General features: G+C 37.7%; 15 protein-coding genes, 2 long non-coding RNA genes, 1 other non-coding gene and 1 pseudogene across 19 annotated transcripts; 8 read left to right on the plus strand and 11 right to left on the minus strand.

The window, feature by feature from the left end:
- The first annotated feature begins 17,007 nt into the window (after positions 1-17,007).
- Positions 17,008-18,099, plus strand: LOC103948543. The gene is made up of 2 exons (XR_001953301.2): positions 17,008-17,397; positions 17,568-18,099. It is a non-coding gene; the product is annotated as an uncharacterized LOC103948543 (long non-coding RNA).
- A 2,649-nt stretch (positions 18,100-20,748) lies between these two features.
- On the plus strand, positions 20,749-23,515 carry LOC103948572. The gene is made up of 2 exons (XM_009359617.3): positions 20,749-21,377; positions 22,934-23,515. Exons 1-2 carry the CDS (start codon positions 21,237-21,239, stop codon positions 23,243-23,245), a joined length of 453 nt encoding a protein of 150 aa, XP_009357892.2. The 5' UTR covers positions 20,749-21,236; the 3' UTR covers positions 23,246-23,515.
- A 942-nt stretch (positions 23,516-24,457) lies between these two features.
- On the minus strand, positions 24,458-25,749 carry LOC103948576. Its single transcript, XM_009359623.3, is given in 2 exon segments — positions 24,458-24,983; positions 24,986-25,749. Coding segments are annotated over 2 exon segments (1,107 nt in total). The 5' UTR covers positions 25,698-25,749; the 3' UTR covers positions 24,458-24,588.
- Positions 25,750-27,302: 1,553 nt separating this feature from the next.
- Positions 27,303-28,884, plus strand: LOC103948583 (dnaJ homolog subfamily B member 8-like). The gene is made up of 4 exons (XM_009359629.3): positions 27,303-27,763; positions 28,030-28,117; positions 28,254-28,324; positions 28,436-28,884. The coding sequence occupies exons 1-4, from the start codon at positions 27,650-27,652 to the stop codon at positions 28,724-28,726; spliced, it is 564 nt and encodes a 187-aa protein (XP_009357904.2). The 5' UTR covers positions 27,303-27,649; the 3' UTR covers positions 28,727-28,884.
- Positions 28,885-31,660: 2,776 nt separating this feature from the next.
- On the plus strand, positions 31,661-32,095 carry LOC103949570 (vegetative cell wall protein gp1-like). Its single transcript, XM_009360693.1, has one exon. It carries the CDS (start codon positions 31,661-31,663, stop codon positions 32,093-32,095), a length of 435 nt encoding a protein of 144 aa, XP_009358968.1.
- A 5,893-nt stretch (positions 32,096-37,988) lies between these two features.
- Positions 37,989-38,593, plus strand: LOC103948625 (classical arabinogalactan protein 7-like). Its single transcript, XM_009359667.3, has one exon. It carries the CDS (start codon positions 38,004-38,006, stop codon positions 38,484-38,486), a length of 483 nt encoding a protein of 160 aa, XP_009357942.1. The 5' UTR covers positions 37,989-38,003; the 3' UTR covers positions 38,487-38,593.
- A 1,556-nt stretch (positions 38,594-40,149) lies between these two features.
- On the minus strand, positions 40,150-45,389 carry LOC103948614 (protein WVD2-like 7). 2 transcript variants are annotated; one of them, XM_048585345.1, is made up of 10 exons: positions 44,917-45,389; positions 44,758-44,807; positions 44,556-44,636; positions 43,414-44,079; positions 43,115-43,333; positions 42,979-43,022; positions 42,825-42,896; positions 42,619-42,727; positions 42,144-42,254; positions 40,150-40,819 (listed from the first exon to the last, which is right to left on the minus strand). In XM_048585345.1, exons 3-10 carry the CDS (start codon positions 44,595-44,597, stop codon positions 40,346-40,348), a joined length of 1,737 nt encoding a protein of 578 aa, XP_048441302.1. In that variant the 5' UTR covers positions 44,598-44,636; positions 44,758-44,807; positions 44,917-45,389; the 3' UTR covers positions 40,150-40,345. The 2 variants fall into 2 exon arrangements, with proteins under 2 accessions (XP_048441302.1, XP_009357938.2); XM_009359663.3 differs by having other exon boundaries at positions 44,758-45,388.
- Positions 45,390-47,789: 2,400 nt separating this feature from the next.
- On the minus strand, positions 47,790-56,475 carry LOC103949580 (annotated as a pseudogene).
- LOC125477856 lies at positions 48,995-49,908 on the minus strand. Its single transcript, XR_007258740.1, has 2 exons — positions 49,312-49,908; positions 48,995-49,231 (listed from the first exon to the last, which is right to left on the minus strand). It is a non-coding gene; the product is annotated as an uncharacterized LOC125477856 (long non-coding RNA).
- On the minus strand, positions 56,230-60,538 carry LOC103948670 (auxin efflux carrier component 3). Its single transcript, XM_009359718.3, has 6 exons — positions 58,957-60,538; positions 58,556-58,847; positions 58,365-58,450; positions 57,167-57,324; positions 56,988-57,064; positions 56,230-56,706 (listed from the first exon to the last, which is right to left on the minus strand). The coding sequence occupies exons 1-6, from the start codon at positions 60,191-60,193 to the stop codon at positions 56,640-56,642; spliced, it is 1,917 nt and encodes a 638-aa protein (XP_009357993.1). The 5' UTR covers positions 60,194-60,538; the 3' UTR covers positions 56,230-56,639.
- A 14,559-nt stretch (positions 60,539-75,097) lies between these two features.
- On the minus strand, positions 75,098-78,475 carry LOC103948634 (homeobox-leucine zipper protein HOX3). Its single transcript, XM_009359674.3, has 4 exons — positions 78,210-78,475; positions 77,537-77,724; positions 77,349-77,428; positions 75,098-75,547 (listed from the first exon to the last, which is right to left on the minus strand). Exons 1-4 carry the CDS (start codon positions 78,466-78,468, stop codon positions 75,253-75,255), a joined length of 822 nt encoding a protein of 273 aa, XP_009357949.3. The 5' UTR covers positions 78,469-78,475; the 3' UTR covers positions 75,098-75,252.
- A 3,826-nt stretch (positions 78,476-82,301) lies between these two features.
- On the minus strand, positions 82,302-103,906 carry LOC103949592 (ATP-dependent DNA helicase homolog RECG, chloroplastic). The gene is given in 24 exon segments (XM_048585282.1): positions 82,302-82,669; positions 82,778-82,839; positions 82,947-83,044; positions 83,263-83,835; positions 84,149-84,232; positions 84,553-84,711; positions 85,046-85,189; positions 85,294-85,446; positions 85,613-85,632; positions 85,635-85,683; positions 85,988-86,158; positions 86,161-86,223; positions 86,297-86,386; positions 86,535-86,616; positions 86,887-87,050; positions 87,241-87,472; positions 87,960-88,072; positions 88,173-88,361; positions 88,472-88,726; positions 88,882-89,017; positions 89,099-89,147; positions 89,150-89,192; positions 103,455-103,547; positions 103,720-103,906. Coding segments are annotated over 21 exon segments (2,892 nt in total). The 5' UTR covers positions 103,485-103,547; positions 103,720-103,906; the 3' UTR covers positions 82,302-82,669; positions 82,778-82,839; positions 82,947-82,951.
- A 1,367-nt stretch (positions 103,907-105,273) lies between these two features.
- On the minus strand, positions 105,274-107,133 carry LOC103931862 (serine carboxypeptidase-like 50). The gene has a single exon (XM_048585283.1). The coding sequence runs from the start codon at positions 107,092-107,094 to the stop codon at positions 105,748-105,750; it is 1,347 nt and encodes a 448-aa protein (XP_048441240.1). The 5' UTR covers positions 107,095-107,133; the 3' UTR covers positions 105,274-105,747.
- Positions 107,134-109,927: 2,794 nt separating this feature from the next.
- Positions 109,928-111,746, plus strand: LOC125477808. Its single transcript, XM_048585285.1, has 4 exons — positions 109,928-110,232; positions 110,352-110,433; positions 110,583-110,699; positions 111,379-111,746. The coding sequence occupies exons 1-4, from the start codon at positions 110,114-110,116 to the stop codon at positions 111,427-111,429; spliced, it is 369 nt and encodes a 122-aa protein (XP_048441242.1). The 5' UTR covers positions 109,928-110,113; the 3' UTR covers positions 111,430-111,746.
- Positions 111,747-111,961: 215 nt separating this feature from the next.
- Positions 111,962-114,583, minus strand: LOC125477807 (nudix hydrolase 25-like). Its single transcript, XM_048585284.1, has 6 exons — positions 114,421-114,583; positions 113,984-114,034; positions 113,390-113,482; positions 113,061-113,155; positions 112,345-112,456; positions 111,962-112,255 (listed from the first exon to the last, which is right to left on the minus strand). Exons 1-6 carry the CDS (start codon positions 114,484-114,486, stop codon positions 112,151-112,153), a joined length of 522 nt encoding a protein of 173 aa, XP_048441241.1. The 5' UTR covers positions 114,487-114,583; the 3' UTR covers positions 111,962-112,150.
- Positions 114,584-118,371: 3,788 nt separating this feature from the next.
- Positions 118,372-125,947, plus strand: LOC103943251. The gene is given in 27 exon segments (XM_048584996.1): positions 118,372-118,638; positions 119,058-119,170; positions 119,261-119,387; positions 119,464-119,562; positions 119,635-119,703; positions 119,803-119,937; positions 120,008-120,076; positions 120,511-120,566; positions 120,706-120,865; positions 121,169-121,333; positions 121,476-121,560; positions 121,773-122,006; positions 122,089-122,183; positions 122,316-122,358; positions 122,576-122,733; positions 123,210-123,320; positions 123,438-123,506; positions 123,635-123,778; positions 123,897-123,971; positions 124,057-124,233; positions 124,354-124,439; positions 124,505-124,559; positions 124,693-124,818; positions 124,960-125,010; positions 125,012-125,074; positions 125,295-125,411; positions 125,535-125,947. Coding segments are annotated over 27 exon segments (2,859 nt in total). The 5' UTR covers positions 118,372-118,527; the 3' UTR covers positions 125,601-125,947.
- A 574-nt stretch (positions 125,948-126,521) lies between these two features.
- LOC103943012 (SEC12-like protein 2) lies at positions 126,522-129,610 on the plus strand. The gene is given in 12 exon segments (XM_009353196.3): positions 126,522-126,982; positions 127,083-127,177; positions 127,285-127,432; positions 127,587-127,678; positions 127,771-127,870; positions 128,167-128,233; positions 128,329-128,432; positions 128,434-128,453; positions 128,628-128,695; positions 128,698-128,743; positions 128,814-128,881; positions 129,314-129,610. Coding segments are annotated over 12 exon segments (1,212 nt in total). The 5' UTR covers positions 126,522-126,685; the 3' UTR covers positions 129,421-129,610.
- Positions 129,611-129,996: 386 nt separating this feature from the next.
- LOC103943013 (probable sulfate transporter 3.3) lies at positions 129,997-135,664 on the minus strand. The gene is given in 13 exon segments (XM_009353199.3): positions 129,997-130,264; positions 130,358-130,434; positions 130,695-130,965; positions 131,191-131,477; positions 131,900-132,026; positions 132,149-132,265; positions 132,366-132,479; positions 133,106-133,171; positions 133,465-133,636; positions 133,803-134,010; positions 134,131-134,179; positions 134,546-134,590; positions 134,592-135,664. Coding segments are annotated over 13 exon segments (2,040 nt in total). The 5' UTR covers positions 134,925-135,664; the 3' UTR covers positions 129,997-130,090.
- Positions 135,665-139,184: 3,520 nt separating this feature from the next.
- On the minus strand, positions 139,185-139,266 carry TRNAS-AGA. The gene has a single exon. It is a non-coding gene; the product is annotated as a tRNA-Ser (tRNA).
- Between the last annotated feature and the right edge of the window lie 3,098 nt (positions 139,267-142,364).

Raw genomic sequence — 142,364 nt, forward strand, 5'->3', positions numbered from 1 at the left:
CCAAAGGCTTTAAGTTTTGTAAAATAAGCTGAAATTGTCATGGAACCTTGAGAGAGGGATGCGATGGATTTCTAGATTTGATAAATTGTTGGTGCATTCTTTTGTGAGAACTGATCTTTAAAATCTTCCCATACCTATTGAGCGTTTTTGGCATAAACAACTCATTTGGATAAATCAGGCTCTACGAATTGAGTGACCATGTTAAAATCATACTATTGCATTGATTCTAGTGAACGTGTTCTTTTGGTTGATCCTTTGCTGATGGAGGCTGAATGGAGCCATCAACAAAATCAATTTTGTTTTTGGCTGTAAGAGCATGAATCATGGATTTGCTCCAAGATGGATAGTTGGATCCATTCAATTTTTCCGGAACAAGCATATAACCAGGACTATCTGAATTATGAACATAATATGGATTTGATGAATCCATACCGACCTTGCTAAGGGTTTGACTGCTTTGTCGTTGTGGTTGAAGGTCTATGTCTGACATGATGTTTGTAAAACAACAAGGGTTGAAAACACATGCAATCAAGTACCAGGACCTGATGCTCAGTATACCATCTTAAAGAGGATGAATATGAAAATGGCTAAATGGCAGAGCAATTGAAAAGGAGCAGACTAAATTGGTTTCGAATAATATTCTATTGATGAACTTTATAGTACAATATGTACATCAGTAGGTCAACCAATTAACCCTACATCAATGTCCTAGAAAATGGTATCCCTCTTTTGGTGGGATTTGACATAAACCATATTAGGGAAATATATTACATGATATTTCTTAATTCAAAGGTCTAAGCACTGATAAAATTTTCTGTTCACAGATACAAAGGGATCACGAATTAAGAAGATGGATTAAATTTGGCTTTGTAGTAGGATGAGTCATTTTTGGTTTTCTGTGCAGATGTCCATTGTGCTTCAGGTTATTAAGGTCCATTTGAACTGTATTCTCGAAAAGTGATTAAGTTGTAACAAGCCGGATTTAATTGTTCGGTCTTTCAGTTTGATTCTTAATTGTCATAACTAAGCTATCTGATGACCCATTTCTGTTCCCGAGCTTGCTACATAATATAATCTGGACTGGAATATACGTAGGACCTCCATCAGCTTGGAGCCTGGCAAGATCTCTGTTAGACAAATAAGGAATATACTAGCCGTCCTACAGCCGTCAAACCGTCCTACAGCCGTCAAACCGTCCTACAGCCGTCCTACCTTGTCCTACCTACACACTAGCCGTCCTACAACCGTCAAGTCGTCCTACAGCCGTCCTACCTTGTCCTACCTGTTGGAAATGTGCCCTAAAACCAATCATATGATGATACTTTACGGACATTTCAAACTAATGTAGTTTAAAGGGCAAAGATTATTGTTTGAGCCGTCTAATATAAATGTTATATGCTTAAACGATAAGTCCAAGGAATATGTGATTGGAAGAATGCGATCTAAAGAAGTTAGATTCATGAGACCATTCTTTCGTTGACACATCCTAAACGTTCCTGATCATAGGATTGTCAATTGGGCATTGACAGTCCGTTAAGATCAGTACGTGCTATGTCTTCTCTCAGGGAGAGTGACTAGTCTCGAGTCATTGGTGTGTGTGACATCAAGACAAGTACGTAGGTGCTCAATAGAGAATGAGTTCACTGAACACGATCAACGAAGAGTTCTCATATTCATGTCACATGAGAACTCATGGTTGGGATAATGCAAATTAGTCTTTTGACCTGAGGCATCACAGTTGTCTTGTGGTTAGGTCCTTAATCTTTGATTATGTCAACGTCACTCTATCAGGGTGTCCACGGCATTGTTGGGGTTAAGCCACTTAGCCATGGAGGCAAGTGAATGCGCAACAAGGGATCTCTAACCTTCAAACGTTTGAGGGAGAATACTCTATGATATGATTTAGAATCTCTGGCCAGAGTATGAATGAGATGTTGGAATGCGTTCCAGATCACATTCAAGGTAATCATATAAGTACAAGATTCACATTGGATAGTAGACATGAATAAACTATCAAACCAAACAATGTGGTCAAGAGTATTGTATTAGAGAAAGACCGTATTGCATTTGTAATCCTAAACTGAATAGGTTCTCCACCTCTTCTGATTAGCTTGGGTAACCATGATATGCTGCTAGGTGTCACTCATGGTTTGTGGAAGCCCTAAAAGTGTATTATCACTAACGGGAGAATTGAAAGTAAGTTTCAATTCACAATCGATTTGAAAGAGTTTGAATCGCCCACTGCCTCGCTAAAAGGAACCTAATGGATCGTACACCGTGTAAGGTAGAGTTTGAAGATTCAACGGAGATGAGTAAGAATAATTAAATGGTTTAATTATTTATGGCAATGATTAATTAATATGTTAATTAATCAAACGAATAAGTTCGTTAAAGACCTCGGGTTAGTTTTGGGCCGCAAGGCCCAATGGGATTTGAATGTCAAGCCCATTAACTCAAGTTGTATGACAACTTGAATAAAACAAAGGGCTTGAAAGCCCAATAAACCTATAGGCTAGCCATGTGTAAAAGAATAGGGCTTTTGGTCCATTAGGTCACTTATTTGAAGGGACTATATAAAGGACTTTATAGCCTAAAATTTACTAAGGGTTATTTTTGGGGAAAGGATGAGAACACAAGCTCTCCTTTCTCTCAAAAATTTTGGCCAATCTAGAGGGGAATAGCTAGCAATCTTACTTCCTCTAGGTCACTCATTTCTTCTACAATATACCTTGGTGTGGAGACTTAGAGGTTCTCAATTTTGGGAACTTGGAGAAACCTTTTCATCCATCCAAATCCATGGATCCAAGATGCAAGGAATGAAGGCCCTCTCTTTGGGTGATTAGCCTTTGCTTATGCAAAGAGGAATCTACAAAGGTATTGATTTCTCAACTCACTTTGTTTTGAGTTGAGTCTTGGTTCACCTATCTACTAGGCTTTGAATTTCATGGGTAAATGTTTTGTTTTAAGTGCATACAAGCATGATTCCGCCTTTAATTGTTAATTGCATGCTATTGATGTTGCTTAAATGAACATGTTTTTCACAAATTTTCCTTCAAGTGGTATCAAGAGCCTAAGTCTAGTAGTTGGTGAATCCTTTTGGGTTTTGTAGTTCATAGTTTGTGATTTGAATGTTGTAATTGTTACAAGCTTTATTCTTGCTTCTTTGAATGTAAATTTTGTTAGAAAATTTGCCATCTCAAATGTTGTAGATGTAGTTCATATGAGCATGAATTTTGGAGCTAAAATTTGGTGCCATGTTTTTGGGGAAATTCGGCCAAATCCAAAGGGTGGAATTTTGGGTTCTTGTTTGACTTGTTAAAAGTGTTTTAAAGTGACTTTTGGAACCCCTATGTACCCTAGTATGGTTGTATGTTATTTCCCTTAAGTTTGAGTGGTTTTGGTATGTTTTTGGGTGAAGAATGTTCTTGGAGCTCTTATGGGTTTTCATGAATGTTCTTCATTGTTCTTGATATGTTCTTGCCAAGAACAAAAGGTTTGGTGTTTTGATTCAAAGTTTTGATTTATTTCATAAAGTTTTTGTTTTGAAATATTTCTTATGTTTAAATATATTAGATATTTATTTTGAAAAATTAAAGAAATTTTAGTGGGTTGGTGTGTAATGATTTATTCCATTACACACACCCCACTTACAAAAACTTTGAAATTTTTTTTATTACTTTGCTTCAAAATCAGCCACCCTACTCAATTAGGGTCCTTGTGGGGCTTTCATGCAATTATATAAAGTTTTGATACTTTTGTGTATTTGCATTTTGACCCAAAAGTTTACGTTTTTACGTAAAGGTCCAAAATCACTAAAAGGACAAATTGTTTTGCTCCTTTAATGAAGTTTTATTTTTTGTGGAAAATTTTGGGTTCTAGTTGTAATTACATGAAGTAGTGGACTTTTGTGTTTTTACAAAGTGACCCCAAAAGTTTAAGTTTTTGCAAAATAGCCCAAAAGTTGAGGTTAATTGCACTATGGCCCAAACAAGTTGAGGTCATAGCATTTTGGCCCAAATTAGGTAGAGAACAAAATTGTTTTGTTTCTTTAAATGAGAATTGGATTTTCATTTCATTTAGCTCCATTTAAATCAATTCTATGGATACAAAAACCAAATGAAAATGTTGCATTCAAGTTTAATTAGTTAAAGCGTTAATTAATTAAAGAAAGGGTGATTATGAACCTTAGCCTACGATAATTGAGCTATGTGAAAGGCCGTTTCAAATTTGTTTGAACCATGGGAATGTGTAGATTAAATTTTGGTTGTAATTTGATATGATCAATTGTTGTAAAAGAGCATAAGCTCTTCTTTACTTTAAAGTAATTTGATTTGATCAATTGTTGTAAAAGAGCATAAGCTCTTATTTACTTTGAAGTACTCCTTTCTTGTTTTATTCGATATGCATGAAATTGGAGTAGTTGGGTCCAACGCCCAATAAGACAACACGCCTAAATGTGATTAAACGCGTAACTAAAATCAATCTCCATCCCTAGACCGAGATTCAACACTAGGCTCGTGTTTGAATCGAATCAAAGGTTCATAGTCATCCTAAGGCCCTAAGGCAACTATATAGTCCATCAATGAATGCAAACCTTATGTTAGTAGTATCATATACTCTTGCTTTAAAAACCGTTTTAAAAGCTTAGTGGGAGTATTATATACAACTAAATCAATCAAATGGACCGATAGTTGTAATAGGACCAAAATATTTTAATTGGATTAAAATGTATGTTTATATGTGATGAGACCTAAAAACCCTCAACCAAATCAATATTAAGTTGATAAGCGAGAGATGCTTTGAATATCTCTTCGTGGCCTTCCACCGTGGTAGGCTCCAATCGTTTGTGACTTGTACACCGGCTTCACCCTATAATGGGGGAGTACAAAGTGCATGCTTACATTCAGGAGGAGTCTATACGCATATGATGAGGTGAGTGTAGACAACGAGTATGGCCAACATGATATAATTCTGAGGTTGTGCTTGAACCTCTACATAAACTAAGCATGGTGGGAATAACTTAACTAAGTGCAATGGTGCCAACATGATATAATTCTGAGGCATTCATTCTCTAGAGGCCAAACTAGATGGGTAATTACAAACGTTGTAAATGAGTAAAGCGTTATTCTCTCATCATTATTTTTGCTAACCAACATCGTATAATCGTGAGGTGGGCTTGGTAATGGTGAGCCTCCCATACCCTACTAAGAGTTTCCTCCAAAACTCTCGAATTCCGATGAGGGATATGGAATTTGCCAAAAATAGTGGGTGGTGCTATTTGATTTAAAGACCCAAATCAAATGGCTTAAAATCAATCAATTTATATTCGTTATGTATTTGTTTACCAATATATTTGCAAACGCTATCCAAAACTTGACAAAGAAAAACCAAACGCTTTAATTTCCGGACTTAGTTCTACAATCCCATAGATTGTCTTTAATGGCTTGTAGATGTAACTAAGTAGTCTCATCCTCACAATCTTCCTATTGATAATGTATCATTGGAAGAATATGTTAGATAAGTCTAACATGAGAAGGACAACACTTTTAATGTCATAATTCTTCAAATACAAATTGTTGTATGAAGAAATAAGAGTTGCTTTGAACAACCCTTAATCAACACAAACTTTAGTGCTTGTCTCTTTGTTACACGAACAAGGAACTTGAGAAGTAAGCACAAGGGCATGGACACTTTATGTGCCATGATTCTTCACTTACAAATTGTTGTATGAAGAAATGAGAGTTGCCTTGAACAACTCTTGAAAGTTTGTTATTATGTTTAGAACATAATGGTTGGTTGACAAAAATAGTCCATTTATATGGACTTATGATGATTTTGAATCATTGAGTGTTGAAGTGTTAAACCACTTAACGAGACGGAAACTAGGCAAGGACTTCACCTTTGTGTCCCTATCCTAATGGTTCACTAAGTTTATTGTAAACTATATAGTGAACAATAACCGCACGCTCTCCAAATCGTTTGATGTGTATAACACATTTGAAATAAGTTTCAAGAGAGATAGTGGGAGTTTAGGGACCATGACTATTGTAATCAAAAGGGAAGTCAAATGAAGAAGGCAAAATAACTCCAAGGGAACAAACTTTCTTTATGAAAGGATGGACATTGGAAGGGGTATTTGCAAGAAATGTCTTGCAAGTGTCAAGAACACACCTTTTGAAGGTGTTGTAAAACGTTCTTGAAAAGTTCATAACAGTTGGTTCTTCTACTTGAATGCATGATTCTGTATTAGTAACTATGTTTTACAATTGTTGTAAAAGTGTGCTAATAAGAAGTAGAAGATTTATGAGAGAAGAGAAAGTATTTCACATTCCAAACGTGAATCGAACATAGATCTCTGCGAAAGCGGATTGTACTTACTTCCTCATATGAACTACCAAAGAAATTGGAAAATACTAAAGATTGTCTTTACATTCCAATTTTAAGGAACTTAAATCCGTCACTATAGTAGAGATGGATAAATGTTTTGTTTGACAAAAACATTGTTCTTTATTAATCAATAAATTAGATTATTGTAATTTAATTGGTTGTCTCTATAGTAGAGATGATGTGGTAGTTTAACTGTTTAGAATACGATGATGCTTAAAACCCAAAAGGTTGCAAGGTAGTGACTAATCCCAACTGAGTTGTGATACCTCTAAAACATAAGTTATGAGTTGGTCATAGATGGATGCTTTGGATCGTTAGATCCGGATCCAATACCTTCTTGTTAAAATTGTATAGAGGCGAAATGTTCGAATCTTTATTCTTTTGGAAAGAAGAAAGAATCACAAAGTTGTTGAGGTTAATTCACTTAGATGTTAGTGGCACTTGTCCACAACATAATACTACTCATGTTGTATGACATTCACCGAAGATCACTCTCGGTTGGACTATAGTTTATTTTGAATAAACACAAGTCCGAATACTTTGCAAAAGGTTTCAAAGAATTCAAGAAATGTAAGTAGATGAGTAAGACGTCTAAAGTATTTACCTCCTTAGATTTGATCCAAGGAAAAAGTAACACTTTAGATTAATTTCCTTGAAAAATATCAAGGAAAGTAGCATCGTAAGATAATGAATTTCTCCATTAGGAGAAGAATGAACATGAATAAGATTTAGTTCGTTGGACATTATCAATTACCCATATATATATGATATATACTTCTAAGACATGTTAGTTGTAAGAAGATCCATCCATCATGGATCTTAGCAAGCTAGTGGGAGCTATAAGCGTCTTATGAGAAAAGATCAATTGTTTGATTTCTCATAAAGATGTAAATGAATCTTTTGTTTACTAGGTTTACAAAAGATTAGTGGGAGTTGATCATATTCCTAAATTTGAATATATATATATATACATGATATATATTAATTTTGAAAATGAAAGGAATTCTTCATCGTTAAAGTTATGACTTTAAACATTCTATAATGATAGAATGTATATGGGAGACATAGTCTATATACATGGGATGGAAATCTATAATGATAGATTTCAAGATATAATTGGATTATATCAATCCCTAAAATAGACAAGAGATGCTAGGAAGTTTCTCATATGATGATAAACTTCAATTAGAATGACAATTCTAGTGAGACTAGGAAGTTGTTCTTCTCAAAGGGAATGTACCCTTTGACTCCCAAAGAAATAATGCGTAAATAGAATCCTTTATGCATACGCAGAAAGGTGATTTATGTATTTCATATTGTATGAAAACATTGATATAAGTCGTACCTAGAACGGTACAAGATGATATCAATGCAAGCCCAGGATCAGAACCATGGCAACTGTCAAGTGAATCCTTAGGTATTTAAGAAATACTAAGGATGGATTCCTCAAGAATGAGGAAGAATTAGAGTAACGTAATGGAAGCGTAAATGTATTAGATTATGAATCTAATCCATCATAGAATATCTCTTCATTATGAATGAAGTGATAAAGAGATATCTCTTTATTATGACTAAAGAGATATTTGGGTGGAAACGTTAAAAGTAAATGACTTTAATGTGTTCCATCATGTATGCAAAATATATTGCCATATAGAAGCTTACAACATTGTTGTTTGGATGGGAAAGTTCATTTATGAACTCTCCATTCGGTTCCAACCAGAAAGTGTATGACACTAATGGGGCGATAGCTCAAGCCAGGGAATCAAGGTCTCATCAAGGTCCGAACTCAAATGAGAGACTGAACCACATGATTGAGAATCATGTATAATGGTGACGTCGTTATTCTCAAGGTTGCTTCTATGGATAACATATAGATATCCATTGTTTAGGCCTACTACTCAGCCATTTATGAAATGAATTACAGAAGAGGTATCATCAATGATGACTAAGCTGATTGGCTCTAGTGCAAGTGGGAGATTGTTGGAAATGTGCCCTAAAACCAATCATATGATGATACTTTACGGACATTTCAAACTAATGTAGTTTAAAGGGCAAAGATTATTGTTTGAGCCGTCTAATATAAATGTTATATGCTTAAACGATAAGTCCAAGGAATATGTGATTGGAAGAATGCGATCTAAAGAAGTTAGATTCATGAGACCATTCTTTCGTTGACACATCCTAAACGTTCCTGATCATAGGATTGTCAATTGGGCATTGACAGTCCGTTAAGATCAGTACGTGCTATGTCTTCTCTCAGGGAGAGTGACTAGTCTCGAGTCATTGGTGTGTGTGACATCAAGACAAGTACGTAGGTGCTCAATAGAGAATGAGTTCACTGAACACGATCAACGAAGAGTTCTCATATTCATGTCACATGAGAACTCATGGTTGGGATAATGCAAATTAGTCTTTTGACCTGAGGCATCACAGTTGTCTTGTGGTTAGGTCCTTAATCTTTGATTATGTCAACGTCACTCTATCAGGGTGTCCACGGCATTGTTGGGGTTAAGCCACTTAGCCATGGAGGCAAGTGAATGCGCAACAAGGGATCTCTAACCTTCAAACGTTTGAGGGAGAATACTCTATGATATGATTTAGAATCTCTGGCCAGAGTATGAATGAGATGTTGGAATGCGTTCCAGATCACATTCAAGGTAATCATATAAGTACAAGATTCACATTGGATAGTAGACATGAATAAACTATCAAACCAAACAATGTGGTCAAGAGTATTGTATTAGAGAAAGACCGTATTGCATTTGTAATCCTAAACTGAATAGGTTCTCCACCTCTTCTGATTAGCTTGGGTAACCATGATATGCTGCTAGGTGTCACTCATGGTTTGTGGAAGCCCTAAAAGTGTATTATCACTAACGGGAGAATTGAAAGTAAGTTTCAATTCACAATCGATTTGAAAGAGTTTGAATCGCCCACTGCCTCGCTAAAAGGAACCTAATGGATCGTACACCGTGTAAGGTAGAGTTTGAAGATTCAACGGAGATGAGTAAGAATAATTAAATGGTTTAATTATTTATGGCAATGATTAATTAATATGTTAATTAATCAAACGAATAAGTTCGTTAAAGACCTCGGGTTAGTTTTGGGCCGCAAGGCCCAATGGGATTTGAATGTCAAGCCCATTAACTCAAGTTGTATGACAACTTGAATAAAACAAAGGGCTTGAAAGCCCAATAAACCTATAGGCTAGCCATGTGTAAAAGAATAGGGCTTTTGGTCCATTAGGTCACTTATTTGAAGGGACTATATAAAGGACTTTATAGCCTAAAATTTACTAAGGGTTATTTTTGGGGAAAGGATGAGAACACAAGCTCTCCTTTCTCTCAAAAATTTTGGCCAATCTAGAGGGGAATAGCTAGCAATCTTACTTCCTCTAGGTCACTCATTTCTTCTACAATATACCTTGGTGTGGAGACTTAGAGGTTCTCAATTTTGGGAACTTGGAGAAACCTTTTCATCCATCCAAATCCATGGATCCAAGATGCAAGGAATGAAGGCCCTCTCTTTGGGTGATTAGCCTTTGCTTATGCAAAGAGGAATCTACAAAGGTATTGATTTCTCAACTCACTTTGTTTTGAGTTGAGTCTTGGTTCACCTATCTACTAGGCTTTGAATTTCATGGGTAAATGTTTTGTTTTAAGTGCATACAAGCATGATTCCGCCTTTAATTGTTAATTGCATGCTATTGATGTTGCTTAAATGAACATGTTTTTCACAAATTTTCCTTCACTACCTACACACTAGGACGGCTACCTTGTCCTATCTACACACTTGTATCATGTATATATATCCTTGTAATCTTGTAGAGAAAGATAATGAGAAAAAAAGCATTCTCTTCCATTTTTTCCACATTCACGTATCAATATATTTTTAGCCTACATACCTTTTTCTACATGGTATACAGAGCAGGTTTATAACCCTAGCCCTAATTTTTTTTCTCGGCAGCTTTCTCTGCCGTTCCCATGGCTGTTCGTGGCCCGTCCTGTCCCTCCTCTGCTCGTCCTCCCCTCCACTGCACCTACTGCAATTTTGATTATCATACCCGAGACACCTGCCATAAACTTCATGGCTATCCCGTTGGCCATCCCCTCCATGGCCAACCGTGGCGACCACCGCGTCGTGCCACTGCTTCCAGTTCGTCCCGCAGCCATGCACCTTCCAGTCCTCCCTGGCAGCCACGGTTTTCTGCTTCCCGGCCCCATAATTTCACCCAGGCCCATCACGTGCAAGGCACCCAGGCCCCCGCCTCCTCTTCTACTCCAGCGACCCACCAAGTGCACGGGGCCCAGCCCACTTTGCATGACTTGCAGCTTGCCATGCCTGACCTCTCTGCCGAGCAGTACTCTCGTGTTCTAGCTGCTCTACGTGACACCACCACCCCTCCTCAGGCCAATGTCGTGCTCACTACTGATTTTGCCTAAGGTTTGTTACCTGTCACCTCTCGTCATGGTTAATGGATTCTTGACAGTGGTGCTACGGATCATATTACTTCTTCCGCCTCATGTTTGGTTAATCGTTCTCCTTCACATTTGCCGCCTGTTTCTTTGCCTAGTGGTGCTTCCGCTCCCATTACTTTTACCGGCACTCTTCCTTTAAATTCATCAGTTACTTTGAAGGATGTTTTATGTGTCCCTAATTTCCGAGTGGACCTTTTATCGGTTGGTAAACTTACAGATGGATTATCGTGTTCCATAACCTTCTTTCCTTCTTGGTGTGTTTTGCAGGACTTGGTTTCGAAGGCGATGATTGGTGTGGGTAAGCGACGTGGCGATCTGTATTACCTTGTGGCCCTTACCTCTTCTCTCCCCACCCGTCAACCTCTCTGCAACTTCATTACCATCCCCTCCTCCCTTTGGCATAGGCGTCTTGGTCACCCCTCCTCCACTCGTTTGCAAGCTTTAGCATCTAGCTCTCTTAATTGTCCTTTTGATTCTAGTCATATTTGTGATGTTTGTCCGTTGGCAAAACAAACTCGTCAACCTTTTCTTTTGAGTTCAATTTCATCAACTTTCCCTTTTGCTTTAATTCATTGTGATATTTGGGGCCCGAATCGTCAATCTTCTCTTTCTGGTGCTCATTATTTCTTAACCATTGTGGATGATTTTTCTCGCTTTACGTGGGTCTTCCTCATGAAACATAAATCCGACACTCAACAATTAATTAAGGATTTTTTTGCTTATGTCACTACCCAATTCCGCACTACCATCCAATGCATTCGTACTGACAATGGTGGTGAATTTTTATCTCTTCGTAGTTTTTTCTCTGATCATGGGGTGCTTTTACAAACTTCTTGTGTTTATACCCCCCAACAAAATGGCGTTGTTGAAAGAAAACATCGTCATCTTCTTGAAACCGCTCGCGCCCTTCGTTTTCAATCCCATCTTCCTATCAAGTTTTAGGGGGAATGTGTTCTTACCGCTACTTATCTCATCAATCGTCTCCCTACCCGTCTTCTCCATCATAAATCCCCATTTGAGGTTCTCTTTTCAAAAACCCCATCTTATGACCACTTCCGCGTCTTTGGTTGTCTGGCATATGCCACCTCTGTCACTCCCACCACCAAATTTTCCCCTCGGGCTCATCGTTGCATTTTTCTCGTTTATCCTCATGGACAAAAGGCCTATACCCTTTACGATCTCGACAATCACCGCATTTTCATTAGTCGAGACGTCATCTTTCACGAAACTACTTTCCCTTATGCCGTTTCTCACCCTCCTATCCCATCCTTTTCGCCTACCCTACCCATCCCACCCCCTCTGGACTTTACATATAACCCACCCCTTCCTGCCCCGACGCCTCACCCTCCTCCACCTTCCTCCCCTTCCACGCCTCCCACATATTCCCTTGCTGCCCCATTACCCGTTCCTTCCCATGCCCCTTTACCTATGGACATCCCTACCCCCCCACTACCTACCACTCCTCCCCTTCCCCGCACCTCTTCCCGTGCCCATAAACCTCCATCTTATTTAAAAGACTACGTTTGCTCGCAGGTGATTCTGCCATCCCACCCATCTTCGACTTCGCAACCCGGTTCTACACAAGGTACGTGATATCCACTTTGTAATTTTCTCTCTTATCACCGTTACTCTCCCAGGCATTTTTCTTACATTAACTCTGTCAGTCGGACTGTGGAGCCTTCCTCCTTTGCCGAGGCTGCTACTGACCCCAATTGGCAACGTGCTATGACTGAGGAGCTTCAAGCTTTACATGCTAATGGTACTTGGACTTTAACTTCCTTGCCCCCTGGTAAAATTCCCATTGGTTGTAAGTGGGTGTACAAACTCAAGCACAATTCCGACGGCTCTATTGACCGCTACAAAGCTCGTTTGGTTGCTAAAGGCTTCACTCAGGCTGAAGGTATTGATTATCATGACACTTTTTCTCCTACTGCTAAGATGATTACGGTGCGTTGTCTTCTTGCTCTTGCTGCTAGTCAGTCTTGGTCTCTTCATCAGCTTGATGTTAATAATGCTTTCTTACATGGTGACTTACATGAAGAAATCTATATGTCTCCTCCTCCTGGTCTTCGGCGACAGGGGGAGAATCTTGTGTGTCGCCTTCACAAGTCACTTTATGGTCTTAAGCAGGCTTTTCGCCAATGGTTTGCCAAATTCACTAGTGCCATCATTTCTGCCGGTTTTCAACAATCCAAAGCTGACTATTCATTGTTCACTAAAAAGTCTGGTATTTCTTTCACAGCTTTGCTCATTTATGTGGATGATATTGTGATTACAGGCAATGATACTAGTGCCATTAATTCTCTAAAGTCTTTTCTCCGTGATAATTTTCGGATAAAAGACCTTGGTGATTTAAAATATTTTTTGGGTATTGAGGTTTCTCGTTCCAAACAAGGGATTTATATTTCTCAACGCAAGTATGCATTAGAGATTCTCAAGGACTATGGTTTTTTGGGAGCACGACCCATTGCTTTTCCTATGGATGACACAAAATTATCTGATAAAGGAGAACTTCTCAAGGATCCTGAAAAGTATCGACGATTAGTAGGTCGGTTAATATATCTCACTATCACTCGGCCGGATATCACCTATTTTGTGCATGTTCTAAGCCGTTTTATGCACGAGCCAAGGATATCTCATATGGATGCTGCGCTTCGTATTGTTCGTTATTTGAAGGCTACTCCAGGTCAAGGTTTATTATTTCGTTCTGACAACCAGACCAAGTTAACTGCGTTTTGTGATTCTGATTGGGCAGGTTGCCCTATCACTCGCCGTTCGACTACTGGGTATTGTGTATTCTTGGGCGGTTCTTTGATTTCTTGGCGGACGAAACGACAGAAAACCGTTTCGCTCTCTTCAGCAGAGGCGGAATATAGGGCCATGGCAGGTGCTTGTTGCGAGATAGTTTGGCTTCGTTTTTTGTTGAAGGATTTGAACATTCCTTTGGATGGTCCTTCCATTTTATTTTGTGATAATCAAGCAGCGTTACATATAGCTGCCAATCCTGTTTTTCATGAACGAACTCGTCACATTGAGATGGATTGTCACTTTATACGAGATAAGATTGTAGATGGCATAATAGAGACCAAGCATGTGGGTACGGCACAACAGTTGGCAGACTTGTTTACCAAACCTCTTGGGAAAGAAAAGTTTTCGGGTATGTTACGCAAGTTGGGAGTTCTTGACATCCACTCTCCAACTTGAGGGGGAGTGTTAGACAAATAAGGAATATACTAGCCGTCCTACAGCCGTCAAGCCGTCCTACAGCCGTCCTACCTTGTCCTACCTACACACTAGCCGTCCTACAACCGTCAAGTCGTCCTACAACCGTCCTACCTTGTCCTACCTACACACTAGGACGGCTACCTTGTCCTATCTACACACTTGTATCATGTATATATATCCTTGTAATCTTGTAGAGAAAGATAATGAGAAAAAAAGCATTCTCTTCCATTTTTTCCACATTCACGTATCAATATATTTTTAGCCTACATACCTTTTTCTACAATCTCTGATGAACAGATTATATATATTGCTTATCCAGTTAATTAACTCTAAAAGAAACTTATTAAACAGCTCATGATCAAACTAACACAAGTAAAACCATCTCCAGTTTTCTATCGCTGAACGAGATGTTTAAGGAGAATGCATATACAGTTTCTGTTATAAAAATGTTGGTTTGATTTCTAGCAACATATATATAGTAGGAATTATGATCTTCCAAGCCCTACGTATATAGGCTGAAGTTTTTATTTGTTACGCTATTTCTCATTTTGATTATTTGCCGAGAGAGATCTCAAATTAAGCCCATGTATAATGCAGGATTGAAGAAGTTGAGGTTTCACCATAAAACTAAGTGGCAATATAGGGAGAAGTCCAGCTATTTATAAGCGCATGCAAAATCCCTTATTTCATTAATGCGGGATTCATTGTCATTAAGTATATCCCACGTATATAATATGACATCATATGCATGGAGAGTGGAGAGCGCAGGTTCATCATAAATAAGTATATGAATTAACAATAAACCACGTTGCTCAGCCTTTTGTAATAATACCCTAGTTCCCTTCCACACCAGCAGATATTTTTATATTGATGAATCCAGATGAATTAACCTTTTTCAATCATGCATGCATCCTACAATATTTAAACAAAAATGTATTTCCAATAATATTAGGTTTATATTATATATGCAGCGGCCTCCATCTTAGACAAATTAGTTTGAGTGGTGTTTTCCGCACGAGTTCGAACTCCTTTTTCATAATTTAAACGAGTTTACATCACTTGTATATATATATAAAAAAAAATAAAAAAAAATAAGGTTCACATTCCTGTTTTTTGCTACTCCATTAATTAAAACCTTATTCCTTTTTAATTTTTGATCAATGTCCTTAGGTTTTAATAAATGTCATTAATTATTTTAATAATAAAATATTTGCTGTATGCCTATTTAATTGAACGATCTTTAGGGTTTAGAGAGAGGGGAGGCCGGCGACAATTAGAGCCGGCAGCAATTAGAGAGAGGAGAGAGTGATTTAATTGTGAGGTATGTTTGTATCATCCCATTGTACCTTTATTTATGGTAGTAGGATAGGCAAAAACCTTACTCTTTTAGGATTACAACATTTAATAGGTAATCAACTCCTAATAGGAATAGAAGATACATTCTCATAGCTGTTATTTACACAATCACATTCATATTCTAAATATGACTACAACAATATTTTTTATTTCTAAATATGTTCATTTATTGTTAGAAATGCTACATATGGTATATTTATATTTATGGCTAAATTTTTTGTCATATACTTCATTTTCAATTTGTACCAATTTTCCTTTCAGTTTTAATTTGTACCCATATATTAATTTCTTTTTGTGCCCATATTTTTTAAACTTTTGTTTTTATTTGTACCCATATTTTTTAATTTATTCATACCCATTTTTTAATTTTGCTAAATGTATACATGCTAATTATATGTATTTATTTTATGTTTTAAAATATATCAGTAGTTATTTTTTTAAAATATATTAATAATTATGTGGGTACATTATTTTTTTGCTATAATTTTGTGAATAACAATATTACTCTATTATTGATTTTTAAGTACTTTAAAAATATTATTTGAATTTGTTTAAATTTCATAATTTGTGGGACATTAATTAAATGCATAAATACATAGTTAAATCTCTTAAATGATGCTAATGACATCAATCAAAATATTTAAACAAACAAGGTTTCAATCTAACAATTAGATTGATTAGGGACTGGAATCAAAATGACCCATAAAAAAATCTAGTGTATTTATTGTTCAAATATCTTGAAATTTCAGCCAACCATCAAGGGTTACTTTTAAGAAATCTGTTAAATGAGAACAAATTAAGGTGGATATATAATCATCCGAAGCAAAAAAGTAACATGAAACAAATGAGTGGAAAGTGAGCTAGCTAATGAATTAAAGGTAATTTTAGAAAGACTGATTATTTAAATCAAATTTTGTAAACTATATAAAGTTATTGTTGACGATTGAATTATTATTTGAGTGTGATTAACGTGTTTATTTACTATCCCTAACACAACATCTAATTTACCAATTGAGAAATACTTAGGAAATTCTTTCAAAGTGGGACTCTCCGTGAACTTTCTATCACCTCACAGTTTAGTGTTAATTATCGTGCCAATATTATCAAACATTGTGCAAAAAACATGAGGTGAAAGACAGTCTATGAAAACTCCCACTTTCGAAAATCTCCTTAGCATTTCTCTTAAAATTTAGGCTGAAAAATTAATCTGCTTAGCATTACTTGTAAATTAATCATAAGCTATAAAGTCAGTGGTAGCTAAAAGTTTGACATGAATGTCGGACTACGTATGTTGTCCTATAAATCCCTAATGTGGCAGGTGCTACAATTTACACCGTCCGTTGATCCTATACCAATGAATCTTACCTATCATTAACTTTTTAAACTATTTCTCATGAACGGGAAACACAACAATTAAATATCGATTAGTCAATGATGTCACGTGTAAGGATTTGGCTGATATGAAGATCCGTGTAGAATTCGCAAGCTCCACCAACGATTTGTAATTGAAAATGATAGTCATAGAAAGGTTCATTCTTATCTCTATAAAATGAAGCTCAAACCCAGCAGCTGTAGTACACCTCCCAGTTTGGTCTCTTGCTCAAAAGACCACGTTCTTCTCCCTCTCTTCTTCCGCTTTGACGTACGTATACGTTCTTCCGTTGTTGTGCTAATTATTTAGTTTGATTTGCTGAGAGTTGTCCCACATTGGTGAGGGACAAGGTTTGCTATGTGCTTGTATGATCTTGGGCTACTCCACATACTGCCAAATGGTTTTATGGTGGAACCTCAAATTTCATCATGGTATCAGAGCAAGATTGTCCACGTGTGAAGCCCAACGGCCACACGCGCTCCACGTCATCCAGTTGTTGTCCACGTGTAGGCTTGAAAATCCACCACATGTGCGGGGGCATGTTGAGAGTTGTCACATATTGGTGAGAGACAATGTTTGGTATGTGCTTATATATGATCTTGGGCTACTCCTCATACTGTCAATTAATTATATAGTGGAACCTTTTCATTATGATTTACGTACTTAGTCCATATCAAATATGTTTGTTGTGGTTTTTTTTTTTTTTTTCTTTTTCAGATGGGATGATAACTTGTGTGAGATTTTTGCAGAAAATAAAGAAATATAGAAAGTCAACAAATATGATCGAGGATCGCGGATGTGTTGATATGTTTTGATACGGGTGAGTGGATTCCATGCTATGCTTGTCAAGTGAGCAGTCCCTTTGCAAATAATCTTAGTTTCGTTGTCTGTTCGTCCTGAAACCTAAGGTAAAGGTTAGGCATATATAGTACCCTTGAAAACCCTAATTAGAAAGTAATCATGGTTTTTTCTTTCTAAATTAATCAACTTGATTGATCATCTAAGAAGTTAAACAAGGCAGCTTATTAGTAGGTAACTAGCTATTTTTTTCTGTGGCATCTTGGAGTATGACCTATTAGTTGATCGAGATCGACTGCAGTAACCTATAAATTTATTGAGTTATCCATAAAACAGTCATTAACCTAGAAGGAAAAAAAAAAAAAAAAAAAAGCAAAAACTCCCAAGCTAATCCAGTTTATATATATGCAGTTATCCGATTCATTTGGGAAGTGGTTTAGGTATCTTTTGGCTTTCCTTCTTTTCCTTTTGAAATATGAAGAAGAAAGAAATTGAAAGAAATAGTAATAGGCTGGCTATAAGTTGCTAAGTACCACTTTTGTGGTAATTTAACATCATAATTTTGATAATCGTTGGAATTTTGCGGCCACCAACTTTCTATTTTCAGGTGTATGTCGGTTATACTAATTAAATTGGAATTGAAACTAATGTAGTTACCAAATTAGATTAAGCTACTTACACTAAAGTAGTACATATTTCCTTGGTTTGAACTGTAGAATGTAAATAGCATGAGCCGTATAAGCAAGTCCTTAATTAATTAGAAAATAATGTGGTTTAGGGTTTACCTAGTGGTGACTAGCTAGCCTGCTACCATAGAATGTTGATAGGTCGAACAAACAGCGAGTCTGAGGTATAAGCAAGATACTGTTCATTTGACAAGGGTTTGCATGGAATTCAACATCTTGATTCTTGACCTTATGTTTGCATATGAAGTTTATTAGGAAGCGGATCAACTTTCATCAGAAAGGTAGATTATGCCCAGGTAATTCACTTCGTCTCTCTTAGCCTAATCTAATCAACCTTTCTTTCTTTCTTCAAATTAATAAATTTGATATTTCTTGACAAATTTCAACATGTGATTTGTGATGATGCATGGAGGCTCAACTCCCAGTGAAGGGACGATGGAGGATCATGATCAGTTGCTACGTAGAGGCTCGATTTGATACAAATGCCAAAATTTGGAGTGAACATCAAAGGATCAACAATTCACTACTATATAATTACATTGACATTATTTCCCAGCTTGCATTATATATTACTTGCATAACATGATAAATATTGTGGAGTTTGTATCATTAAATGTCTCAGTGTAATTAGATGTGAAACAACTAAACATAAGTCATTCAATTTTGTTAATATTCTAATGTGAACTTCCTGTATTTTTATTTTGTTACCAGTATATAATGTGAAATTCATAAACCTTTTTTATGCTAACCAAATTTATATGGTTTTGAAAATTAATCATAGTATTCATCAAAATTTATCATTATATGCACATATTATAATTCATTTCCCTATATATCCGATACAAAGTAAGATTTTGAACTCTGAATTTCCACTTTAATATTCTAGTGGATAAGGTATTGAGTTTTTATCCATGCGTTCCGAGTTCCAAACTTCCTCGCTCTCCTAAATTAATATAATAATTTCGAACTCTCTTCCTTCTCTTACTAATCGTAAATTTATTTTCGAAAAAAAAAAAAAAAAAACTCTAGGTCTCCAGTCTAATTTCATCCATCTCCCTACCCACACAGATCACCACTGTACTCGCCGCAGTTTTAGATTCCTTTGTTTCTCAAATGATCTGATTCACTTTTATAACAAATTAGTAGTATTTGTTATCTGGTTTACCAATTAAATTATCTGATTTGAACTTTCTTTCTTTTTTGGAGGGTGAACAAAGTGAAGTGTGTTTAAACTCGGTTTCCAATCAATCAAGATATGTGGTTGCCCCTCCATCCCCAAATATATAAAAACACAGTACTCTACTACTTCCAGCTGGTTGTTTTTAAATTAAAGAGTCATGCTCTCTTAAGGTCCTCAAATGAGGACTTGCGAAGATCAAATGCAAATTAGCCATAAGAGTATATTAGTTTATAGACTTAAAATATTTGATAACTTAATAAAACAAAACAATGAAATGAGTTTTTTAAAGGTTCATGGATTTAAGTTGATTTTTCTTTTTTAAGTTGTCAAATACTTTAGATCTTAACCTAATTCAATCTTGTGGCTAATATGCATTTCGTTCTCACATATCCTCAAAATTTAAAGTCATACTTACTACAGGGAGCTGCCATTTCCATTTTCAAATGTGGTTGTGTAATTGATATGATTTTGGAATGTGGTTGTGTAATTGATATGATTTTGGAGGAAAATCTTGTGCTTCAACAATATTTTATTAATGAGTCTTTTTTTCATCACCATAAATTATGATGTATACTTACTATACACCTAATCATCTGACACGTATCTTTTTACCTAACTCTAGTTAACTTTCACATTAAATGTTACATTTTCAATTTAAAAAAAAGTTAAATCAAAATTAAGTGAAATAACACGTGATAAATTTTTAGATGTATGCTAAGCATACACCATAATTTACTGTGTTGAGGAAAAATGCTCCTAATGATTAAATGATTCATCTTTCCACGAATTTTGCAAGGATACTACTTTAAATAGTATTAGTAGCGTGGGTGGGGATCGAACCACGACTTGTAAAAACGTTTTGAAAGCTAGGTTTCCAAAAAAATATACAAGTCGTAGTCCCATCCAATTTATCATATACCATTTAGTCAAAAGGTGAGTGTGAAAATAGTATGAGCAGCGTTTGAAATTTTTTCAATACATTCAATAATTCTTAAAATTATATAAAAATTAGAAAAAGATATGAAAAGAGGAAGAAGTTTAGTTCTCGTTTATATGTACTTTTAAAATAACTAAAAGCACATTTGGTGAAAATACTTTTAAAACCAATTTTTCGTAAAAATGTAAGTAAATCCTAGAAAAACACTTAAAGTGCTTCCTGGAAGAAACACATAACTGGTGCTTCTTGCAGACATATAAGTGCTTTTGGAACCTAAAAACATTTTCTCCAAAAGCGCTTTCAGTCATTTTAAAAGCATATTCAAACGAGCCCGACTTCACCTTATATTGGAGAAACTTTTAAATTAACAGTTTTGGTCTCTATTTCTGACATTTCAATCAAATATCAAAGAAACTCTTAAATTTTGTTTAAACTATATTCTCTAAAGTTTCTTTTTGAATTTCCACGTTTTGACCAAATTTCTATCAATATTTTCACAAATTTGTATATCTATATTTCTCTGATACTAATATTTTAAACACTGAGTATAACATCACTCATAAATAAGAAGTTTAACTCGACAAAAAAAAAAAAAAAAAACCATCACTCATAAATACAACCAGGCCGGATCAATAAAAGATTGTTACCCAAGGCCCAATAACTTCAGAACCAAAAATTAAGTTGAGCCGTCAAAGACCAGCCCATCTCGACCTTTTGTCCCTCCAACTCCACGGAGTCCGGTCTTCTTCCCCTTCAAACTCTGCAATAAATAACTAGTTCGAGCCTTGAGACCGTTGATCTTTGCCGGGAGAGACAGATGGCATTCTCTAGTTGCAGCAATGTGGTGGGCGGTTCGCGTCTTCTGGCGGCGGTCGGGGAAACCCAGTTGCCCACGAAGCGCTCGATGTCGGTGTCAACCACCACCACCACCACAAAGAAGAGAGCTTTTCCTCTTCAGGTTGCTACTTGCACTGTTTCAACTCACTTAGTTTGCTTAAAGTTCTTTTCTTTTGATCTGTATTGTGTTTAATAATAAAATTTGTTCTCTGAATCGATTGACCCTGTTTATTCCAGCTCACCTCAGTCACAAAAATTCAAATTTTTTTTTTGTTATTTTTATAATTTATTTGTGAAGTTTTCAACTGGAAATGCATCTGGATTTTCCTTTATTGGGTAATGTTACTAATTTAGTTCACGTATTTACAGATCAAAGACATGAGTAATTTCAGAACAATGAATGACTAGTTTAGTTTAGTATATTATGTTCCTTACAACAACAAAGCCTTCCTCACTAAGTGGGGTCGGCTTTACGAATTCTAGAATGCCATTACGCTTTGTTTTGGGCCAAGTATAGCAATTATGTTCCTTATTTCCGGAAATTTAGCGAGAAACTTAAACTGTAAGATGTAAGGTTTGCGTGCACTTTTTTGATGTTCTAATGTTTGTTATGAGGGAGGGTTAGCTCTTTTTTACTCGAGAACTTGGCTGATATGGCCTATGTTATGTGAGGCTACAGAGCTATTTGCAGTTAGTTCAGTTAGTTGGTTCAAAGGAAATAACTAATTTGCGTCATCGAGTGCAGACTGCAATGCAGTTGTTATGGGAAGCTATCGTCTCGTGCCATGTGAAACTAAGTGTATCTTTTCATAATGGTACCCCTTACCGTCGTTGGTTGTATAAGTTACAGTTATTTCCAAGCAGCTGATCTACTTACTTTTGTCCATATCGAAGCAAGTTAAGAGCATGATGTTAAACCATGGGCCGTGGCATCCTTAAATTTCATAGTTGGCATTTTATTTCATTGTAACTCCGTATCCGCCTATCCGGAGTTTCACTCAAGCAGAGAAGAGACAATCACACTTATTGTCCATAGAATCTAGCAATCGTATGTTTTTGGTGGAGATAAGTTAGGAAGATTTTGACACTAGGTCTCGGTTAGGCGGGCCACATTTGTTGTAATCTTTGCCTTGTGGTTCACATTGCTAGAGTTAATTTCTGTCCACAATGTATGCTTAATAATTTATGTAATCAAGCTTGTCTTGATGAATTCATGGTGATCTCAGTAAGAAGGACCGAACATATGATCTGTTTTGTCATCTCCAGCTTCAGTGTTTTCATCCCAAAGGTCTAAGCACTGATAAATTTTTCTGTTCACAGATAAAGTGGATCACGAATTAAGAAGATGGATTAAATTTGGCTTTGTAGTAGGATGAGTCTTTTTGGTTTTATGGGCAGTTGTCCATTGTACTTCAGGTTATTAAGGTCCCTTTGAACTGTATTGTCGAAAAGTGATTAAGTTGCAACAAGCCGGATTTAATTGTTCGGTCTTTCAGTTTGATTCTTAATTGTCATAAGGCCCGGAGATGTAAGGTAAGTAGGCTGCAACTTGATTTTTCATTGTTTAGTACTTTCGAGCATCATCTTTTACAGAAACTGAAACCGCGATGGATTGTAGAACAATTACTTGTCTTTTACTTTTCAATTCATCTCTGAGATGTGATGTTATCTTTGCAGTTGAGAAGTGAGGGAAAAGAAAAAGTGGAGGCTCCGAAAGCCTTCGGAGTTTCACGAAGAAATGTGATGTTATCTGTGCCTGTTGGGACACTGGCAGCAGTCATCCTTCTTCCAGTAGAACCTGCGGAAGCACGTGTTGTCAATCCCGAGATCAGGAAGAAGATTTTTGAAAAGTTAGAGAAGATAAGGGAGCAGTTTGGTTTGTCAAAGCCAAAAACCAATGACGGGAAGGAGGCTTACCCATCACCGCCATCGCCGAAGGAGAAAAGGCCTCAGACATTGCTACCACCTGTTGAAGTAATTCTCCCTTGAGATGGGTAATTGTCGATTCAGATAAATGGTCATCCCACTGTTGGGGTTGATCAAACTTTTTGTTTGGTGCGGACTTTTGCCCTGTTAGTTGAGAACTTTATGAACCTATGAGTAGAACTGACATTTTGGACCCGACCCGTTAATATTAATATTTGGATGGATGCTTAACGGGTCGGATCGCTAACGGATGAACCCGTTAGTTAAGGATGTTTGAGTTTCTTTTTCTTGTGATACCTGCTGCTTTACTTGATCATATCTTCCGCATCCCAACTCTTTCGAGTTTCTTTTTCTTGGTTCCAAAATGTTGTAGGCTATTTCTTTTTTAATCATCAAAAATCCATTGAATCAAATGAGTCAGCAAATCCGGAAGGTTTTGAAGGGATGCTTTATTGAGTTTGAGAGAAGGACGTATCGTCAAACATCCTAGAAGTACCTTCATTGGCTTGCCATCTTTGCAACGCTTGCGGAAGGCTCATGTGTAGGTTGATGCCAGACTTTGGGTCAACGCTTGCGGAAGGCTAATGTGCAACAAAAACTGAACTAGATATTCAAGTCAGCACCCTTTTATACATCCTTGTAGTTAATACGTGTAATTGTATTGGAATGCAAAAAAAAAAAAAAAAAAAAAAAAAGAGGAGTTAACGGGTTGGGTTCGCATGACCTGTTAGCTTAACAAGTTGGGTTGAATCGATCCAAACCCAATAAACTCAATCCGTTTACAGGCCTACCTATGAGTGCATGAATATTTTTGCTCCTTAGTTAACGACTTTGGACACTTTAAATCAAGTCAAACTAATTTAGAATTTTCTTTTTAGACAAAGAGGAAAAGCACTTTAAACCGAATATTTTATAATTTTGAAACGCATGAGCAGCAAATGAGGTTAAAAAATCCTGTTGATCGTGCCTAAACGCTAGTGGTGGATTGCCTTGATGATTATAATCTTCTTCAACTCATTTCGACTCTAATTCAAACCCTCTCTCTCCTCTTAGAGTAGTTTAGAGTAGAAATATCACTTGTGTTTAGCTGATTCATTTTCTTCAACAAAATATTGTAATAATTGTTCCAATGTTGGTACATGGCATTGTATTTTGGAAGATCAAGTGCACGATAACAATAACAATGTCATATCTTACTAAATAGGATCAGCTGTACGAAGTTCTAGAATGTCATTGCACTTAATTTTGCATAATAGATATTTCGTTAGCTTAAAGTACGATAAAAACTAATTTATTCTATTTCATCAAACGAGCAAACAACTTACAAGTGTTAAAATAGCAATCTACAAAATGAAAACAAAAAACATGAAAAACCAAAAAACAAAACAAAAAAAGCCTCCAAAAGGCTAATTGGTTTTTTTGTTCAGGTTGCCAACGAGGTGCCTCATCTGAAACCTCCAAAACAAGAAATAAGCCAATCCCAACCCGATCAAAACGAAGATCCAAACACCGTCTTCCTTGCTCTCCCTCTCCGACCTCACCTCCCCAATACTAAACTCCTCCCGCTCCACATTTCCCCTCGCACCCTCCAACACGTGCCCCCGCAACACGTACACCCTGTCCTCCCCCCCGACCGCCACCGAAGTCGGAAACCCCTCCGGATCAAGGGCAATTTTGTCATAAATTCCGCCCTCCCCCCAACTGTCCTGGCTCTTCAGGAACCACAGTGTCTTGTGGGACACCACCAGAACGACGCCGTCGCTTCGGATCGCGACCCCGTCGGCGAAATTTAAGTCCTCGGCAACAGCACCAGCCTCGCCGTGCCGTCGTCGGCGTCCACCTTGAACATCTTACCGGTGTTCGATTGCACCACCAAGAGATATCCCTTGCTGTTGTAAACGACGCCGTTCAGGCCGCAGTAACTGTACGGCAAGTCGGGGTCCACGCGCTGCGAAGTGAAGGCGCGTGACTTGGAGAAGATGGAAGCCTCCCCTTGGGCGTTGACCTTCCAGATGTAGTTGCCGGCCGAGTTGGTGACGTAGGCGTTGCCCTTGAAGTCCACCGCGACGTCGTTCGCTACCGGACGCGGCCCGTCGTCGTCGGAGGGGAGGGGAGCGAGGAAGAGGCGCTGGCGCGTGCGGAGGTCGTAGGCAGCGAGCGCGTGGAATTGGGGGAGCGGGTCCATCGCAGTGATGCAGGCGAGGAGGCGGTTGTTGAGTTTGTCGACGGCGAGGCCGAGGACGGTGACGTTGTCGGGGAGGGTGGGGTCGGAGATGAGAGTATCGACGACGCCGGCGTCGGAGACAGAGTGGATGGTGCGGTGGCGGATGGAGCCGACAATGAAGTGCTGGGCGGATGGGTCGTAGGCGAGGCCTTCGGGGAAGAGGTTGGGGGATCGGAAATTGATGAGGTGGGGCTTTCCGGCGTGGGTCAGCGATGGGATTGGGGCCACCAAGATGATGAGAACGGCGGCGACGAGGGAGATTAAGGATGGTTTGGATGCGATTAGAGGCATGGTTGTCTTGTTTAGTGGAATTTGAGTGATGGAAACATCCGACACCGCGGTGTATTTATAGTAAAAGGCAAAGCAAACCAAACTCAATCAGGAGTTGTTTTCTTGTCGAACAATCCAGTTGTATTGTTTGAGCTATGATTTGATTTCTTGTCAAAACAACAAGAACTAACTAATCTAATCTAATGCTGATGAATCTGTATGAGAAATCGTACAGCCATACCTCACCTTCAATGGAAAGATTGTTGGGCCTTTTGATAAAAGTTAGGGATCCAAACAGCAAGCCCAAGTCGATTAAAATTTAGATGATTGTCATTAAATTAGTAGGTGATGTGACAACGTCTAAGATAAATTAACATATATATCACTATTAAAAATTTTGTGAAAAGAATCCTCTTGAAAAAGGAGCACTATACGAGTCACATAGGATGGTCGCATAATACATTAAATACACTTTTTCATTATATTTATTTAGCTTGTATTTCATTGTTGAGATCTTCATTTAAATTTATGTTCTCTTATAAAATTGATCTAAGATAGCGAAAACGTTCACCATTTGTTACTTTCATATCTCTAATCCTTACCTATCTCTCATTTGGACCTCTATTTTGACTAAACTTGCATTGAATATATTCTGGCTTTGACCTATTTAGACAAATACCCTTATATTATAACACTTATCGCTAAAGGTTAAACTTCATATTTACTCCCTCATGCGTTTCATTTATCAACATTATATTATTTGCGAAAAACATACACCAAGAAATACCATCTTAAATATCTCGTTAACTATTTGATTACCAATGCAAAAAATAAGAAATAAAATTGAGCCGAACGGTAACAATGAGTGGTATAACATATGCCCTTTAACTAAGAGGGATGTATTCAATTCGGATTTTGAGGAATTTTAATTATTTTAATGAACCTAAGGGTATTCAATCAGAATTTTAAGTGATTCTATAAAATCAAATGTGTATTCAATCATGATTTTAAGATAGTTTATTAATATTCTTAGAAATATGGGTGTATTCAATTAAGATTTTAAAGAAGTTTATAATATTCCAAATGTACTCAATTAGAATTTGATGTTAAAGAATTTCAAAAAGTTGAGCAATTAGAGAGATTTTGTAGTGTATAACATCCACAAATCTCTCATTTTCCCATGAGATTTTGAGAGAATTGAATTAAAATTTTATATGGAATCTCTACAAATCAATTTATCAATAAAAAGCCATAGATTTTTTAAATCTATTTAAATATCTCAAATTCCCAATTGAATACATCCTCCTAAATGAATAAGCTTGAGGATTGTTCTTTATAAAATGGTACGTGTGTAGATTCCGTTCGGGAAATGGGGATTCAGGGATTTTGTAATCGTGTTCATTCATTGTACATCATGCGCTCAGTTTTTGTTAGGTACTATTTATATTTAATTGAAAATTAAAAATTTAAAATAAATTTTAACCGCACAATGTACGATAAACGATTACGATTATGAAATCTTCCGGATCCCAGGAAAATAATCCTGTGAGGATCTTTTCCTTCCGTTTGAAGACGTGAACTTACAAGTGTCAGCTGGACAATACCCCAGCATACAAATCCATACCAAACCGAGCACTTAACATGGAAACAGAAAAATATCTGAATGCCGAAAAAATCTAGGGAAAGAAAATTCCACGTTTATCGAAGTGTTTCCGGAACGTTCCGGATTGCGAAACCTGAGTTAAAAATCAAAAGGCAAGCAAATATTTCGGCTCTGTTTCTCCTACATATCATGTACGACCGATCTATCACTGCATCATAAACTACGCAACCACCGCCTTTCCCTCGTAATCTTTTCCGTCAATCGTCACTAATTAATTACAGACTAAGCATTTGGTTAATTAAGATTATTTGAGGAACTAGTGTTTTGCTGCAATTTTGGGATTTGAAGAAGCTACGAGAGTTTGGTTTTGATGGAGATGGAGGGTGATCGGATTCAGGGGTCTCCATCTTATTACAGCGTTCTTGGTGTCAGCTCGGATTCTTCCATTGAAGAGATAAGGCGTGCTTATCGCAAGCTGGCTATGGTAAGTCAAGCTATATCAAAATTAATCAAATATCGTATCTTTTCAGTTTTTCTAAATTATATATATATAGACGGGGGCGTAATCACATTGGCTAGAGCGACGCATACGAGTTTGAATCCTCAAGTTTAACCAACCTAGTTTAGATTTTATTGGATTTTTGTGTTTCTGGAAGACATTGTTTCTTCCCAGATTTTGGTGAAATATATGAAGTCTGCATATATTTGACGAAGGTTTGTATTGGTCAACTTGTTTTTTATTTTATGCAGCAATGGCATCCGGACAGGTGGACAAGAACTCCTTCTTTGTTGGGTGAAGCCAAGCGGAAATTCCAGCAAATTCAAGAAGCCTATTCAGGTAAAATTTATATAAAAAACTGGGTGGGATTTCTGTTTGAATTAATCATTAGTTATTATTTTATAATATTAAAGAAGATGTCAGTGTCAATAGCGTCTTTGTTGTTTACTGTGTTCGCTTTGATCGGAGGATGCAGTGTTATCAGACCAGAGAAAACGAAGAATGTACGACGCTGGCCTGTACGATCCTGACGACGAAGAGGACGAGGTGGATATTTCTTTTCGTTGATTGGGTTTTTTTTCTTAAAAAAAAGTTAGATGGTGTGTTGAATTGTGAGTTTGATTTCGTCTGTTGCTCTGTTTTTTATGTGGAAAGCAGGGGTTCGGCGATTTTGTGCAAGAAATGGTGTCTCTGATGGCGGAGTCCAGAAGAGAGGCAAAGAGTTATAGCATGGAGGACCTGCAAGCGATGCTCATGGAGATGGTCCAAGGGTTCGGCCCTCCTCCGTCCTCTTGTTTCTGTGGACAATCCGCGGCTTTCGAACAATCTGGATGCTCGAAGAGAACACGGCTTGAATCTAGTTCCGGGATTGGGAGAGGTTCGGGTTCAGGCTCAGCTTTACATGTACCAAACGTAGGGATGTATGGAGATGGATTTTTTTCGTTTTAGTGGGAAGGACAAAAATGATGAGAATGCTTTTGAGTGTTTGATTTCTTTTGCATTTGTGGGTCGATTGAGTTGGTGATGGATGTGTATCCTCTTCTTTCTTTAGTGGGTTTTTAATCAACGCATTCTCTAGTAGTTTAGAGAACGGAAAATGATTCTTATTCTCTTTGTTGATCTAGGGCATCTATCAATCACAGTCGTTGATCGTATATTATGCGATTAGAAAATATTTAAAATTTAAAATTAAATATAAATAGTATCTAACGAAAACTAACTGCACGATGTACGATGAACGATCGTGATCAATGGATCCTCCGGATCCTCACAAAGAGAATCCAGAGAGGATCCAACGAGCAAAAAGGCAATTAAGTGAAAAATTGTACAAGTAGTTTTGGCTGCTCAAGTAATAATTTTTACTAAGAATTTTTCGCGTTTGAATCATAGATTTTTGTGTTTATGATTAAAATTTCGTTTATAAGAATCACTTCATAAAAGATTATCCTTGCAAAAATAAATTAAAACTAAGATCAGTTAGTCAATATATAATAAATATATAGGTGTTTGTAATGCTTTGTTAAATTTTGTTCATCTGTTTTTATACAATTCATTGATTAAAAGATTTTAGTTTTAATTAATTTTTTGTTAAGAATTTTTGAAGAATTATTTATAATATAAACGTATATTATTATAAACACACAATTTTACGGAGTAAGTAACGAATAATTTTAAGTAAGAGTTTCCGCTAATTTTTTGAATAGCAAGTATTATTCAACGTTGTATGGGTTCTCTTTGGGTGGTGTACACGACTTACAACTTGTAGGCAAAAAGTAGGGCAATTTTGTTGTTTTTTTCTCCTCCTAGTTTTACATTGGACTTGTATTTTCTGAATGCCCTGTAAGATTTTTTGGGCTTTAATCGACTACAGCCCATCAAAGTCGAGGGGTTTCGATACTATTTGGATTCAACTGTTAAGTACACGGCAGATTTGGCCCGTGCTGGATTGGTTAATTGTTTGGACTTCTTTTTTTTTTTTCTTTTCAAGTGTTTGTTTTAATGCTTTTACAGTTGCTTTTGAGCGATTGGCTTCTCCGCTTACGTTTCGTTCTCTTGGATTTAATTGGGAAAACGAACAGTATTCACGTAACTTAACGATTAATCTTTGTCCTAAAAGTCTGACAAAATACAAAATTTCTCTTAAAAATTGTTTCAATTGCTAGAATGTTTATATAATTGAGGAGGTTGAGCTGGATGTATGACAGCCAACAAGATAAGGGGAGGAATCGTAGATGCTTTAAGAGAAAATGGGACGGTGCCTCTTTACCTAGCAACGCATGTGGTACATTCCACATTTTCCTAGCTTTTTGTTCCCCTTTTTTCTATTCGCTTTCTTCAGAATTAAGTTCCCGTTACTATAATTTGATGATTTTTTTTCTTTCTCAAAATGAACATTAACATGTACTGCTAACATCAATAACTATTATCGCTTTTCCACGAGCTTAACTCGTAAATAATTCATTTTGATGATTGGACAATAACGTATGCTGGATACCAAAGAGAGACAGGGACATCTCTCCATCGGATACCTTCACGATGGAAGTGGACGTGATTAGGGACTGGCTAGGTCATCACACGTGTCTAATATATGGCATCGGAACCTTGGAATCTCTTTAAAATTGATAAGACTTCACTCAGGCAGTGACAAATACGTTGATTGACACGTATATGTGCCTCAAGTGCCTTGGCAGCCAGTCATTGCAAGTCTTCGGCAAGACTGGTACAGTGGTACTCTTCCTCATCAAGTCTTCCGCATCTTCTCATGCAGTTTCATCATATATTTGACCTCGCTAATGTGTCGGTATAATATAAGTTTCAGCAGACATAGAACTTATCAGATGACACTTCACACCAGTTAGGCAGGTAATCCATCGATGTCGAATATGCACCAACCATGTGCTGCAACATGAAGATTTCCCCGAAATATGAGTCGGTCGTCCTAACAAACAAGAATGATCCAATTTCTTTATGAAAACTCAGTCTCAAATGATGCAAATTAAGGGGTAATCTTATTCTGTACAAGCATACAAGTACGTGCCAAATGTTAACTACATCGTAAAGAAGAAAATTTTGAAGTACCCAATAGTTTTTAAAATTGCACTACGAACACGACCGTAGGAGATATGCTAAGGGAACTTTTTATGAAATTTCTACTACCTTACTATTTAACGTTAATTCACATGTCAACATTGTAAGTATTGTACTAAGAACATAAAAGAGACAGAGAGTCCATTAAACACTTTACTTTTTAAAAGAACTTTTTTAGCATGTCTCACAAATGTAAAATTTCTTACAATTTTTGACATTAAACCAGTTACCTTTAAATTCAATCAATGCATATTATACGGATTAAGTCCACATTTTCTCTTTTATCCACTTTCTTGATTGTTCCTCGACTTGCTTCCGGTTTCTTCCCCTCACTATTTTTCTAAGATTTTGTTATCTTTCAGAAAATGTTGTACATAATATTATGGATATCGTACATTAAAAAAAATGATTGCCTGTATATACGCCCATACACCCAATAGATATGAAATGTAAATGGTGGTTGGGTCGACTAATTTGGACCATATATGCAGTGCGATTCCTCGGTCCAGAAAGCAATATCCTTCCACCGATGACATAGTAGAAAAAGAGCCCCATAAGAACACGTCTCACTCACTCCAGTTTGCCCATCTAATTAATCCTCTTTCTTCCCAACGCACCAAAACCCACTAGCCCTACAGCCAAACCACTTTACTTTCTTCAAGTTTCAACCACCACCACCACTCCCCCCCCCCCCCCCCCCCAAACAAATGCACCTAATAACGTAGCAAACCACCGCCTCTTCCTCTCCTTCAAATTCATAAAATCATCAAGATTTCAGACAAACGAGCCAGCATTATGGCGATCAAAATGCAATATGGGTCGAAACTTCTGGCGGTGCTAATAAGCATGCTCCTTTTGACAGCCTACGTAGTAGGCCCGGTCGACGGCGATGACACCCCAGGCGCGCCCGGCGAGGGCAAGTGCGGCTCGTGCACTCCAAGCCCACCTCCGCCGGATCAACCCCCACCACCACCACCACCATCACCGTGTCCTCCTCCACCACCCAAATGGTCGCCACCTTCTCCCAAGAAGCCGCCTTCTCCCAAGAATCCACCGTCACCATACTCGCCTGGTACATACCCGCCTCCACCGCCTTCAGCGATGGTATACATCACAGGTCCACCAGGGCAGTTGTACCCTGTCGACCATAATATCAACAGTGCCAGTCGGAGTTCGGTTAACGCGTCGCCCGTTTTGCTAGGACTGCTGGGTATCCTGGCTTTTTGGTGATCAGTTATGACTTGTTAATTCATATGGTAAGTACGTATTGCAAAATTAATTCAGATGATTATAAGGGAGATAAAATTGAATTTCTGGGTGTTATAGTTAAGGATAAAGAGTTTGAGGGCAGGATTATCAGTTTTTGTAATCCAGGAAAATATTAAGGGTTGGTTAATAATTTTGTTAATTCTTGCTCTAATCTCATATCTCGCCAATTGTGTAATAATCTTCCATAAAATCTTTCAAGTTCAACTTTATTATGAATGGCATTAGAGTACGTAATCACTTTTATTTTTCCAATTTCATAAGTTTTGTTTTCTTTCATTCAATTTTGGTTTATATTAGCAATATATTATAATAAATTCATCTAAATTATGAAAATTAAAATTTAATATTGAAATTTCATTGCGTTCGTAATCGATGGGATCGATCCTGTGGATTTTGACTGAGTGTGTATGGATCCGACAACCCAACTCACAAGCTTGCACTTCCACTGATGTTTTAATTAAAAAACTTCGTTTCATTTGTGGACCCTCTAATCATGTAACGTCTGATGTGCTTGTAGCTTAGGTAAGGGGTAAGCTTATGTGTCCACGTGGCATGTGCTCTGTGGACTCAACTATGAATGTGATTCAAGGCAGAACTTGTGCATTTTGTCCACAGTTTTTTCAATTGCGTATGTTAGAAAACTTCCTCTGATAGTCTCAATATTTTGGACTCCCCAATTGTACAGAAAACGAACGGTTAGAATTGAATTGGAGAAATACTATTTTTCCTTACTTAATAATCTAATGAATATACAGTTGGACTACTCAAGTGCTTTAAAAAATTAAATTTTGAAAAAATATAACGACAACGATGCGTTTGTATGTACATGAGTACTAATTGGGTGGTCATCAGATGCGAACAGTAGACAATACAATATGCAATCCAAAACCAAAATACACCATTTTCGCAATCCGTGAAGGGGCTGTTGATAAAATACATACAATATACAACAACTTTCTGAGGTATGCAAACGAAGCCCTTTCCATAAAGGTTTAAAAAAGTCGACACACAGTATTTCAACAAAGTTCTAAAAGGGTTAAGTGTTGGGTAAAGATTTAGCACCTTGGTGCTTAGGACAAGATCTAGACCAAAATTTCTAAAACAGTGATTTTAATAAGTTTGATTGTCGAAATAAATAAATTCATGGTAGAAAAAATATAAACCGATAAAGTTTTCATCGTACACCAAGTAAAATTTAGGGTGGTCGAGATTGTTCTTGAACATGAGTTAACCCTAACAAAACTTAATGTTCTTAGAGAAGAACTTGATGTAATCAGAAGGTTGAGGTGGTATTCAATCTTCTAACAAAAACGATACGTATTTTGACGTTCTGTTCCGATTGCATATAAATTTCTTTCGTCGGTGGATGTGTTCACATCATAGCCAATTACGAAGGTTCACATGGACTGTTGAATTTGGGTACGTGGGCCTGTCGCTGTGACATGCAAAAACAAGCCGACCATTTGATCTTGATGTCAGACTTCATTCCCATTCCGTTAACGTGTGAAATGTCGAAAAGAGCATATGCTTCTGTGCTTGTAAAAGAAGATCAACTTCGGTTTCACCAAACTATGGTCCGATGCTTTCTTTTTAGAGATGCATTTTTACTCACAATTGTCTTTTGACCGTCTTACACCCTATTTATTATAATTATAAAAATTTAAATTTTCAGATTACATACTGATTTTAAAATTTAAATGCATTCAATAATAATAAATAAGATCATCGCCTTACATCCTATTTATTATAATTAGAAAATTTTAAATTTTGAGATCTATATCTATGTACATATAAATCTTAAAATTTAAACGCATTCAACAATAATAAATAAAATCACGAACATTACGACCATTTAAAGACGATGAACAAAATATTCTCTCTTTTCAACATCATATTAATCTTGAATTTTATAAACAACCAACGACTGGTGGGTCGTCGGTCAATTTTCATCACTTTAAATAGTCTCCTAGGGCAGGTTTTGTAATTAAGTTTGATTAAGACTTAGCTAGTTGCCATTATCTACCTAAGCACCATTCATGGATGCACCAATTGGAAAGTGGCAGTTGTGCTGACTGGTTTTTTAATGCATTGCTCTAGAGTCTGGATAAAATCATTAGAGTTAGAAATTGCATATTAAGATGTGACAAAAATAGAGATAAATCCAGTGCTTAATTTAGTAAGTGGCAGCTCATTGATAAGGTTAACCAAGTCACCAACCATGCAACCAAACATAACAGACTGATGGTAAATCATCAAATCAATATTCATGAAATTGAAGACCAACCCATTTTGATTTCGAGTAAAGAAGAAACGATAAGCAAAGCTGAAACGCATTTATTACTCTAATTAACTGACTTAATCTACATATGTATATCTTTTGACGTTAATTCGATGAAAAGAAAACGTTTAAGATAAAAAGGTGATGCATGATTCTTATCTAGCATCATTCGTGTGTAAAAAGGACAAATCCATTCTATTATTTATAGCCACGTTTATAGATTTCAATTTCAAAGTTATAAGATAGATAAATGCTACTTTTAAAGGAAGTTTCTACTTTTACATGTTCTCCCAAGGACTTTTCTAACGTCACAGCTCACCTCTTTCTATAGATGATGATAAAGCAAAGCATCATCCTTTCGAATACCCAAAATTCAAACTTAAAAGATTGCAACACTTTCATCATACTTGCTGAAAACACAATTTTGATATTAGTCAGTTAATTGTTGAGCACATACCTTTGTTGAGAGAGAGAATTTCCACCAAGTAATTCATCCCAAATATCTAACTTTTTAAAATAAAAATTGAAGATTTCTTATTGATAGAAAACATAAATAATTGCATATCATTGGGTAAGCCAAATTATTTTAAATTTTGACCAAAGTAGTGTGCTCATCCAGTCCAACTTAAATTCATCACCATCATATTAGGGCAATTTAGAAGGCACGATGTTCAGGGGGTCATTATGGTCCTAATAACTTTAGTAGAATCAATGGTAGCTATAACTAACCACCACGGGATGGTTCAATAGTTGTAGATGAATTTTAGATCCATATTTCACACGACACATCTTAAATTTGATTCTTGGTGCTAATGATTCACATGTTGGTGGCCATGAAGAGGCTACAATGCCTTTGTGAGTCTTCACGGTCACAAAAAAAAAAAAAAAAATTGCCGTAACGGAGACAGGGTACCAAATAGTGGATGAATCTGTCTTAGGTGTAAGAAATAGAATGGTAAACCCTATAATTCCCTTACAAAAATCATAGTAATCATGTTATTTAGGGAGTGATCGAGTTTATATATGTTGGGTTGCATTGTTCGTCAAAATTACTCAACCTCTGCTCACTTTTTGCTTCCGTCTGTGCGGTTGTGCCTTCAAGTTTGCTCTTTGACTGCGTGGCAGCAAAGACAAATCATCGGAATTATTCAAAGCCTTTCAATTGCATCTTTCTACACCTGTCTGTCTCTCTCCATGATTAATTTGCTTATCAAATATTTTTTTCACAAATATTAATTATGCTTGTTTAAATGAACATCGTTAGGTGTGGAATTTAGCTGGTGGCTGTCGACAATAATTTGCTAGATACACATGCATATGGTCACACACATACGCACAGCCAAAGAGACTTTAATTTTTTTTTCTTATTTTTTTGTATTTTAAAATTTAAAGACATGCATGCCTTGAAGGACTAGTTTTTTTTTCCTATAATATTAGAGGTTTCGACTTTTGAAAGTAACCTACTTCTATTCATCACTTTATCGCTTTTACCTAAGCAGTAGCTTTATGCCAAAAGAATGTTCCTCGTAGTCATCATGTCCCCTTTTATACATTATATATGGTGAAGAATCAAATGAACAACTCATTAGTCACTATTGAGCTCTTCGATACTCGGCTTCTTTCGATAGTTTGGCAAGATCCAATAATATAGCAGATTAACACAAGTTTCAAGTTTGAAGAAGCTAGCTAGGGAACACGATACGATTCAATCGAACTTGGGAGAGAGATGAATAAAGCATTATTAATTTATTTGCAGAGATGACCAACTAGGGTTTTTCACCAAAACAAAATAAATATAAGTTTCTCAAACATTGATCAAAATCCTGCAGGTTGGTTTAAGTGATCTGTTTTCATCCAAGCCACTGAAACTGTTGGCCCAGTAATGACATAAAGCATTACTTGGGACAGGTAGCAAAGAAATATATTTTAGGGAGTGATATAATTTATCCCAAAACTAAAATGATTGAGTTTCAGTCATGTAAGGCTGCGATCATATGACATGTCTTAATCTTTGACGTGCACCCTCACTACGCAAGGACAATAATTGCAGATAATTACAATAATAGTTAATTAGCTAGCCCAGTCCCACATGCAATTTCCTCTAACTTTCTTCCAATACGTACGTCTAAGCTCTCCCCAAGTGATTGGGGCTCACTATAGTTAACTAGTGTGAAACTCAAGTACATTAGGATTTACCAAATGTATCACTCCCGAAAGTGGAAGACATAAGTTTCCCATGACTTCAAATTATACAAATTCGGGTGACGTTTGAGCTCAAAAAGAATGATTAGTGATTTTAGCCTAACTAAACTATATATATATATATATATATATATATTTTGTAACGTAAGGCCTAGGAAATTCGAAATGAGTTGACATCCAAGAACTACGAGGTATGTATAAAGAAGTTTGTTCCCTTGCACAAGTTGATTAACTTCAAAATTTGTTGATTTAGCAGGCTAGCTAATATCGATTTTAAATAACACTAATAGCCAAGTTTAAAAGTGAAAGTGAAGGTAAATAGGATGATAGGTAAAAAATACTACATACAGGGTTCTAAACTTCTCGTATATCAGAAAAAAAATATTCATAAAACAAGGGTGTACGAATGTGACATCTTCTAACTATACACGGTCTAAAATTATGGTAAGGTTTCAATGTTATGTACATATTATCCAATATTACAAGTATTTTAGTGGTTAGATTTGATTGCCACTACTTTTTAGACTATCTCCAAAGAAGATGTTAGATATGCCAAATAGAATTAAAAGACATTTAAGTGTTCTTCAATGGATATGTCATATATGGTGTGGCATGTAAGTCATTTGACTCCTTATTTTCTAGCTGCATTTTTTGACAGCAAACAAAGAATGAGTCAAATATATTTAATTTAATTGTAATGCATGGGTCCCATTAACAACCAATAGAAAAAAAAAACTGAAACTAATTTTGATTATTTTTTAATAGTTAATGTAATTCTAGGCCCAATAAAATAATAAAATAAATATTTGATGGAAAATAAGAGAATTTAGCATTTGTATTCAATTTACTACATCAGCCATCAAATAAAATTTTGACATACTATATTTGACATCTCCTTTGAAGATACTCTTAAATGTTTGATATTTAATCTCATCTATTCAATTTTCGTGTGATTCGATATTACGTAGTATTGAAGAAAAATTACTAAGACTTTTAAAATTTGCTTTTTCAACAGTACCTTTGGCCCCTCTATATTTTCTTTCTTTTTAGAAACTTTAACGAAAAGTTTTCGGTACTGTTCACTTTAACAAAAATCTATATTTTTACACTAAAAAGTCAATTCTGATACTATTCACTTTACCTTTTATTTTATCCTTATTAATAAAACTCAAAATTTTGAAGTTATTTTCATTAATTTTCCTTTCTTTTTATTTACTCATTGAGTCATGACAAGACTCTCAAAGTTTTCTTTCTAATAATAATAGTTTTACCTCCACCTCCACCAACTCCACTCGTCTACACATTTTGTCTTCTTCCCCAAACCTCTCCTTGTCCTTCCTCTCTCATTCGTTTTCCTAAGCTCCCACACCATATTCAATTCAATCTCCCATGGCTGCTGCAAAGATAAACCCACTTATCCTGTCAGCTCTCTTTTTGTTCTCAATAATTCTCAGCTTTCCTGCAACAACAATATCAGATAATCCCTGTGCATACCCATGTTATCCTCCACCTACAGGCACCGGGAGCACTTCTACTCCAACAACAACAACTCCGACAACCACAACTCCATCTCCTCCGTCGTCCCAAACCGGGTCATACCCGCCTCCGGCCGTCGTCAACAACCCAAATGGAAATTACCCGTACAACCCTCCTCCGTCTACTGATAACGGTGGTTATGGATATGGTGCTAATCCTCCTCCTGACCCCATCTTACCTTATTTTCCATTCTACTTCAAAAACGGTGCTCGTGGAAACAAAGACGCTTCGTCGGCAACCTCTGTAATCAGAAGATCGTCAACGCTCTTCAACACTATCGCCACCACCAATCTTTTCGTTGTATTCGTCTACTTTTTTAACTTTCTGCAAAATTAGTTAAAAAGCCTTCTTGTTTTAATGAATTAATTAGTTTAGTAACAATTATCTCTCGTTGGAATGATCAAACATCATGTTTTGTTTAATGAAATTAATCATGTTAAGTATTTTTATGATATTATATTTAATTTTTTTTAAATTCTTGAGTAAACGTCCAGACGCTTTAAATTACAAACACATGTTATGCATTTGATCTCTTCCATCAATACATTTAGTTGTAAATATGATTAGGTAAATTAAGGATTGGCACTGGAAGTGAGAGAAACAGAAAAGTGATAAGAAAGAAGATGAAGATGACGATATTATACTCGTTTTCTTTTGTACTAAGGTGCATGATTTGAGTAGGTTTTGACGTTTTGTAACCACCAATTTGTATATTACATCACTTGTTTTGCTTATATTTGCACAACAGGACAGAAAATATCATTAACTTAACAGTCGGCAGGTCCATGGAAACTTCACGATTCCTAGTTAATTATCCTCCTCAGGCTCCTTCCTTTCATTTTTGTCGTCATTCCAAATTTTTAAATACGGTGAAGGACCCTCATTATCATTAACAGTTTATTTGAGAAGTGTTTTTAAATGACTAAAAGTGTTTTTAGAAAAAAATATTTAACTAATATACAGAGAACTGGTTATTAGTAGTCTGCCTAGGGATAAATGTGGTCTGATTTCTTTAGCGTGATTCTTTTTAGCCCTTTAATTGGAGACTATTTTTATCAATTTTACGGTCTAACATAAGACATGGCACGTAGCTGGAGATGATCTTACAACCACTAATCAAACGCAATAAGTATAAATCCAAATCTATTAGGGTAATCGGTAGGCTTAATTCATGGTAGGGGCCTTTTGTTTGGTATTTAGAGTCAAAAGTAGAGACAGACAGGAGTATGGAGTATATCTATCTCCCCTACGACATTCCAACCCACAAACCTTTCAAGCACCAGATTCTAACTTTTCATCACTTGTTTCTTCTGGGACCTGATTGAAACAATTAAAAAAACTATATGGACCAAAATTGAAATCCGAGTCAAACTATTCGAGCAAAACACGGTTTTGCCCTAACATATGGTGCACGTAACTCTCCCATCAACAAAAGAAACGGAACTCCAAGTTACGACCAAATCGAAACAACTGAGTAAGTGACTGAAACAATTGAATTTAGGAGTCAAACTAGTTAGTGACTTTTCTAAGTGTTTCATACAACAACGATAACAACAAGGTATTATTCCACTGCATGTAGTCCGCTGTCTAAATTTTAGAATGTCGAATGTTTCATGGGCAGGAAAAATGTCAAGGAGAAATCTCGAGATGAGATATTTGGGATTTTATCCACCAATCCGTAAAAGAGAGGTCAAGTTTCTCCAACTTTCCATGCCACAATTTTTATAAAAGCAATGATAAAGAAGATGGATTAATCAAATTTGGAACCTCAAATTTAAGAGCAAATGCTCTTAATCAACTCATTAATCCATTTCAAGGTGCTTGATTACATTGGAAGATAACTTGGTTGTGAACACGAAAAATTCCTTGAAACAAGAAACAAGAATAACGTGTACAAAATAATATTTTGTGTTTAATGATTTTGGGGTTACGATCTCTCATTTGTTTTTGTTTTTTTACTGAAATTTCGATGTCTACATTGTTTTCACTACATGATGAATAAATTTAATAAAACTTTTAATTTATGAAGGAGGCAAGAGGGCCTAGGCTTCCAATTTTTCTACTCCCTCAAACAGCACAACCATATATTATTATCCTTTCACCTGCATGTTTTATTACAAGCTTTGCTTTCATTAAATTTCAGGCTTGCAGTGTTCATCCTGCACGCTGAGTATATTCGATCTCTTGGTGTTCATTCATGAGGCAACACCAACCGTTAGATGACCCATTCTTGAACTGCTTCCAAAGCCGACGCCGTCTTTCATACCCTTCCTTGCCATCTCTCTGCTATTTTTTTGGACTCCCACTTTCTGCTTCCCTTCAGCTTTCTGACTTTTTGCCATTTTACCGCTCTCTAATAACCGATGTTTCTGCGTTTTAGCATCCTTCTCCCTTCCTTTCGTCCTGGGATGTTCACTTTTAGTTGCAGTATCCCGGGATAAGTTTCTGCTGCTCAGTGTAGCTGAAGAAACTGAACTAGTTTCAGAGGGATCAGCCATGATGCTGTTAGTTTCTCTCGAGGCCTCATGCAAATCAGCTGTGTTTATAGAAACGTTGGCCGTGGGAGGTTCAACCTTGCCTGCCTCTGAATGTGATGGAAATCTTGCAGCGGCTCCACTCCCTGGATTTGTTGACTTGCTTTGTACTTTAGAGAATTTGGTAGATACAGCCTGAAAAATATATAGAAAATCCATGATATCGCAGTTAACGGGGCCATTATTTTCCAATTTTCCATTTCAAAATCTTATTCACATTCCGAAATGAACTGTTTAGTGCAAAGAAAAAACATAAAATGATAAATCATAGCATAGATCGAATTGCCGAATTAGAAAAATTGGGTGCTATCATATAACTTTGTATCGGCTAAATTCGCGAGTTGGAGATAAGCGGACTCTAACTGCTGACATTCGCCACATGGTAAACTACCGCCTCTCAGGCCCTCGACTGATTCTACCATAGAGGCCAACGATAGACAATAACCCCCCCCACCTCGAACACAACTTACCAACTTTCATCGTACTAAAAATCTCAAAAGGAAAGGTGTTGAGTTGGAATCCCATTCTAACTAAGGATTCTTGTGGTTCCAGAGGATCTAGTTATAGGAGAACCAAGAATGGAGAGCCTCTCCCCCCCCTTCCACCCGACCTTTTGGTCTTAAGAAAGCTGGTTTAAAGAATGAGTGATTGCCTTTCTCCAACCCTTACTACCCAACCTGAAAGCGGACAGCTAATGCAGTCCACTTATTGAACAGGGTTCTATGGTCGGTTTGCGACCCTTGGATGTCTTTGGGGTGATCTCGTAGTTCCAAAGGGTTGAAGGGAGATAGTGCATCAAGCTGTTCCTAAAGGCCAACTTGATCCTCTTCCCTAGGGATCCCAGATGAGGGGAGAGTCGCCAATTCCAACTACCGTTTGTGTACGGTCCATACTAGATTTGACCAACTGCCCATCCTACCTCCTATACGTTCTTGACAGCCCATCTTTGTCTCAGTAGAGTCTTTAAGTGGCATGTTTATGTCCGCTTCCCCATTACTTCGAAAAAGTGAGCCACCAGTTCAAGTACAAGATACTATCATTACTGTCTAGACAATTAGACATCCAACCTGTAATCGCAACAACCCAATTGCAAGAGCGGAGCTCTACCAATTGTGTTATATCCCCCCGAGCCTAGTGGAGCATGCATGAAGGAGTCAAATGCTTCTTCTATTCTTTTCCTTGGTGCAGCTGGGCCGTCCTGGACTTGAACTAGAGACTTTACCCGTGAAGTAAATCATCGCACCTACGGTCCAACAAATTGGGAGAGAATCAATAGATTCCTTTTCAGGAGCGATTCATCCTTCCCAAACGCGAGTTTTAGGCAAAGTGGTGAAACCATGCAACAAAGTCGAACAAAAAGTCATCCTCTAATCCTGAATTTATTCTCTATTTCAAATTTGACCTCATCGATTCACTTGGAAGTTCATGTCTTTAAATGCAATGAATGGCAGTTATTTACCTTGCTCCCATCAGGCGCTGCATTCACAGCTACATGGTAGAAGGAAGGCATTGGTGCTGCTTTAAAGTTGAGGCTTTTGCGGAATTGTCTCATCTCAGCTTCGGCTTTTTCCTGCAATAACATTAACCGAAACCCGTTGAGAATCTTAAGAGAAGTTTCAGGAGCATGCATTCAGGAAAATTCGAGTGTTATTATCATCAACCATGCATTTCCCTCTGCTATGAGTACTAGATAGTAGATATATACTTTATCATCCAAAAGTCCAGGAATTAGAACCGCCGCTGGCAAGTACAGCACTAGTTTGAAGGATATAATTATCTTTTCAACACATTGATGCATCCAAAATATGAATTTGTGAAATAATTCAGCATTATATACACACGATCGTAATCAGAGGAACAAGTCAATATCAGCATTGTAAGCCATATAAATCTGAAACCCAAATCTAAAGAAACAACAAATTCAGAGAAAGTACATGGTTGTTTGCCTCTTTCCTCCTTTCTGCTCGTTCAGAACTTTTGAAATTGAAAGTTGCAACACTTGATCTTATATCAGACTTGGTCAAATTGACTCTTTGGTTAAACCTATACGAGAGAGGAATACGGAAGGGTGACTTCACGAAAATTTTACAGTTTGAAAGATAGAAACACTCATAGCATTCAGTAAGAAATTCTAATAAACCTGTTTGCCGTTTGGCGTCCTCTGGACTCAGGCTTGACGGCAGGAGGTTGAGGTTCACCAAGTTTCTTATCACTAGAACAATGCAAGAAGTATGCATATGAGGTTCCATTCAGTAAAGCATCTAGGATTTCTACTTGCAATCAACAATATATACCTTCTACTCTCGTGAGCAGATTTTCCCTTCAGATTTGTAGATTCCTGCGTGTAGAATCCAAAGGCACACCGTTTTTTGAGAAACCAATATGCTTATACTATACTATGTAGAGGGTGAAGAACATCATAATGCTTACCTCTGATTTTGGAGTCCTGGGAACAGATTGTGTAGTTGGAATGGTGGTTTTTGGTGACAGCTTTTGTTTATCCGTTCTTCGTGTACCCTCTCCTTCTCTATTAGAGTTCTTTGTACAATCTTTAGACGACTCAGAAGAAATACTTCTCTTAACCGGAGAAATGCTGGCGTTAGATTTTACTTTGGACTTGGAAATTTTGCATTCTTTTCCAGCCTTCAACTAGACAGGAAACCGAGGAGAGGAATTTATAGTTAATACTGTTACCAACTAAACAAAAATGAGTTAATAGAAGAACATACCTTTGAAGAAGAACCATGCAAACTTTCCACAATAGTCATGTTAACTTCTTCATCTGCTGCAGTTTTGGGGTTTATCTTAACTGAATTATATGATTCATCAGCATTCACAGCATCACCATCATGATTCTCAATTACATTGTTCTCTGGTTCATCGATAATTGAAGAAAACATGTCACAACCTATTCCAATTTGACCTGTTTCCTCGGAATTATCATCTTTAATAGCGACCAGAATATCTTCATTGTTCAACTCAGATGCCCTCTGAGGATCAGACAATGAAACTTCAGGATCTCCCTTTTCATATTCATTCACTTCACTGTCTCCGTGGTACTCTGAACCCTCGGAGCCCTTATCAAATTGAGCGCAACTGTTGTCTTCATTTCCGTCTTCAAATTCTTCTCCGTACGCATCACTCTCCAAGACACCATTTTCACGGACTTGATAACTTGTACCGCGATAGCACTCAACTAAATTTGGTTTGGGAAAACCTTTCTTCTTGAAATGAGCTTCGAAGTAAGCTTTCCGCTCAATAACTGAACCCGGTTTCAAGCAATTTTCAACCTCTTCAACGTATCTGTTATGCGAGAACGACGACCACTTTTCCCAAGATAAAACTTCGTTTTCGAACCTCCCAAATGATATGGAACCAGAGTGTAAAGAGTCTGCCTGTCCATTTCGAAGAAGTAGCTGTTATAAAAGCAGATGACTACAAAACAGAATGAATCATTAAACATAATTTGTCAATTCATCCACTCGTTTGAACATTCGTAGCAGAAATGGCACATTGTGGGAGAATATGGATGCATTAATATCCAATTACTGGGCACTTCTACTGAAAGTAAATCAAGGGGATGCAAATCAGCGATCGGAAAAACAGATCAGAGTTCACTAATCACCCCGGTATGCAATTTCATCACGCTTTTGGTATGATTTACAAATTACTATAACATGAACATTCCCATTTAATCAACCTCTAGGCTTATATTTATATCCGTCTTTGAACCTCATATCTAGCATATAAAATTAAACGGTTATCAAACAGGCCATAATCTTCCTGATTAAGCAGTTAATCTTATACTGGGGTAGAATTTAAGAAGCATTCTCACTAACAAAATTAATAAAGAGCATAAGAAGAGAAGTACCTGAAAGCTAAAACTAAAGGGCTCTTCCATCTCCCCAGACATCACTACAATCTGCCCTCAAAACCTCAAAGAAATGCCAATCTTGCAGGGACAAAATCAGAACTTAATAAGTAAGCAAAACATGGGAAGCAAGTCAATTAATATATATCCAAAACCCAAATGAGAGAAAGTTAAATAATTGCAAGAAAAGTTAAGAATTTACCTTGGTCAAAACCCCATATCACAGCTACAAGAAAAGTATATCAAACAGTGCTGTGGGATTGGATTCCAGAGATCAAACAGTTGGGTTATGAAGAATGAAGGAGCTAAAATGTTAGTCGGGAATCAGAAGCAAGCGTGTTAGGAGCAAAAACACACTCACATGCATCTAGGACACAAAACCCACTTGTCTGTCTTTGTCTTTGGATCTTGGTTTCGTGTTTTTTGCGTTGCAAGATTAGATATTGTTGTGGCTAACAAGCTTCTGAGGTTTCTAGAGAGAGAAAGAGTAGGAGAGAGATAGAGACATAAGACTTTTTGGTGTGTGAGTGAGAAGTGATTAGTGTACTCATACGAAATCAAAATGTAAAGTTGGACTTGCCTAAAAAGGTTGGTTTGCATCATCATGTTATCATTGCCTTCTGACACCTCGATAACGCCTTCATATCCTCCGTTCTTTCCGTCGTTAATGTCTTCTGTTCTGCCCAGGACGGTCAGCTCCCTCCATCTATACCTCCTTTTCCAACAAATATAGTCTTGTGGAAAGATTCGAGCCGTTAGATTAGAAAATGTAGGAGTTTAGGTATTCGGTTAAGAATCAGGGTGGGCCGACTAGTCACAAATACACATATGGGACGAAGTCTAAAGCTGTGGAGGAGCCATGTGCAAGGGCTGTGCATGTCCCGCCGTGGCCAACATATACAAGATACCGGTCGGCAACGCCTCTCTAAACTCGATTTCTGTCCGTTTATTGAATTGTGTTCTTGTAATCCTGTCCGTTAAAAGAACACTAATATTTTTTGTTGTATTTTATTTTCTATTTTTTCCTCTGGTTTCGTCTACTAGAAAATAATAGATTCAAAAAAGAAAAGAAAACAATAGACACCTAACCCCAGTGAGAGTCAGCATATATCAACCAAACATGAAATAGAGCATAAATATTTTTTTTCATACGATGATATTTTACTTTAAAATAAGACATAATCAGTTATCAAATTCAACACAAATATTATACAGACTCGTTATTTATGGAAATTAAATGTGAGATCTCTCATTTCCAAAGAAAGAAAAATATAGCTAAACTATAATAGAAGTTGTTATATGACATGTATAGCTTTTTAATTTTAATTTCTTTTCTTAGAAACAAAATATTGGTGACATTGATCCATTTATATTACAAAGATGGTAAAGACAATGAAAACCAAAAATTACCCATGTGGCACCAAAAGATTAGAGAGAGTCAAGGGTTTTTTTCCCAGAGACATTTGGTGGGAGCTAGGGACATATCAGATGGAAAAGTCTATGGCTGATCACCATAACTTTGAAGACTACATAAAAAACAAAGGGATCGATTAAGATGGTTTTGAAAATAACTTGACAACTTATATTTATATAGATCCCTTGACGAATATAATATATATATATATATATATATTAGCTAGTACAATTGATTGATTTCACAAGTTCCTACTACACCTGTAACGATTGGTAAAAGATTAAAGTAGCTAGTCAGAAATATGTGATAGTTTTGAATTGAAGGACATGTGAGATTTTTGCTCTATGCAACGTATGACTCATGCATGTGAGGAGCTCCATGTGTTTTGGATCTAACCTTTTTTAAACAAAGTGCGATTATTTAATGTTTATAACTAAATTAATAATTAGTTTGAAGTTTATGAAAAGGAGCATCTCAGGAAGGTCACATTTATATGCATATTAATTAAACAAGGGCAGCTACATATCATTATGTATATGCATGGTTACACATCAATTGCAATCAAATATGATTTTGATAGAGTAACTAGTTATGGAAATTGCAAGCCAATTATATATGGTTACCTGTCACATCCCCGCCCGGGTGGCACCATTTCCCGGGCCCGCTCCACCACCGTAGCACGATATTGTCCGCTTTGGGCCCCAACCACGCCCTCACGGTTTTGTTTCTGGGAACTCATACGAGAACTTCCCGATGGGTCACCCATCCTGGGAGTGCTCTCGTGCGCTACTCACTTAACTTCGGAGTTCCTATGGAACCCGAAGCCAGTGAGCTCCCAAAAGGCCTCGTGCTAGGTAGGGATGGGAATATACATATAAGGATCACTCCCCTGAGCGATGTGGGATGTCACAATCCACCCCCCTTAGGGGCCCGACGTCCTCGTCGGCACACACGGGGCCAGGGTTAGGCTCTGATACCAATGTCACATCCCGGCCCTGGTGGCACCACTTCCCAGGCCCGCTCCACCACCGTAGCACGATATTGTCCGCTTTGGGCCCCGACCACGCCCTCACGGTTTTGTTTCTGGGAACTCACACGAGAACTTCCCGATGGGTCACCCATCCTGGGAGTGCTCTCGTGCGCTACTCGCTTAACTTCGGAGTTCCTATGGAACCCGAAGCCAGTGAGCTCCCAAAAGGCCTCGTGCTAGATAGGGGCGGATCACTTCCCGGGCCCGACTCCACCACCGTAGCACGATATTGTCCGCTTTAGGCTTACCATTCCCTCACGGTTTTGTTTTTGGGAACTCACGAGCAATTTCCCAGTGGGTCACCCATCATGGGATTGCTCTAGCCCCTTTCTCGCTTAACTTCGGAGTTCCTACGGAACCCGAAGCCAGTGAGCTCCCAAAAGGCCTCATGCTAGGTAGGGATGGGAATATACATATAAGGATCACTCCCCTGGGCGATGTGAGATGTCACATACCTGTTGAAATTATTGGGAACTGCCTATGCTTTTGGAAATAAAGTTAGCTATTAAATACGTATCATACGTACTTGATGTGTCTCTTTTTAAAAATCTATTAGTATATTTGTTATAATTTGCGTAAAATATTATTATATCACGCATGTGACCGCATTCAATATACACCTAATAATACCTCATAGCATGACACAAAAGTTACAAATTATTTCATAAAATAATAAAATATGGAAAAACAATTTAATTTAACACCGATTAAGAAATCAACAAAAAAGAAATTAATTTTTTTTTTATTCTTCCTTCCAAACAACATACGACCTATTTGACATGCATGTCATGCAGCAGCAGGCTGTAGAAGGAGAAGATATCGACGACCAATCGATTCCATCACAACAGTACGTAATAATTGATCATGAATTAACTAGGTTTTTTTTATTTTTTATTTTTTTATTTTTTTTTATTTTAAAGAGGGACAATTGGTGGCAAGCAGCGGTTATCCACCTCTTTCAGGGAGAAGACTCACAGAGGCATTTCAGCCTCCTCCTAGCCACAAGTTTGGCTTCCACACTAGCAGCGGGTTAACTGAGACCTCCCGTTTTTTATTTTAAGGAAACCTCGTAATCCGTCATTTATCATTGAGCCACCAGCTCGTGGTTGTTAAGTTCTATAAAAATTGTTTTTGGAAACGTATTTGATGAAGGAAGCACTCTTCTTAACTCCCGCAGTATTGGTTTTGTCAGTTAACTCTCTCAGTGGTTTGTCAGCGAACCGAATGAGATTGTAGGCAACTCCACCGAGTATATATGGTGCCAACGAATGGACCTACAATGTAAATCCATATTCCCTTGTCTGTGTGCATCACTATTGCTGGCCCTTGGCTCCGTGCAGGGTCCATCGATGCCCCTAAGACCGGTCTGCACCATGTCATATATATGTATTCAAGTACGTTCACTACAAGAAATCAAATAAATATGGGCAGTAATATTTGCCTCTAAAAAAAACCCCCAATAGGTGCCAATATGTTGAAAATTGCCCCTGGTAAAAGGGAGGGGCGGAAAGTAGATTCGTCCCTAAAAGAGCCATTGCTATTGTTATTAGATGCAAAAAAATGTCAAATATCCGTCCCTATTATTTTTGTTGCCATGTTGGCAGGTTTTATAAATACATATCATTACGGGCAGAAGCATCAGTCCTTAATACATTCTAATTATGTAAAAATAAGAAATCGAGTAGATAATTACATCCGCTCCTAATATTTTCAATTATACAAAAAAAAAAAAAATTAAATCCACAATGTAATAAATGCATTATCCATCCAAACGTCAGTTATTGGTTTTGAATCATTCAAAATATTCAAACCCAGCATGATTCATCTTCTTTCCAGATCTCAAAATCTTCTCCTTTTCCTTTCAGTTTCTCAAGCTTTGCAAATTAGATCTCTAAGTTCATCCTCTTATTTTGCAGCAGCACATGAGTCGTTCTCAATTAACAACAGTTCATAAACAAATACAAAACAAAAAAAATAAAACGTAACAAACAAAAAAGCCAAATTACAAAGTTTACTAATTTGTACGAACAAACAGAAAAATCAATCCTGAATTTCACAATCAATTAAACGTATAAGAAAAATCAATAAACAAAGATTAATACAAGGGAATTACCTCTAAAATGAAAATTCTTGAGAACCTCTTTCTCCCTATCAATAAAATGATATATCTATTCCAAACTATTCATGAAATTCTCTTCCACTCTTAATTATTCAAAACCCCCTCAAGTATACCTGCAAAACAAAAAATTCAGGATGGAAAAAAAACTTCGATCAAACCAAATGAAACGAGTTTTATCTTCTCTCTAACAAACCTTTCATTCAGTCCTCTCGGAGTAGCAAAAGGAAAATAGCAACAAAAGATTATGAAGAATGAAAGAGAGGACGGGTTTAAATCTGCACAAGAGAAAGGGATGGGAAGAAAAATCAAGGAAAAAGGGGAAAATGATGAACTGTGCAGCAGTGGAAGAGGGAAAAGAGAAAAATGAGGGTAGTGGGTATGTATTGGAATTAGAGTTTAGATGGATTTTTTTTTCTTCTGGTAAATAGTAATATCCTTCATTTTTTTTTTTTTTTGTAAAAATTAAATAGTAATTAAACATATCCGTCTTAAATATAATTTTTTTTTAAATAAATAAGTACAAACATCCGCCTCTAATGAAAAAAATAATTAAATTTAAATAATTATTAGTTGAATTAGGGGCTAATTGCATTCGCCTCTGATAGCTAAATTTAGTAAAGGCAGTTTTTTTTCCGTCCCTAAAAGTGATAAAATTAGTAGAGGCGGTTTATTGTTTGTCGCTATTATTTTAATAGAGAGAAATGCATGCTTTGGTCCCTAATGAATACTATTAGAGGCAAAATTTTATTTCTGCATCTAATATTACGCCCCTAATAATCACTTTTCTGTAGTGGTTAGTTTTATATATCCAAACGTACAATATTATTGTATTTTATATATGTGCTATATGTATATATGTACCTGGCAACGGGCACGTCCATAGTTATTGTCATTCCTACAGCAATTCCTGCCAATTCTCCAATCTGCATGCATGCATGCAGTGCGGATATGTATATGTATGACCATATTAGGGATTAATTACTAACAGCTCTACTATCTGTGGCTATGCCTGAAATAACAAATATCCAGACAAAAGAGGCAATGATCTGCATGACCAAATATCGAACGTTTGGTCCAACTAGTTATGTTCCAAAATATGCCGCTTGGGGCACCCAAAACAAGGCATAAAGTCCCGCTTGCAAGGATGGATCCTAACTCATGCGCTGCATTATACAGAGGCAACTAAAAATTATGCAATTGAATGCATGAATATATGACAAGAATTTAATCATGATTAATTAATTAATTGGGTGGAATAGTTTTTGATTAATTAATGCGTGTTTGGGTGGAAAATGGCGGAAGATGGTGAAGGTGATGGCCATATTAAAGTGGGCACCGGAGATATGATCAATCGAATACACCATAACCATGAAATCCTCATGTAACTGAAATTCCTGGAACCATAACCATGACCACCCGAGATATTACCAAACTTGTACGAAAATTAGGGTTGAATTGCATTGCATTTTTCAATCAGTTTTCGACTTTTATTTTAGGGTTAGGGTTTGAACCAAAATGGGTCTGGCCCAGCTTACTCTGGGGCTCCGAAGTGCTACGTTCAGTCTTTTGTGTCCATCTTCAATTTGTTGCTAAAAATATTTGATATAATTAACAAACTCAGCCCGTGGTTTCAAACCCAATTTAACAATTTGGCTAGTATATATTTTCCATCCCACCACGCAGCTCAAATTTTGCACGCCTTAACGCATAAAAGATATTCTGTGATTTAATGTAATCGGTTCTTTCTTAGAAATCCTACTCTTTGAAGTCCTTGTGAGATATATATAAAGGTGTTTACTCTATAAATAAAATCAACAAAGTCAATATTTTTTTACACGTTTACTTTGACTGTAGTTAGTTGAATGTTTGGGTAAAATTTTATCCTTGTTTGTGCAGGATCGAAAAAATTTATTATCATCCGCTTAATTTAGTTACAAACGAAATATATCTTTTTTTTCGGGGTATTGGAGTAGATTGTTTCATGTGTAAAGTCCAACGGCCACACGTGATCCACGTTATTTTAGTTGTATTGTCCACGTCTTTGACTTAAAAATTCGCCACACTTGAGGAAATATGTTGAGAATAAATCCCACATTAATGGGAGGAAGAACTTTACATGAATTTATAAGTAAATTGAGTTACTATTTAAACACATGATAAATTTCTATAATGATGCACCGTTTAAATGGATGATTCACTGTCTAAATACATGACAAATGTCTATCAAACAAATAATATGGTACGGTGTACTGGTTGCAAGAAAGTTTCATTTTCATAGTTAGATATATCTATATACTATCGATGGTGGCTTTGTTCTTTCTTTAATTTTTTGAACATCATTGTATTATCATTGGATTGGATGAACAAAAGTCTCATTTACATGCAATGTCTCTCTCGATGGCCCTCAATAGTCTTCAACTGCAAGTCTGCAACCCTACCCTAATTAAACAAATAATGGTCCCAAAGCCGCAGCTGGTCCATCCCTCTGGCTTTCGTGTTCGTTTTTCACGCTACTCTAGACCACGGCAGCATGACCACCTCCTCCCTTGCTCTCTCCATCTTTTGATGATGCATTTTTGTTTCTTATTTATTTTCATCTGCACCACGCCTTTATTGTTTTGGTCCAAAAAACCTAGCCAATTCTCCAACTTGCACAACATTTCTTTTGATATCTCTCGATTCTTTTATATATGTATATATGTATGTATACACACACACACACACTTATGTTACTGAAAATTTTCCACCTGAATAAATTTTGGTTATGAAATAGCTAGGGCGCATGTAATATTGAAAGGAACCGATTAAGTCACGCAGTACATAATCATAGTTTCATTATTCAGAAGATTTGATTTTGTATCATGAGGTGGTGTGCCTGCAGAACTTAGGACCAGAAGGTTAGCATGGCCCCCGTGTATGCTCAAGAATGAAGCCACGCGCACAAGGACACTACCATATGTTCTTTATGGTGTACCCTACTCATCTCCAGTCCAACCTAATCACCCATTTATCTTTACATAAATTGACAATATTGCTAACATATTTTACGTACAATGGTGAATTCATCTATATTATTAAAGAGCATGCAGTAATTAACATCAGTAGTTTTGTGAGTCTAAATAACATTATTGTTAAAACAACTCGTTGAAAACCCGATCAATGAATGAGTAAATTTTTATATATGGACTGACGGCACTAATGTACGGCTAAAGTTCGGAATAATCAGCAGCAAACGATCAATTAGTCATGCATTGCATATGCAGAGGCTTCTTCTTTAGCTGCAAAAAGAGATATATATATATATATATATATATATGTGTGTGTGTGTGTGTGTGTGTTACACTGAGATAAGTTCGAACTTGAAAAGGCCTGGCGTTTTAGGACCTTATAATTCAAGTGCTGCCATATCGGGGGGACTCTTAATTTATATACACATATATATACGTATATATGTATATATGTATATCAGTGTGGTTCGTGTCGCATTGTGGTCCATTCCCTTTGTATCCAAAGAAAAGTTGTGACAACAAAGTCCAAAAGCCTCAGAGGAACTTGGTTCCCAAACAGTCCCTACCTTGCTTGGATTCTATATACATCTTTTTATCTACTGGCGTCAATGAGAAATTCGATCAGTCATAGATTGCAATGGCATATTTGGCTGTTTGAAACAGTTTTAGCAAGCTCTAAAGGCTCCAGCTCCACATGAACAAAGTATGGAGATCCACATGAGCATGGACCCCGGCCACTCTGGTCATGTGTTTGAATAGAAAATAATGTCAAATTATTGAGAGACGGGTCAAATGTCCACTTCATACAACTCTGATATTATCCATAACTTAGTAATTATCACTTGCACACCGATATTATTTCCAACTTGGTAATTATCACCTACATTTCCAAATGCAACAAGTGAATAGATAGGGTTGAGGGTTATACATTAAATATTATTTGTATAAGATTAATTGGTTTATTAACATGAAACCCTAGCATTTTGCAAATGCCAGCAGTTAAAAGGTAAGGTAGGGCTTTATATTAACCATTATTTATATATGATCAATCAATAGTTACTTGAATTTTGGCGATATTATTAGCCATTTAATCATTAGCAAGTAGTAGCTACTAAAACGGGATAGTGAGTTGAGACAGTGTCAATATTTCAAGAAAAGGGTCAGTACCTAACGAGTTTACATTGTAAATTGTCTTTCAACTAGCATTTTATCAAATACACAACATGACAGATATAAGAGTTTATCACAAGACGTGTCTATGTAATTTGAAGTTTGAATATAAATCATGAATTCTTACATGATTGAGACGAGAGTGAGGTAGATAACACAGTGCACACATGGGGGTGAGAGCTAGCTGCTTAATTGCATTTGTTGGATTGTGGCTACAAGAGCATGTGAGAGCGAACCCATCTGCACGTCAAGGCTCAGTCCGCCGTTTCGTAATTCGCCAATTTGCAACCTCCAACCTCCAACATGCATGCATGCATGAGAGTATTTTTGCCCACCATCATAAACTATAGTGTATGCTGATCACTCTATTTACTACCGTTAGATAAGTTTGAATTTCGAGATTCATGTAGTGAATATGCACAAATCTCAAAATTCAAACTCATATGCTGGTTATAAACTTATAAATGGGTGGTGAGCATTACCACCACTTGAGGATGGTGAGCAAAAATGCACTCACGCATGCATGCATGACTGCCGTCGCTTTCGTTTTCTTATTGGCCGACTGATCGATCGTCGGGATGTTGGTCTTTCTTCCCTTGTTCGTGATTCACTGCCTAATTTTTGTTCTTTGACTCCTTACTTTTTTTAATTTTTTACGGGGAAAATTAACACCTAACACTGGGTAGTGCGTGTGTTCCCTCCCAAAACTACATATACCCCCTCCTTCTTACATCAAATCTTGGGTGGTTCCCCTTTGCCCTAATGCCTTATCCTAAAATTCACCAACTTGTCGATGGATTTTTCATCTAGTAACATTGATTAAATTAATTGGTAATTGAAATACCATCTTAACTTATAAGTGGTGGATCATGTAACGAGAAATACTAAGCAGATTCTTTAAAAAGTTTAACTTTCTGTCATTTCACAGTTTAATGTCAATTCTCGAACCAATATTATAAAATATTGTGATAAAAACTACATGGGATGACAGATAACCTATGGATAGTTCCATAAGCATTTCTTTTACCCTGATAGTCGAAAAATTCTTCGTCAAGCTATTACGTCCTAAGTTTAAATCTTTTCAGTTCACCTTTAATATAAACTAATGTAAAATACCGATTATACTAAAAAAAAAATTGCCCTTAACTTAATTGGCTCATTTATATACACACGAAAGCTAATGAAGTTCTATTTTGAAATTAGTCCCTTTAATCACAATTCTTTTTTGTCTTGGCAAATAAAATATGTCTATCTCCCTAATTACCAACAAGAGCCACTTTAACTCACATTTTTAATGTCATCGTGTACCATAAAATTCCTACGGGCAGCAGTTAGATGAAGGATCTAATCAATCACCCAATTAAAATTCGAATTGACGTGAAGAATTATGAAACTGATGATCGATCACCACCGACCTTCTTGGAGGTGATCAGGATGATCATGTCCTCTGATCATTCTGTATGGATGACATATAGAGGTTGATTGGTACCCATCACGTCCTATCATTTTCGAACAAACATGCTTGTTTGACTACGTAAGGATAAGTAGGAACTTCTAATCAAAGTTTCTCATATTGGAATCACAAAATTGTCTTATATTCAGCACTGTTCATATTATGAATCACTATGTAAAGAAAATTTTTGCAAAAAATAAATTAATATTAGGACGTTTAGTCAATCTATTATAGTAAATACATAGACGGTTTGTAGTGTTTTTACCAATTTCGTTCATTTGTTCACTAAAAGACATTAGTTTTAACTGATTTTTTTTGTAGAGACGATCTTTATTAAATAATTTATAATGGTTCTGATCATAAACATGAATTTAATCTGCACCGAACAATTTTGAATATGAACTCCTACTTATCCGTTGAGTAACCAAGTATTATTCATCATTTTCTCATGAGGAAAAAAGTAAAATAAAAATAAGGAACTACTATTAGCACTTTAAAATTTTAATTTTACACTTTTATGAGTTTTCTTTTTTAAACATAAAAAATTTGAAATGCACAATTATATTTTAGAGTACTAAGAACAATATTTTAAAAATAAAAAACTAAAAAAATACAATTAAATTTAATTGTGTTGACCATCCCACCACTGCCTAGTGGGCCTAAATAAAAACTAAAAAGTAGGGTAGGGTTGTGGACTTCGTGACTTAGTGTGGCGGCATCAAAAGTGAAAAGCTAAAGAGTAATCTAAGCCTCAAACTATTTTCTTTTAACAAATAATAATATTAATTGTTGGGAGAATGTACTAAGCATCATAATGAACTAGTAATAATAATATAATTCAAATTTGCTTATGAAGATAATAGAACTTAAAACCTTCTACTTATAAGTGAAGAAGAATACCACTATTTTCTTTTAACAAACAATAGAATTAATTGTTGAGGGAACGTGCTAAGCATTATAATAGACTAGTAATAATAATATGGTTTAAATTTGCTTATGGAGATAATCAAACTTAAGACCTCTTACTTATAAATGAAGAAGAATACCATTAAACAGTAACACTAAGTAGCAGTCTAAAACTACTTTTGACTTCTGCTTATCTACCTCCCTGCTTTTCTTTCTCTTACCTTTTTCTCTTGAAAGAAGAAGCAGCACCCCCTTCCCGACCACAAAGGCCTCCGCCTCCCCTGTGCCTAAACGTAAAGGATTCGTTCTCACCTTCACTTGATAGAAAGACAAGTGTGCCTTCGAGAAAAGCCTTTTGCTTGCTCAGTTGCTCTAACCCCAAGTGGTAAAAGTCTTCACAGAACAGTACCACAAGTTGCACTCATTGCTTAAAATATAGAAGAGGCATAAGTGGGGAATCGCATTGTTAGATACGATTTTCATCTTCAACTCTACTGCTCTCAAAGTTTTCTTAGTTTAGTTGAGAGCAGAAAGAACTCGTATGATTAAAGAAATAAATAAAAATTAATAAATCTAACGCAACAAAGCAAATTGATTAATTAATAAATCATCTGCTTTTCTTCCTTGTTTTACTCTTCTGCGTTTGCTCCCTTCCAACAAGCTCTCACAAATTTAGACTAACTTTGGCCTTTCATGGGAGCATGATCCTTATAAACAGGGCTTTTCTTAATTACATAAAGTAAAAAAAACTATTAATTTGCTCCCCAAAACTTGGAATAGAACACCTTCAAACCTTGGCGGATTCTTCGTTGATCTTCATCGTACTTAATCTAGCTAGCTAAGCTTTTTCTCTACCGGAAAATCCTCGTCGATTTCAATGTGTGACACATTTTGAGTATATATGCGTGACCACACACATACAATTTGATCTCTCTTCTTTTTCCTAGCTTTGTGCATCCATCTGTGCTTCTGTGACGCCAACAATTACAATCCCAGAAGAATATAGTAGACCAACGTAATAGGTAACGCTATCAACATTCCGAAAATAACCCTGCAAGAAATTATTTAATTGGTTAATATTATAAAATAAAATTAAGTTTGATTAAGATAAGAAGAGATTAAGCGCTAGATTGGAAGTGCTTTAAAAATGACTGAAAGCACTTTGGTGAAAATGTTTTTAAAATCAATCTTTAGTAAAAATCCAAATGGATCATGAGAAAAGCACTTAAAGTGCTTTTAAAACTCAAAATCAATATCACCAAAAATACTTTCAGTCATTTTAACAGCACTTTCAAACGAGAACTAAGTTTGAGATACAATGTTTCTACTTACGCAGTGCTAAGAATGGCTGGATGAACATTGTACTCCTTGGCAAAGACAAAGGGAACAACTCCTTGAGGAAGAGCAGCCTAGTTTGCCACACATGGATCAAATTTTTTTAATAATTATCCCAATATTAAGTGAAAAGAAAAGGAAAAAGTTGAAGGGCCTGATGGGTAATTTAAAAGTACCTGGACAATAGCTAAGTGGAGGAGGGTGCCCCGGAGGCCAACAGCAATGGAGGCGGCAGCCATAACGGCGGGGCCAGTGAGGAACCTTGCTGCCATTGCATATCCACCAACTGAGTTCCCACATGCTATTATCCTGGGTTGAAGTGCCATGAAAAGACCTGTCAATTTTATCATCAATACAACAATAAAATCATCAGTAACCCGTTATTCCCTTTGTTACAAATTAAATTTAAGTTACAAAGAGAAGGAAAGTCAAACGAGAAGTGCTAAAACCACCCGTGAATAGAAATATATAAACATAAACAAGTTCATTTATTTATTTATTTTCGTAAGAGACATAGATTCATTCTGAATCTCACTAATTTTACTATCTAAGACCCAAGGACTAGGCAATCCAGACAACTTAAATTGCATCCTACGATTTCCATTAACTTATTTCGCAGACTCACTTCACACAAACTAATGATTTCAAACTCTCTTTCACACAAACCAAAAGGTTCAATTTTCTAGTCCCATACTCCAGCCGGTTATTTCAAACTTTCAACTACATTCACTAATTTGGACCTAATTAAGCATCTGTCGTGAAAAATGTCCAATTACAGTGAACTCCTTAAACTGCAGCCTTCAACTTCTCTTTCTTGTGACCAAACAAACAGCTGTAAGAACCACTGGTTGGTTATGAGTCGTCAGAGTACTGCGTATCCACACCCATATAAACTTATCTGTATTTGAAATTTTGCTATAACAAATGCGTAAATGACTTGAAATATATTGTCACAACGTATTTCGGTTTACACTAGACAACAACATTCTGCCAGTGTTTACTTGTATAAATTACTGAACCACGACTATTGTTCTAGGCAGTGCAACTTATTATTAGGAACCAGAGGCTCTGGGCAAAATGGTAGAGGAAAACCTAGAAAAACTTGAAAAAAAACTCTAAGAAAAGACATGGAATGCTTAAAGCTAACGGAATACTTGGTGCAAAATCCAACGTAGTGGCATTCTAAAATTCATGCAGCCAACCTCACTCATTGTAATAAAACATTGTTGGTGTGGTTGTTTTTACAGTTATCTAATTATGAATGTTGTATAAATACCGTGTAGTGCTAATAACAATTTTATGAGTATTATCCAAGAAAAGAATACGAAGTTATTAATTTGAAAGAGTATGGTAATCAAGAAACATATAACTTACCTAAGCTGAACATAGCCATTCCAAGCCCAGCATCAGACAGTATGGAAATTGACTTTTCTACTATTTTTGGCATCCCCACATGCCACCTACAAATCAAATAATTCAAATCATAAATTTTAATGTTATTTAAGAATGTTTGTATCAAACATATCAAAAAACAAAAGTAATAAAACTGGATTAAGTTGTCTCACCGGAAAGCGATGAGAGCCCAGATGAGACCAATGAGGCTGGAATACGTGTTGGGATTGCGGATAAGCTTCCGCCAAACCATGATCAAGATCAGACGGGTCATAACGCTTGCCGGCGGCATTTGCCTTCCGCCCCTTGTGTGGAGCTCTGCAGTGGAGCTGGACGCCAGCTTATTAAGCCCTGTGGTTCCCTCTTTTTCCCTTTCAGCCTCCTCTCCCTCGCCACCCCTCCCGCCAAAGCTGAACGCTTCCCCGCCGTACACGTCCGCCGTTGGCGCAGTCTCCGGAACTGGCACTGCACAAAGTAAATAATATTAATTAAGAAAATGATAACATGTCAATTATTTTCGTTTATTTTATTCAGATTACGAACATTTTTTGTCGGGAAAATAAACGTTAGTTACCTTTGTTTTCTCCATTTTGGAGGTGATCAGCAACAAGCATTCTGATCTCCTTGGCGCCCCGATCGGACCGTCCAGATTCCTCGGCAGCACCGAAATTGGTCCCACCAAAAACATGGAGCCCACTGCCTTCAGAAACAGGGGAATCGCTGGAGCTCCAAACGAACATGTGGAGCTCTTTAGCATCGTGATGACTATTCGTTTTAGCAGCAGCACTATCCGAAACGGGTTGCGCTGCCACTTGCGGCTTCTGCTGCTGTTGAATTGTGTTGCTATTTTTAGCTGTCGGCGCCGAGAATTCAGGATTCGGGGCCGGGTACGATGCGGGTACCGTCTTAACGGTCTGAGCCGCGCAATTCTCCTCGAAATTGGAGGGCCGTGGAGTCGGACCGCGGGAGGACTGAACCGAATACAAGTCGGCAGGTCCGAAGTTGGAGTGGCGCGTGTTGAACCCATGAACCCCCATCATGGAGTACAAATCGGAGGGGTTAAAGTTGGAGCCTCGCGGGGTGGGATTTCGGGAGGAGCTCAGGCTGTAAATCTCCGCGCTGCTGAGGTTGGACTGCCGGGGCGTCATTTCAGAGAACGACCGCCTCGATGCGTTGGACTTCCGGACCTTGACGTGGAGCTTTCCGTCGTTACCGATTTCGGCATCGGTTTCCAAAAAATCCCTGCCGTCGAGCGAAACGACGTCGGAGTCGAGTTTAAAAGAGACGATGGAGGCGGCGGTCTCCGGAAACTGCTCCATGATTAAGAGCTTGGCCCCGCGGTACTCAAACAGGAAGAGGAGGAGAGTGTACCAGATGATGCACTGGACCACCACCAGCTGCACCATGAGGCTGCCGGATTCCGGGATTTTTTTGCCGTACATGGCGATTAACAGCGGAATCCCCATGACGAGAGTGTTGGGGAGGGTGGAGAGGGAGAAAATCGTAATCAGCCACTCTAGGCTGCCGTTGCGGGTGAAGTTGGTCCATAGGCTGAGGGCGAAGAGCATGATGATTTTCTGGAGGGTGTCGGCGGCGACGAACCGGAAGTTCATGGTGTAGGGGTCGTTGGTGGAGATAAAGTGGAAGGAGAGCAAGGGGACAGCGAATATGGCGACGAAGCTGTTGATGCCGGAGCACTGGTCAGGGGAGAAGATCTTCCACCACCGGACGGAGCCGTAGGCTAATATCATCGCCACGTACAGCGGCACCACCGCCGTCAACACGTTGTAAAGGTCGTGCCACGAAATCATTTTTGACTGGCTGTTGGGCGTGCGCGTGAGTGAAACGGCGCCGTTGCTTAATTATTAGTCACACTTCCGGTGTTCAGATCTCGTGGTGGAGGTGGGATGGCATTTGGATGTGAATTGGAGAAGAGGGGAGGGGTAAAATGGGAAGGAGAGGAAAACCGTTAGTTAACGAACTGGGAATTGGAAGTATACTTTGCGCAGCTGCTGTTGGCTGCGCTGTATTAGTGTGTTATTTCAGGTTCTGATATTGCTGATGAACCTAGAGAGAGAGAGAGAGAGAGAGAGAGAGAGAGAGAGAGAGAGAGAGAGAGAGTTTGAGAGTAGGGAGGGAGTGATTTTACAAGGGGGATTGAGTTGTAGTAACTTTGGGGGAATATTATATATAGGGCGACAGAGATAACGGAGTAGATAATGATAGTCGAGGAGTAGGATTCTCTTCTCCTAATCTCTCTCATTTCTTCTTATTCTACTTAAATAGTATCATTAAGCTACGTAAATATCTTATATTGATTTTCTTATAGGGAAATAAGACAGAAAATAAAGTGTGACAAGGAGAGAGAAATAGGAAAAGAGAAAACCTTACTCCAAAGTCAAGATATACAGACGCATATGACATTTTAGGGCAATAATAGAAAGTAATGATGATTATGCATTCTAGTATAGGTTTAATTCTAAGGAAAACTAATAAAAATTGCTTAAAATTTTTGAGTTTTAATCAAAATGACAAAAATATGTTGTAAGTGAATAGTATAATAAGTGACTTTTTAGAATAAAATTGTCATTTTTCGTTAAAATAAATAGTACATGAGTGTTTTGTTAAAACTCTGAGTCTAAGGAAAACTAAGGTCTTTTACATAACAACTAATAATTTCGCTTGCTAATAAATAATAATATCGATTTAAAAAAAAAAAAAATATATATATATATATATATGTATACACGGGTGTGCGTATATGTGCCAATTTCTTTTTATAAATTTTTAGTTATAATAATAAATTGATTAAGACAATTTAAATATTGTAAAGAGAGTAAGGACCACCAGAGGGTCGATGGTGGAACCCTTGATGGAGGGGATAAACTAATGCTCTACTGTACCCCTAGAAACATGAAATATGTACACATATACGTAATTTAGTTGGTTAAGACAATGCGTTTTCTCTTTATATTTTTGTTCGACTTTTGTTTTTTTAATAGCACTTAAATAGATAATTATGTAAATAGATGGTTAAAGTGTAAGATTGGGGTACACAACAAATAATGTCGTATATAAAATGTGAAGAACAAATGAATCAATATTATATTACTAGAAAATTGTAAGTCTTCTAGAATCAATACTATTATGCTTCTTAAAATAAAAGTGTGAACAACAAATGATATTAATCGAGGGTAAGTTTGTTTGTGTTTAAATTAGGAGTTTTGCTCGACCATGTCCGCAAAATTTTATATTTTATACCAATTTTTTTGTCTGTTTATTTTCAATATATATAAAGATATTTTGGGGGTACCAAGCATCAACACATGCAAAAAATGAGTGTAGAGAATATAAGAATGTTTTGTTAGATGTGTGGGTCCACGAGAAATGACAGGATTAACGAGGATATCCAAGGCCAATTAGGAGTGGTTGCAATTGAAGGTAATGAAAAAAAAAAAATCGGTTAAGGTGGTTTGGACATGTGAAACGAAGACCTATATATGCTTTGGTTAGAAAATGAGCTTATGAGACAAATGCTCAGTGCAAAAAAGGTAGTTCGATGAAGACCTAGGAACATTTGAAAAGATACTTTAAGAAAAAACATTGAGTATTTGAAGCTAACAAAAAACTTGATGTAAAATTGAATGCAGTGGTGTTCTACAATTTATACGGCTGACCTCACTTAGTGAAATAAAGCAGCGACGTTGTTGTATGTAGGAGCATCTTTTGACTTCCAACGTGCAAGTGATTTCAAAGCTTTCGCTATCTTAAACGTACATTAACGTTATGATGACGCACACGGGCGGGTGTGGAAGTGTATACGGCGGAGGAGGGAGAAAGGTGATCGTGAAATCTATGTTTGTAGTTGGGTACGTGGTTCCAAGGGCATTGGGGCCGGCGGGAGGCGGGACAGGAGAGTGTGAGGGGTGGGTTTGGAATTGACCAACTGATATCTTTAGCTTAACCCAACATGGGTTCGCTACATGCCGGAAAAGACAAGGGAGAAGAAGCGCTGCAGGAAACCTTCAACGTCGGTTTTTGCTGGGCAACAAGTTCGATGGAAACGTCCTAGTTTTTGGACATTGAAAATTAACTGTGATGGGGTATGGCGTGGGAAATCGATGTCAGGTGACTATGGGTGGGTGGTGCAAGATTTTGCGGAACTTTTGCATATGGCTGGTGGCGTGGGAGGGGAGTTTTTCAATGGTGCAGCTATGGTGGAAGTGGCTGCAATTCGTGCAGCTTTGGTGATGTGTAGGGACATGCATTATGAGATGGTAGAGATTAGAGTATGATGCTCTATCTCTTACCAACATGATAAATGGGGAATGCACAATTGATGCAAATTTGAAATGCTTCATTTTTTATATTCAGAATTTGGCGTTTCAGATTAGGGAGATGAAGTTTATGTATGTTCAACGGAGTGGCAACCTTGCTACCCATGCAGTGGCTTTCTATGCTACCTCGTGTGGTGGTTCATTCATGTGAGATGCTTATGGTCCTAAATTTCTTTTTAATATTCTTGCAGAAAATGTAAATGTTTCTATTAGAATTTAATAAAATTTATCCTTTGACAAAAAAATAAAAAAGAAGAAAAAAAACATGGGTTTGCACACATGGCTTCATTCGTGCGGACAGTCTTCCATCTTCTTTCCATATCAATCGACTTTCTGGTTTCTCTGTTCCTGGTTCTGGTTACACTTGTCTTTCAAAGTTAGAGAAAGGTGTTGTGAATTCAAAAAGTTCATCCAATTTTATGAAAATGACTTGCATGAAACTGAGATGTACAGGGACGATGTCTCAAATCATGTGAAGATAAGTAAAAGAATATGCCTTGGTGTTGATCCAAAGTCTACCCTGGCAGGTTTACCTTATGAACTGGGCAATAGTAAGATACCAAACTTGTGGATTGCCGTTAAAGGTGGCAAAATCTGTTCGGTTTCAAACAAAAGTGTAAGAATCAATCACAGCATCACTGAACTTTGGCAAAGACTTCGCAATTCAATCAAAAACTGATTGTTCATCACATTTTGACCATCACATCATAAAACATTTACCCAACGAATTTCAATTAAGTTGCATGTATATATCCTCATTCGTTTGGTCCATCCAATCATGCTCTTCCACTTAGCAAGAGCTTCTAACTTGTAATCAAGGTACATCTCTTTTTCTTTCATCACGTGCTTTCGTGTTGAAAAATGTAGAAAGTCTTATATTTGAAAATTGGTGGAACTAAACATAGTTTATGCTAAATAGTTATGTTGAAGCCCTTTTCGGATAAAAACCCTATACATGCCAAACTATACGAGTGAATACATATGTTGAGAATCACATCGTTATTGCTACCTAGCTTACTATTTTTTTTATAAAACTCCAACATATGTTGGGTAGGCAAATCACTACAGGGTGGCCCAATAGCTAGGGACGAATCAAGACCCGTATTACACAAGGTATGTTTTAAGTTCGATCCCTAACGTTGGTGGTGGTCAAGTGAGACTAAAATGCTTTATTAGTTTTTTCAGTTCTCAAAATAATGGACTGCCATGGGTAGGCTAGCAGGCAATACCTTCCCTATTAAATATTATTGTTTGAGCAAAACATTTGTTCTTGGGTCCAATCAGACCAACCCATTTTATGATGTAAGAGATAGAGTTCTTCAAGATTTTATGTTATACCTCATGAACTTCCCACCACCGTTTATTCCCTTCTCTGTAATCTACATGTATACGATCATCCAAATCATTAGCTGATCAACCTCTCTTTCTTTCCTTAATTTCGCGCTCTTATATCGCCATTAATCAATTAATCGAACATTTTGGCAATTGGTTAATTTATTCATCGTCGTATTTAATTGATTGATTAGCTAATGACAAAATTGAAAATCAAAGTATTTTCGATGGTAAAGTGACGTAAAGGTTTTGTTCTACGCAAACCCGAGACTGACTAATTATTTTGGAAGCAGCATATATTAACACGTCAATGCGAATAAGACCTCATCTACAGTGGCGGTTTTGGGCATGTGCAATAGGTGTTCTTGCACAGGGTTCCCAATCCTGTTAAAGGACTCCTAAAAGATGTCATTTTTCAGAAATTTTCAGGTTCTTCATGTAAAGAAAGGAAATAGGGCCTCCACATGCATAAGAAGAATCATTTTTATGTTTTTAGTTTGGACTCTGCCGGCTTTGCAATTAATTGTGTTTTTATTTTATTTTTCATGATGTTTGTTGATTTCAATGATAAGTCAGAAGCAAATACACTACTTAGAACCCTTATTAATACATAGACATATAAAATAGTTGTGTAGCATGAGTTTTTATACAAATTAAGGTCCATTTACTATATATTCCGCACAAAGTTCCTAAAATCTCCAAGCCGGCCTTGCTTATATACATTAAGGCCTCGTTTGGCAGCTCGAACTGTATTAACTATTTCTGTCGGATAGGATAAATAGTCACCGGATAGTACTGACTAAATTAGTCGGGTGTTTGGTGCTGTATCGGACTAGTGACCGTATTATTTATACTGTGTTTGGTATTATACTAGATAGGAGGAATCAAACTTTAAAAAAAAAAAAATTTAAAAAGTGAAATCATTTTTTTGTTCCCAGATCTCTCCGCACCCCCCAAACACCCTCCCTTTCTCTCCCTTCTTCTTCCTCGACTGCAGAAGAATCCCAAATAATTGTTCCCCAGCTCTCTCTGCCACACCCCCCAAACTCCATCCCTTTCTCTCCCATATTCTTCTTCCCCGACTAAATAATCCGGGCGTTTTGATTGGTTTTATTAAGCAGGTGTATACCGTGTTATCCTATCCGACCGGTTAAATTAATCCGGTGCTTATTTAGTACGAGTGAACGGCAAATACCCGAGTCCGTATAACTAATCATATCCGATCATTTATCCGATCTGCCAAACAGGGCCTAATGCTTCACAGGGTCATATCATGCTAATTAACTAAATAGTATATAGTGTGCTTTAATTTAGCCGCCATATAAGAATTTTTTTAGTTGCAAAAAGATATTAAATCTTCGTATAAGATCGTATTCCCTTTGAATATTCTCCATTCCTTATGACATCTTCCCTCAATCAGCTTCCTTAATTTGGTGACACTTTTAATTTTTTAAACACTACTAATCTTTCACTATCATATGGAGGAGAACTCAATTCAACAATTAAGATAATACGAGTATTGTCATTTAGTACTATGGTCTAGTGGTATTTCTTTTCATTTGTAAGTGAAAGGTCTTAACTTAAGTTCAATTATCGTCAAATGCGAGTTTGAACCACATTGTTGATAGCCCACTGTAAGGCTAAGCCCACCCCCTCCTCCTTAGTATAAATAATATCGTTTGTTAAAAAAAAAATTAAAAAAAAAAAAAAGAAGATAATATGAGTATTTAATTAACAATAAAATTATTTGCACACAAAACTAACAACTTCTAATATAGTTGAGTTATACCATTTTATGTGGGTCTCTCACTTTTATTTGAGAGCATGTTAATAAGTGTTTCAGTTTTGTGTTTAAATAGTATCACCTTTTAATTAAACAATAAAATTATTTTTGACACATTTGCTGTCACACTCTTTAATATAGGTGAGTGCTACCACTGTTATAGTATTAGAGAGTGTGTTAGTTTTAAGTATCCAAATGGCATCACGCCTGGATGAAACAATAAAATTATTTTGACACACAAATTGGCACATTTGCTAACACATTCTTTACATTTTTCTAATAGAAGTGAACGCTACTATTATATTTTAGATTTACATATACTAAAAGGTGTCCTTAAGTGCATTAATTTTGTGCGTCAAAATTAATAGCATCATTGGTAAGTCAATGAGGAATCAAAGAAGTAACGCGAGAGTACAATTATTAGGGTTAAAGAGGAGATGATTGAGATGTGAAGGGGGCCAAAGAGAAAGGCAATATCATCTTTTGCAGGGGTCTAAAAGATGAATGGTTCGAAGTGGCTCTCTCCTTTTGTGCAGTTAGAGAAACATGTGAATCACAGAAGTAAGCATGTCGGGCCATTGGACCTCATGCTAGCTCATGAGTTATCGCCATGCTGCTGGAGGCTCAACCTCATCATCTTCCCTTTCCTGTTGCCAACATGCCAGCCACATACAATATGCATGCTCTTCTATACGAGAAGGACTTACCTACACAAATTACATCGTTGTAATAGTATCATAAACTAATAACGTCATGTTATTTAATTTTTCCTTTCATGACACTTCATTATTAGTTTAGATTGATGATACAGTTGTGTATACAATGCAGGTAAATCTCTTTTAAGAGTACATCTAAAAAGTTCATCATGATTATATATGTTCTTGAACTATCTCTAAGTTGTGGTCTTAAAGTCATAATTTAGTATAAAGTTTGATCATATAGCCTGCATCATTTGACCCAAATGGATGATGTATTGTCAATTTGACAATAATTACACTCCTTTTTCTAATACTTCTTCACTTTCTAACCCTAAAGGGTGCAGATTTTAAACCCCACTAAAGTTATCTCGTACTTAAAAAGAAGCTTGCATGCCACAACTTGGAGTGGTGTATTCAATTGAGAATTTGAAAGATTTTAATTGATTTACAAATTCATAGATTTTTATGGAGTTTAATTGATTTATAGATATTTCATATAAAATTCGATTTAATTCCCTCGAAATCTCATGGGAGATATGAGATTTGTGGATGCTTAGAATACACTATGAAATCTCTATAATTTTCTCTAATTCCTTAACTTTTTCAAATTCTTTAAAATTAATTTCTAATTAAATACACCTGGTATGTTATAAACTTCTTTAAAATCCTAATTGAATACACCCAAATTTATAAAGATTTTAATAAACTATCTTAAAATCCTGATTAAATACACCTTGAATCTCAAAGAATCACTTATAATTATGATTGAATACCCCTAGGTTCATTAAAAAGAATTAAGGAAAATATCAATTGAATACATCCCCTTAATCATGAATCTAGGACCATGACTTGTGGAGGTCGTTGTTTAGGCTTTCCAAAACAATTAATTTATATGGTAGGGTTTGAGACACCAGATTTGTATTATCGACTTAAGAGCAGTTCCAGCGGAGGTGGAATAGCCCAGCACCCTGTCCAAGTGCTCCAGCCCACAAAACAGCCTGGCACCCAGCCTAAGTCAGGCAACAGACCAGCCCATTTCGGACAGACCCAGAAGCCGGCCTATTTGGCTAGCACGTGCATAACACTCGCGACTGGGCGCGAGTAAGAGATAAGGGTGCAGGCAGCGAGGCCCGCTTGTCAACCCACTTGTGTTTACCCAGATGAGGACTACATGGCCCTCCTCAGAGTCGTTGGATTTCCAACGGCTAGTTTTTGTAGGCCGTTGGATTTCCAATGGTAAAAAAAATTTTGAATTTGACTTTTAAAATGGATCGTCTGTTCATAGATCAACGGTCCACGTTTTTTTCACCCAAAAAAAAGGCCCAACAGTCAGAATTTTGACCGTTGGCCACGTGGCAGCTCGTTGGCTGTTGGATTTGAATATTTTTCAAATCCAACAGTCCAGATTAATTAACAACATTAAAATTTATTAAAAATTATGAAATTTTTTTAAAAATACAGAAAAATTTTAAAAAATTAATTTTTTTTTCTATAAATACCTAACCCATATCTTCCACCTTACACCACATTTCAATATTTTCTACACTTTCTACACTTGAATATTTTGTACACTTTGAGAGAAAAAAATGACTTCGTGGAAGCTCATTAAAGATATTACGTTGTGTGAATGTTGGGTTCACACTGCTCATGACCCGATTACGGGTAATGAGATGGATAAGCGAGAAATGTGGAGTAAAATTACAAAAGCGTTTTGCGATGTACATGGAAAAGATGCCAGATCTAGTCAAGGTCTTCAAGGTCGTTGGAAAAAACTCAACACATCCTTTACTTGTTGGAAAAATGTCATCTTTCATGCTTTTGGTAATCTGCGTAATGGGACAAGTTTAGCGGATCAGGTAACAATATTTTTATTTATTTATATGCATTCCACCCACATCAATATTTAATTATTAATTTATGTAATTTCTTATGCAATTTTTATGTAATTTCTTATGTAATTTATATGCATTCCACGCGCATCAATATTTTAATTTATTTATTTGTGTTACACCCTATTTTTTAATACTATCTTATCCCACATTTTTATAGACACTACAAGCACAAGCATTCTACAATGCAAAGAACCATAACAAATCATTCAACAAATGGGAATGTTGGCAAATTGTCAAAGATTGCCCTAGATACAAAATTGTGGCAACCGGTCCAGAAGTTGTCATGCACGAGGTCTACACAGTTCGCCAGAAGCAGACATGGCCGAACAAGAAGCCAACACATTTGAAGACACGGAAATGACGCCTGAAGAAGTGCCGGAGACCCAACTGACTCGTCAGTCCCTCAGGCCTCAAGGTAAAAAGGCATCAAAGAAAAAAGGTAGTTCTTCCAAAAATGACTACACTAAATATATGGAGGAACTTGCTCGCCAAGGTGAACTGAACATGGCGTGGGAAAAGGCTAGAGATGAGGAAAAAGCTACTGCTATGGCAGCAATAATAGCAGCTACTGAGGCTCATGATGCGGCGGCTGAGAGACAAAGATAAATAATTAATCGAGAGAATGAGATGATTAGAGAAGCACTTCATCGAGAGAATGAGATGCTTAGAGAAGAAAGGATGGCTCAAGCAGATCATGACACTATGAACAAGTCTCTAGTAGGACTGTCTCCGAATTCAAAATATTTTTGGCCATCGGAAAAAAGAGATGTCGTGCGAAGGAGGCATGCAAGAGATGCCGAAACAAGTCAAGGGGGTTCTAGCTACAGAAATCCTAGCACCACATATCCTAACTCCACAGACTTTGTATAATTTCATATTTATGTAATTTCTTATTTATTTTTAGAACTTTATTTAATTTCTTATGTAATTTCGTATTTATTTGTACTACTTTATTTAATTTGTTATGTAATTTCTTAACATTTTTAGAACTTTATTTAATTTCTTATGTAATCTCTTATTTATTTTTAGAACTTTATTTAATTTCTTATGTAATTTCGTATTTATTTGTACTACTTTATTTAATTTGTTATGTAATTTCTTAACATTTTTAGAACTTTATTTAATTTCTTATTTATTTTTAGAACTTTATTTAATTTTTTATGTAATTTTTGTACTTTGTTTAAACATATCAAATAAGATTGCATAAACTCACCAAATAACTTTTGAAAAAAAACATCAAATAAAATTACATAACCTCACCATATAAACTTTAAAAAAAAAACACACTAAATAAGATTACTTAAAAAACAATACACTTTATTCTTCAACCACAAGCCTTATTTTAATTATCTTCGCCTTTGTGCAATCCCCACTGGTGGTCAATCAAGTCATTCTGGCGGGTTATGTGCCAATATGGCTCTTGCAATGAAGTGTACCGCTGAACGATCAATTCATTGTAACGTTCATCCCGTTCCAACGACTCATGTTGCACGGGATCTTCGATTCGGTCATGAGTATAGTAGATTTGTGTTCTTGAGTTGTTCATCGGATCCGGCTCGTATTCATCGACAGCATCATAATCATACTCGTCTTCAACAATCATGTTGTGGAGAATAATACATGTCATCATGATGGATCAAAGAGCCTTGACATCAAACATTCTAGCTGCAGCCCTGACAATCGCCCAACGAGCTTGCAAGATACTAAAACAACGCTCGACATCCTTCTTACACCCCTCTTGACACTTTGCGAAGTGTTTTTCCTTTTCACTTTGTGGATGTGGCACTGTTTTGACCAATGTTGACCACCTTGGGTAAATGTCATCTGCAAGGTAGTATGGTCCCTCATATTTATTACCATTAACCCAATATGTGCATCTCGGCCCATTTCCTTGTAGCAGTTCGTCAAACACTGGAGATTGGGCAAGGTCATTTAGGTCATCCGGAGCTCCTGGAACACCAAAAAAAGCATGCCAAATCCATGTATCAAATGAAGCCACCGCTTCCAAAATGATGCTTTTGGCTCATTTTCTGTCGCCATAAGCTCCTTGCCACGCACTTGGACAATTTTTCCAAGTCCAGTGCATGCAGTCGATGCTTCCAATCATGCCAGGGAAGCCTCACATCTCACCCTTCCTTAGAAGCCTTCGCATGTCCCTTGGCGTGGGTTTCCGAAGGTACTCATTAGTGTAGAAGGCTTCAATTGCAGAGCAAAACCACATTAGGGACTCCAGAACAGTTGTTTTTCCCATCCTTGCTATCTCATCCACTTAATCTACAGATGCTCCATATGCAAGCATTCACAAGGCAGCTGTAATTTTTTGCTCAGGAAGAAGACCTAGAACATGAAAAGCATCCTCTTTTTGCAAAAAATATGGATCATGGTTGCAAACAGCACTCATGATTTTATCGAACAAACTTCGTTGCATTCTAAAACGACGTCTAAAAACATGATCAGGGAAAACGCTGTTAGGAATAAAATAATCTTCCAAGAGATCTTTACCTCGTATTTCCCTTCTTCTATCGATGTTTGCCGCACGTCTGGGTTTGGTTATCTGACCCACAGCTTCCATGATACGGTGGGAATGTGAGGCCCTCCACCTTCTATGGTGATCATCCTCATCCTCCTCTATTGCGAAGGCCTCATCTCCACCTCCACCTTCGTCAAGATTGACCAATTATTCTTGTTGTGCCAACAACCTTTTTTGCTGCTTTTGCAACTGTTTATACACTCTCCTTGAAGAAGACGTTGTAAGAACTCAAGATTTGAAAACGATAAAGAAGGATTCTGAGCTAAAAAAAGGGATTGAGTTTAGTGTGAGGATGGATGTAGGGATGTAGGGTTTATATGGACAAAAAAAAGAAAAGATGAGGTTCTGGACAATGCCACGTGGCGCTACGTGATTGGTTGAAAATCTTATCGAAATCTTGGCTAAATTATTGTAAACAGGAAGTGACACGTGGCGTGTCGGGATTGGTTGAAAATCTTATCAGAAATCTATCTACAAAATAGTATGTTCGGATAATGACACGTGGCGTGATAAGATTGGTTGAAAATCTTATCGAAATCTTGCCTAAATTATTGTAAACAGGAAGTGACACATGGCTTGTCGGGGTTGGTTGAAAATCTTAGCGGAAATCTATTCACAAAATAGTACGTTCGGATAATGACACGTGGTGTGACGAGATTGGTTAAAAATCCTATCCGAAATTAAAACTATTTTTTTAATTTATTATTTTATAAAAAAAATTATTTAATATTTTAAATGGACTGGGTGCCAACGCATTTTGTAGGGGTGGAGATCGTTTGTGCCAGCGCATTTTTAGACTGGGTGCCAGCACATTTTTTTAGGGGTGGAGATGCTTTGGCCTATTACTGTTTATTAAGGTCTATTACTTTTCACTGAAATGGATAAATGGGTTGGGTGCTGGCGCAAAGTCCTTAGGGGTGGAGTTGCTCTAAGATCTTGCTCAACAGTACCTTAACTACGAAAACCTGATTGAGGTTTTCTTAGCTTTAATAAAATAAAATAAAAATAAAAACTAAACTAAACCCAATGAATTATAATCTGGTACATCAAGTGTCATAATATAATTAATTCAAACTTTTTTTTTCAAGTGTCCAACCAATTGTATTATATATGACATTTGGTATACCACGCGTGTTCTCGGTGAAAAATTTCTCCTATTAATCTTCATTGCATTTTCCTTCTCTAACTATGCTTGTGTTGTGTGGCAAGCAACCTACCCGCTAAGGAATTCTTCTGCTTCTCATCGGGCATTCATAATATAATTCTTCGTACCAAATTAGGTCAACATTGATTCGCCCAATTTTTAGGGTTTCCAAGCAATTGCCGCCAACATTAAGCTTATGCCACATTCCCAATCAGTAATGCACATACCAAAAAAGAACTAAAAAACTCAACTTGCATTTTGTTTTTCACAATCCCACCCTTAATTGGATGATTATAAATTGATTGTAATCTTTATTTACTTATAATAAAACTTCAAATTAGCTCCAAATCCAAATGTACATAATTAGAGTACTACGTTACTATATAATATTGCAACAACCGCTACATGCATTGTAATGTGGATTGTTAAACCACGGTTATCCGTTCCAACACATGATTACAAGGTTGACTCAAATCTTGGGCTGTGATCAAGAGAAAGATAAGGCTGATTAAGATTAAAAATAATAATTAAACATAAATGTTATGAAGAACAATTAAATTGTGAGCCCAACCAAGTAGATTTCATGCTTGTGGGGTCGTTTTGTTAGGTTATAGTCTATTGGATCCAAAGACAACCATGTGAAAGCAACATTCTTTCTGATCAGTTGGTGTGACACAAACTCTCATTCCACTCTGCCATTTCCTTCTGCAAATGCCCTTTCGCATATATATTATTATTATCCTAAATTCCTTCGAAAATAAAGTGATCGCAATTGATGATAAGACGAGAGAAATTTGGTCAATATGGTTTGGACATGTAAACAGAAGATCTACAAATGCTTCGGTTAGAAAATGCGATTATAAGACAGAAGCTCAGAACAAAAGAGGTAGAGAAGAACCTAAAAAGACTTGGAAAGAAACTCTAAGAAAAGACAATAAGTATATGAAGCTAACGAAAGACTCATTATAAAACCGAACGCAATGATATTTTATGATCATATAACCGACCTTATTTAATAGAATATAGCAATTGTTGTTGTACCCTAAATCCTTCCCCAAGAAGCACAAATTTCCAAAATACAGCTAAGATAAATAAACTCCTCTCTTTGGAATTTTCCTCGTTTTGTTAGGAAAAAGGTTTAAATACGGGGAACATATTAAATGGGAATTGGAGACATGTTGAGTGTGTGTTTTGACAGATCATGCATTGGAAATGAACTTTGTGATTAAACTTTTTTTGATAGCTTGTCATGGCAGATGAATCCACAACCGTCCATTTGGATTTTGGAATAAGGATCTACGTATCCGTTGTGTGGCCCAGGTGGTATTGCATGATTTGGTAGCATAGGTGAACATATTCGAAATGTTGGGTTGGAAGGGGAGGGGAGGTTATATTACGTGCCCTAGCTATGAAGTGATCATCAATTCGTGAATCATGATTTGAAATTTTAAAGTACTTACAATACAATCAAATGCTTTTGAGGATATTAAACTTTGCCCTACATAATCCCAATTTAAAGGACAGGATGGGACTCATCAACTCCCATATCGTCATGTTTCTCTTATATACTTGAACTTATTAAGGTTTAATTATTATGTATAAACCTCTAAATCCTCTCTAGATCTTTGTGTTCAAAGTCTACGGATTCAGATATTTTGACCACTCTTTTAGAGTTTTATAGCCCCTGTTTGAACAACCTAGATTTTTGGGTCTGTGAGCCCCGAACTTGTAGACTTGAAGAGGATCCCGATTCCTCTAAACATACCATAAACCGACTCCTTTTTTTAAACACAACAATATTATTTACACTACGAAGTGGGTAAATAAATTGATTCAAACTTGCTATCAACGAGATTCAAATTTAAATTGATCCCGGCAAATCTTTCCTAGGTCATCCTTTGGTTCTATATTCTATATCTTTTTTTTTTATTTTGTGTTAGTACAATTCTGCTCCTACAGAAACAACATTAAACCAGTTGGAGCGTATGGTCCCTGTATCAGACAGGATCAAACAGTATTGTTTCCTCAGATTTTCTCAAGGAGGAAAGCGTTCTAGCATTTCCTAGCTTAGCTGTTTTTTGCACCGACGTGATCCAATTCCATCAAGGTTTGTCTGGCAATATAGTTTAGCCCATTGATCCCCTCAGCTGTTACAACTAAAGCCCAAAACTGTGGGCCTTGAAACCAATTGTTGGGCCTAATTCATTGGTATATAAACTAACTTTGAACCCGTTGTTTTGGACTGAACCCACCTTTATATATATGTGTGTGTGTGTGTGTGTGTGTGTGTGTATATATATTTTAACAAACGATATTATTTACATTAAGAGAATGGAGAGGTGGACGAGTCTCACAATGGGCTAGCCATAGTAATGTAGTTAAAATTCACCTTTGGCGAGAATCAAATCTAAGACTTCTTACTTACAAAAGAAGATGAGTAGCACTAAACCATAGTACTAAGTGGCTGAACCAATATTACATTAAATTTTTTTTTCCTTCTTCCATAAGAAATAAAACAATCACAAGAAAAAGCCACGACAACAATGATTCATATATAATTGATAATTCTGTCCTTTTTTATTCGCTTCAATTCCTAAAAGAAAATTATTACGAGGAGTTTAATAGTTTAAGAATGATGTGAATTTGTGTCATTTGGTATTATAATCTAATGATATTCTTTCTTATAAATGAGAATTTTTAACTTAAAATTCAGAAAAATAACGAGTTCACAATAAATTATTTTGCCACCCTATAAATATATCGTTACATCAACGAACAAAATAATAAAAATGATTTTGTCGTCGTTAAAATTGACTTGTCTGCTTAAAGATTGTAACATTTTTGAAAATCGGGATCTTTGTCCGTGGTTTCAAATCATTGCTCCGCAAAAGCGGCAAACAGACCAAAACGTCCGAAATACTTATGCAGATTCCCAAACCAAGTCAGTGTTCTGTGTCCCAACCCAAACACGTACGTCCCATATTTAAACAATTCGTTAATTAACATTAACATTCTTGAATCTTAATTTCTTTTCACTATTCATTCCTTTGATTTCGAATTATCGATGGCGATCCATGCATGATCAAGTAGGTCAAATTACAAACTAATTAAGATTAAGTGCATGCAGCCGCAATTAGAGGGCGGGCGTCGCCACTTAAGAGGACAAGGTGGTGGCCGCGGCGGCCGAGATATGATTAGTTTTGGTGGGCCCGCTGACCGTGTCTCTGTCGAAATTGGTGGTGGTGGTGACTCGCTCGCAACGAGGGCACATGGTGAGTGTGGATGCCGGAAGAGGGTCGCAACTGTGGGGGGAAAGCACGGTGGGCGGGCCGACTTTCATTGCCCTCAGCTCCTTCACCTCCCTTTGCAGCCGCCGATTCTGTTCAGTCAGCGATCCGAACCATCTCTTCAGATACTCGCATTCCATCTCTGTTTGCTTCAGCTTGCTCCTACATATAACACCATTCACGTTAATTAATTAATTAATTAATTAAAATATCAATTTTATATATTTTGTTTTAAAATAAAAAATTGAAAATTACATGCACGCGTAAGTAAAACACAGCATGCGAGAAATTAATACATTAAATGCACCGAGCATTATTCAAACATAACATATGTGCATTCGATGTGCTTACCAAAACACTCACACGGTCACACCACATTAAAAAAAAAAAAAATTAAACAGAAAGAAAGCATAAAAACACACGTGTTTATGTATGTATGTGTGTGTATGTATAAGTATAATGAACCTGAGTTGAGCGATTCCTCAAATATCTTTATATACGTACATAAGCAGAGCTATGAAGAGACTAGGATGGTCCTAGGATGATCTCAGACCCATCCTGACACTTGTTTTATTTTCAAGATTTTTCATAGGCTCAGAGCCCCAATATGACGTTTTTACTTTAATTTGTTTCATCGGTTTTGACTTGAGGTTTGGTGACTCCTATGGAATTCAGGCAATCCATTGCTTATGAGCTTTGAGGAAGACTTTGGTTTGGGGATCAATGGAGGGAGAAAGGAAGAAAGTTTGAGAGTTTTGGAGTTTAGGTTTAAGGAAGATGATGATGTGGAAGCCACCATACCAGACACAAACAATGTTGGTCAGTTGCTCACTACACGACAGATTCATTTTTGTAAGATCAAGAGAGCACTTCGGATTGAGACATTTGAGCCCTTCTTAGACTAATCAAACTTCCGGCTCCACCACTATATATGTATATATACACACACGAACATAAGTGGGGAGGAGGAATCATCACATAACTTTGGGAGGCCAAAGTAATTTTTTAGGATGAGGAATCGAACCCAACAGTGGAAGTGCAAGAATAAATACTCTTAACTAACTAAGTTGAAAACCCTGTTCCAAATACTGAAGAATTAAATGTGCATGGTGGATGACATAGATGAAATCATAAATACATGTGGATGGCATGGCAAAAAGTCCAAAGAGTAAAGACGACCAGCTAGATTGAGTGAGTGAGTCAAAAAAGCACTTATTAGAGTGATGAAACTGACGAGCACACGAGGCTATAAAACACCGAAAACAAAAACATCCTCTTATTCATCAATGCTCACTCCTAGCTATTTTCTATATCATCATTGTGTTTCATTCTTTTGGAGCACCACTATCATTATCTTCCTTCAAATTCTTCATAAATTCTTCATGAATTTGAATGTCTACTTTACCAACCTAATCGTAACTGCCAATATTACTTATTATAATTATGTGTGTGTGTGTGTATATACACATATATATATGTATGCATTATTCTATGATTAATCTTAACAAGTTTTTGTATAAAAAGGAAAAAAATTCTATCATTTCTTGCAAGAGAATAAGAATATTCTGATATTTTTAGCTTTAAAAAGGAAAATTACACAAAGAAAAAGCACTCTCTTTTGCATAAATGTTCGCCCGGGCAATAGGTAAAATTAAAAGTAGGCTAAGTTTAAAGTTCGAAAGATCTCTAATGTAGCAAAATAAAACCTTCGCAATACCCTATAAATATAGAGGAGTTCGACATGTAATTATGCCCACGTACACGCACAGATATATTATCTATATATAGAATTAGATTCAAATTATAAATGCATAAATATTTTGTGAAAAGGACATGACGACAGATAAAAATCCCAACGACCAACAAAATAATTAATGGAAAGGACCAAAGAAAATAAAATTCAAAGTCCATGAGATCGATGAACCTAGATACGCTAGCTAAAGCCATTAGGGTACACAATTACCTGGCCCTACGATTTTGAAACCACACCTCAACCTGGCGTGGCCTCAGCTTCAACTGCATCGCCAACGCCTCTTTCTGCTTCTGCAAAACACTCCAAAACTGTATTTATTATTTTGAACAAGAACCACTTAACCTATTAATTAATATTTAATTAAGAACAGGCTACTAATTAATTATGATTAAGCTTACAGGGTTTAAGGTGTGGTGTTGTCTGAAGCTTTCTTCGAGAAGACGAGACTGTTCCTTCGTGAGACGAAGCTTCTTGCGGGGAGGGCCCGATCCGTTGCTGCTTTCTTCTTCGTCTTCCATGCCTGCTGTCATCCACTCTTCTTGATCTCCTTGTAGTGATGGCACTTGGTTTATGTCCAAGTCTCTCACTGCAAAACCCAATTCACCATATTTAATCATAAAATAAATATTCTTAACCGCTCGAGCTACTACCTTCTTGCAAACTTATTATCAATTTATATATGTACCAAAGAAAAAGTTTTAAAACAAATATTGGCCACCAAACTTGTCTTTGTGAGAAATGACAAAGAGAGTTTATCAGGGTTTAGGGGATTGTCCATAGAAAATACGATTGACTTCTGGGGGGAAAAGGGTAAAAAGAAAGACATGCAAGATATCCTGGTAAAAGATCGTATCGTATGTATGTTGAAAATCAACTAAAAACAAAAAGATCATATGTTAATTAAGTTTTTATAAACAAAAAAACAAAAGAAAATACTGGGAATATCTGATATCTTAAAGCTAAAAATAGATTTCCAAATAATACACAAACATCAATCGATTTAATAGACTTTATACATGAAAAATATGGTGTAGAAAAATGGAGGAGGAAAAGCGTGGTGGGTTCGTTTACCAGATGAATTAAGAAAAGACGGGTACGAAGAGAAGCCGGGTACGGATATCGTCAACTCCAAGCTTGACGATCCCATCGCCATCGCCGTCGGTAAAACCGCCATAGAAACCCTAATTGCAGGTGTGGGATGAAGAGTTAAGAAGAAGAAAGGAGGAGAGAGAGGGGGAAAGGGTAAAGTAAAAACAGGAGGAGACAGATGAAAACCACAAAACCAGATGATGAAATAGAGAGAAAAAGTTAAAAGGTGAAAAGGCCACATAAATAGTGGGGAGAGAGGACAAGATATAGAAATGGAGGAAGGGCAAAGGAGTAAAAAGAGCACAGAAGTATGAACGGGACGAGGATGTAAATGTATGGAGTTTTGGTTAGGGTTTTCTTGACTGCTGTCATCAAGTCAAAGGTTCTGACCGTTGGGATGGAAGACACGTGTAGGACTGAAGAGAAAACTGTGTGGGATAATAACCGGCAACTTTTCCTGTTAAGGAGATTACAAAAGAAGAGGGTAGTTGTCGGTTGGAAGGTCAGCTGATGAAATGATTGGGAACCATGAGCCTGGGTCTTGAGCCTTCTTTTTCTGTTCTGTCGTTCCAGAATGACTTACATGAAACAGATAAATTAATTATTTATTAAATTTATAATGTGATATCATGTTTGTAATATATTTTATATAATAACCTGTATTGTGCTTAGAAACCTATTGTTATATAATTTTACACTATACTCGTTTTATGTAAATCTTCATTTTCTTGCACAAATACATACAACATTTTTGTTGTCCCCCCTCTACCCTTAAAAGGAAAATGAATAACCGATTTCATGGACCGACCCATAAGCATACATACAAGGGGAATTATTATTTACCGACTTTCATGATAATTGATTGAATCAGGGCCATTGAGAGATTGATCAGTGACGCAGAGGAAAAAGGATGGTATGGGGACGCGACACATTAGATAGAATGTTTTTTGTTTTAAATTTTAAATAAAAATTTAAAATATGTGGGTATATATATTAATGGCAATGTATTGTTACGTAGTGTTTGTGTAATGGGAAAATTGAATGCTGCATGAGTTATCAGGTTTGCGGGTACAAAAAGGAGTTGTAACGTTTACTCAAAATATTAAGAGATGTGATATTCACACACTCCTTTTTACTTCTTTCACACATTTTTAGTTTTCGGCCATCGGATCGGATGAATTGAGAAAGGTCAACAGACATAAATTAACAAAGGATGTGTGAGAAGTAAAAAGGGGTGTGTAGATAGCACACCCCAATATTAATGCTTAAGAAGAAAATGACATAATTCTGGGGGAGGTGTGGTGTTGCGGAGCAGAGCCATTTATGAAGCAATAGCTTTGCTAATTTTCTGCAACCTTCTTAATTTTAAATGCCTTTGTAATTGCACCAATGACTTTGAATTAACTGTTCTAGGGTTTACTTCCCCTCTCTCTCACACTAAACATAAAATATAAGTCGAAAGGAACTTATACAAAACGAGTTTATCGTTATATCGATGTTTCGGTTCGATAATGCAATACCATGTCTAAAGAGATTTACATGATATGTTGTACATGTTATTGGATCGAAACACCACAGTAACGACGAACATGTTTCGTTGTTCTCCAGCAAATAAGATGTTAAATGAAATCATGAGGTTCCTTTACTACTTATTCATGGTTGGAATTTGGAAACATGTTAATTTTTCCCAAATTCCACCAGAAGACTGGTCAGCAAAATTAAAATCAGGAGCCATATTATTGAGGAACAGTTAATTAGATATTTATTTAGCAAAAAGAAAAACTGAAATGTGTACTCAGTAGATTTGACCAGGAAAATCAATATCCAATGTCCCAAATAATTAATCACCTCGATCCTTCCCTTTTTCACAGAAGGTGAAGAATTACAACCGGCCATTTGTGTTTTTTTGTTTGTCAAATACCAAACCAATCAAACCCAACACTTTGTGAGACACACCGACATTTCTATGGATTAAAATCAAACAACTGGCGTAAAATTATCATGTTGTTTACATGAATGCCAAAGTGCGACGACTCTTAAACATTGGACTTCGACATCATGTCTTGAGAGAAGTTGTGAACGCGTGACAATTGGACTTCGAACGTGGTGCAAGCTCTAGTCTGATACCATGAAGCTCAAGCTCCTCTTGGAAAGGCAATTGGAGAAGTAGCCTTAGTCTTAGCGTATGAAAGATTTCTTAACTTCTTCTATGAACCAACTCTCCAAATCCTCATGAATATGACTAGATAAAAGGCCAATTGATTACTTTCGTATTAACTAGAAAGTGACTTTGGATCAATGGAATGAAGTGTATATTTTCTTTATTTTTCTTTCTATTACGCTTTAAATAAGAAGAAGCGTTGACACACAAAAAAAAATCTAAGTTTTTCTCATTAAGAAAATTACTATGATTCGTGGCATGATAATGCTATCAAATCATCAGCAGCTTATCTCAATTTTGCTTCTCGTCGTATGCACTCATTCGTGCACACAAAACGGCCTTCCGACGCGCTCATTGCCCAGATTTTCAACTCGCACCAAGGGCCATAGGGTCAAGTCCCAAATTCGATTATTTATTTTTCTTTCTTTTTATTTATTTGATTTTTTGGTCGTAAAGTCCAACTTTTAAGGAGAAATTATTAAATTTCTGAAGAGAAAAGAGAATTATTATTGCATATTTGGCAAAGGCGTGGGGATGTGGGATCCACTTCGATCATAACATAGAAGACAAGTCATGGAACATGGTGGCTGTGAACCCCACTTTTGAATGATTGGTAGGGAACCGTACTGGACCCACTTGTCTGCTTGTCCCCCTCTCGTGAATTGCTGATTGGGCATTCCATCAAACATTTACGTGCCCTGTAATCCCATTGGATAACAGGTGCCCACCACTGTCAAGTGATCAATCCACTTGTAACTGGATGCTGTTTTTTCAAAATCTAAGATACATTTGAAAGCTATTTTCTAATTATTTGACAAATTGCCGCTAAGGGCATTGAACAAGGTAATTGCTAACCTCATGATTTAGTGGGTATTTTTATGAGCATATGTCGATAGGTTTACTTGTTAATGTTGGCATATATCGGCATATGTCGGCATGTTCACTCAAAAGCTATTAACATAAATCGATATGCTCGCTCAAAAATTATTGACATTTGTCGATAGACGTGAAAAATGACCTCGAACATACCATGAAATGCCAATTGGCATGCTATTTTGTCAAAAATAATTCGCACATTATTTTTACTAACCCCCCTCCCCATACAATATTTTCCAAATTCGCCAATGGTTAAAACATGAATCTATAATTTCACTTTTGATCCGTAACATATTATCAATATCGTGTATTTATATTATAATACATAAATTAATAACATTACATGAAGATATGATCTTCGTCCCAAAAAGTTGTATTGTCAGTCGCATTGCTGATCTAGACTTTTTTTTTTGGTAAAAAAAATCAATTGCTGATCTAGAATTTATTATAGCACATTCATTAGGTCAAAATCAATTGATGATGTTCTTGATAGAAACCATTGGAATTATATTGGTGACACTGAATCCGAATTGAAATTTAGCTTATACAGTGATTAATGTGGAAATTAATCATATCTCCATTGAATTATACATTTCCCTTCTCAAAATTTTGATGACTTGATCCCGCTGTATACTCCTTGACATTTTCGAGAAACTATTTTCCTTTGAAGTCCGTCATCAGCACCACAGTATAGTCATCTTTCTTTTTACTTGCAAGTCATTGCCCCAAAAAACAAAGACCTTGAATATTCTACGCAACATATATTTTCAACAGAACGACATAAAGATTTCCATGAAAACATGTACCGACTTTCCTCAGAAGTTTGTGACAAAATATTCTCAAGTCCCTTCCTGAGCAGGATGTTCTGCAGATAAAGAAAGCTTCATAGGGAAGTACGTGAGAAGCAGTCTTTCCATGAAAATTACTGTAATTTGTCGAAAAACCTTTACGTTTTGAACGGCATATCTTAAAGAAGACGAGTCGATTTAGGAGACGAATGTCTGTGAAGGAATCAAAGGAGAGGGGGAGTGAGACACTGAGATCAGTAAAAATGATATAAAACTTCCTGTTTACAACTACAGTAAAATCCTAGGTACAGATCAAAAAGTTAACAGAAGCAAAACGATAAAAACTAAACAGCATATCAGCCACATTCTTTCTAAATGTTCGAGAATGCTTCGATGCAAGCAAGCGGATTGTTAGGATGCTGACATATCGAATTATGTAAAAATGACTACAAACCAGTCGATTAACAATCTACTTCAATGGAAAAAAGCATGTCTGGATACGCCGGTGTGCAAAAATGGACATGTCTGCATATTCAGTGGTTGCTCTCCAAACTCGATCTGGGCAACTTTCTTCATGACTAGTCGTTAAGAACTTTGCTCCGTTTCAAGGAGCCAACCTAAAACATCAAGCGAACATGACATGTAAGGGTAACCTCAGCAAGAAAGGACTGTTCTAATCAAACTAATTCATATCACAAGTACAATCATTAAGTTGTAAGGATTACCGCTAAGGAAATCAAGCAGAAGCATCAAGCTTGCGACATATATGGTATATACAGCATGATTCCTGAAAGCAGTTATTCATTTACAAAAAGGGCACAAAATAAAAAAGGACAAGAAGCCATCAATACAAGCAATTTCATCTTGTAGAGAATTGCAAGGTTTCAGTTTTACCACAACTAGTCACCCAGAATAGAGAGCGGCTCTCTCATGCTAAGCTCTGCCTTAAGGATCGGGAATCGCTCCAAATCATGGGAAGCGCCTAAAACTTTCTGCGAAAAAGGAACCACCGCATATGTTAAAAGAGGTATACTGCATGAACCCGAGCATCAACCAAACAGGCATTGTAGCAAGAAATTCTTGCATAAGATTAGTGTTTATGTACTAATAGTCTAATATCTCATCGGAAAACAGAAATGATGTAAACGAATGGTAATCAAAATTATCACCAAATTACACGATAAAAGGACACAAAAGGAGTACTATTTACCAGACCAGCAAGATGTGCTTCCTGTAAGATATTGCCATCTACTTCCAATCTTGCAATAGGAAACTCTGGAAGATGTCCTGATTGTTTCTTGCCAAGCAAGTTACCAGGTCCACGTAGAAGAAGGTCCATGTTTGCCAAGTAAAAACCATCTGATGATTTCCCTAGGACCTTCAACCGAGTTAGACTACTGGAAGATGATGCTAACAGTATACATTTAGACTTTCTCACTCCTCGTCCAACTCGTCCTCTAAGTTGGTGTAACTGAGCTATCCCAAATCTCTCAGCGTTCATAACAACCATCATAGATGCATCGGGAACATCAACACCAATCTCAATAACTTGTGTGGAAAGCAGTATATTTGTTTCCCCGGATCTGAACTTTCTCAATGCTTCATCTTTCTCATCACTCTTCATCCTTCCATGCAACAATCCACAAGTGTAGCCCTGAAACCTATCAGATATAGCTTCAAAATCTGCTGCAGCTGCACGAAGTTGCGGCAGCTGTTCAGATTGTTCAATAACTGGATACACAAGATAGACTCTCCCTCCTCCTTTTAACTCACCCAGCATCATCTGTTACATGCTAATATCATTTGCGTCAGAAGATAATAAAATCAAAAGCGTAGAACTAGTAAAATCTTTCTATTCTAGTCTAGCAAGAAAATAATATATCCATCTTGTGAAGAAGACCATGATCTCTTAACCGAATGATGAGTTTCAATTCAAACCTTTTATGCATCACTGGTTTTATTGAGTTTCAAATATCAAATATTTCATTGCAATCTGAAAAATGAAATTATTTAAACCAGAACACCTTCGTTTCTAGGGGAAAATAAGAAAATAAATATATTAAAGCGCTGTAACAAAGTTAAGCCAGGACAATCACCTCATAAACATCCTCAAATCCATTGTCATTTCCTTCAATGATGAACGTCTCAACTGGTATTCTTCCTGGAGGTAAGTCGGTTATCTGTTATTCAAAGGAAATAGAAACGAAAGAATTAACAAACACTCAATACAGGATATCAACTTATACAAATGCAGCGCCTGCTAACTTTTTTAAACTAAAAACATATCGGTATAACATTATTTTTTATTCCTGGATCTAATAATCTTTTAAAATGTGCCATGAACCTTTTTCATTGCAAACAAGCCCTTAGGATTAGGCGTCTCAGTGTAGTTTTTAAAATTTAAATCACTGTCTTAAAGCCTGATATCCAATTGAGAAAAGAAATGCGGGAGAACACCATCCCCTCAAAAGCATTAAGGAGCAAGAAGAAAAACGCGTACCTGTGTCAATGACATATCACCATATAAAGCCAGAGCAAGTGTCCTCGGTATAGGAGTAGCTGACATGGCAAGAACATGAGGAGCCATATGGTTGTCGCCTTTGGAGGTCACATCTGAATTGGCGGCTACCATTCTAGAATTTACAGAGGTATAGTATAGCTGCAGAGATTAGTGCCTCAGTTAGCTCATCTTACAAAACGAATTACAGTAACAAAATCATTTCATATTTCAAGGACTGAATTATTCATGCCACAGTAATGATACCCTATAACGATACATGGTAACTCATGGAAACATTGAGAACTACGCAAGCAGCATGCAAGGGCACACTAAAACGTTTAGACAAAATGAATTCCTGGAAAGATACCATCAAAATCTGATCTTCCATATTCCATAAGGTCTAAAGGAATCAGTTTGCACACAGGATAGAAACGGAGTACTACACCACCAGATGATACGACTAGAATACTTAGTTCAATTAGAAGCAAACAACCTTACTGTTAAGCCGTCCCCTTTGGATCACACCAAAACGATGTTGTTCATCCACCACTGCAATGCGTAATGCAGAGAACTCTATTTTGTCAGATATCAAACTGGTGGTTCCAATGACCATCGATATCTCTCCAGTCCTGAGACCCTGATACACGCAATATCAATGATTAGTATCACTACCAATAACTAGGATGCCTGAAACATTATACTTAAGAAAACAAAAGAACTGGACATTAATGCATGCCTAACCTCAAGAATTATCCGTGATTGTTTTGATGGGGTTGAGCCGGTTAGTAAAGCAATTGAAGGTTTTCGTTCAACATCCTCCATATTTTCAAGCAGATTATTTAAGTGCTCATAATGCTGGACTGCAAGCAACTCAGTTGGAACCATGAAAGCTGCCTTTACATGAAACAAATAAGAACAATCAGGAACAAAGATCATAACTATTATTACATTTATGAAAATACAAATGGTCAAAGGTCTGAAATGAATCAAAGAAACAAACAAACAGAAACCCACACATTGTAGTCATATTTTAACTCTACAAAACAGGTGTTTCACAGACCTGATATCCAGAGCCAATAACTCCATGCATGCTAGAAAAGCTACCACGGTTTTCCCACAACCAACATCACCCTGAAAATGTGTAACAAGTTAACAACATACCATTAATCAAGAATCTTTTCTAGTTTTCGAGTATACCTACTGCGCATGCTATGGTAATCAGGAGGAAGAACCCAGGCAGGCCGATTTGAAAAGAGAGTGAGGAAGAGAATTAGGGCAAAAGTCTAGGCTTAAAATTGTATTCAACCAGAAGTCCGCCAAAAATTATCATGTTTTGTCCTTATTTTGTATATACTTCAGGTGCTCCAGTTACATTGCTTCATACTGTAACAAATCTGAAAAACTATTGGATACATCCTGTAAACAAGATTATAATCTGCAAAAGCCGATTCATAGGAACTGGTTGCCTTAGATCCCAGATGATTTCTGAAACGGCAGTGAGTTGACTAGGAGTAAGGGTATATGGAAGAGCTTTTGAAAACTTTTTGGTAAGAATGGACCAATCCTTCATATAAGCCGCACTTGATTCGGGTTTCCTGTACTTATGCCAGCAATCCAGTCTTTCTCTATTTGTGTACCAAGACCTTCAAGCATTTGATATAAGCGCGCTAACTGACAGGCAGTGACAACTAGGTCAGGTCAAATCTTAGAGAACAACTTATTAAGAAATTTGGATCAAAATCACCTGCAGGTAAAAGAACTCATCAAATATTAGCCTTTTCCGAGCCAAATCAGCTTCGTCCATGCTCTTTGGTTCGTGAATCCCCTTATACGCCTGTATATTAGAGCAAAAACACAACAGCTCAAATTTTTCTAAATGCCAAAACAACTTATTAAAAGAACAGCAAGGGGCATAAGTGACCATAGTCAAAAGTATGAATTGCATAAATTCTGATACTAAGGATAAAAGTGAAGTTTCTTACATCATGAAGGCTTAACAGCCCAAAGTCCTGAGTGATATTTTTAGGTACAGGATCAACATCAACAGCCAAAACTTGTACAGCTCTGGAACGAGAAATCGTAAAGATTTAGTTTACTATAGTTCAAACCCAATTAATACAATAGTTCAAACAATTCCAAACAGCTGCAAAGAACTAAGAAGTAACTCCCATAGGATGAACGGAGGAATGTTATTGCATAAATGATAAAAACACAATTAGATTTCTAATATTGAGAAACCAGCCACTGAAGAATTGGAAAATGTATCCCCGCTGAAGAGAGCGGTTATGTTATGATGTTAGAAATGAAGTTATGCAAAAGGTAAGAGGTACAAACCTTGCAATGATGTCTCTCAAAACATTTGGATCTAACCCTCCTTTTGAAGGGTATATAGGATAAGGCCTCCCTTTTGCATGAAAACACACTTCATTTTCATCTTTAAGCACATCAATATTATATTCTCTCATTTCATAGTGATCTTTGGCGGGCATTGCCCTTACCTGTGTTAAAAGGCAGCATGAAAGGACAAGGCAATTAAGGTAAAGACTAGAAAACGAATGATAAATCTTTAGATAGCACTGGTACAAAATTTCATAAAAAAGTCTCATTCTGTTACTCCCTAATGGTTTCAGCACATGGAAGGGTGAGCCAATTGAAGCAATTGCACATCCATTGTATCTAAAAGCTTACCTTACCACTAACGCATACAAAGTCCCCCTCTTTATGCTTTCCCTCAACAAGTCTAAGAAATGGTAGAGAAGTAAAACGAGCACCCCGAAAAAATTTCTTTAGATGCAAAGAAATCGTCTTCTTTCTTCTACTATCAGCAGAATCATTCATATGTTCAGTTGATTCATCGTCCATAATTTCGCAACCAACAACTACCTCAATAAATGAGAAAGAACTACTAGCTTTGATTCCCCTGTAAGAGAAGAGGTAAGATATAGATATTAAAAACAAAAACTTTATCTCAGATTTGAAGAAAAAGAAGTGAATGTATAAGTGAATACATACACAAATAAATATAAACGCATGTAGCATCTCTGGAGATGCCTTACCAGATATGAGAAACAAAGGCACAATCCTAGCAAACAATATGCCATGAAATGTTCTTTATTATGTCACTGAACTGGATATCCATTTATCTCAAAAAGAAACAGATTAACATCAATTCATATGTCAGAACATCAAGGTGTCGGTCACCAAGTTACATATACTTGTGCCTCATTGTTTTTCGAAACATATTTGTTTCTCATTGTTTCATCAATCATAACTACGAAACAAACTAAAAACCTTATCAAGTCAGCTAACTTGGAATCTATCAGATTATATTTTTAGTGCCTTACCTCATCCAATCGCTAAGGTTAGCACCAAAAATTCACTAGATATTTTGGAAAAAAATTTAATACCTCGAACTTAATACCTTCCCAATGAAAATCAAATATTGTCCATCATCAATTTTCATCTGAGCATTCTGTAAATCCGCATAGGTCCGAGGAAAGTGGTGAAGCAATTGCCGCAACTGTATCAAAACAAAAGCAAAGCAATATGAACCCAAGGCTTCTTTCAAATTCTCGATTAGAAGAGTGATGTTTCCTTTAACATGATTTCCTAAAACTCACTGTATGAAAGCCCGAGTCTTCTAGCTGCTGACAGCGCTTCTTACTTATTCCAGGTATGAAACTGATAGAACTGTCCAGGGAAAACTGAACAGACCCAGTATCATTTTGTGATTTAAGCAAAACCTTGTTCGAAGATTCCTCCACAGGAACTGTTTGATGCGAGTTTTCCTCGCTAACCACAGTTGCGGACTGGAGAGATAAGGGCAACGTTTAAAAATCTTCTCTTAATAAGAAATGTTTTTACACTTGTACAAGCAGGATACATAAAATCCCATATTTCAAAAAGATAATCTTCATACCTGCTCTTCACACATGGTATCAGACGGAAATTCTTCACAACTTTGAGTTGGAAAAAGCATCCTTTCACTGAAACTGGTGGTTCCATCATACAATTCCACCCGAGGGGAACTACCTAACATGATTGATGGAAATCGTGCACACAAGGAGACATCAAATTCATCTGTCACATCTCTAACATGCATACCGGACTGCTTTTCAGCTCTTTCATTCTCAACCAAATCATCAAGACTATCATAACCCACCAAAATAGATACCTACATGAAAAAGAAACAGAAGAAAATGAAGAGCAAACTTACACATTCCCGTAGTCAGAATACATGCACATCAGAAAAAGTTACAGCAATCAAACAAAAACAGTACAACTTTTTGTGAATCAAACAATACTAAACTTGCATAGACACTAACCTACCTTATTGAGCAACTTTGACCGATCTGAGATGCTTGCTATGCCATAACTATCTACTTCTTCCAAAATATTTTTGGCAAGACTATGCTTCGAACAAGAACATAATCTCGATACTGTTGAAAAGAGAAAATTACTGAACCTGCAAATGGAAATAGGCATGCCCACGTTATTACTTTCGTACTGTCATAAGCAAAACCGAAATAGGATATAACTTACAGACCTCATTTTTCTACCCAAAGCATTCCGAAATCCCTTCTCAGCTTCAAAGCTATTGCACTTCTCAATCCATTCCCGCTGAAGCGCTGAAATGGAAACTTTACGTAAGGGTTAAAATATAACACCATGCCTGTCTATAATCTAGATTATAAAGATTGTCAATCATCACTGTAGACATCAAAATTTCGGTGAAATGAATGTTGACCAATAATTAAAATTTCAACACTCACGTATCACATAAATTTTACATGTAGCGTGTGCCTCAACGAAAAATCGAAATAAATTGGAAAAGTCATCAAATATGACACGTGTCAATACCTGGCAGAAATGATTTATTTCATCTGATTATTTAAATCCAAAAATCAAGTTTTGGAATTCTATAAATAGGAGGCCAAAGGCATTCATTTTGGGGGGGAAGAAGGAAGGAGAAGGAGAGGAGGAAAAGAAGAAAAGAAGGAAAGAAGAAAGAAGGAGGGAGAGGAGAAAGAAAGAAGGAAGGAAGGAAGAAAGGAAGAGAAATCTACATTACACCAAAACCTTGAAGCATTGAAGCTCTAAAGCTCTCAAGCAAATCCCGAAGGATCAAGAAAGCAATCTTCGTTCTTCGTCAAATCCACCTTCAAGATCAAGCCCCAACGGCCCTTGAAGAACTTCCACCAACTCAAGATCAAGCCCCGACGGCCCTTGAGGAAAGTGTTCATCGTTCATCATCCATCAACCTTCAAGATCAAGCCCCAACGGCCCTTGAAGAACTTCCACCAACGCAAGATCAAGCCCCGACGGCCCCTTGAAGAAAGTGTTCATTGTTCATCATTCGTTCATCCTAAGTTCAAGCCCCAACGGCCCTTTGGATCAACAACCTCAACAAATCCACACATCCAATCGTTCTTCAAGATTAAGCCCAAAAGCCCTTGAAGATCCGCTCATCCATCAACCTTCAAGATCAAGCCTCAACGGCCCTTGAAGAACTCCCATTAACTCAAGATCAAGCCCCGACGACCCCTTGAAGATTCATTCATCAACTGTTCATCCTTAGATCAAGCCCCGACGGCCTTTTGGATCAACAACTCATCCACAAACCTACACCCTACGAAGATAGAATCAGAGGATCAAATTACAAAGAGATTGTAACCCCAAAATCATTAATACAAAATATTATTTTGTACACGTATTCTTGTCGCTTGTTTCAGGAATTTCTCGTGTTTACAAATTTGGCACGCCCAGTGGGACCAATCTCTACCTCTCATCTCTATCCTCAAATCATCGAAAAACGCAAATGGCATCAAGAAAGGATCAAGCTGTTCCTGCAATCAAAGCAAAGAACAAGAACATCATCGCCGCAAGTGGTGATATTTCGGGCATCATAACCCGAAGTAAGGCAAGAGATCTTTTTGCCGCGGCCTCCGCCCCTGCATTAACTCTGTCAAAGGAACAAGAGCACCTGAGGTACGAGCCTGTGATCACCCTAGCCTCGCTAAGGGCATCAAAAGGGGAGAGCCCAAGGAAATACTCAGAGTCCCTACTCTCCGACGCTGATTCGAGCGGCAGTACAACCATGCAAGTCATGACCACGGGAGCAACTTCAATCGAGGAGCAGCTAGCTCAGATGAATGAAGCAATCGCAAAGCTCACACGAACTGTGGAAGAGAAGGACTTGCAGATTGCCGCACTTGTCAACCAACTAGATGCGCTGCCCGACGTGAAAGTCGACCCAATTGTTGGCCTATTAAAGAAAGAAGGCGACGAAGAAGAGGAGCCACCAGTGGAGAAAGTCGAAGAGAAGCCGAAGCTAGACCAAGCAACGACATCCATGGGATCTCTCTCTATCCAGGAGCTACAGGAGATGATTGCAAGCACTATCAAGACACAGTACGAAGGAAGCTCGCATGACTCCGTACTGTACTCAAAGCCTTACTCCAAGAAGATTGATGCTTTGAAGATGCCAAGGGGTTATCAGCCCCCAAAATTCATGCAGTTCGATGGAAAAGGCAACCCAAAGCAACATGTCGCCCATTTCATTGAAACTTGCAACAATGCTGGGACAGAGGGAGACTACCTCGTCAAACAGTTCGTGCGTTCACTGAAAAGTAACGCTTTTGACTGGTACACTGACCTCGAACCTGAGTCTATCAACAGTTGGGACCAGCTAGAAAGGGAATTCCTCAACCGTTTCTACAGCACTCGTCGTACTGTAAGCATGCTAGAGCTGACCAGCACGAAACAATGGAAAGATGAACCTGTCGTCAACTACATAAATAGATGGCGTTCTTTAAGTCTGGATTGCAAAGATCGGCTTTCTGAAACCTCTGCCATTGAGATGTGCGTTCAAGGCATGCAGTGGGGACTACACTACATCCTTCAAGGCATCAAACCACGAACATTTGAGGAGTTAGCCACCCGCGCCCATGATATGGAGTTAAGCATCACCCGTCATGGGAAGAAAGAACAGATCGCCGACTACAAGAATGACAAAGTTTTGGGGCTAAAGGTGGATAAGGCTACGTGGAAACCCACCAAGGAAGCAATGACGGTCAACACGACTCCAGTCAAAATCCCTACACGAAGCAAGGCGATTCAAACCGAAGCTTTTCGTGATCAAGAGATACGTAGACGCACTTTGAAGGAGCTTGAGGAGAAGACTTATCCATTCCCCGACTCTGACGTGGTTGCCATGTTGAAAGACTTGCTTGACAAAAAGGTGATCGACCTACCTGAGTGCAAACGGCCAGAAGATATAAACCGTACTGACAGTCCAAGGTACTGCAAATTCCACCGCTTCATTAGTCATCCGACGGAAAAGTGCTTTGTGCTAAAAGATCTCATCATGAAGTTGGCTCAGAAAGGGATCATCGAGCTAGATCTTAATGATGTGGTGAAGTCAAACTATACCACCGTCACTTCTGGCTCTTTGAACTCAAAATCTTCACCTCAACCGCTGGGGGCATGCTCCAAAACCATGTCAGTCAAGTCAAGTGAAGTTGAAGGATGGACTTATGTCACTCCAAAGAAAATGCACAAGAAACATAGGTCTCCTCCACAAGTTCACCAATCGGAAAGGGGGCAAAGCAGCTACCGTCAACCTTCAAAGCTACATAAAAGTGTTGAGGATGATGAAGTTATGACACAAAGATCGTCCGTTGCCATCACAATGCGCGATTTCTTCCCCAAAGACTTCTTCAATCACTCAGTCAAGACTCCTTGCTATGAAGATTGCAAGGAATGCCCCTCTAAGATCATTTGACAAATTCACAAAAGCTCCTCGTTCGCACGAGCCTAAAAGGCGACAACCAAAGCTCCTTGTCGACACGAGCATAAAAGGCGACAACAAACGCTCCTGGCCCGCAAGAGCATAAACTGTGTACGGCAAAATCACCATCAAAATCACCATCAAAATCATCATCAAAACCATCACTCATTTGAACTACGTTACGACTTGATCTCTTCTCTGGAAGAGTACGTAGGCAACTTGAAACTTCAAAACTTCAAGTACAGTCACATCAAAATGAATGTTGACCAATAATTAAAATTTCAACACTCACGTATCACATAAATTTTACATGTAGCGTGTGCCTCAACGAAAAATCGAAATAAATTGGAAAAGTCATCAAATATGACACGTGTCAATACCTGGCAGAAATGATTTATTTCATCTGATTATTTAAATCCAAAAATCAAGTTTTGGAATTCTATAAATAGGAGGCCAAAGGCATTCATTTTGGGGGGGAAGAAGGAAGGAGAAGGAGAGGAGGAAAAGAAGAAAAGAAGGAAAGAAGAAAGAAGGAGGGAGAGGAGAAAGAAAGAAGGAAGGAAGGAAGAAAGGAAGAGAAATCTACATTACACCAAAACCTTGAAGCATTGAAGCTCTAAAGCTCTCAAGCAAATCCCGAAGGATCAAGAAAGCAATCTTCGTTCTTCGTCAAATCCACCTTCAAGATCAAGCCCCAACGGCCCTTGAAGAACTTCCACCAACTCAAGATCAAGCCCCGACGGCCCTTGAGGAAAGTGTTCATCGTTCATCATCCGTTCAATTCAAGATCAAGCCCCGACGGCCCTTGAAGAACTTCAAATCCTCCTTCAAGATCAAGCCCCGACGGCCCTTGAGGAAAGTGTTCATCGTTCATCATCCAACAACCTTCAAGATCAAGCCCCAACGGCCCTTGAAGATCAAGCCCAACGCCCCTTGAAGAACTTCCACCAACTCAAGATCAAGCCCCGACGGCCCTTGAGGAAAGTGTTCATCGTTCATCATCCATCAACCTTCAAGATCAAGCCCCAACGGCCCTTGAAGAACTTCCACCAACGCAAGATCAAGCCCCGACGGCCCCTTGAAGAAAGTGTTCATTGTTCATCATTCGTTCATCCTAAGTTCAAGCCCCAACGGCCCTTTGGATCAACAACCTCAACAAATCCACACATCCAATCGTTCTTCAAGATTAAGCCCAAAAGCCCTTGAAGATCCGCTCATCCATCAACCTTCAAGATCAAGCCTCAACGGCCCTTGAAGAACTCCCATTAACTCAAGATCAAGCCCCGACGACCCCTTGAAGATTCATTCATCAACTGTTCATCCTTAGATCAAGCCCCGACGGCCTTTTGGATCAACAACTCATCCACAAACCTACACCCTACGAAGATAGAATCAGAGGATCAAATTACAAAGAGATTGTAACCCCAAAATCATTAATACAAAATATTATTTTGTACACGTATTCTTGTCGCTTGTTTCAGGAATTTCTCGTGTTTACAAATTTGGCACGCCCGGTGGGACCAATCTCTACCTCTCATCTCTATCCTCAAATCATCGAAAAACGCAAATGGCATCAAGAAAGGATCAAGCTGTTCCTGCAATCAAAGCAAAGAACAAGAACATCATCGCCGCAAGTGGTGATATTTCGGGCATCATAACCCGAAGTAAGGCAAGAGATCTTTTTGCCGCGGCCTCCGCCCCTGCATTAACTCTGTCAAAGGAACAAGAGCACCTGAGGTACGAGCCTGTGATCACCCTAGCCTCGCTAAGGGCATCAAAAGGGGAGAGCCCAAGGAAATACTCAGAGTCCCTACTCTCCGACGCTGATTCGAGCGGCAGTACAACCATGCAAGTCATGACCACGGGAGCAACTTCAATCGAGGAGCAGCTAGCTCAGATGAATGAAGCAATCGCAAAGCTCACACGAACTGTGGAAGAGAAGGACTTGCAGATTGCCGCACTTGTCAACCAACTAGATGCGCTGCCCGACGTGAAAGTCGACCCAATTGTTGGCCTATTAAAGAAAGAAGGCGACGAAGAAGAGGAGCCACCAGTGGAGAAAGTCGAAGAGAAGCCGAAGCTAGACCAAGCAACGACATCCATGGGATCTCTCTCTATCCAGGAGCTACAGGAGATGATTGCAAGCACTATCAAGACACAGTACGAAGGAAGCTCGCATGACTCCGTACTGTACTCAAAGCCTTACTCCAAGAAGATTGATGCTTTGAAGATGCCAAGGGGTTATCAGCCCCCAAAATTCATGCAGTTCGATGGAAAAGGCAACCCAAAGCAACATGTCGCCCATTTCATTGAAACTTGCAACAATGCTGGGACAGAGGGAGACTACCTCGTCAAACAGTTCGTGCGTTCACTGAAAAGTAACGCTTTTGACTGGTACACTGACCTCGAACCTGAGTCTATCAACAGTTGGGACCAGCTAGAAAGGGAATTCCTCAACCGTTTCTACAGCACTCGTCGTACTGTAAGCATGCTAGAGCTGACCAGCACGAAACAATGGAAAGATGAACCTGTCGTCAACTACATAAATAGATGGCGTTCTTTAAGTCTGGATTGCAAAGATCGGCTTTCTGAAACCTCTGCCATTGAGATGTGCGTTCAAGGCATGCAGTGGGGACTACACTACATCCTTCAAGGCATCAAACCACGAACATTTGAGGAGTTAGCCACCCGCGCCCATGATATGGAGTTAAGCATCACCCGTCATGGGAAGAAAGAACAGATCGCCGACTACAAGAATGACAAAGTTTTGGGGCTAAAGGTGGATAAGGCTACGTGGAAACCCACCAAGGAAGCAATGACGGTCAACACGACTCCAGTCAAAATCCCTACACGAAGCAAGGCGATTCAAACCGAAGCTTTTCGTGATCAAGAGATACGTAGACGCACTTTGAAGGAGCTTGAGGAGAAGACTTATCCATTCCCCGACTCTGACGTGGTTGCCATGTTGAAAGACTTGCTTGACAAAAAGGTGATCGACCTACCTGAGTGCAAACGGCCAGAAGATATAAACCGTACTGACAGTCCAAGGTACTGCAAATTCCACCGCTTCATTAGTCATCCGACGGAAAAGTGCTTTGTGCTAAAAGATCTCATCATGAAGTTGGCTCAGAAAGGGATCATCGAGCTAGATCTTAATGATGTGGTGAAGTCAAACTATACCACCGTCACTTCTGGCTCTTTGAACTCAAAATCTTCACCTCAACCGCTGGGGGCATGCTCCAAAACCATGTCAGTCAAGTCAAGTGAAGTTGAAGGATGGACTTATGTCACTCCAAAGAAAATGCACAAGAAACATAGGTCTCCTCCACAAGTTCACCAATCGGAAAGGGGGCAAAGCAGCTACCGTCAACCTTCAAAGCTACATAAAAGTGTTGAGGATGATGAAGTTATGACACAAAGATCGTCCGTTGCCATCACAATGCGCGATTTCTTCCCCAAAGACTTCTTCAATCACTCAGTCAAGACTCCTTGCTATGAAGATTGCAAGGAATGCCCCTCTAAGATCATTTGACAAATTCACAAAAGCTCCTCGTTCGCACGAGCCTAAAAGGCGACAACCAAAGCTCCTTGTCGACACGAGCATAAAAGGCGACAACAAACGCTCCTGGCCCGCAAGAGCATAAACTGTGTACGGCAAAATCACCATCAAAATCACCATCAAAATCATCATCAAAACCATCACTCATTTGAACTACGTTACGACTTGATCTCTTCTCTGGAAGAGTACGTAGGCAACTTGAAACTTCAAAACTTCAAGTACAGTCACATCAAAATAAATAAATAAATGTTTCATTAAAGAAAGTCAATTTTATTACAAAAGAAAAGCAAAAAAAAAAATACATATGTTACTATGTATTAGAAAAAAAAATATATATTCTCTATTCAAAAAAAAAAAAAAAAAAAAAAAAAAAAAAAGATACTTATATATATATATATATATATGTAAACAGCCTTCATTGAGTGGTTGACAGCAAGTTTGGCTCTATCTCAACGAGCCCAGTGAACACACAACTCCAACCCTCCTCGGCAATTACCAACTGGGCCAGCTGTTGGGTCGAGGCAGCTTTGATAAGCAGTTGTAGCAGAATCCACCTGCAACAGCACAGACCAAGCCCAGGTCTCCAAGGGTTTCAAGTCAGTCTCCGGTTTCAACCTCTCCTGGCTCCAAAATTCAAACCGACCCAACTGCTCCAGCCCACCCATCACTCAAATCAACCTCCTCTCCTTCCCTAAACCAAAAATCACAGAGTCCCTCTCAGATCTCCAGATCCGACCCTTCACCCTCAAGTACCAGCTCCCCAGCGAGGACCTCGACTCCTTAATCTCCCTCACCATCAACGAGGACTTCGACAACATGATCGACGAGTACGACCGCACGGCCAACCACAGCGGCGCTTCGTCCAAACCCAGAGCGCCTCCGAAGAAGCCATGCCTCCCAAATTCGACCCCTCTCAGGTCGTCGATGTCTACGTCCGAGTCACCGGAGGCGAGGTAGGCGCCGCCAGTTCGCTCGCTCCCAAGACCGGCTACCTCTCTGTCTCCCTCCTCAAATCCCATCTTTCTTCTCTCAAGTCTTCCTCAATTTGTAGGGTTAGGGTTTTCCAATTCACTCTCTGTCGAGTGCATCACCACAAATGGCGATGAGGAGATTCTACAACGAGATCAAGGGGTTGAAGGTGAAGGAATTGCCCGACCACATTAAGCCGATGCTGTCCGTCGATTATGCCAAGAAGGCTGTGCAGAGAGGCTTTGAGCTCAGAGATTTAAAAATTCGGAAGCAAACATGGGGGAGCTGGATAATTCCTCATCGCCGTTACTGACGGTTTCAACGGCTTCCGGCGGCGAAGCCAGTTCAACGTCCTCCGCTCACGAAGCCATGACTCATCCGGAGCCGCCGCAAAAGAAAAAGCGAAACCTTCCCGGAATGCCGGACCTCGAAGCGGAGGTGATCGCGCTGTCGCCAACGACTCTCCTCGCAACGAACCGTTTCGTGTGTGAGATCTGCAATAAAGGCTTCCAACGCGACCAGAACCTGCATCTCACAAGCTCTCTCTCTCTCTCTTTCTCTCTCTAGCTGCTACCGGAGGTGGGAGACGATGAAGCCCAGCAGAGTACTGGCGGCTCTGTTCCTTTTGGTGGCTGTCTACTGCGGAATCGACCCTTTTAAGCACACCCAATGTGGCAACTTTGGATCCAGGCATTAGGCAGTACAGTGATCTGCCGTCGTGGATAGATGATAACTCTGATCAATTGCAAGGGAAATCTGTCCTCATGTATTGTACTGGAGGAATCAGGTGTGAAATGGCATCGGCCTATATTAGGTCAAAAGGTGCTGGATTTGAGAACGTGTTTCAGTTATATGGTGGAATACAGCGTTACTTGGAACAATTTCCAGATGGTGGTTTTTTTTTTTCAAAGGAAGGAACTTTGTTTTCGATTATCGGATTTCCGTTGGGAGTTCAGATGCAAATATTCTGGGCACCTGCCTTCTCTGTGGCTTGTCGTTTGATGATTATTCTTCACGCCCTCCGTTGCAGTTATTGTAGAATGCTTGTCTTAGTTTGTGAGAGTTGCCAGAGGAAGGGCTCTGTATATGTATGTGAGCTTTGCCAGAATCATCACAAGGGTGTTCGGTTGATTTCTTCCTCCGAAAATGGAAGATTAAGTTCAACTCCACAACAAATTGAGATTGAAACTGTCTCTTCCGATACCAATCCTCAACCTTCGCAAAGTCACTTCACAATTGTAATTCACCAACTTCATCACTACTACAACAAAGTCGTCCACCACCGCCCTTGGAGCATTGCAAGAAAAAATTTGCATGGTTTGTAGCACCTGATTTCATAGAAAGGAATGAAGGGGGGGAATGGAAAATGGAAGAGAGTCCATTTGATCCTCTTCAGTACCAGCAGCAAACAGCCGGGTTTGATGAATCATTAGCATATATAAAAACAGTGTAGGCTGAGGAGGGCCCCTTTGACGGACTGTTGGGATTTTCTCAGGGAGCGGCCATGGCAGCTGCTTTAGTCTGTGCCCAACAAACACGAAGGAGACCATTAAACCGCCAACAAATGAAGATGTTGGACTTGAGTGTTGTGTAATGGAGGTTGATGAAGACGATGACCACCGGCGCCGTGAGACCTCCTGCGTTCACCACCCTGTGAATTTCCAATCAAATCCAAGAGCTCTGTTCCCCTTTTTCTGCAACAAAAGAACATGAAGTCAGAGAAAGTAACAGAACACGACAAGGCACTTCTTCCTCTCCATCCATGCAGCTCCTCGCCTGCAAGACCCTCAGCTTCACTCTGGCCACCGTTGTCAAAATCAGCGAAGAACTTCAGTGACCGCTGTCAAACGACTAGCCGATCGTGAAGCTCGACGTTTTGCACTACTTCAAGCTCTGGTTGCTTCTGCACCTCCGCCATGACTGCTGCCTTTGAATGTGATCAACAAAATCAAAGTTTGTCAACTCACACCCAAAGATCTCCTCCGTCTTCTCTCGAACTCGGCCTGGGTTTTCACCCACGAAACTCAGCCTTGCAGATGGCCTTATAAAGAAAAAAAAAAAAAAAAAAAAAGTAGCAATGATTATGCCGGGAAGCATATTTCAAAAGAAAAAATTAAAAAAAAAAAAAAAAAAAAAAAAAAAAAAAAGGTAGTAATTATGATGCTGGGAAGCATCTTTTAAAAGAATAATAAAAAAAAAAATTAAAAAGAAAAAATGATGGTGCTTCTGGAGCCATGTGCAAAAAGAAAAAAAAAAATATATATATATATAATAAAAAGAAAGAAAAAACAATGGTGGTGCTTCTGGCACCATCTGAAATATATATATATAAATGAACGGTGGATCAGCGCCACCGAAAGCAAAGGAAAGAATAAAAAATGATGATGGACGGTGATGTACATGTTTTCTCTGTATTTAGCACAATACACTAAATAAAACAAAGCATGTTCATTGATTTTCCAGAAATTACAAGTTTGTACAAAAAAAAAAAAAAAAAAAAAAAAAAAAAAAAAAAAAAAAAAAGATGGAGCTTTCACAAAGGTCGTTCACGTGAAGCTCCACTACTCGGCCAAACTCCAGGAGCGGGAAGCACCGAAGATAGATCATTCGAGGCCCCAATATTTGGTGGAACGCTTAATGACGCCGGAAAAATGTGCCTCTGGAAGAAAGACGCAAGCCTTTGACGGTCGCTTTGAATTCGACCTTGAGATTCTTGCATCTCATCAAGCTTCCTCTTCATGCCCGACGAATAGTTATTTGCAAGCACATGCAAACTTCTATTCTCGTACTTAAGCTGTTTAATCTCCTGCTTAAGATCTTCCACCTCTGCCATCAATGATTCCACTTGACGGGACCGAGCAAGCAGTCGTTGGCCCATGTTGGACACAGAGCCCGCACACTGAACACTAAGAGCAAGGGACTCTTGAACGGCCAACTCATCGGACCGTCCTGAAAGCAGCCTACTATCTTTTGGTGTGAGGAGGTTCCTAGCTACTATTGTAGCTGTTGTGGCGTCCTGCATCACAGAGTCTTCACCTGTAAGAGGACCGTTAGAAGATAAGAAAGAAGGGCACCATACATTACCTTGAAGCGGCGCAACCGGATCACTGCTGAGACTCAATTCTAAGCTAAGGTTCGATGGGTTAGCCATTTTTCAAAGGTATTAAAAGAGATGGGTGGATGAAGTTAAAACTCAAAAGGCCGGAGATGATTTTCAGGAATGAGCAACCTTCAAAGTATGCATGTTACAGGTGATCAATACCTCTATAAAAAGGAAGAGGCGCTTGCTCAGAAATCAAAGAGGCGTTGGAGGGCCGCTTATTCAAAAGAGAAGAGACATCGCTCTGCAAATCTCAAAAGCTGGATTTTCCGGCGTAAGTTAGGCGACGCTTTCTCGGCTTTCCAGAAAACGCGTTCAACTTTGTCAAAAGATCTCCGACAAAGTTGAAAACACGTGGAGGCTGGCGACGCTTTCGCGGCTTTTCAGAGCACGGGTGCCACTTTGTCAAAAGATCACGTGGAGGTCATCATCGCAGCTACACATCTTTAGCTGACAAGCGCAAAGTTCGGCGACGCTTTCTCTGCTTTTCAGAAAACGCGTGCCACTTTGTCAAAAGAGACGCTCGTTCAGAAATCGAAGAGGCGTATTCAAAGATCGAAGAGTCGTCACTATTTCAAAAAGCCGAATTTGCGGGATCAAAACGTTTGTCGACAAGGGTAAAAGAACAGTACCACCACTTGCTATTGGGAAATCCCTATATATGTCGACCTTCATCTTTTATGGCAAGGCAGACCTGCGAAAAAAAAAATGCCCAACTCTTCCTCACCTCCGAGAGTACACTCCCAGCAAAACATCTCAAAATACTCAATTTTTTCCTCTTCCCCAAAGATGATACCAGATGCCTGGAGCACAGATGACCCAGGAGGAAACGGTAGATGGAAGCATGTGCTGATTCATTCACCGCTTCTTCAAAAGCAAAAGTATCTCATATCATCAAGGGGGAAAGCAAAGGTATCTCATATCATGCTTTTTCCCTGTCCTTTTCTTTGTCCTTGCTCTTACATACAGGAGAAGGGGAAATAGAGTTATCAGTCGGAACCTGAAATCAAACTTCCGACCTGGAACTGATTGCCTGGAACCTTTGCCTGGTTGCTTACCTTGCATTGCTCTCGAGTACTCATCGTCGCTGAGAAGTAATGTTTTGAAGCACCATTTAAATGCAAAGGTTGCATTCAACTCCTGCATCAGAGGACGAATACTACACGAGAAGATGCCAAACCTGCATAAGGAAATACCACTTCTGCAAAGGGAGCAAGTAAGACAAGTGAAAATGATACATCAAAGCATGTGGAGACAAGCACAACAAATATATGTGCTGATTCATTCGCTGCTTCTTCAAAAGCAAAGGTATCTTATATCATGCTTTCTCCATGTCCTTTCCTTTGTCCTTGTTATTACTCGCATGGCAAAGTGAAAAGAGCAATCAGACGGCACTTGGAGTCAGTTTTCCGATCTACCCTCTTCAATACGAATTGGGGAAAGATTGAACAAAGAAACAGGTCATCACTTCCACCTCGCGCTTGCCTGCCATGTGTCTGAATCCTGCTACTCAATTCAAGAGTAGCACAAAGGAAAATCAACGGTAGGGGGAGATCAAAAGAATCCTCCAGCCCAGTTCAAGATCAAGCCTCGATGGCCCTTGAAGAAATCACAAGTCCGATTCAAAATCAAGTGTTCACCACCTTTGAATCAAATTCAACTCCAGATCAAAGGAGTAAGTTCAGACCTTCGGAGGAGACCAAAAGAATCCTCCAGCCCAGTTCAAGATTAAGCCTGCGGAAAATCAACGATTGGAGGAAACCAGAAAATCTTCCAGTCAAGCTCAAGATCAAGCCTCGATGGCCCTTGAAGAAATTTCCAGCCCAATTCAAGATCAAGCCTCGACGGCCCTTGGGTTGACATCTACATTAAGGGACTTCAAAACGCATCTTCTACACGTGACAAGCACATGTTTACGACGCGCCTTGAAGTGGGGGCATTTGTAGACATCAAAATTTCGGTGAAATGAATGTTGACCAATAATTAAAATTTCAACACTCACGTATCACATAAATTTTACATGTAGCGTGTGCCTCAACGAAAAATCGAAATAAATTGGAAAAGTCATCAAATATGACACGTGTCAATACCTGGCAGAAATGATTTATTTCATCTGATTATTTAAATCCAAAAATCAAGTTTTGGAATTCTATAAATAGGAGGCCAAAGGCATTCATTTTGGGGGGGAAGAAGGAAGGAGAAGGAGAGGAGGAAAAGAAGAAAAGAAGGAAAGAAGAAAGAAGGAGGGAGAGGAGAAAGAAAGAAGGAAGGAAGGAAGAAAGGAAGAGAAATCTACATTACACCAAAACCTTGAAGCATTGAAGCTCTAAAGCTCTCAAGCAAATCCCGAAGGATCAAGAAAGCAATCTTCGTTCTTCGTCAAATCCACCTTCAAGATCAAGCCCCAACGGCCCTTGAAGAACTTCCACCAACTCAAGATCAAGCCCCGACGGCCCTTGAGGAAAGTGTTCATCGTTCATCATCCATCAACCTTCAAGATCAAGCCCCAACGGCCCTTGAAGAACTTCCACCAACGCAAGATCAAGCCCCGACGGCCCCTTGAAGAAAGTGTTCATTGTTCATCATTCGTTCATCCTAAGTTCAAGCCCCAACGGCCCTTTGGATCAACAACCTCAACAAATCCACACATCCAATCGTTCTTCAAGATTAAGCCCAAAAGCCCTTGAAGATCCGCTCATCCATCAACCTTCAAGATCAAGCCTCAACGGCCCTTGAAGAACTCCCATTAACTCAAGATCAAGCCCCGACGACCCCTTGAAGATTCATTCATCAACTGTTCATCCTTAGATCAAGCCCCGACGGCCTTTTGGATCAACAACTCATCCACAAACCTACACCCTACGAAGATAGAATCAGAGGATCAAATTACAAAGAGATTGTAACCCCAAAATCATTAATACAAAATATTATTTTGTACACGTATTCTTGTCGCTTGTTTCAGGAATTTCTCGTGTTTACAATCACATAAAAGATGTCGACTTTATCCCTATGTTTTCAAACAGTTTTAACAAAATACCAAAAGATTAACGACATCATGGCAACTAGATACTAGCCACTCCCAATCACTCTAATCCCGCACATGGTTGCGCTCTATTTTCCACCTAAACTCCATAACACCGCACATGGACACTAGCATATTATCACATTCTACAAGCTCAAAACTGCAGCCATTTGTTTGACTCGGGCCATTTTCCCGACTCTATGCATTGTTATTCAGCAACTCTCTGAAAACTCTTGTGCTACCGAAAATTGTAAGTACATTGTAGCTATTCCCTTCCGCTAATATTGAAGTTTGATGTGAATTCTCAACTCTCACACGGCACGATACAGATTCATGATTCGGGGAAGTTCACAACTTTATAGCATCTTAGCGAGTAACGCTATCATATCTTACTTCCAAATCGAAAATTCTGCATAAAATCTAAGGCTGTTGATGGGAGGAAGCAAAAAAGTTAGAAACTTACAGATTGCACAGATGAGACTGTCAGTGCCATGTGCAAAGAGGAAGCTTATTACTCCAAGAGCTGGACATGCCTAAACATGAAAAACAACAAAACCTGCACAGGATTGAGAAAACAGGCACACCAGAAGATTGCAAAGTGTCAAAGCTTCGAAAGTTTAATCCTAGGAAGTAGGAAACAACATTCTTAACTTTAACAAGCAACAGGACAACGTCAAATGAAGAAATTAACATTAAAAGATCAGAATATAAAAGAGAAATCAGCGTACTTATTGCGAATTGCTTAGAGCACAGAACATCAAACGACCCAGAAACGTTTGGTTCTCCAGAGAAGCTACAGTGACAAAAAGTGTCGTCTGCGTATCTCTCACTCCATGTCTGAGGATTTTTTTTTATGTTTTTAGTTTGGCTATTTAGGAAAGGCCGGGCCTTTATCGGCTGAGATCCTCACGAACAATGCTGGGCCGTGCACCTTAGTGTTCGTATATCCCGAACCAGCTAATATTTTATTGCACTATAATCCCTGTATCATTTTTGAATTTTCATTTTCTTTCTTCTGATTTTTTATTGTTACATTTTCATCCATGCCTTTGATTTGTTTTGTCACTTTAGTCTGATTAGTCACTATCCGTTGGGTTGGGCATATATCTCGAGCTTCAACTTCATGAATCATGACCCCCATCTCGAGCTTCCACTTGCACGACAACGGCTATATGTCTCTCGGCTAACTGCTGGAACTGTGTAATATTTGTCGATAAGGGCTTCAGGTTTTATGAACCTTAAAAACTAAAATTCATTTACAAGCTTTAAATTCTGTTGTTCTGATCTCCTTACCTCTCCCTCCTCTAATATGTTAAGCACATAGCCAACATTCTACACCAAAACATCTTTTTTTCTTCAAATAAAGTCGAATACGCAGAGGCAGCGGCTGTGAAAGATGATGTATGTTAGTCTACCACCCCTTGACTTTAGCCTTTTGCATTGATTGCTTTCTTTCGCCTACTCCTAAGTAGGCCAACACCGCAAATGCAATTGATTGATACAGCTTTGTGGTGTTTCTTCTTTGTTACCTCTTTGACTTTTGTTCTCACGCTAGTGTTGTTATTCTATTCATTATTTAAGCGTACTAGCGAAACCAAAAAAGATAATGATAATTCTAATTTTCCATTCAAGTATAGCGGTCCTCTTTTTCTATGTGCACGTCTTATCATTTGAAAACCCCAAGCTTTAAATAAATTTTGCTTCATTTCATGAGATGAAAATGCAAAAAAAAAAAAAAAAAAAAAAAAATTACAAGGACGGAAAAGAAAATCGTAAAATACAAAGGCTATTAGTGCAATTTAGCCATATTACAAGCAACGGCCCTCTAGAACGATTATAAATAGATTTACGAGCTAGGGTTTCAACAGAGAGGGCGCAGCTTGTAAGCAGACGTGCATATCTTCCTTCTGTCATTTTTTCTCCCAGCTTTCTCTCCTACCCAGCTGCTAAGTTTAAAGTTTCAGTAAATCAAAGGGCTGAGGCAAAAGGGAAGAGCAATGAATCAATGGCTCTGATTTACTTGTAGGTTTTCTACAGGACCCCCTGCCATGGAAAGCCCCAGAGGTCAAGTCCTTCCACAGATTTTCACTATTCCGTGGGAGACGATGGCATCATAGTACGGGTTTTGTGCTTGAATCATTGGTTGGTTTGTGGGTTTGGAAATTTGGGAAACTCCCAAGCCTTCCCTTCCCGCTTCCTTCCCGTTTTTCTCCTCTCACAAATCCGCCTCCAATCGCCTTTACATTTTATATTTTTATATAACAAACCTTACTAATACTATATTATTCAAAATTTAAAATATTATTTCTCAATGTTTTCTTAACCATCATCGATTCTTAACATTTTCCTTATCTGGAAAGAAAACGTCATGGATTACATCATGACTTGAAAAAGAAAAGAAATTAACAAAAAAAAATTGTACTCCACTCAATTTTAATTTATTCGACCTCGTATATTAAATATTTGAGAATTTATTCAAGTACATATATGAGGTGTTGAGGATTTTAGTCACTCAATTTTGATACAAATATTAAACAGTAAACGTGTTTTTAAAATGATTGAAAGCGTTTCTGATAAAAATATTTTTCAAACTAATTTTTAATAAAAATACAAGTAAATTTTGAAAAAATACTGAAAGTATTTTCTAGAAAATAAAAAGCATTTTAAATATTTTTAAAATTTAAAAAAAAAATTTTAAAAACGCTTTCAATCATTTTAAATTTAAAAAAAAGGTCCAGTAACAACTTCTTATTTTGTTATTCCTTAACATATGTGAACAACCCTTTTTCCAAAACCCAATCTTCTATCATCGCCTGCGCCCTCACCGGCTGGTCCGCCGGGAGAAGATGACCTGCTCCTGAAACCATAACATGGCTCAAGCTCCCCCACTTCTGCACATACCCGCCAACCTTTCCCTGCACCTTCCAAACTTTCCGGTCCGCCGCCATAAACTTCCCAATCCCCTCCCACCTCATCGTCTTCATCCACGCCTCCGACGAGACGACGCCGTCTCTCAAATCATACTGCCCCTGGTACAGTAACACCTTGGTCTTCTTCAGCAGATACTCCACCATGTACTTCACGCTCTTCATCACGTCCTCGTGCAATACATCCCCCACTAGATTGCTGCACCGATCGAAAGGCGCCGCCCCTTTCGCCCCCAACGCCGCCTTCACCGCCTTGTTCCTCAGCAGTTCATCCACTAAACTCGTCTTATATCCCGCATTCTTCGTGTAGTCGTACAATGTGGCTAGCCCCGTCATCTCCTGCAGCGTATTCAACACTTTGTTTCTCGCATCCGTCGCCGCGCTCCAATTCCTCGCCGCCGTCAACCCGACCGCCACTAATTGCAGCTTCTCCAGCTCCCTCCTCTGTTTCTCATTGATCAAACCAGAGTAGAAAGCGTTGACGGCGTGAGTGTTCACCTGAATTATGGGGTCTGTGAGACCGTCTCCGATCGCAACGCCCTGCAAGTTCACAGCTTTAGACCCAGCGGGCAACCCAGCATTTTTTTTCAAAATGTAGTACCCGATCGCTGGAATATACTTCCCGGCGTAGCTCTCGCCGGTTATGTAAATGGGTCGGGTTTTGAACGACGGGTCAAGCTCAATGAACTTCGTGATCGCGGCAAAGAGGTGTTTCGCGACGGCGGCCTGGTCTCTCGGGATCTCCGCTGAGTTAGCGGCGATGCTAAATCCGGTACCGATCGGGTTGTCGAGGAAGGCCACGCCGAAGATTCTGTTCCAGGAGGCGGAATTGGGTTCCAAGGCCAGGGGATCAGAAGGGTGTTTGTGGAAATTCACGAGCCAGGGGCCGAGCTCGTAGAAGTTGCCAAGCATGGAGGAGCAGCCGGGGCCGCCCTGGAGCCAGAAGAGGAGGGGGACTTTGGAAATGTCCGTTGTGAGGTTCTGAGCTTCGTAGAAAGCGTAGAAAATGGCAGAGCCGCTGGTGGAGTTGACCGGGAGGTAGCCAGATTTGGTGGGGTGGGCCTCTTTGGGGAAGAGAGGAGAGGACGATGCAGTGGCGACGCGTCGTTGAAAGAAGAAGAAGAAGAGGAGGAGGAGGAAGAGGAGGTTAAGATGGTTTCGGGCGGTTGACTCCATTGATGATAAAAGTGGAGTGCAAGGGAGTGCAGACACCTTCTTTGACGATATGGCTTTATATAAAGAAGGAAAGCTTCAAGGAGACGTGTACGACTTTGCATGATACATACGACTTTGCATGATACATGTGATTTTGAACGCAGCAGCGGTATTTCAAGCTAATTATGAAAGTGAAGTTATAAAGTTGAATTTTGTGACTATGTGGATAAATTTTAAAGAGTTGTCGCTTTATACAAGTCAACTCTCGGCCAAGCATGCTTGCTCACATACATTGCAACCTTACAAATTGGGAAGAGTCGTAAAGCGAATCTCTGGGGTTGATGTAATGATAAGAATCTTCGTAGAGGTTTTTTTCAGTATGTCAAGACATGGTTCGGTACTTTTAAATAGTGCGAATTTTTGGGGTTGCTATAATGATAAGAACTTTTGGAGAAATTTTTTAGTATGCTAAAGAAACAACTCAATCCACTAAACGTCATAATATAATTGGTTAAAAAATTTCATGTTCGCAACACACCGAAAAATTTCTGAAATTTTTGAGATACAAGATGCCAAATAAATTGCATGTTTTCTTGTGACATTCACTTGCTTTGGCTTCTCAATCTCAGCCTCCTCACCTCCAAGCATTGTTGATTTAGACTCTTGTTGCCTACGCGATTTATTTCTTTCTTGTCTTTCTCGGGGTACAACCGTACAACTACAAATGTACAAAGACTCGGATCATGCAAGGAAATCATCATGCTCACGTAAATATTACATTCTTTGTGGAGAAATAATTACGTTGTACGAGCACACTACTTATATTGGACAGTTATATCATCAAAGTTACGTTTCATGTCAATAAAATAAATACATATGTAATTTTTATTTAAATATCTCTTATTTCATTGACACGAAATTCTTACGTAGTAATGTAGCTCATGTCATAAAAAATGAATTAGTTATCTTAAAGCGTTATGAATTCTAAACCTAACGTACTTGGACCCACCATCTCAGCCTAATGAAATCGTGTCACATTGCAATTCACTTATGATGATTATTATATTTAGTCAATTGGGTTTCATTCAAATTGATTAATGAACATTCATAATTTAAAGTGTGATGATTGTGAAGTTAGTTAATGCTTTCATGTGCACTTTTGACTCCTGAGTTTGATTTTTCATTTTTTATAAACTTTGACCAAATAAGGGGGGATTTTATTCACGAAATAAATTTTGTGTCGGAGGACATAAAATTTGACCAATCTAAAATTATCATCTAACAAAGCATCCTAAATAATAATAAGAAGAAAAGGATTTAAAAAAGAGGTATTGATTGATTTTCTTCTCGAATTTATAAGGAGTTGTTAATTGCTATTTTGAATTTTAATTTTAACCAATTACATCTTGAATTTTTATAATTGGTCAATTGCATCCAAAACTTTAATTTTCTCCTAAACCCTAAACTCTAAAATTCAAAGAAAAAATGAGAAGAATAAAAAAACCAATATGTTGTCCAATTTATGATCGCAAGTTCGATAAATTTGGTGATAGCAAGGTAGAGGTGCGATGCTAAATCTGGTACTAATTTGGCTTGTCGAGGAAAAGAAGGCCAAAAACTCTGTTCCGAGCACCCGGGTTTGGCTCAAGCACAAAGTGTACTTGTTGATCATGATCATCGTGGCCGGCATGAAGGTTGACGTGCCAAGGACCGATCTCCATGAAGTTACCGAACAAGGAGGAGCATCCCGGGCTGCCTCGGAGCCAAACGAGAAGCAGGGTTTGCGAGGGATTGCGATGAGGTGAGGCTTCGAGGCTCTGAGCTTCATAGAAGGTGTAGAAAATGGAAGACGAAGTGGTGGAGTTGACTATGACGAGAACAGATCCTCTCTGGAGCAGCCAGAGCCTCCTCATCAAACAATATGGGCTGCATAAATTGAATCTCACGATTTCTATTAATTCATTTTACTGGCCCACCACACACAACCGCCTGATTTGACTTGCACATCAATCAGTGATCCAGATTGTTTGATGAGGAGGCTCCGCCTATTTAGCTCGGGAGAGGATCCGTTATCAGAGAAGTGGCTTGATTTAGTGCGGTGAGCTTGCTTAGGAACTAATGGAGGTTGGTGGTAAAAGTGGGGCATGAATTATTCGACCAAGGGAAGATAGAGGGAAAAGCTGAAATAACAGAAAGGCAGAAACGGAGGGAGGAGAATGAGGTTCAAGAGGAGTTTGAATTACGTAAAAAAGTTAAAACACGTGTTGATAAATAACTGGTTTCAAATATCGTTACTTTTGGTTTTTTATTTTATGTCAAGATAGAAGATTTTAAACCTAAACACAAAATTTTTTGTGTAAAAATAAACACTTTTAAATACTTACACAATAAGTATAATTATCGTTTCTTTACAATTTTCATAACTTTTTAAAAAGAAATCAATCGATTAATTATGTTAATCGTATCTTTGACCTGATTAAAAGAATTTGATATTCTGATTTTGGAAAGGCATAAAATCAAAGTCATAAAGCTATAACTTTTTTTAAGTCAACTAAAATCAAACCTATAAATTTATATGAATTGAACTCACCGTCCATCCATTAAGTCCAACTACTTTTCTATTTTTTTAAATTATTTTTTAGAAACTTTAACGAAAAGCTATTGGTGCTGTTCATTTTAATAAAAAATCACGTTTTCATACTAAAAAGTCAATCCTGGTACTATTCAATTTACTCTTTATCGTTAAAACTCAAAATTATCAAACCATTTTCATTAGTTTGCTTTTATTTTTTAACATGTCTTTCTTTAAAAAAAAAATAAAAATAAAGGTCATTTGGGCCCAGCCTGGTTCCAAATGGGTCAAACTCTTTAACAACATGTGGTGCCGGCCCAATTTGCTTAATACTTGCCCATTTTGCAACCTCTGCCTGTTCCATCGACGCCGGAAAAGTGACAGCACACCACCTGTTTGATCAAATGTGTAGCTGAAGTTTGCAAAACCTTTGGCTTTCAGGTACTCAAATTCTAGTCGCAAATCACGATGAATCTGTACAATGGCTGCAAAGAGATTCTGAAGATTCAGAAGTTCCGGAGAATCGCGTCGTATGCCGGATTCTACTGCTTCACAGCAGTCCTGACCTACGCCTACACAAGCAATACGTGAGTCGCTTTACAACCTACCTCGAACGCGTATCAAATGGGAAAAAAAATATCTGGGTTGTGAAGTTCCTGTTGTTCTTAACTGTTTTCATCAATGGTTTTTGTATTTGGTGTTGCAGAACTCGAGCTGGGTTTTCGAGAGCTGACCAGTTCTATGCTTCTTACCCCGCCGGAACCGAGCTCTTGACGGACACGGCAAAGGTTTGTGAGAGGACTCAAATTATTTGAATGCAAAAGGTTTTAGCTTTCAATGTGTTCGAAACTCCTCTCAGGAGATTTGAGTAGTTTAGAATATCGTCTTACCAAAGTAATTATGTGTTTGATTTGGTTTGTATTGGTTTGTTGGTCAGTTGTATAAAGCTGCGCTTGGTAACTGTTTCGAAAACGAAGAATGGGGTCCGATTGAGTATTGCATCATGGCCAAACACTTTGAGCGACAGGGGAAAGGACCCTATGCTTATCATGCCGTAAGTTACTCGTTTCTACTTGAATTTGAATTTCTAGTTGCATTTTCATAGTTCTGTTTTTCTTGTGAGAATTGCTATGTTAATTGGTGTTTTGATGCTTCCGGATTCAAAAATTCTCATTTTTACAAGCCAGAAAAGCATTCTCATTCGCCATTCCATCTTGTCGTGTTGCTTAGGGTAGAGTGGTTTTCAGTTTTGCTTTAAGAATTCATATGTTCCCATTGTAAGGCAAATTGCGCCAAGAGCGGGAAAGTTATCAAAACTGTGTTGCGTCGAATGTTTTCAGAAAAATAAAGTTCAACCCCTACCCGGAGGGGTGAATATCTGTGTTGTACCCCCACCCCAAAATAATGGCTGTAGGAGTCGTTTGTAGGTGTATCAGCGAGCTCAGAAGAGACTTTTGGTCTTATGCAAGCATTAACAAGCACCATTATATGCCTGCCAAACTGCTTCCTTCACCCTCCTCTTCGTTGTTAACTTCAGGGTAGAGTTCATTTTTATGTCGATTGATATGTTTTGTGAACGATCCTCAACATTCTCAAGCAGCGGCTATGATTTTTTTTAGCTCAAATATGATGCCCCAGATTTTTCTTCAACAATTCCATGGATAACTGTTACATAGAATGAAATCCAGTTCAGAGTGCTTTTTAACTTACGCGTTTTGTGCACATGTTTGCAGCATTACATGGCACACCTCCTATCTCACGGACAGCTCGATGGAAGTGGGTAGAAGTAGAGTTGGTTGCCGGATGATGAGTAGAACATGTCGTACCATATCTCTACGATACTTGAAGCTGCTCGTGCTGATAGTTTATGTAAATACAGTCCAATCATAACGATGTGAGGATTAAATAGCAGATGAATCCGCGATGTCAGAACTTGCTTTGATCCATTTTTTTTGCTCTATTGCTTTGTTTTATCTTGGTGCACGGTGCACCCATATTCAAGATGCATTTTTTTCTTAAGTTATGGTTGTAATGTAACTACCTATTGTGGGTTGTCAAATGAAGCGTTTATCAGAATAAATCCGTTTTTATGCTTCCCTAATCACCGTTAAACTTTCCGGCATACAGATTCTTGTTTATTTTTGTCACGATATTCTTCTCTTTTCATTTTGAGCTTCGGCCTAGCCAGGTGCCTTCGATTTTTTCGAATGGAACTGAAGGAAAAATTAAATTAAATTAAATTAAAAAAATAAAAATAAAAATGAAAAAATAAACCCCCTCTCTCTTGGATTATTTGAGATGTTTGCAAAAACCATATGAAGCAACAAGTAAATCCACATACATTTTTATTGATATATAGTTACAGAAACAACCCAAACACAATCTAATTTCCAAGTTCTCTCGTTATCATTTACAAAAAGCAGGAGCCCTACTCGATCCACATCCAACGATGTAAAAGGAGTTAAGAACACGACGGACATAACTGCACAAGCACACCCGGGGCCTTCACCATTTTGTCGATCTACATTTCGCAGATAAACTACTTCCGTTGAAGTAGGACTCAAATGTCTTCATAACTTCCTCGTATGCTGGCCTCTTGTAGTCGACTGCCTGTAATCAGCAGACAACCCGTTTTTTATCATGTCCGTGAAACATATTCATGAAACTAATTAAGTACAAGGATAGTTTTTTCCGCGCACCTGCTCGATGACTTCTTCAGGGCTAGCCCATTTCCACTCTGCAAATTCCGGATCAGCTGCTCCATTAGCTAAGTTGATCTCGCTCTCATTTTTTGTGAATCTCATAAGAAACCTGTCAATTGCCCAAGTTTGTCATTAGGAAGTAAAACTTGTCCATCCTTATGCCATCCATTCAAATACTCATCCATACAGATTTACAGCAGCAATGAAGCACATTCTAACAACTGAAAGATTACATCATGCAAGTTCATATTTTAACCGAGAGAGGAGCATGACGACTGAACATTTACATGGTTAGCAAGCTCAATATCGAAATTCACCAGTCGTCACAACAATACAAAGGTATTTCATGTGCCAGAGTCGCTACTACACATGCCGAGTATTCATAGGAACACATGTTACATTAACAAACATCTGCAGTAATTTAATATCAAAATGTATCTCAACAGATACATGAGAATGCCAACAATACACATCTGGTGACTAATGAGGAAATAATCCTAGTACATCAGACGCATTCTAATAGAAGTTTTGGCAGACAAGTTGCAAGCTTAAGAAGGCAGGACTTAAGATTCATGTTGTTTTTAACTCATGAAGTGTGTGCATGTGAAGGAATAAGGGCATGCCATTTTTGTGGCAAGCTTAAGAAGGCAGGACTTAAGATTCATGTTTTTTTAACTCATGAAGTTTGTGCATGTGAAGGAATAAGGACATGCCATTTTTGTGCTTGCCCATGCCATTCACCTCCCCATAGACGATTAACTTTGGTCTTCACGGCAGGTGGAAAATCATATGTCAACCAATTCGGAACCTGTCATGAGTTTGCAAAATTTACTTCAGCTGCTCACTCAGCAATCAGCTTAGTTATGAAACTCAGGATACAACATAATTTGACTGTAACTTAAAAGCTTTGAACTCCGTCTAACAATTACTTCGAGGTCAAGAACAGAGGAAAAAATGGGATTATAGATATTGCTTAATGAATAATGCACATCCGCTGTGAGTATCATGATGGTATGGAGTTTCTCCAGTGTTCTATACAAACCTCAGCAATGATTTCAGCAGACTCTATCCCGGTTTCTTCTCGTAGTTCCCTAATAGCTGCAGTTTTTGGTTCTTCGCCATCTTCAATGCCCCCCTGAGATTGAGTATCCGAAAAACAAAAACGAAAAATTATGCAACTAAGGTTAACCAAAGTAATTCGACAAAACAGAAGAAGGAGAAGGTTCAACCATTACAGTGATTGGTGGAAAATCTATCCTCCCAAAGAGGCTTTACTGTGTTGGATTTACCACTAAGGTTTTCTACCCTAAGCTAAAAGGAAACTTTGTGCAGATAGTAGGCAAAAAACTTAATCCTGTAAATAGGGCCCGTTTGGAGATGCTTTTATCGGAAGCACTTATGCTCATAAGCTGTTTCTGCAAAAGCACGTTTGCTAGAAACACAACATAAACTTTAAGAAAAATCCTAGAAAACACAAGTGTTTCCAAAGTATTTTAACTTTTTACGCCAAACGTCGTTAAAAGTGCTTTTGATTGTCTGGAAGTGTTTTTGACCTTCCTAGAGCCTCCTTTTCAAGTTTCAACATTGTATATGATTCATGAATCTCTATTTGCAGCTTTAAAAAGTGGGTTAATACCTGAGGCATCTGCCATGCACCCGGAACATTCAATCTTGATCCAACGAAAACCTGCAATAAAATCTCCCACAGTTTCAATTTCTTCCCCTCAAATATATACAGACACTTAACAATTACAACCAACCCAAGTTAGTTCCCACTGAAAAAAACAAAAATCACACCGAAAACGATATTCTAAACTACTCCAATCTACGAGAGGGTGATTCGAACTTATGTAAAACAGAGCACTGATCAACGGGCCTAAGTCATATATGCAAGTACAAACGATTTGATTTACTGGGTTTTGTCAGAGTTAACATGATAACAAATTAGATTTTATCTAATCCATAAACATCCAAGACCACCCCCCCCCCCCAAAAAAAAGTCGAAGAATAATTAAATGGGTAATTAATAAAGTTAAGTAAAGAGATTAAGAAGAGAAAAGAAGATTTGGGTACCAGATTATCGGAGTTAATGAGGCAAACGCCAACGTTGGGTCGGTAACCAGGCGGCAGATCCTCCATTTTTCTCTGCTTCTTCTTCTTCCTCCTCCTTCTCTCTGCTCTGCGAGTGATTGACTCTGAGAAAATCAGAAACCCAATCCCAAGTAATTAAAAAAGTGGGAGTTTGGGTTTGTGGGACAAAATGTGACTCACTTCCCCCACTCTTTATCCTGCGCACCCTCTCTCTCTCCACCCAGGTAAGGTTCGATCCTATTGATGAGAGATTTTTTAATGTGACCGTTACACAAAATAGTATATTATGTATTTTTATATAACTGATGTAATATATGTGTTAAAATGCTAATAACTTACAAATTTTAATTTTTCACAATTTACATAAAAACAAGTGATGTACCATTCGTGTTTATGTAATAAATAAAAAAATTTCCCCATCAAGCTTACTCTTCCAGGTCGGGGAAGGATGCTATGCAACTCCCCTCACTTTCTTGCCATGATCCCTGTCTCATAGGTCGGCACGTGTCCTTATCTTTCGTATGTCTTATATTTCTTGAACAAAATGGGATAAAAAATTATTTAAAATTAAATATAAATAGTACTTAACTAAAACTAAGCGCATGATGTACGATAAACGGTCATGATCACGAAATCCCCTGAATCCTTAAAGAAAGGATCTGGCGAGGATCCTTTTCCATATTTCTCATGAGATCGTTAAAGTCTTAAAAAAAAAATTACGGAAATTTGTCAACTTACCTAGAGTTTACATATATTGACATGCAACCTAATATTTTATGTACGCTAACTGTGATGACTTATGAAAACTTGTCAACCGATTTATAGTTCACATATGCTGACAGGCGATTTAATATTTTATGTGTGGTAAGTTGTGACGATTAATGAAAATTTGTCAACCTACTTAGAGGGAAAAGAATTTTCGCCAGATCATTTTTCTGGGGATATTACGGATCTCGTAATCGTATATGTTCATCGTACATCGTACGGTCAGAAATCATTTAAAATTTAAAATTTAAAATTCAAATATAAATAGTACTTAACGAAAATTGACCGCACGATGTACAATGAATGGATACGATTGCGGGATTTATTTTCCTTCTTAGAGTTCACATATGTTAGGCAATTAAATATTTTATGTGCGCTAACCTGTGACGATTTATGAAAATTTGTCAACCTACCTATAGTTCACATATGTTTACATAAAATATATGTTAGACGAATTTAAATGATTTCTTAAATACATTAAACAAATTTATAATTCACGTATGTTACATAAAATATATGATGTTAACATAAAATATTGTCATAAATGTTTACATAAAATATATGTTAGACAAATTTGGGTTGACAAATTTAGATAAATCGTCACAGTTAGGCAATCTAATATTTTACGTTCGTTAAACTGTGACGATTTATCTAAATTTGTCAACCCAATTAGAGTTCACATAAAATAGAGAAGGAAAAAAAAAATGGAGGTAGAGCTCATGGTAGGGATTGAGGGCACACACATAGGAACATGCCTTTGGAGGGCGAAAGTGGCGCATGATGGCGATGTAGTCTGAAAGTCAATGAGCGAACATGCGGGTAGAAAAAGAAAATTGTAGGAAGGAGAGGCAGCCGTAAAAGACAAAAAGCCAACATAAAGTAGTGGGCGAGGAAGGGCGTTGACTTTCAGTAGCTGCAGGAAGTCCATCTCTGCTTTAATTATTCAGCGAATCATCATCATTACATTTTTATCTTAGTTTATTGTCGATCAATATGTACGAGATTAACTTACCTGAAATATGTTCACTGTATATGACATTTCGTTTAAATAAAATAATAATATGTAAGTTTCTCGATAAATGACATTGCATCATTGGATTGAAACGTTACGTGATAATGAACATGTTTCATACAAGTTAATATCGATTTGTATATACAATAATAAACTTGGGCTTGATCAAAAGATAAAGAAATGAACATGGGTAAGACGAGTTTACTGTCATTATGAGATACTAATACAATGATCTATAAGACTATTTTTTTGTGGCCTTGTATTAGTGACAATTATAACGCCATATGATCTTAATAAGTGACCTGAGATTTCGCTATATTCATTATGATTTTTAACTAAAGTCACTCGCGTGCAATGGACATACCCAAATTGTCTAGTATGACATACTTTCCACTATAAATCCAAGTTCGAACATTGCTTAAATAGAAAAGATATCTGTAAGGTGGACAAACCACCAATATCTCTCTCAAACCCTAGTGTGCCGCTCCCCCTTTCCCAAGCCCATAACCTCCAAATCAATCTCACTTAGTCGTCGACCCTTCCCCTTGGGTAGGGTCAGTAGCAACCCCATCTTCTCCTTCCCTGGACCCCATCTTCGTCCTTTTCTTTGTCCTCGGCCCTTGTTTTATGGTTGTATTGCTTTGAGCTTGTCTCATTTTTCTTGAGCTCTATCTCAATTTATTTGAGCTTTTTTCTCAATGTTTGGCAATCTTGTTGCAATTATGAGTTTCATGCATTTTCCTTCCCAAATTGTTGTCCCTACCTGCGAGCTTCTGCCCACTTGGTTCGACTATTTGGCTCCTCAAGTTCTTCCTCCGTGAACTTCAGTTGGAGGCGTGCTTTGGGTTTCAATGGCTGCTAAAGTGCATTTCCCATTATTTCATTGGTTATTCTTACTAGTGGCGGCAGCTTGGTGATGGTGGTGCGTCTATTTTGGTGGAAGCAGTTGATTCTCGTTTCTAGATCTAGGGTTTTTGGTTTACGCTTTATTTTGGGCTCACTTTTGGGGCTTGTTTCTTTACTTTTGTAATGGTTGCACTTTTACTGTGTTATGGATTGTCTTTGGACTAACCTTACTTTGTATCAGTATGTTTTATCTTTAATGAAATTAGTTGTTTGACAAAAAAAAAAAAAAAAAAAAATAGAAAAGAGATATGTAGTTGTGAATACATGTCAAGCCACTATGAAAAGAAACTTTAAGTATGAGATCATATCATCATGTGACCTTATTATTCAATAAATTATAATACACTCCACTTTTGTCATATATGCCATACATCGCACTGAATATTTATCATATTTATGGAATATGATTCACTTTCAAGATTAAAGCAAGGACATAAAAAATATATCATGAACTTATCACACAAATGTTATAACCTCATATGTTATAATATGAGAATATTGATTGTTTTTCGACAAACAACACGAGTGAATTAGTAATACCATATTATTGTCAAAAAAGGCGCAGCTGAGGAAGAGAAAGTATTTGGGCCCGTTAGTTTGGGACTGGACTTTCCTCATCTGTTCTTTTGGGTTCTCACCGTCTCATGTGGAAGTGGCCTTTGGGCCCTTGGTAATCTTAAATCTCTAGTTTTGATTTTCATGTATGCTTGGGATCACTCACGTCAAATCCTTTCCACCAATAATAGAAAACTAATAATTAACTTGTTATTAAAACAAGAGTTCAATTAGAATCAGTATTTAAAATATTTATAGCTCTAGAAATATAAATATGTAAATCTGTAGAAATATTAATGGATATATCCATATCGATTATTTTTTTTATAGAAATAATGAAAATTTAATTATTAAATTTTAAAAAGTGTTAGACATTAGTTTGTGATAATAATTTTTCTGACTTGTATATTGAAAATAATAATTATCGATCAAATATGTTGATTTTAAGTTTTTTTTTTTTTTTGATACGTAATGAAATTTAGACTTCATTTCTTCTTATTTCTTTATGTGATTTTCAAATATTTGTACAAAAATATCGATATCGAAGCAATTTCATATACTAATTAGAATATCAGATTTATTTTTGTATTTTTTCTGAATTTGTTAATTACAATGCCGTCTCAAATCGAGAGAAAACTGAAACAAAAACAAGCGGGACGAGGAAAATAAATAATAAAGATTCTCTCTCTTCTTTAATTGGAGCAAAAGATTCCCCTCTCGCTATCAAACAATCCAAGGAAAAAAAGAAAAGAAAAGATTAGGTGCAGAGCTCGAATTGGGTGGGGGATTTGCGATTTCTCCAGCAAACCCTCCACTTCCAGGACTTCGCCTTCTTCGTCGAGACCCCAGAAATGGACGACGACGTCGTCAAGCGAGTCTTCCAAGAAGGAGGCCGCGACTATTTCCAGCAGCAACCCTCCACTTCCTCCTCCTCAATTCTCCAATCGCTTCCTCTCCATGTGGTATGGAAGTCCACACTTTCACCTAACACTTACATGCATACACTTTTTGGTTTATTGGGTTTTTTGTACTTTGCTTTGCAGTTCATTATTTTCTCAATTTTTTTGCTTGTAATTGTGAATTGTTGGAGTGATTTTTTGTCTTAAGATTTTTGGGTTTTCATGGAATTGGGATTTGTGTTTTGGAGCTGTAGTTTGTGTTTCTACTTGTACTGGTTAGGTGGGATTTTTAGCATGTTTAGGATCTCATTTGCTGCTTTTGGATTCGATCCTTTATGTTGTCGGAAATGAGAATTCTGGAACTGACCTTATTCTCGATATCGGGTTAAGATTAAACGTGGATGCCATTACATTACTTGAACCTATTCATTGCTGATATTATATGAGATGCCCTAATTACTGCTGGTGTTGAGATGATGCAGTCTTTCGATCACGGATATTATTTGCTAGTAAAGTCTATCCAAGAACTTAGAGAGAAAAAAGAGGGTCTTGTAACAGTTGGCATTGGTGGTCCAAGTGGTTCTGGTAAAACAAGGTATGTATATTATTTTCTGTAGGCAAAAAGCATTCCTGCTCGTGTTTGTTGCGTTTTTAATTTTTATTGTAATTTTAATGTTTCCTGAAGCTTAGCAGAAAAGGTGGCATCTGTTATTGGTTGCACCGTTGTGTCAATGGAGAACTATCGTGATGGATTTGATGAAGGGAATGATCTGGGTTCAATAGATTTTGATATGCTAGTCAGAAATCTCGAGGTTTTCTTTATTGTCATGTTTCACATTACTTGATTATGTTTGTGAACTTAGTAACGCGAGTGTATGCTGAAAACAGGATTTGACAAAAGGTGAGGATGCATTGATTCCAGTATTTGACTATCAACAAAAGAAACGTGTTGGTTCAAAAGCAATAAAGAGTGCTTCATCTGGGGTGGTAAGTTTGTTTGGCCCCCAGCCTGTATGATTTGCCTTGTTTGCTAGGTTCTTATCCTCCCCTTGTCTGCAGGTAATAGTTGATGGTACCTATGCTTTGCATGCAAAGCTTCGCTCTTTGCTAGATATTCGAGTTGCAGTGGTAAAATCTTCTTAATTCTATTTGGTTGGTCTGTGCTTTTAGAATATCAGTTAAAAGAAAATTGACATGACATTTGATTGTGTGTTTTTGATATATCAGGTTGGTGGTGTTCATTTTAGCCTTCTGTCCAAAGTTCAATATGATATCGGAGATTCTTGTTCACTGGATTACCTTATTGACAGCATTTTCCCATTGTTCAGGAAGCACATCGAACCAGACCTTCATCATGCACAGGTTGGTGTTTGACTGATCTTAGCTTTGAAATTTTACCGTTAATTCTCAATATAAAGCATTTATTTTGCAGATTAGGATTAACAACAGCTTTGTCTCATCATTTAGGGAGGCAATCTACAAGCTGAAATGCCGGAGTGAGGTCTGTATTTGCCTTATATAATTTATTTTCAATGGAAATGAGCCTTTAAGTTTCTCTTTGGCTATATGATTGGGTGATCTGATTAAAGCCTGAAAAGACCTGCTTCAGTGTCTAACATTATTTGTATTATCTTTAATCCTTGATGACATCCTAGCCCACGTTCTCTTTTGGCTGAGAAATAAACTGGCCCAATCTTTTTAAGATAGGTGCCTATAATGGAATCAAGTGAGTTTTCAGTATGATACAGCCTATCAAATCATTTAACTTTAATGTGTATGCGTGTGGGCAATATTGTTGTCAATTTCAGTGTTGTTTTTCCTTTGGCTTTTGCTGGTGCTCCATCTTATTTCTGGAAACTTTAGTTTGAGATAGGGTATTATTCATCACCCTCATGTTTTCACCAATATGACTTACATTTCACATTTTCGTTACAGGCAGCAGAGGGGCATCTTGCTTATGCTTTTCAAGGAAGTGAAGCTCAAATAGATAAGTGAGTCTGGTGGATGATTGTTATATCTCTCGTCTATTTCTTTTGATATTATAGAATTAAAGAAACGTAAATTGCTTTTATACCTAAATTTTTGAATTCTACCACAACTGAAACTTTCATGTATTTTATTTTCTTTCAGTTTTATTGAGATGTATCTTAGGCCTCCTTCGGCAAGTGAAGAAGCGCGGATAAATGATTGGATCAAGGTGCGTCAATTGGGTATAAGATATTATCTGTCACTGGGGGACCAGAGGATTGTTGACAAAAATTTCATTATCAGGCCAAAAGCTGAGTTTGAGGTAAGAAGTATTTTCGTAGGTTTCAATTATAGTATCGACACTAGAGAATACACAAAGCCACTGATCATCGGGATATACTTTAGGTTGGTTCCTCATCTATGTACATTCTGTTTTAGGGTTTATTGTTCTTATGGAAGCCTTCTGGTCAGTGACGAGCATATTATAGGGTTATTCTTTTGGGATTTTAGATGTCTATTTATGTGTGGAATTTTTGTAAAGGCCTGCTCCTTGTGTAATAGTACTGTAGAGTTTCTAGATGTTAAATAACTCTTATCTGTTTGCTCTGTTTATCATTGAAAGCAGGTTGGAAGGATGACTCTGGGCGGGCTACTGGCTTTGGGATATGCTGTGGTTGTTAGTTACAAACGAGCATCAAAATCGGTCGATAATGGCAATGTTTCCTTGTCACTTGAGACCATTGATACCCTTGGTGAGACATTCATGGTGCTGAGGGGCACAGATAGAAAAGTATGAACTTTGTATTTTTACTATAGTCGTTATACATTTGTTGGTTTTGAAATGTAGGAAATATAGATTCTGGAACCTGAGATATTGGCTTGTCATTTGTTAACAACTAAACCTTCTTTTTTTTTCCCTTACTCTTGTGCAGACAGTTGGAACTGAAGCATTGAAGATGGGTATCACTGAGCCTTGGATCACTAAATCATATCTTGAAATGATTCTGGAGAGCAAAGGTCGGAAGCTTGAAATAACTCTTGTTCTTTACATCTTTTTGTTTCCAAGTTATTTTTTGTATTTTTGGTTTTGAACCATTAGGCCTGCACTGTTGGTGTTTTTAACTAATCATTTTATGGAGGAAAGAAGGCCTGTCTTGTTATTTCCCTCATTCTCTCTCTCTCTCTTTCTGCCGTGTGTGTAATGTAGATCATGTTTGTTCACGATGCAGGTGTACCTCGCCTTAATACACCACCCCTTTTGTCAAATACATCCATGACCAGTAATCAGGACAAAACAATTGTTGCACCAAGACCAATTCGTGTTCCTCCAAACCTTGTTACTCGGCTTGAGGATCTGTCTCAGCCATGGACTAGATCTCCAACAAAATCTAAGATGGAACCTATATTAGCAACATGGCATTTTATCTCATCTGATCCTTCCCAAGCTGAAAGCTCAACCATAGGTAAGTTACTTTAACTTAGAGATGTATATCTTTCTTGGATATGTCTCTCTGTGTTTCGGCTTCTCTCATGAAGCAACGACAGATCCTTCCTCTTTCAGGGATTCCATGCAACTTGCTCCAATGCCTGATTCGTATGACTTGGATCGAGGATTGCTTCTTGCTGTGCAAGCAATACAGGTAAGGAGTGAAGTTAATAAGGAATTGTCTGAGAGATTTCCATTTTGAAAACTTAAAAGTGTATACAAAAGAAAAAGCTTATTAGTACGTTTTTGTTGGATTGTACCTTAATACATTGTTCATCTTTTTCAGGCATTGTTGGAGAATAAAGGGTTTCCAGTTATAGTTGGAATTGGTAATACGAGCTTTATCTTCTACTCTCTCCCTCTCTCCTGTTTGTGTTTTTGTTGTCACTGGTGATCTTTTGTTCTTGTTATGCTATTCCATTCTGGAAACAGAATAATACAGTCCTAATTCATTTTGAAAAATAGTTATTTTTAGTAACTTTTAGCATTCCAACTTAATTGAGCTTGAAGTACGTTCTTATGTTGTCACTGGTGTTGTTATTCTAGGAGGTCCAAGTGGTTCTGGGAAAACTAGTTTGGCTCATAAAATGGCAAACATAGTAGGATGTGAAGTTGTTTCGCTTGAAAGCTATTATAAATCTGAACAAGTTAAGGATTTCAAGTATGATGACTTCAGCACGCTCGATCTGTCTTTGCTTTCAAAGGTAAGGTTTGATGACTGGATTTTTGTTTTACTAGTTTTTGTATTCTATTTACTAGTACAGCTCTGGGCCATATGGGATGGGCAGTCAGAGGATTGGTATAATTGTGCTAGACAATAAAATGTTACCCACAAAGAAAAGAAACAGAAAGCATACCTTTTTTCATATTAGTTTCCATATGCCCATTATGTTTATGTTTTTCTTGCTACCATGTAAAATTCATCCCTGAATAAGTCCTTCAGGTTGTTGAAGCCTTGACGGTCTATTTAAAATCATGTTTCCTAATTTGTTTTTCTAGTTGCCAAACTTCCAATTTGATGGCTTATCCTTTTGACCTTTGCTGAATCACATCTTAACTTACAATTTATGATGGCAACAATGGTTTCATTGACTTCAAAATTCATAGCGCTAAATTAAGTTAATATTGTTTGCTTTTAGTGCCTGGATTTCTTGTCGTAGTCTTATGTTACCATTTGCAGAACATTGATGACATAAGGAATGGTCAAAGGACAAAAGTACCTGTATTTGATTTGGAAACTGGTGCTCGGAGTGGCTTAAAGGAACTTGAAGTTTCTGAAGACTGTGGAGTGGTCAGTTATCAGATACCCTACTCCCAGAAGTTTGGCTTTCTCGTTTGGAATTATATCATATAGTTCTGTTTTCTATTAAACAAAATATTAGTTTATACTTTGTATTTTCCGTAACAGATTATTTTTGAAGGAGTTTATGCTTTGCATCCAAATATCCGAAAATCACTTGACTTGTGGATTGCTGTTGTAAGTATAACCCTTACGGCACCTTTAAAGCTTTGATATCTATGTATTCTCTGTGTTTCCAAGTTATTTTCAGCTGTTTATGAGAGAGACTGACCAGGAGCTATCCATTATTGTTTTTTGGCTATCAGGTTGGAGGTGTTCATTCACACCTCATTTCTAGAGTTCAAAGGGATAAAAGTAGAGTGGGGTGTTTTATGTCCCAGAATGAGATCATGATGACAGTGTTTCCAATGTTCCAGCAGTTCATTGAACCCCATCTTGTTCATGCACACGTTAGGACTTTAACCTTCTTAGATGCCATGTGAAAGAACTTTGACAGTTTATTGCTGATATTTGGTTGCAACTTTCAAGGGCTAAACTTGGTGTTTGTTTCTCCTTATCTTAAAACAGCTCAAAATTCGAAATGACTTTGATCCAGTGCTTTCCCCTGAGAGCTCATTATTTGTATTGAAGAGTAACAAGCAAGTATGGGCAGCATCTTGCTTCTGTCTTGAACTCATAAAATTTGATTTGCATCTAACATACTTTCACTATTTCAATCTGGTCACAGGTGGCATATCAAGATATTTTAAAAATACTGGATCCTGCAAAGTTCTGCAGCTCTGTGCAGAATTTCACTGATATATACTTGAAGCTTCCTGGACTTCCTACTAATTGTCAGTTAACAGAGGGTGACTGCATTAGGGTCAGAATATGTGAGGGCAGATTTGCATTGCTGATACGGGAGGTTTGTAATGTGTGCTATATAATGATCTTCTGGCTTTGTTAATACATACAGTGCTCTTTCTTTCTACCCATGGTGTGCACTTAATTATTTTTTTCTCTTTCCTGAATTTTGTTTGCTTAGCCTATCAGAGAAGGAAACTTCATCATCCAACCGAAAGTGGATTTCGATATTAGCATTAGTACAGTTGCTGGGCTTCTTAACCTTGGGTAAGCTACATGTTTGTTGCTGATCTATTAGTAAAAATATTATTGTAATCTTTTTGTGACATCAGGTATCAAGCTGTAGCTTATATTGAAGCATCTGCGTTCATCTACCAAGACACAAAGGTCATATCAAAATCTCTGAGATTTGGTTTTCTTGAACTTGTATACTTTTTAGAAAGTACTTCAGTTGTGGGAGGTACATTTATACCTTTTTAATTGGATTTTAATTTAGAATTGATTTTGATTGCCTCTTTAGATTTTAGTTGAGGTCGATCGTCTACAAGATTCCCCAAACCCTTACTTGCAAATCAAGGGGGTTGATAAAGATGCTGTAGCAGCTGCAGGATCAATGCTTAAGCTGGATGGTTCATATACTACAAAGGTGTTTTGCCTTACCTATACTGCAAAGTTTCTGTCCTTGCATGGGTTTCCAATTCTTAACGATACTTTTCTTCTTTTTGTTTGTTCTTTTTATTCAATTTCATTCTCGTTGGTAACTTGGTAGTTGGTTTGTTTGTTGTAGAGCTATCTTCAAATAGTTCTGGAAAGATTGCCAGCATTGGGAAGAGGCTCAGGGTGGAATTCACACTCAGCAAGCTGCAAGGTTGCAGGAACTTGTTGAATTTATTCAATCTCAGGTATTTCCATTTATTTTTGGAATTTAGTTGAAATAATTGTCACAAGAAAAACATTGTTGCAATCCAAACCGGCCTTTCTTCCAAGATGCTTAACACTCGATGCCAATTGTTTCCGTCTAAAACTAGAATGTTTAATTGAATGCCTGCATTTCTAATGTTTAGTGGAAATTGTCAAAAAGAAAAAAAATGTTGAGTGGAAATATTATGGTGTAATGAACAGGGCAGCAGTTCAGCTTCTGAATCGTCGCCGATCAGAGAAGTTTCTCCTGTTGAAGGAGTTATCGAAGACATGCAGTCAAGGATTAGAAGACTTGAGCGGTGGCATACAATCAATACGGTGCTGCCAATTCCTTTTTTCTCACAAACTAGTTATGCTGGAAGCCTGGAACTGCTATTAGTTCATCAATTGGATAAATAAATATATACTCAGTGCTCATCCCCTTGTGTGCTTCTGTTCCAGGTACTCTGGACATTTTTAATGTCTGCGCTCGTTGGTTATTCGCTCTACCAAAGGAAGCGTCAGTGATGTCGTTTTGTTTTCTGTCTTGCGTTGCAAGAGATTTTCTTGTTGCACTGATCATATCATTTTTATTGCGGCAGCCTCAGAGATCGACCGTCGTCTCCTTTTGCGGGTTCAAATCAACAGCAGAATATACGAGTCTGAACAGTAACTTCTGACTAGAGTTCATAGTTTGCCTGGTTTTCGGAACTAGGGTCGATTTAAGGCACCATGATACGCCATTGAAAGCCAATTGTATTCACTGATGGTTATCCTCGGAATACTCTGGGGAAAATGAAAATTACAGGCACAGAAACACACATCCATATTTTTTATGTGCAGATTATTGATGAGTGGCCCATTTACTCGGAAAATTGTGCTTGCAAAGAGGTTTTACGTTTTGTCATGAAACCCACAACCAAATTTGATTTACTAAATGTGAAATTAATTAGTGAAGATGAGCTGAAATCTCATAGAGATAGTTGTTGACTTTTTTGTTTTATTTTAAAAAGAGACCAGTTAGTGGCTTCGTCACCATGGTTCATTCTTTTGGGGTCGGAAAGATTTATAAAGGCATTTCAACTCCATTCTCCATCAATGCGTGATTTATTAATGTCAGAAATCGAATTCAAGTTGGGTTGTGTTGAATTTTGACTTGAGTTAAAATACAAAGTAACATGTACTAAATATATATATATATATATATATATAAGTAACTAGTTGATTGTCAAGTACATACATGAGCGTAGCCACATGGCTATAATGGATGAGTATTTTTCTTTTATGAAAAGAAATATTCAGTTAGTGGTTTTGTCACGACAATTTAATTTTTAAGACGATGAAAAGAATCGCATTTCAACCTCCTAAAGTTGTATGATTCACGAGCATGAGAAGTCAATCACAAAATGTACCGTGTGAATTCATTAACAATAACGCCAAAACAGATCTAAACCAATTATTAAAAAAAAAACATTATATTATTCAGTTTGGCTCTGATTTTTTCAGACAAGGACTTACTGCAAACGCCAAAACAGATATGGATCGGTGAACGAGACCTACGGTTACACTGAAAGGGAGAGAGATCTGATCTGAAAAACAATCCCCAATTGCTAATGGACCTTCCCAACAACTACCAGAAGTACGGAGTCCCCTTCTACGCCGCCGCTTGGCTCCCCGGCCTCGGCAAATCCAAACGACCCGACCAGGATCAAGACGACGCCGGCGACGACCAAAAGGAAACCGAGACTCAGACGCAGAAGACTGAGACCCAGACTGAATTAGCCCAATTCGATTCCAACCAAAACCACGTCGTTTTCTCCGGCGGAGGCGGAGAGGGCCGCAGCGGCGTCCCAAACGCCATCGTCGTCGCCCAATTCGATCCCGCCTCCGTTTCTCTCTCCAGTCAGCCGGTAATACTTCAATCCCCAATCCCACCCTTCCAATTTTTGCATATATGTAAGTGGAGTGCCTACCTGTTGTAATTGGAGTGTCTGGTGTTTGATTTTTCAGGTGGCTAAGCTCAACACTGGCTCTGCTTTGCCGTATAGAATGGCGGTTCACCCCGCCGGTAGCGGTCTCGTTTGCTCCTTCCCTGATAGTTGCAGGTCTTTATCTAGCTCAGATTTACTATGTTTTTTAAAATGAAAGTCTGCACATTGCCAATTTAGGTTCATGAGCAGTAGGATATATGCAAATACCTTTCCTTTTGCAGGTGGTTTGAATTGGAGGAAGAAAGCAACGAAGTTCCTAAACTGGCTTTGAGGCAGTCTGAGAGAGTGCTGGAGCAATTGCAAGATGTTGGACAACAGTTAGCCTTGGCTTTCGACAAAGACGGTTCCTTGCTTGCTGCTGGAGGCGAGGTATGGCTCCTCCTTCACCTTTTGAGTTTGGTTTCAACCTTCAATTGTATTTGTCGAAATGTATTAGTATCAACATTTGCATTTTCTGGATTGTTTTTAGATTTGATGTTGAATAGCATACCGTATAATGATGCTCTCATTTGGTGCAGTACAGGATGGCAAGTTAAGGGTTTTCAAGTGGCCTAGCATGGAGATTATTCTCGACGAAGATAAAGCTCATACCACAATGAAGCAATTAGATTTCAGGTTTGCATTAATGGCGGCATTGAAAAACTTACTTTGTACGTCTTTTATTTGTAAATTGTAGTTGCTGATGATCTGGCTTGGCTTTCTTGCAGCCCTGATGGGAAATTTCTCGTCTCCTTAGGAGATAGAGGCCCTGGTAGGGTGTGGGATGTAACTTCATCTACCGTTGTAGCTTCTCTACCACCGGAAAAGGTTAGCAATATCTGAAATTCTTTACTGATAAAAATATTTGGTTTTCAACTTTATGTGGATTGAAATTATCTTTAACTTTGTAGATTGACCTGGGTGCATGCATCGTATTTACTATTTAGTTGTATGCTTATTGGACGCCAACTAAAAAATGTATATCAAGCCATTGACACCTATATCCCTGCATTGTTGTGAATCATTTAACCTACCTTTCTGGTGTGACCTCTTGGTCATTAACTGTGAATTAGAGGTTCCTCACGCTTTTCATTTAATGTAACCAATGAGTATAATACATGCAGGATGAGGTCTTTTGCGGTTGCAGATTTTCTGTAACTGATGATGGGGGTCATATTTTATATTTTGCAGGTAAGTAAAAAACAGTTCATCTGTTCTCTGGATAACTGCTCTTGCTCTACCTCTGCATGAGTTAATTATTTTTATCTGTCTATTGTACAATATAGATAAATCGGGAAGCATTGTAACATGGAACATTTCTACCACTTGGAAGAGGATTGGATCAAAGACTATTAGTAAAGACATTATTTCCGCCTTTGATGTTTCAGCCTGACGGAAAACTCCTTGCATGGTAAAATTTATATTACAAGCTTACTGTTTTAACATTTTTCGAGATGCTTTTCATATAGTGCAATGTGTTGAATGAGACTTTATATGGTGTCGTTTGAGATCATCATTTAACAGTAATTGCATTGATTTTCTGGATAAAGGAGAAAAGTAACACGTTTGATTGATGAAAATGCAGTGGGACAACTGGTGGAGATCTTGTGATAGTAAATCCAACCAGAATGCGGATTCATAAAGTGGTTAAGAAGCACACATGGGCTTCGTAACTGCATTGAGTTTCTCACATGATTCAAGGTAAACAACGCCTCAACTTTATGTTTCTTCTACCCCTTGAACTGTTAATGAAGTGTGGTTTTAAATACAGAGCTTTGGCTTCGGCATCCCTGGATTCAAGTGCAAGGGTGTCCACACTTGAGGAGGAGAAGAAAAATGGTAAGTGCCTACCATAATTTTTTGTGGGATAATTCAATAACATATCCTCAACGCTATTCTTGGAAATTGTTGAACTGCTCTTACAACCTAGTAAAGTCATCATGGTAATAAAAAAAAAACCAACCTGAACCTATGTTTGGAGGTCGATCCGGTTGTTCAGAGCTCTAGTGATATAAGCAACCAAATTCCAACACACTCCATCGTTTATGCTATCACGGAACTTAGAAATTAAAGCACCATCACGGTTTTGGTGAGCTCCTTGAGTTCTCGATAGTTGATGAATAAATGCAAAGTTGAAATGGGAAATTTTGAGTCCATTATATCCATCCGAAAACACCTTTTGTATGGCGGGGACAAGTATCGAGTTCATTCACGTCGTTGCACTTTGAGTTCATTAAGTATGAGACATAATTCTGTTTGGTTTGGTTGCAGGAGGAGTGTTGAGCTTATGGGTCATCATACTCATCATTCTAATAGCCATTGCTGCATATTTCCAGAAGAATCCTGACAAGTTGCCTTCGGCGTTGAAAGGATTTTAAGTTTGCAGAAAACAGCGTGGTGCTTGTGATAAATATGATGGAGAATTTTTGTCTTTGCGAGCCTGTTGTTATACGATAAATTTTGGATAAATACGACACTGACTAGTTGGGCTTGGGCCCATTCAAGCCCAGCTCAATTGCACCTGTCTTTATGATATATACATATCTCACACTAATCTGTTGTACTTCATATGTTTTTTATTCGAGCGATATTTCAAATTAACTATAAGTTACGGATTACAAATAAGTTTGCAGAAATCACTTGCCCAGCAAGTAATGCTCCATGTTTAGCGTACAAAAACACATGCTATTATATTGAGTTATGGAGAAAACTTTAGTTGCACTAAGGGAATGAACGACCCACAAAAACTACATAGTGATACAGAATGTTAAAGATACAAACTATGGGATTCGACGTGGAAACAGAGTACTCAACTACCTGACACCCTATCTCTGTCTTTTTTTTTCGAGCTTAAGATTGGCAACGTAAAATAAACTTACACACAAAATTACAGGTAACTTGACAATATTATTTGTCTAGAACTAGGAACATCTTACCAAAGACACCCGAAAACGTGGAACGTGTAATGCTGGTTCATTTTATATATCTGAAAACTTCTCGTTATTTTGGATCATGCTGTCTGAATTTAGGAGTATAATTAAAAGATAATTAGGGAACATCATGGGCCTGCATTTCTTCATTGTACATGTTTGAATTCTTCATTCCCATCGACAGAGAAGCCACTGCCTCTCCGACGGACAAGTAAAGCATGAATTCTTCGTCTCCGTTATTCACCTTCTGCATTTTGTCCATCACCTCCGCCAGTGGATTTACCAGCACCAGCTGTAATTATTTCATTATTTACTGTCAAATTTACGGTACCTAAGATCCAAACCAAGAACAACGTATATGTAGACATGAAATTAACCAACTTACCTTAATCCCCTTCTTTCGGATTGATTTCCTTATATCTTCGAAAAGTGTGATCCCAGTTGTGTCGATTGTGCTCACAGCTGAAAAAAAAAAAAAAAAGACACAAAGGAGCCGTTTTAACTGCCGGCTTAGTAAAATATGAGATACCCAATTGGCGGGAAGAACCTTCATGCAACAGGTATGTCACTGCATCGACATTTCAAGCTAATAACGCACTGCCAAGTTGAAAAGTTAAAGCGCACTAGAGTGCGTGATTGGTTTGGAATGTTGTGACATCCCGGCGATGTAAGCTTGTCTTTGAAAGAGGAGGGAATTGATGCTCAAGATTAGCAAACTTTACCTGACATATCTACAACAACAAATCTAATGTTTGAAACCTTGTTCCCGTCACCTTCTTCTTCTATCCATCTCAAAATCCGTTCATTGAGATAAGTGGTGTTGGCAAAGTTGATGGCAGCTTCGATGAGTATGATTAGGAAACCAGGCACACTCACTGCCGATTCGTTGTACTGGTGCAGGTCTCTGAATACGTCCGTTCCCGGTATGTTTCCCAACACCACCGTCCTCGGCCTCGTCACTTGCAGCAAAACCTTGAAAACCGATATCCCAACCTGTTCATGTCGTCAAATTACCTATCATTAGGGTTACATCGGAAAATATGCGCAAACCAAACCGGCAACAAACTTTATATAAAAGAAATATATTCGAAGGGACGCTAAACACACAATAGCTGCGCACTAAAACTGCGGTTTACATGCGGCTTATAGTCTCTTTAGCGTCTTTTCTTATAACCAGTTCTTAAAAAAATAATTACGGTTTATCGTTTGTTTAGTTACCGCTATGGCGAGGCCTTGTTGGACAGAGAGAAAGATGACTCCCAAGAAGGCACAGATCAAGACTAGGAAGTCATATTTGTCGATCTTCCATATGTGGTAAGCAGCTGGGACATCAATGAGGCCGACCACAGCAGTCACGATAATTGCACCCAGAATTACATTGGGAGTGTAATGGAACAGAGGCATCAGAAACAGCAGTGTCACCATAACTGTCAGCGACATTACTATGTTCGACATTGCTGTCTTTGCTCCAGCATTGTGATTCACCGCTGACCTTGAGAATGATCCTGAAATCCATCATCAAAATAAAAACGTTGTTATCAAATTCTAGGGTTTTCTACTCTGGACCGAAGCATAGTACGCATCGAGATTTTTGGTCGTTGGATCCGTAGGTTTTGATATTTGACCGCACATCTAGCCGTTCATTCACTTAATAATCTATGCTATGGGTCAGTCTATTCTAGAATTTTTGTAAATGGAAAGAAGATTGCTATTTAGACTCTCTCGAAAGCAAGACTCACTTAAGCTTGCTGACACTTGTAATTTTTGCCATAAAACTCACGTTGTAGTTTTCGACCTAATATAACACAATGAAGATAAAATATTACGAGTATTAACAAGTCCAAGTGCACTTGTTTTCGAGAGAGTCTGAATAGCGTCTTTCAGTTGGATATTATTAATTTGTGATCTATAATCAATGAATGTGAACCTGTTGTAATATAGCAGGAAGTGGTGGAGCCAACAACGTTCATGATTCCAATTGCTATCATCTCCTTGTTTCCATCCACTCTGTATTCTCTTATATTAGCAAAAGTTCTTCCTACTGCAATACCTTCCTACAAATTTGATGCAAAAATCAATCAGTCAAACCAATCAAAACCGTAAAAAATGTATCCATACATTTTGTTGATCACAATGATATCGACACAGTACCGATGATACAGAGGTTTTAACTTACAGTAAGGGCAATAATGCCAGTGATAATCCCAGTCTTGATTGCAAGTGCAAGGTGGGATCCATGGAAAACCAACATGTTCCATGATGGTGGGTTTAGTCCTTTCTCTAATTCTCCAATCTGCCAATACATAAAAATTCAAGAAAATGAACATCTTAGAATTTGGTATGGGTCCAGATATGGATGGTGGAGTGTGGGTCCGAGCAAGCAAACAACTTACCACACTGATGCCATGGCGATCGGCTTTGAATGCAAAGACAATCACAGTGGAAATGATCACAGACACCAGAGGGGCTCCAGCTGAGACCCAGAACAGCTTTGGCTTCTTTATGCTCTGCATTCCATGCCACGCAACACAATGTGAAGGTTAATTAAATTTGTCAGTTTTTCTACTCGAGACGGACTTACATGTACCAGAGACACCGCCACGGTGACATCCGAATACAAGAATTTGAATAAAGTATTTGTTTGCAAATTGCAGTGGTGTGTGACCATTTGATCAACTGAAATCATAGTGGAGTGGGTAAAATAACGCACACCAATCCAATATCATCATAAAACACATTTGAAAATCGCATCATTGACTTTGAAGTTTGAACTGTTATAACGGGTTTAGTTTCAATGTTAATGTTTTAACCGTTAAATTTGATTTTCACAACTTTTAAATATTTTATTTTTAATTTCGATTATTCATTTTCTATCTCACTTAATGCTATGTATCAATGAAGAGAAAATGTTGTTATAACGATGATGAATCGATGTTAATGATTTAGTTAATCAAGTTAACATTATGCATGGTGAAAATCAGAGATGTCACGGTAGCGATGCGCAAGGGAATAATATGTTGTCATGCCAATTTAAAATTTTTTAACATGACAATATGTGATTAATTGTGATACTACCAACCAAATATCCGAGAAGAAGACAAGTTTTAAGACAAAAGTGGAAGGGAGAACATACAACGTGTCTTGCGATTAGGAGCAGCACAAGGAAGCAAACGCCCATTAAAATGGTTTGCCATGACCACTGAACAAAAAAGCACCCAAATTATTAGTTCAAGAACAGAAGAAAATGACACATAATATGATTAATATACAGAAAATGTATATAGGAAGATGAAATTTTAGAACATTTTTTGCAAAACACATGATATAGTGATTGATGATTGAGCTCGTATTTAAAAAATGAATTTAATCATTAATCATCACATCGTGTAATTTATAAAAATGGTCAAAAAAATTGGTCGCTCTGTAGTTAGTATTACCAGGAAAGCTAAACACTTTATTCAGAGTAATCACTGTTTAACTGAAATTAATTACCTCCTTTCTTTCATGAAAAACAGAGCTAAGAACAGGGATGATTGCCATTTTCTTGGTGAAATGTGTGATTCCAAGGAGACTCTTAAGCTGTTGCAGAGAGACTATCACAGCAGCTCCGGCCATGAAACCAAGTAGAGTAGCCTTTGAAAGAAAATCGATTATAAATCCAAGCCTGCACACATCAATCTTGAATCATTTTCGGGTTCTCGGAAACAAAAAATACAAAACCATAGCAGTTCAGTTGGTTAAGAGCATTCAACCCCTGACTCGAAACTTTCGGGTTTGATTCCCCCTCCCCAGTATCGATTGTCTCAAAAATTAGGAGGGGGATTAATTACCTTAATAAACCTAGGGAAGCTTGGAGGATGCCACTAAAGAAGGTTGAAGTGAAGGCAAGTTGGAGGAACAAGTAGGGTTCTTTGGTGGGAGATACTTCTTGCATGAGCATCGATCCCATGATTAGGGAAGCAATGGAAACAGGTCCTACTGCAAGATCCTTTGAGCTTCCAAGGACAGCATACAGCAAAGGAGGAACGAAGCTGGAATCTACAAATTCCATCACAACAATTTACAAATGCAACAGAAGTAACAAATGTGAGAAGGGGTAAAGAAACTTCAGTCGATACGTATGAATATGCAAAGAAATACCAGAAATAAATTACTCACAGAGACCCACAATCGGAGGTAGATTCGCAAGCTTAGCATAACTGATTCCCTGAAGAAAAAGGAAAAAAAAAAAGGGTTGTTGATGAGGCGATATTATGTTTTTATGAATTAATTTAATTTTCAGGAAAACAATTCAAACTCGGATACGAGGAGCTAACGCACTGTATTAGCCAAATGGACTAAGACGCCATTCAGGCCAATCGGCCTGAGACATTGCCTTGGCCTACTAGGCTAACAGACTGACCAGACAAACCGACTTAAGACACTGACCTCGCCGAACGGCTTAAACATTGTCCTGACCAACAGGCCTAAGCAAATGTACCCGAACCAGCTTTGTGTCCTGGTCAACTAGCCTAACACATATACGTTGAAATCAAAAGTAAAAGTAAATATTAAGTTCTAATAACTGAAGTACCTGAGGGATGGCTAAACTGGCGATGGTGACACCAGAAATGATGTCCTGATTTGAGGAGCTTGAAGCTGTAATTGGGGCCCCACTCAAGGATTGGAAAGACATACTGAGCTCCAAGAATCCATTTTTTCTTTGGTGGCTGACCTTTGAATTGGTAAAGAGGGTCATCTGGAAAGAATGTTTCTTTGAGCTTGGCCAGCAGCTTACGAAAAGTGCTTCTGTAAGGCGGGGCAACTACTTTGTGCAACTCCATCCCCATTGGGATTTCCATGCAGTGATGGTGCTGCTGCTGCTGCATGTCCGTGGTGGACTGCTGCTCCTGGATGTTAATCCTTGTGGGAGAGCAGCAATCCTCTCTTTTATCATGGGAGACTTCTCCCATCAATCAACTTTCTCCAAAGGACCGCTATAAAACAAATTACTACTACCAGCCCCCACAACTCTTTGTAATTACTGCTGATGACAAGACACTCATGATGTTTAATTATCTCTAATTAATCACTCACCTATCTCTAAGCACTCACTACCTGCACATATATGTACATTTAAGCTAGGCTAGTGGGTGGTCAAAGAATAAAAAAGAGAAAAAAAAGGGGGAATCTGCAAAAAGAATCGAGGAGGAAGGAGATGAAAAAAAGGAAAGCTTACAAGTAGAAAATATTGCTGAAAGGTACTAGACCTGATGATTGAAAGGCAAATACCTCTCACTGCCCATTACCCATATATCTATCCATCTGTATATATGTATATATGCACAAGTGCTTTAATTTTGAAGGGAAAAAGATTGATGGACATTGAAGAACTTCACATAACGGAGTGTGCCATGCAAATTTAGGGTTGGGACTGATTGGCTGAGGAAGATGATCGACAAAAAGAATATTCTGAGGGATATTCTCTGTGATCTTGAATATGATCAGTTTGTAGAAATAATTATGGGGTGGAAGACGAAAGTGTGTTAATAACTGTGCACATTTGTCCAAAACTGTTTATGAATTTTATGTGGACGGTTGCAGCAGCTGCTGGCCATGTTAAATGCAGACACAGAAGTTACAAACTTTCAAATCTTTCAAAGAGAGAGAGGAGAAGAAGAGAGTCGGGGTTGCTGTACGTATATATAAATATATATGCAGATATATACATTATATTTATATCACTTCATCTATTGTTCGGTTTAGGTCGGTTGCTTGTTCTAATCAGGATTAGCAGCCTATTATTCTCAAATTGTTTGGCTTTGCATTAACTTTCAGGTTCGTGTGGTTTTCTAATCTACTTTACGGAGAGAGAAATCCGACTGCAGCCTAACTTATGCAGAGTGGGATTTCAAATCGAATGCAGAAAGAATAATGACCTAACTGACTTTACTAAACCCAATTACGTTATTTTGTCTTTAACTTAATTTCGGGTAAATAAGCACGATCAAGAACATGGTTCCAGTTATGACGTGCAACAATATGATGCCAAAAACTCCATATTCGTCTCTTCTGCCAAAAAAAAGAATTCAATACTTTCTGTCAGATTTATTCCATTTTCTTTTATCCAAAAGTAAGGTCTATCTTTAAGTAAAAACATCAATCACCTTTAGTTTCATTCCGACTAACTTTAAGACAGATATTTGCTAGAACTTTGGAATGTAATTAAGGATATTCAGGTAAGTGAGCGGTTTAAATATTTGTTTCGATAAGTGAATAGTTTAACTGTAAACTACAGTCAACAGCTATGAGATTTCCCATTTGTTTCAACAAGTGAATAGTTTAACTGTAAACTACAGTCAACAGCTATGAGATTTCCACTGAAAACACAGACCTGCAAGAGCCAACTTAATTTGTGCTCGAAAGAAACCATAGGAGATGAGGACAACATCACGTGTTTTTTGGTCGAGACTAGCAAAATGTATGTGTATATACATCTAACATCCTATGGTACTAATTAAAAGTGATGTGGAGTTCAATCAATAGATGATTTGAATAATGACATAGATTGTAAATAATCGTAAGTAAATAAAATCTGCAAACCGTGAGAAGGAGGGAGGAAGACCTTGCTTTCGTGATTGCCCTAGAACAACCAAATTTGGCTTTAAGTCTTCGTGACAATTGGACCAAAGAAATAAAAAGTGATAATTACAACTTAAGAAGTATGTAAATTTAAGATATCAAAGTTTTACCATAACCTAATTCATCACCCAAAGATACTAGCTAAGTTGAAGACTTAGGATTTTAATACTGTTTACTTAGCAAAAGATTCACGAGATTGAGTGATAGCTAGCTTGGTATTATATGTGTGCTTCAAAACTTTGTATGAATAGAATCAAAGTAGCGCATAATAAAGGCGTTGAAATCTTGTTTGTCATGACTTTGGGATTAGGATTTTGATGAACGAGTCATATTCTTGTAATTATTTTTTGATGATGCTCTTGCAATTTAATAGTTAAAACCATAAGCACTTCTATAACTAATTCCTACTCTTAAGTGATTTTTTTTTTTTTCTTAAGTTTCATTGCATACATATTAATCAAATAGCATCTATGGCAGAGAGGATTTTAGACCTATGGAGATTGGAATATAAGGCACATAATTTTATTTGCCCCTTCCAAAAGAAAATAAAATTTATTTGCCATTTTATAAAAATTTGCATGGATTTGCTAGAAGGAATATTTATGGAGGATGAGCCAAAATATAATTATATAATAATATATGTGGTTGAATCTACCTGATTGTTTTGAGACTGTGCCTTGTTCTTTGCATCTATTACGGAAAATTATTGTTTGCTACATTGGCACGATGTGAAATAGTACTAGGAATTCATTCAAATTATAACGGAAAAACTTTTCAAGTTGGTTATAATGTGTTTGTATAGTTGGTGTAGCATTTTTTTTTCTTTTTAGCACATCTGTAAGAAATGTTTTATTCAAAATTGAGGACCTTACCCGAAAGTATAGTTCATTTAACCAAGAAGAAACATTGACAAGAGCACTAACTAATAATTCCCTAGCTATTATCCAGACTTAATCTGGTTTATTAAGATTTTCCAACAACCCTAAAAGAAAATACTTTCTTCATTTCTTTCAATAATTACGAATCTCAAAAGACTCTCCCTCCCGAAAAGTATAAAAGAATTCCCAACAACAACACCAATCTAAAATCTAAATTAAAAAAATAAAAAATATTAATTAGTTAAAACACGGGACAATTATCAGAAGAAAAAAGCAGGGTTCTAGAACCACGTACCAAAATTCATCCTCCTCAGGTTGGATGCAATTCGCCTTCCAATGCTAGTAATCTACAATCTGCTTAAGCAGTTGTTGAATTCTCCATTAAAATACGAGGAACTAATTCCAACTCAGGAATCATCCTCTATATCTTGTCGGTACAGAGGCAGATTAATTAGTTTTCCAAAGAAAACCAGGAAGTATTATACGAGGAACTCTGAAACTAGATGCAGGGAAACGTCCAGATAATCAAACCCTAGAGAAATAAAGAATCATCAAAACCTTGTTGCTTCCAAAGAAAACCAGGAAGTACTATACCATCAAGGCATTAAAAATACGAAATCTAACAAAATCCAAAAATCTAAAACAATTAGAATATATGAAGAAACCAAAAGAAGGGTAAGGTTTTAGAAATATCAAAAATATCCAATCAAATAAATTTCTGAACCAAAAATAGAAAATTCCAAAATTTAGGGTTGAAGCAAGCTTCGGCTCAGAACCCGTAGTTATATGTATGGCTTGAAAAATTAGCTCAACATTTACCGCATAATTTTTAATTAATTAACTTCCGTTTTTACAGGTTATGGGGCTACGAAATGCCAATGAACAAAGGCAACCCGACCACTGAAATATTCAGAATACCAAAGACACCTTTGCAAATTAGGGTTTAGTTGAAAGAGAAAAGTAGGACCTTTCGAAAATTTATGGGAGATTCAAGTGGCACTAAACTCAGAGAATAATGTTGGATTTTTCCTTAAACATTGAAACCCTACTTTTTCATCATAGCCAAAAACTTTGAATCATCTAAAGAAGACTTGGCAAAAAAAAAAATGGTAAGTGAATGTACGACATAAAGTGGAGATGGATTCTGAACTAGCAAACCTAGCTTTTCCATGGGTCTCCCCTCTATTAATGTTCTTAATCAGTACCGATCGAGTACTAACGCCAAAGTTGGATTGTTCGTTTTAGGTTATTTGTAAGCTACTCATAGATGATAAAGTTAGATTTGACTTATATGAACAACGACAATGTTTAATATGTTAGTAAATTATCGTTATATATGAATTCACATTCCTTTTTACTTATCACACAGCTCCTGTTAATTTATGTTATTTGATTATTTTTAATTCATTGATTTAACGGCCGAAAATAAAGAGAGATGTGTGAAAGGTAAAATAATATAAGAAAATCAACAACACAAAATAGATATATAGTTAAAAAATCAGCAGCAACATCCAAATACCCTCCATTTGAAAAAAAATAAAAATTAAATGGGTATGGAATAAATCCTTAACATCACGTTTTGGAGAACATTTAATTAAAACAACAATTTTCAAACTGTTGTAGAGAAAAATAATTTGAGAGGGAATGAAGGAATTCTTACTAAAGACACCAACAAAAAAAATTAAATTAAAAACGACAATAAAGAAAATAATACGTGGACGGCAGGATTCGAACCTGCGCGGGCAGAGCCCACATGATTTCTAGTCATGCCCGATAACCACTCCGGCACGTCCACTTGATATTCAGACTGTTTTATTTTTCTTATTTGACTAATCACTTTCAAAGTGTTCTCCACAAAAAAAAAAAAAAAAAAAATCACTTTCAAAGTGGTGCAAAAGGTAGATTCCGGTACATGAGAGGACCCACATACACCTTAAAAGAAAGTGCAGGATCTTCTGATAAGAGAAATATATTAGTGAGTCGGAAGTACGGTTCGGTATACTAAGTGTCATAATATAAGTGGTTATAAATATATTTTTTATGTATCCATTCACTTGTATTATATCACTTAATGTATCGACTGTATTCTCAACATGTTGAAAGATCTCTCTTGTAATAAAGCAGCACATAGTGGTGCGAAGGTGACATACCTATATATTGGCTTTGGGATAAAATTCTAATTTTATCTTTCTTAAACGAGGAAAGTTTTAGGTGCATGCTAAACTAGTTGATCATTACAATATGTTTGTCGTCTTGTATTTAAGTTTGGAGTCTTGCATTAGATATATTGTCTTTTAAGTGTCTTATATTCATTCATTGATATTTTTTTTTCAAATTCTTCAACGTGCACTCAACTGATAAAGTAAGCCGTTGATGTCATAAATTGATGTATTGCAGGATTCTCACATCATCAGTCAAACCATTGAAGGAGATGGATCAACATGGAAACCGAGTGGATTCCACGCATAAAAATTTTCAATCAGGAAATCATGATCATGCTTTAGTTCATCAAACACACCATATGGTTCTCCTACCATATTATTCAATGCCCTTCGGTGATCTTGTGCTAAGCCAGTTCTTAGCCAACCCTAGCATTATTAGCCATAAGAAGCTTCAGAAACCACGAGTCACCTAAGTTATTGGAACACGTACAATTGAAAGTGAATGACCTCACAAGTCATTACAGTGGATGATGATTAGTTTGATTACGTATTTGTCATAAGGACACAGTTTAATCCAATTCCAGCTGGAGAATCCAAAACCCTAAACGCGGATAACAAGCGCATAAAACCTAAACTCGTCGCTACCTATAAAGTTTCTTCTTATCCTGTTATAACAGGATATATTCAAGATTATATTCCTTAATGTATACATTTTTACAGTGGTAGAGTGTTGATAATGAAACGCATGATCAGAGAGTAAATGTGAAGCTTAAAAATCTAAAGGCCTTTGCTTAAGTATGTCCAATACAAAGTATATGGAGTGCAATTTCAGCAAGAATGGGGGTCAAAATGGTAGAGGTGAGGATTAATTGGAGATCAGGAAGTACCAAAGAGTGAGCACTTTTGCTATATTGGATATATCGTACAAAAGAAGGGAATTGGAGATCTCAGCTATAAAATACAAGTTGGATGAATGAAGAGAAAGAGCGCATCGGGTGTTGTGACCGACGTATGCCACTAAAGTTCAAGATGAAATTTTATAAGACGTCAAAAGGCTAGACATAATGTTGAGCAGTCAAGCGTCAACATGTGCAAAAAATGAGGTAGTGAAGATGAAAATGCTTCATTAGATGTGTGGGCACACGAGAAAGGACATGATTAAGAATGAGGATATCCAAGGTAAAGTAGGAGTGACCACAATTGAAGATAAGATAAACGAAAATCAGGTAAGGTGATTTGGACATGTGAACCAAAGACCTATAAATGCTTTGGTTAGATGATGTGATTATGAGATAGAGGCTCAAGGCAAAACGGATAGGGAAGACCTAGGAAGACTTGGAAACAGATTCTAAGAAAAGATATGGTACTTGAAACTAATGGAAGACTTGACGGAAAATTGAGCATAATGACATTCTAGGATTCATACAATGTACCCTATTTAGTAAGATAAAACTTTGTTGTTGTAATTGTTGTCGTTTTATAATGGACCATAAGTGCAACTTAAATATAAGATGGAAAATACGGATATCTAACAAGTTCCACTTAAATTTGCTTTTGAAAGGTTATGAATGACATTGCTTGTGATGAAGTCGTGTTAAGTTGGGTCTTATCTTTGCTAGAGTGCTTTGACTGTTTAAAACCCTAAATTATCATGTCCAGCTCTCTCTGGCAATGGTGGGTTCGGCTTTCTATTTCATTAAAGCAATGTTGAATGGTTCATGTTCATCCATATCCCCTTTGAACAATATAAATACAAACTGTACACGCAACTCATCCCAAACATTCTGATCGGGGTGGAGAACAATAAATAAAGCTAAGGATCTGCATGAAAATCATAAGCACCACACTCCACACACTGAAAAAAAGTTGCATGTCTTTGCAAGATAACAAAGCATCGATCAAATTTTCTGGAAAGATGGGATCGTCCTAAAAAGCAAATATATGTGCTCCTTCCCTTTCAGTGGGAACCGCCGAACCCTATCACGTATGCATGGAGGTGGCATGGCCAATGACCAATGGGATTGCAGAATGCTTATGGGGACCTAATGTACGTCAACCATTATACAGTCATAAAGTTTATGGTCCTTTATATATTTTTTGTTTTGGCACAAAACAAATAAGTGGTGGAAAAGTTTACATGCATGAAGTACTTTTTGCTGCAGATTGATCGAAGTGACCATGAGCATTAGGTGTGGCCTGGAATTCTTGTGTCGGTCAGGTCGTCAGGTTGTCATGACATGTGCTGCTGTGCATGATAATGTTGATTAACTTTAGTTGCTTGTCAAGCCTAATTGAGGTATCTTTTTCCATGGAATAGACTCAAAAGTTCCTCACATTGCTTTCTAATAAAGGCACCATGATCGACTCTTCCACGTAATGCTTATAGTTATATGTTCTTCGATTCCCAAACGGGTTTTTAATGGGGAATTTCGGATGGTGAATGGAGGAATGAGATTATGCGAGGATAAGGATGGGGAGGGCAAACCCGATCACATACCTATAACTTAAACGTTCAGTTTAAGAACGAGACAATGAGAATTGGCCACAATACTTACATATATTTAATATAATAATCATCTAACGATTAATTATAATTTATGTGAATATTATGTATTAATACAATCACTATCTGACTGCTGAGATGATGATTATAATAAATATATACAAATCCGATACTTTTGTTGGATACAACCAAAATATAAGAGATATGTATCAAATTTTATGGGTTCCG

The sequence above is a fragment of a genome, unplaced genomic scaffold (genome assembly GCF_019419815.1).
Source record: "Pyrus x bretschneideri cultivar Hongxiangsu unplaced genomic scaffold, Pyrus_bretschneideri_v1 Contig22, whole genome shotgun sequence".
Lineage (NCBI taxonomy): Eukaryota > Viridiplantae > Streptophyta > Magnoliopsida > Rosales > Rosaceae > Pyrus > Pyrus x bretschneideri.

Coding starts and splice junctions, on each gene's coding strand:
- LOC103948572 (XM_009359617.3), top strand. CDS start 21,237: ATGGCATTCTCTAGTTGCAGCAATGTGGTGGGCGGTTCGCGTCTTCTG. Junction 21,378..22,933: donor AGAGAGCTTTTCCTCTTCAG/GTTGCTACTTGC, acceptor TTATCTTTGCAG/TTGAGAAGTGAGGGAAAAGA.
- LOC103948583 (XM_009359629.3), top strand. CDS start 27,650: ATGGAGATGGAGGGTGATCGGATTCAGGGGTCTCCATCTTATTACAGC. Junction 28,118..28,253: donor AATTCAAGAAGCCTATTCAG/GTAAAATTTATA, acceptor CGGAGGATGCAG/TGTTATCAGACCAGAGAAAA. Junction 28,325..28,435: donor CTGACGACGAAGAGGACGAG/GTGGATATTTCT, acceptor TGTGGAAAGCAG/GGGTTCGGCGATTTTGTGCA.
- LOC103949570 (XM_009360693.1), top strand. CDS start 31,661: ATGGCGATCAAAATGCAATATGGGTCGAAACTTCTGGCGGTGCTAATA.
- LOC103948625 (XM_009359667.3), top strand. CDS start 38,004: ATGGCTGCTGCAAAGATAAACCCACTTATCCTGTCAGCTCTCTTTTTG.
- LOC103948614 (XM_048585345.1), bottom strand. CDS start 44,597: ATGTCTGGGGAGATGGAAGAGCCCTTTAGTTTTAGCTTTCAG. Junction 43,334..43,413: donor TGCATGGTTCTTCTTCAAAG/GTATGTTCTTCT, acceptor TTTCCTGTCTAG/TTGAAGGCTGGAAAAGAATG. Junction 42,728..42,824: donor GGACGCCAAACGGCAAACAG/GTTTATTAGAAT, acceptor TCTCTCGTATAG/GTTTAACCAAAGAGTCAATT.
- LOC103948670 (XM_009359718.3), bottom strand. CDS start 60,193: ATGATTTCGTGGCACGACCTTTACAACGTGTTGACGGCGGTGGTGCCG. Junction 57,325..58,364: donor AATGGCTATGTTCAGCTTAG/GTAAGTTATATG, acceptor TAAAATTGACAG/GTCTTTTCATGGCACTTCAA. Junction 57,065..57,166: donor TCCACTTAGCTATTGTCCAG/GTACTTTTAAAT, acceptor GTGGCAAACTAG/GCTGCTCTTCCTCAAGGAGT.
- LOC103948634 (XM_009359674.3), bottom strand. CDS start 78,468: ATGTGGCCTTTTCACCTTTTAACTTTTTCTCTCTATTTCATCATCTGG. Junction 77,429..77,536: donor AACACCACACCTTAAACCCT/GTAAGCTTAATC, acceptor AGTGTTTTGCAG/AAGCAGAAAGAGGCGTTGGC. Junction 75,548..77,348: donor TTTCAAAATCGTAGGGCCAG/GTAATTGTGTAC, acceptor TGTTATATGTAG/GAGCAAGCTGAAGCAAACAG.
- LOC103931862 (XM_048585283.1), bottom strand. CDS start 107,094: ATGGAGTCAACCGCCCGAAACCATCTTAACCTCCTCTTCCTCCTCCTC.
- LOC125477808 (XM_048585285.1), top strand. CDS start 110,114: ATGAATCTGTACAATGGCTGCAAAGAGATTCTGAAGATTCAGAAGTTC. Junction 110,233..110,351: donor TACGCCTACACAAGCAATAC/GTGAGTCGCTTT, acceptor TTGGTGTTGCAG/AACTCGAGCTGGGTTTTCGA. Junction 110,434..110,582: donor TCTTGACGGACACGGCAAAG/GTTTGTGAGAGG, acceptor TTTGTTGGTCAG/TTGTATAAAGCTGCGCTTGG.
- LOC125477807 (XM_048585284.1), bottom strand. CDS start 114,486: ATGGAGGATCTGCCGCCTGGTTACCGACCCAACGTTGGCGTTTGCCTC. Junction 114,035..114,420: donor TCATTAACTCCGATAATCTG/GTACCCAAATCT, acceptor ATTTTATTGCAG/GTTTTCGTTGGATCAAGATT. Junction 113,156..113,389: donor CTGCTGAAATCATTGCTGAG/GTTTGTATAGAA, acceptor AACTCATGACAG/GTTCCGAATTGGTTGACATA.